Here is a 144,179-nt window from a genome sequence, read left to right on the forward strand (position 1 = left end):
ATCTATTAAATATTTCTGAACATGAAGTGACATCAAAAAATTGTTAAATGAAAACAGCAGGTTACAAATATTTTTTAACTGATTATACTTTGAAAAATATATTTGTTGTAGATGCATACTATATTCCATACCATACAAACATACAACAACAAATATATTCTCTTATCTCTCCCCTTCACTTGTTTGTTAAAGAACCTGGTTCAGTTCATTGCATCCCAATGCTGAAAGAAGAACTAAAAGACTTGATCAGATTCAGCTTTGATGTTTTTGACAAGAATTCTTCATAGATAGCGCCTATAACGTAGCACATGATGCCTGGTTGTTGTTGTTGTTGTTGTTGTTGTTGTTGTGTGAGAAAGAGAGAGAGAGAGAGAGAGAGAGAGAGAGAGATTTACCAGCCATTTATTGCCTTTATATAGGTCCCTTACTTATGAGTTTTAAAATGATGATACTCAAATTCTGTCATGCCTCCTTCATATATTAGCTAGAATGCACTTATAACGAGAAACTCTGTCATCAATAAATTGGCTATCTTTATAAACAGCTTATATAGGAAAAAGAATACATATTTTATTCTTCTTTATTTATAAATTTTCGTTAACATAAGTTGATTTACTGGCCTTCTCCAAATGCCACCAATAAGGTTTCTTTGTTGTTGTTTTTATCATGATGAACTCACCTTTTAACATATTGATGGGCTCAAATTCTTTTTTAGGACTTTTATAGCAAATGAGTGACAAGATTTTACTTATGCTTTAAAATATTACTCTGCCTGCTGAGTTAAAAATAGACAGTGGGGGAGCATGGGTGAAAACTTAGGGGCCAGTTGGAAGGCAATATAATATAGAAGATTGATGTTGGTAACAACGAGGTTGGTAGCAATAGAAGGGGTAAAATGTAGCTAGATTTTGGACCTATTTTTAGGGCAAACCAAGAGAATTTTTTGATAAATTAGGTGTGGAGTATGGAATAAATAGAGTACTATTCTAGGCTAACTCCAAGTTTTTTGGGACTGTGCATATGAAATTTCTGGTTCAAATGCTTTTATTTCCCTTCCATTCGCCATACAAGAAAAGTATCAAAAGTTGTAAGTAGCAGTACAGTGAATGTAACCACTTCCCAAAGGAGTTATTCCAATGCCTGGTCATAATCAGTACATTGTGGAGTAACCAGGAGTGAATAGATCTTTACTATAAGCATGCTCTGAGACAAAATGGAGTAATTAATGTACAAAGTACAGCACACAAACCTAGAGAACCTAAAATGTTAAAACCTAAAGAAAATCTAGTTTCTAACAGTCTGTCTTACTCCTCCCTTCCCCAAAACCACTAGTATTACTATCAACTGATACATTGCTTCAGTTGAGTATAGTGAAAATAAAATAACCTTAGTGAATTTACCTATGGGAGAGATTGAGACAATCTTATTGAAACAATTTTATTTCTGTAGATGTCATAAAAACCTTCCAAATCTCACCACATTGTGAATTAGATATGTTAGTGGCAAGTGTGGGGGCCAATCAAGAAAATTATAGGAGTGAATAGTGTGAAATATTTTTTTTTTAAAAAGCATGTTTATATGCACACCTGAGACCACAATATCTGATAAAGTAGACTTTGGAGCAAAGAAAATTAGAGACAGAGAGGATATTACATAATCTAGAAGGATAAATCCACAAAGAAGACATAACAATCTTTAATGTGTATGCATCCAAAAAACTGAACATCGGAGTACATGAAACAAAAACTGATGAAGCTGAAAAGACAAATGGCCACATCCGCAATTTTTGTTGGGGGTCTCAACACCTTGTTTTCAGCAAGTAATAGATTTACTAGAGAGAAAATCATCAAGAATATTGAAGAGCTGAATAATACAATCATGCAGTAGCAGAATCTACATAGCATATGGCAAAATACTCTACTTAACAACAGAGTACACATTTTTTCAAGTTCCCATGTAACCTCATCAAGATAGACCATCTGTTGGGTCATAAAACAAAATTAAACTAATCCAAAATAAATGAAATATAGAGTATGTTCTCTGACCATAATGGAATCAAACTATCAACAGAAAGCAAATAGAAAAGTATCTAGACACTTGGAAATTGTAGTTGACATCTATCATTCCAGTTCATTGTTCAGTTCCTTGTTATAAAAGGGAAGAGATTAGAAATAATTGTCTCCTGAGCTGAAGGACATTTCAGACTGGGCAAAAGAAAGCTCACTCAGAATATTTCAGAGCACTGTTGAGAGCAAGGCTAAAGGGAGAGAGACAGTTTAGGAGTCTGTAACATCAGTCTCACCTGACATTAAATTTTGTACTATACTAAAAAAAAAAAAGTACAGCTTGCTGATATTAATTAAATCAGTTTGGTAGCTTATTGGATTTGGAAGGTAAGAGAAAGCTTGCCTACGAGGTTGTGGTGAAGTTCTTAAATTAGAGATGCCTGAAAGAAGGCAAGATTCAGATGCCTACCTAGTGTATAACTCATGAACGTCATACTTCTGTTCTTTATAAATACCACCCAATTTTCTCAACGGTCCCACATAGTTATCTCCTACTTCAACATTTCCTCCCTGATTTATGCCACCTTTCAAATAAAGCTTCCATATCTAGACAGGTAAAGAAGTATGCTTTCTGGTGTTTGTATCATTGTTCTATTCGGTCAAGTTAACACTTTGCTTGCCCTACCATGATGTTAGACCAAGATGAGGTACATGGTATTGGGCCACTGATGTGTCTTCATTCGAACTTGTATGTATTTTTTCAATGTTAAAATAAATTTGATTTTAAATTTATTTTTTATTTAAAACAAAAATGATGGCAGTAGCTCTCCTCAAGGAAAAATAAAGGTGGGAATTGTTGCCAGGGTAATTTTGGCAAAGGGATCTTTAGTTATGAACATGGTCAGTATTAGCTTCATCCTTCCTACGTTTAGGAGGATGATGGAAACATGGCAATGAGGCATTCCCAATAGGACCTCCAAATAAGACAGTAACCAGGGAGCCTGGCTTGCCTACGCAGCAGCTGAGATGCTGCAACGTTTTACTCTCCATGGTCTTTTTCTTCTCTCATTGGAAAAGTGAAGAGTGAGAACTTGAGTAACAACTGAGCAATCCTAATTACAGACTTAGTATTATTGGGGTGAGAGTATATAGAAGATTTTGTAGCATTTCTATACATTTATGGACACTCCCTTCTATCCACTTCACCATAGCACTTCCTCTGCCTTCTAAACCAACAATAGCAGTGTGAAATGGCATAAGGAATACCAAAACAGAACATTTCCAGAGAGAGATATGGAGAACACACAGGGTGGAAACCAAGGGGGCTGGTTCAGGATCACAGTAAGTATCCTGGCAAAAAGCAGGTAATGTGCTGGAGAGGCAGATCAAGGTGAGTTGTGTTGGTCTCATATAGAAATGCTGGGAACTTTGTTGAGGACAAGAGGAGTTAACATCCTTGATCATCTAAGAGCAGGTTCCCACAAAAAATACAAAGGAAACAGGTTGACTGAAAGAAGGTCACAGGAAGTTGACTAAAGGCAAAAGTTGAAACTACTGCCAAAGATATGGAGCAACTCCTCACCAGATGACACAGCATTCAGCTCAAGCTGACTATGGAGGTGTAGACTCTAAATTCATTTTCAGAAAAATAGGTAAGGTTTTCAATGCATAGGATTTGCTGGAACATTATTAAAAGAATATCATTTTAAATATCTAAATTTTATTGTTTGGGAGTTAAATATTTGAATTGGGAGAATGGATAATTAGAAAATCCATGGCAGCAAAATAAAAAGTTAAAATCATGTCAAAAGTCCTACTTTAGAAGTCTTTTAAAGCTGAGTAGACCCGGGTTGGGTCTGTTCTACAGTCTTAATGCCCTGTTGTCTCCCTTCTCTCCCATCCCTTCTTTTCACCCTTAGATTCCTTACGGAATAAAGTATAACAAGACATGGTTACTAAACTCAATCCAAAATCACTGTAGTGTCCCCTTCACCATGGTCGATGTAAGAAAGGATGGTGAATCCAGATGTGTGGGCATAGGGAGGGGAAAGAGATGGCTCAGCAGGGGCCACAGCCTCTGACACTATTACTGTTGCCTTCAATTCCTGTAGTTCCATTATTTAAGAGACCGGGCCCAGTTCTTTATCCAGGATGGTAGTGCTGTCTCTGCATTGAAGGGTATCAACCACAAGATTTGTGATGAGGAAAATAAAAAGGTATGTGTTGAAGATATTACCCGTACCTAGTCCCAATGCAATAAGGCAGGCCAGTGGCTGGTCGTCTTCCTTATAATGAGAGTTCCTAGTGCTTATCCCACCTCTCCTTCTTGTATTTCTACGTGTCAATACCTCTGTTGTACCTTACTCTGTTTTTGTTACTTATTATTCTTATCACTCTCAGAATAAATTGGAGCCAGAAAAAATGGAGCAGCTAAAGTTAATGAAGACTTGATGCCCATTGTATGTTCATACCCAGACCTACTCTTCTTCCCCCAACCCCCAACTTCCCTATATCATGACAGACTCAGTGGCTCTCAACTACCTTTCTCTGCAGCTGACCATGAGAAAATGCTATGATATTGTCCAAAAATGTCTTGACCTCCATAAACTTCGTTTTGACCCAGGTACAACTGACAGCAGTAATTCTAGGGGATTGCCTGGGAGTGACACTCAGAGGTGGTGATCAAGGAGAGGCTGGTGCTGGTCCTGGACCCCTCTCAGCCTTCTGATTACATTCTCTCACCTTTCTGAAGAGTTGGTGGACCATGATATTGCTATAATACTGAATTGAAGAAACTGCATATCTGCCACCCTGCAGATCATCAAAGAGAATTTCTCCAAGATAAGGCCTTATGCCTTATACTGCTGATATTATGGTAGGGGGTGGAACACATGTGGTGGAGGGAAGGATTATTTCTGAGGCCCTAGATAGTAACTGTCACTCTAATTCTTCTTCACCAAAAGCTTTTGTCCTTGAACTTGTGCAAGAACAAACTGTATCAGCTGGTTGGCCTGTCTGACATTATACAGATAGTCCCCACAGTCAAGATCTTGAACCTGTCCAAAAATGAGGTGGGAAGAGGGAAGCAGATCAAAGTTGGGGTTGACAGTGGGTAGTAGTGCTTCTCAGAGTGCCAACTGACCAGAGGCAGGAGAAGGTACCTGAGGGGGTAGGTGGGGACTAGGAGTGCAAAGGCCCAGGTGTCTCTTTATTTCTGGGACATTTTTCCAGGTTTCTTCCTACATTTTTCAGGTACAGTCAGCCTGGGAGTTAAGCAAGATGAAAGGGCTGAAGCTTGAAGAGCTGTGACTAAAAGGGAACACCTTATACAGCACAAACCAGTCCACCTATATAAGGTCTGTGGTAACCTCTGTCACCCCTCCTGGGGACCTTTGCACGTTGGAAGTCTGAATTACCCCTGAGAGTGCCTCCCTAAAGGATGTGGCAGCACTGGTCCTCTAGGAAGACCACAGACCCCTCCCTCCTCTCTCTGTGTCTCTTACTTGTGCTTAGAGGTATTTCCCTTCCTATGACCTGCTCACTTGTTCTCTTGGTCTGGGCTCTGTTTACTCATTCTGCACCTGGTTTTCCATAGTATTCCTTCCCATGAAAATGCTCCAGGAAGCAGGGCATCTTCTCTTCAGGAACAGGAGTAACCACCTTGAGCCAGATTCTGTGACCTGAACTGAGAAGGGTCCTCCAGCCCAGGGCCTCATGCTGATACAAGCCTTCCTGCATTCCTGCTCCTCACCAAGAGGAGCCCTATTTCCCTTGAAACAAATGGGCCCCCTCTCTAATCCCAGGCGGCCATGAAGGCTTTACTGCCCCATGATGAGGGCCAAGGTCTTGGGGTGTTACCATCATGACATCTGTGTGTTCCTCTGACCCAATGCCAGGAACTGACCCTCCTTCGGAGAAACCAGGTTTCCCTGAGTCAAGGGGCCAGAAGTGGGTGACTGCCAGTGAGCAGAGGGCTTCCTGAGGCAGGAATGAAAGTCAGAGGGAAGAGGTACTTGAGGAGATAGAAGGACAGGACTCTCAGAGGCAACCCCCATACATGTCACATTATCCTAACTGGTACTTCAGAGGAGCCCTGCGTGGCCCAGCACAGGTATGATTCATCAGGCTAGGAACCAATTGAGATAGGCACAGGGGCAGGAGGGAAGGTAGTGATCATAAGAGGGGGCCACGGACCATCAGCCCCATGCTGACTTGGGCTTGACCCTCTACTCTTTCAAGGGAAGCTCTTCTGCCCCCGTAGCTGCCTTGTTCCCCATGCTCAGCTCAGGATGAGCTCACACAAGTGACAAAACTTCAACCAGAGTCCAGTGGGCACCAAGCCCAACACCTTCATGTTTTCCATTCCTACCTTGGGTGCCAGGGCCAGCCAGGGCATATGAAGGAAAGGGCAGCAACTAGGGGGCCACTTCCCTCTTCTCTCTTCTTCTCTGACCACCACCACCATAGTGGAACTTTTTTTTTCCCTTTCCTTGTGCTTTTTTTTCTCTTCTTCCTCTATCACTACTCCCCTATGTCCCTCTCACCTCTCTCCTCCCACCTTCACTCCCCCTCTGTCTTCACTTTCCAGCCTTGCCTCTTGAGCCCTGCCTCACTCACTCCCTTCTCCAGCATTCTGGGTCATTCCTGAGGGGTATCATGGTCCTGCAGAATGCTGGACCGCTAGTGAGGTAGCAGAGCCCTGGGCACCCACCCCATACCCTCTTTTCTCTGGAGCCTTCAGTGGGAACCTGGAAGAAGGAAGGAAGGCAGGGAGGGGGAGGCATCCCTAGAGCCTGGGATCCAAATATTGCTTCTTGTGATACTGGAGAAGACAATCAAGACAGTTTAGCGGGGAGCTACCCAGGAGGAAGAAGAGACAGAGGGAGATAACTTTTACAGCCTAAACTATCATTTATTTCTTTCTATTTTTGGTTTTGAAAAGTGCCATCAGGGATTGTTTCCCCACGTTGTTATGTCTGGTAAGTGCCTACATTCATCATTGTCTCCTCTTATTAACATTGATGACTTCCACAAGCACCCTACAGCTTTTTGGGAGACTTACGTAGGTTATGTTTTTGTATCTGACCCTTAGCCTTTTAGGGTCCATAGACTCCTGAAAAAAGCATGGCTATTCTTTTTTTCTTCCTGGGAAAAAAGGCCCTTACACACACACACACACACACACACACACACACACACTCACTCTCTGTCACTCACCTATTCACCCAAGTTTGCATGTAATAATAGAGGCATCCGGGACCCTCTGTTGAAGACTCCTACTGTAGTCTTGCTGATAAAATTTTGGGGGCCATTTCACATATGAACTCTGACCTTTGTTCCCCTGGACCTATTCATGCCCTTTTTTCATCCATTGCAACATTCATGGTACGCACTTCTGACTTCCTCTTCCTTCCTCAGGATGGCCAGGTGTTACCGATTTAATTTGGTATATATATATATATATATATATATATATGCATATTATTGGTATATATATATATATATATATATATATATATAGTATATTATACCAATATAATTTATATTGAAGTCCCCAAGATAATAACACCTTGTAAGGTGAGGATGGACCAAGGAAGATTTGGGATGTTGCAAGGGAGGCTTTGTCTACCACATAGTTTCAAGGCATCTTTTGATATGAAGAAAACTATAAAGGATTTTAGATTCTTACAAATCGAATCATTCCATTTCTGCTTCACTAAGTACCCTTGGGACCATGAGGCAGAAGAGGACTGGAATGGGACAGGCCACCCAAGCATCGGTCTGTTACTGGGTTGAGGGGAACTTTCATGTCCCCTTGGTGGTCCAAACCACAGAGATAGCCCATTGTCTTTGTTCCTCTTCAGATATTACTTGATATATGACTCTGGAGATGAACAGAGTCTCCTCAATGCTTGGCATGATGAGACCTGCTTCTCCCTGACCATTCCCTTAAACCCTGAAGATGCAGCATTGTGAGTATCACAGCTCAGACTCTGCTTTTAGGCTATGTGTCTCCCCAGCAAACACGGGTCGGCTCCTAGAAACATCTACACTGCCTAGAAATATCTATACCACATTCTGTCCCTATTTTTTTCTAGAAACAGCTTGGAAGACTACTTCAAGGATACCAGGGACATTAGGAAGGTTGAGGACTCTGGTAAATGTATAAAGCAAGATCATCATGGGAAAGGGGATGTGAAGGGAACATATATAGAGGCCGATGACCTGGCCCTTACTTCTCTTTTCCCTACAGACCTGTGGATTCAGCTGTTAAAGCATACAAAGTATGACATTGTTGACTCCCTCAATATGTTGCCCAAAACTCAGCATGACTTTCACTCATATGTGGTAGACCTGAGCATCTGGATGGCGACCATGTATTTCCTCCCTTAGGCAGACCATGAAAGTCAGAAATGGGTAGGAGGTTTAGAAGGATACTGAGAGCCTTAGCAACTGTTCTTTACCTTCCCTGCTCTATTTTTCTGTCAATGGGGTTTTTAAGGAAGGTGAGTGTAGAGTCCCCTCCCCTGATCCTGCACTATATCCTGCCCCTGGCTTGGCTACCTCCCAATTCTCCTGGCTTTCCAAGTTACTTCCTTTCCTTTCCTTTCCTTTCCTTTCCTTTCCTTTCCTTTCCTTTTCCTTCCCTTCCCTTCCCTTCCCTTCCCTTCCCTTCTTTTCCCTTCCCTTCCCTTCCCTCACCTCCCCTTCCCTTCCTTCCCTTTATTTTCTTCCCTTCCCTCCCCTTTTGATTCCCTTTGTGTTCTCCCATCCCCACCTTGCCCCCAGACTATCTTGGTCTGACATACATCCATGCCTTTCTTCCCCAACACAGCTTACATGTTAGAGGCACAGGATATGGTATTTTATAGCTCTCATCTGAGTTCCTTACTCTGTTACCTTGGTCCCATTACCTAACCTTCCAGTTTCCTCTTTTGTGAAATAAGCTAGTAATACCCTTATCTTGGGCTGCTTTACAAAATGAATCAAGTGAACACATATTTATCAGAGGATCCAATACATGTTGGGGGTCCTATCCCTGGGAGTTGATTATCCCTACTTTTTCCTTCTCAGTCCTTGAAGCACCCTCATATCTCCCAGTGAAAAACCTATCTGGCTCCCATCAGGGTGCTACAAGACTATCGGGTAAAACCCTGAATGGGGAGTATTGCATGTGTTAAGAGTATGTACAACTCTAAAGGGACATTGTTGTTTGTTGTCATTGAAGTGGAAGGAAATTCTCAAGGTTCTCTCTGTGCTTTCACCTGGACCTTCATCTTGACTTCTGATAGCAATTCCAAGTAAATGCTGTGTTGTGTGCACTGCAAGGGAACAAACACCCATCTCTGGCTGAGGCCAGTGGTGTAGGAATGTGGTACAGCCTAGAGGTTTTCTCAGTATTGTGGAAAGACAACAGATAGAACTAAGGAGAGTTCTAGGTTAGTGGTTAAGAGTGTGGACTCTGGAGTCAGAGTACCAGATTATTTTCCTGACCTCAACACTCACTAGCCAGCTTAGTGACCTTTGTCAAGTTATAACATCTCAGTGACTGACTGTATTACTCTGAAAATGGGGATTGGAGTGTCCATTCCTTGTGCTGCTGTAAAGGGTAAATGCATTAGAATTAAATCTGCATACCTAGCTAAGCTGGTCAACAATCCCTCCAAAAATAGTCTCTGTAGGGGACCAGAAGTACCAGCCAAGGAATCCAGGGGCAGGCACAGTAAGGGTATGGGAGGAATCTGATTGCTAAGTGACAGTGAGAGCAGGATTGTTGTTGGGTGTGGGGTTGTCCATTTCTCTAGTTGTCTGAGGGCCCAACTTTCTCCCAGTCTGTGCATTATGAATGATGACTGATTGTGAGGAATACCAAGACCAAAGAAACTCAGAACACCTTCTCCTTTCCAGTACCCACACCCTTCTCAAACTGCATGCCTACCATCTCCCAGAAGCAGCAGGAAATGATGCAAGTTTTCTGCACTCAGTCTTGGACAAACCTCCTGTGATCTCAGAAGTGAGTGCTTAGAGTCTCTAATGATAAGAGGGAGCTAGGAGAAATGAAGGAATGGATAATGGGAACTTGAAGTTACTTTGTATAAAGTAACTATTTGGATGCTGTACTTCCAAAAAAAGTAAGCTCATGAAAAAGGTATATTAATTTTACTGTGAAATATGCAAATAATTTAAAAATAATATTATGTTCAGATGACATGAGCATGTATATGTAAAGTCCTAAAGAATCTACCAAAACAATATTAGAATTAATAAATAAGTTCGGCATTGTTTCTGGATACAAAATAAATATACAAGAGTAACTTTTGTTACTATACACTAGTAATAAACAATCAGAAAATGAAATTAAGAAAACATTCCATTTACAGTAGCATCCAAAATAACATACTTAGGAAATAGACCCATAAATACAGAAAACAAATTGATGTTTACCAGAAGAGAGGGGATGGAGGATGAGCAAAATGGGTAAAGAAGAGTGGGAGGTATAGGCTTACAGCTGTGGAATGAATAAGTCACAAGGATATAAGTTACAGCACAGGAAATATAGTCAATGGTATAGTAATAGCATTGTATGGTGACAGATGGTAACTACACTTATGGTGAGCACAGCATAATGTATAGACTTATTGAATCACTATATTGTACACCTGAAACTAATGTACAATTGTGTGTCAACAATACTTCAGGAAAAAATTTAAATAACATACTTAGGAAACAAATTTAATAAAATAAATGCAAAATGTATACTCCAAAAATCTGTAAAACATTATTGAAGTAAATTCTAAAAGATCTAAATAAGTAGAAAGTATATTATGCTCCTGAATCAGAAGACTTACAATTGTTAAGATGGCAATACACCCCAAATTAATATACAGATTCAGTGCTATCCATATCAAAATCTCAGCTTGTTTCTTTACAGAAATTGATGAGTTAATCCTAAAATTCATATGAAAATCCAATGAACCCAGAACAGACAAAATGTTCTTGAAGAATAAAGTTGGGAGACTCATACTTCCCTATTTCAAACGTTACTACAAAGCTAAAGTTATCAATACCATATGGTACTGCCTTAAAGATAAACATATAGTTTAATGTAATAGAATTAAAGTACACACACACACAAACATACACACCCTCACCTTTATGAACAATTTATTTCAACCAGAGTTCCAAAAATATTCAGAGTAAAGAATAGTCTTTTCAACAACTGGTTAAAAAAATAACTGGATATCCACCCACAAAATAATTAATTTGTACCCCTATCTCACACCATGTACAAGCATAAATCACCATAAAAATCTTAAAAGCGGTGTCTGTGCCCACTGGCCGTCTGTTCCATCCTGCAGCTACCCACTGCCTTCTCATGACCCACCATGGCTGTGCTGCACTCCAGCCATGTTCTGTCTGAGGTTGCCACCACCTTCCACCGAGGCCTTGCTGCTGAGACTTCTGCCACAGCCAGTTCCTGGTGGACCGTGTTGGGATGGGGCCCCCAGATCCCATCCTGGGAGTCACAGAAACCTTTAAGAGAGGTGTCAACAGCAAAAAAAAAAAATGGTAGTTGGTGCCTACTGAGATGATAACGGAAAGCCTTATGTGCCTTATAGTGTCCAGAAGGCAAAGGCCCAGATTACTGCCAAAAAATTTGACAAAGAATACCTGTCCATCGCAGGATTTGATAAATTTTGTAAGGCATCTGCAGAACTAGCCCTGAGTGAGAACAATGAAGTGTTGAAAAGTAGCTGGTATGTCACCATACAGATCATTTCTGGAAATGCGTCCTTGATGATTGGAGCCAGTTTTTTGAAAATATTTTTTAAGTTAAGCCAAGATGTCTTTCTGCCCAACCATCCTGGAGAAATTACACACCCATCTTCAGGGATGCTGGTGTGTAATTACATGATTATCAATACTAAGGCCCCAAGACATGCAGCTGTGACTTTATAGGCACTATAGAGGACATTTTGAAAATGCCACAGCAAAGTGTTCTCCTTCATGCTTGTGTCCACAGTCCAGGAGTGGACCCTCACCCTGAGAAATGGAAGTAAGCAGCAACAGTGGTGAAGAAAAACAATTTCTTCGTGTCGTTTTACATGTCCTACCAAGGCTTTGCCAGTGGTGATGGCAACAAAGATGCCTGGGCTGTATGTCACTTCATCTTCATCAAACGGAATTACTGTTTGTCTCTGCCAATCCTATATCAAGAACATTGGCTTATACAGTGAGCATGTGGGAGCCTTCATTGTGGTTTGCTAAGATGCTGTGAGGCCAATCACAAATGAAGATCTTGATGCATCCCATATATTCTAACCCTCCAATCAATGGGACCCAGATTGCCTCAACCATCCTGACCAGTCCTGACCTGCAAAAACAGTGGTTGCAGGAAGTAAAAAGCATGGGCCATCACATAATTTGTATGCAAATTCAGCTGGTCTCCAACCTCAAAAGGAAGACTGCCTCCAACTGACAGCGCATTACTGACTAGATTGGTATGTTTTGTTTCACAGGACTAAAACCTGAACTGGTTCAGAGGCTGAACAAGAAGTTCTCCATCTACATGACAAGGGATGGCTGCATCTCTGTGGCAGAGGTCACTTTGGGCAATGTGGGCTATCTTGCCCATACCATTCAACAATCAAGCATTGAATGCATTTCTCAGAAAAGGACATGGAATAAAGTAGGGCAGAGGCATCTGTGGATGGTGTCTGAAACTTTGTGGCTTAAAACCAAACTCCTGCTCATCCTTTAACTTAAGCTCTTAGTTCCAAAAGAGTTTACATGTACAATAAAGACATAGCCCAAAAAAACTGTTGATTATGTCATTGCAATATTTCAGAAGTTTTAACTGAAGCACCTTATAGTGTTGGGGGTACCTCTGTAGAACCAGCATGAGAATAGCATCTACAAGAAGATTTGGGGGAAAGATCTAGTTCTAACATTAGCAGTCAGCCTTGTATTTGTCCTTCTGTGATTGAGCAAACTTATCAACAGACCTTGTTACAGAAATCTTGTTTCATGAAAACCAGTAAGTCTGTGGCCACTGCAGTGCGGAAAATAAAAGATGCTGTTTCTTGTCTTATTTAAGAAAAATAAAACTTTTCTTTTTAATATTTTCAGGCATTTTATTGTTCCCCTCTTCTCCCTTATCATTGCTGTTCTTTTCTTTAGGCACAGAGATCTATAACTAGCCTAGATTCTCATCCTATTCTACTGCATGATTGGCCCTCAACCCCATCCTATATGATTTACTTATTTGAGGAAAAAAGAACATAACTTACCACTCATCCCATACCCTCACCTTTCTCATCAGAGAATAGCAGAGAGTAGGTAGCTGCACTTTACTTCAACATCCTCTACAATGATTTTTTTTTTTATTGTCTCCTGTCGGGATGTCACTTCTGCCCATTTGGAACTTTTACTTCGTTCAGTGTGGTTGTGCATCTCATATCATGAGCAAGAGATGCAGGGCCCAACAAGGAAAGAGGATATCTGGGCTTTGGATTTAACCTTTGTGTACTGCTGGCTGGGCTCACACTTCACCCTTTGAAAAGATAACCACCATCTGCTCCAATAATGTAAACTTATTTCAGCCTTGTTTCTCTCTGTTAAAATAAAGCTATTGCAGACTCCAAAAAAGTCTTAAAAGAGGGGTTCCTGGCTGGATCAGTCGGCAGAACATGCAACTCTTCAAACCAGGGTCATGAATTCAAGCCTCACATTGGGTATAGAGTTTACTTTAAATTTTTTTTTAAAGAAAATATAAGGGTAAATTCTTTGTGCCCTTAAATTAGGCCAACAGTTTGTGACATATAATGCCAAAAGCACAAAAAGAATTGGATCAATTGGACTTCATCAAAATATGTATTTTTTTTCACATCAAAGGATGCTATAATAAAGTGAAAATACAACCCACAGAATCAGAGAAAATATTTGCAAATCATATATCTGATAAGGAATGTGTATCCAGAATAAATAAAAAAATAAACTCTTAGAATTTAAAAAAGAAAAGTAGCCCTGTTAAAATGGTCACAGATCTCAGTATACATAAAAAAGACAGGAAAATAATCAAAGGGCACATGGAAAGATACCTAACACCATTAGTCATTTGGGAAATACAAATCAAAATAAAATGAGATACCATTTCACACACTAAGACGGCTACAATTATTAAGTGAAAATAAATGTTGACAAAGATGTGGAGAAATTGGAGCACTCATATATTGCTGGTAGGAATGGAAAATGGTGTAGCAACTATGAAAAACAGTTTGGCAGTTTCTCCAAATGTTAAACATGTGTTGATTAGACATTTTTCCAAAGAAGACATCCAGATGGCTACCAGACACATGAAAAAATGCTCAACATTAGTCATCATCGGGGAACTACAAATGAAAATCACAATGAGGTGCTTCCTCACACTGTCAGAATGGCTAAAATTAACAATATAGGAAACAACAGATGTTGGTGAAGATGTGGAGAAAGAGGGACTTATACTGGTGGTGGGAATGCAAATTGGTGTAACCACTCTGGAAAACAGTATGGAGGTTCCTCAAAAACTTAAAAATAGAGGTACCCTACAACCCAGCAATTACACTCTTAGGTATTTACCCAAAGGATACAAAAATATCAATTCTAAGGGGACACATGCACCCTGATGTTTATAGTAGCATTATCAACAAAAGCGAAATTATTAAGAGCCCAGATGTCCACAGAATGATGAATTAATAAAGAAGATATGGTATATATACACATGTATCATGGACTATTACTCAGCCATCAAAAGGAATGATAGCTCACCATTTGCAATGATGTTGATGGAGCTAGAGAGTAGTATGCTAAGTGAAATTAGTCAGAGAAAGACAAATAATATATTATTTCACTCTTATATTGAATTTAAGAAACAAAACAGATGAACAAATGGGATGGGGGGGATGATAGACGGAAACAAACCATATGAGACTCTTAAAGATAGAGAACAAACTGAGGGTTGCTGGATGGGAGGTGGACATGGAATTGGCTAAATGGGTGATGGGTTTTAAGGAGGGCACTTGTGATGAGCACTGGGTGTTATATGTAAGTGATTAATCACTAAATTTTACTCCTGAAACCAATATTACACCATATGTTAATAGAAGTTAAATAAAAAATTGAAACAAAAATATTTAAATATGTGATTACCATGTGACCCAGCAAGTCCACTACTAGAGAAATAAAAACATATTTTAACACGAAAACATGTACAGAAACGTTCAGGGTCACCTGGGTGGCTCAATTGGTTGAGTGTCCAACTTTGACTCAGGTCATGGTCTTGCAGTTTGTGAGTTGGAGCCCTGCATCCAGCTCTCTTCCCTCAACATAGATCCGACTTTGGGTCCTCTGTCTCCCTCTCTCCCTGCACCCCCTCCCCCAGCTCCTGTTCTCCTGCTCTCAAAAATAAACATTAAAAAAATATTCATAGCAGCATTATTCATAATAGCCAAAAAGTGGAAACAACCCAAACATCCATCAATTTATGTATAAATAAAATATGATATATTCATACAATGGACTATTATTCAACAATAAAACATAATGGAGTTTTCATACATGTTTGTACATGAGAACCTTAAAACAATTATGCTAAGTAAAAGAATCCAGGAACAAAGACCACATATTATGTGAGTCCATTTGTCTGAAATGCCCAAATAGACAAATCCATTGAGATGGATAGCAGAATAATGATTACAGTATTGGGGCACCTGGGTGGCTCAGTTAGTTAAGTGTCTGACTCTTGATTTCAGCTCAGGTCATGGTTTCACTGTTCATGAGATCAAGCCCCACATGACCTGCTTGGGATTTTCTCTCTCACTCTCTCTCTGCCACTACCCCACTCCCGCTCTCTCTCGAAATAAATAAACACTTAAAAAGTACTAATAGTAATAATAATAATAATGACGATGATAATTACCAGCGTCCAGGAAAAAGGAGGACTAGGAAGTGACTGCTAGTGAGTAAGGAGTTTTATTTAAGGTGATAAAAAAAATGCTTTGATATTAGATTGTGGAATTGTGATTATTACAAAATCTTGTGAATATACTGGAAAGACCCTGAACTAACTGTGCTTACTTCACCTTAAAATGGTGAATACAATATGTACATTATAACAATTTAAAAGTGATTATAAAATTATATTTTTAAATGTTGATTTGTTAATTTTTTATTGTCTTTATTTTTATTAAGCTGGTTTTTAAACAACTCTATTTTTGAATTTTAGTGGGCATGGAACTTAGTGATAGACATTTTCACTAGATCTTTCTTCATTATAACACATAGTGCACATACTGGTACATATGTCCCAGCAAAAAAAAAAAAAAAAGTGACATAGATTTAGTACTGCATGGTCAGCATCTCTCTACTATGTTACTAATGGAGATCACCTGTTCTCCCACTCCAGGTGTCTTCAGGACAATGGGTGGAACTACACCACAGCTGGTCGGGTCTTCACTATGCTCAAGGTGAGGTATGGGAATCACTAAGTGGGTTACAGATGGGTGTTTCTGGGTTTTCAGGAAGGCTAAGAAGGTGGAGGCTGGGTGGCCTGGGAATGAAACTCTGGGATCTGGCTTTTCTGATGTCTCAACTCCTTCCCTTCAGAACAAGGGAAAGATCCCAGAGGAAGCCTTCAAATTAAGGTTTGGATGTCCACAATATCTTTGTTCTCTTTTCTCCAGCCAAAGGCCATTATTCATTTGTATTTATTGTGCATTTTGTATTTTGTTTTTATTTTATGAATATATATGTTACACATATATGTGTTTGTGTAAATATATGAGTACCTAATATAGCAATGCTCAGACAAAAGAGGTAATAATCAACAGGGACCACAAGAACATGGGTAAAATAAAATGGATCACAGGTCCAAGCAGTTGATGTCAGGCATTCACCCTTTGAAAACAACCAGGACCAGTCAAACCTAGGATATCACTAATCCAGGGCACAGCCTAGAGCATTTACCTTCCAGTAGCATCAAATAAATGTCCAGAAGAAGCCATTTGAGTTCTATTCTAGGAGCCTTTTCTCCAGTGCCACAGGGCCAAATATGCCACCACTGCCACATGCCTCCCCATCCCACCCTCCAACCATTCATGTGCCCAAAACTTCATAATAAGAGAATGATTGGGTGCATGGCAAGGCCATTGTGAAAAGCTGTGCTTTCTCAACAAGACAGTCAGAGGGTAGTGAACTATGCAATGCCAGGTGTAGATGGATCCAATGAGAATGGCCAGACCAATTATATATATATAAATTCCCTACATATATGTATACATACATACATATATGTATGAGTATCCCTACAGATACTCATGTATCTGAGTGTACAGTGAGCAAAGTTGAAATACCAGTTAGATCTGGCAATAGACATTTCCTTCTCATCCTCAACTTAATACTCAGTATATGAGTATATCACATTCTTTCCAGTATGTCCCTTTTTTGTAGCCACCTGAAGAAATAGGATAAATTTCCACCTAGAATTTGATGCAGATATCAAGACTGATGGTGCCAAACACACAGAAAGAGGCATGTAATGTGCACATAATGTGTCTGCTAGGGAGAGAACAGTGGAACTCGCAAGATCATTTAAAAATGTATTGAGAAAATAAGGAAAGGGGATTTGGGATTTTTATGGTATATAAGGGGTGGGGACATAGTGAGGGTTTCTGCACACAGACTCATGTGGTTTGGTTCTCCATTGGGTGTCAAAGAAGGGGGCATTTAGGTTTTTTAATAAGCTTACCAGATGTGGAGCAGAGGTGAGGTTTAAAGTTGTCAGTGTTCAAGTATAAAAAATGATCTGATACCTTTTTCCTGACACCTAGAAACAAGCACAGAGATTATGTAGAGTTTATGACTCCACAAAATGAGAAGTCAGAAGAGTATGTCTCAAAGAACAGGACAAAATCACAGCAAGAGAGCTAAATGAAATGGAGATAATCAATATGCCTGATATAGAATTCAAAGTAATGGTCACAAAGATACTTACTAGACTTGAGAAAATAGTGGAGGATCTCAGTAAGATCTTCAACAAAGATACAGAAAATATTTAAAAAGCACCACTCAGAGATGAAGAACTCAATAACTGGAATTAAAAATACACTAGAGGGGAGAGGGATCTAACATGGCAGAGAAGTAGGGGGATCCGAAGTTCTCTCATTTCCCAAACACAGCAGTGTTGAGGCCAAAGGACTTTGGACTCCAAGAATCTGGGCAGCAAAGAGACAGAGTTGCTTCCTGGGACTCACTGGGACAAACTGGCAGGCCACAGGTGCTCGATTGCAAACTGGGAGAGATAAAATGGGCAGTGGAGGAAGGGAGTGGCAGGATCCCCTTCTGCAGAAAGACAAAGGGAAGAGAAAGAGAGGCTGGGGAAGTTTAGGACTGTATTAGGACAAGAGAAAAACCACAGACCAGGACAGAGAAACATCCAATCTCTAACTACCAGGCTTTCTCCTGACTGGGGATGGCTGCCCTGTTCAGGTACCCCAGGGGAGGAGGGGAGCCAGTTCCGGGCTCAGTAACTAGTTCAGACTGGATCAGAAGCACAGTCCGTAGGGGGAGAAAGCAATCCCCCCCCAGAATGCTGTGGGAAGAAGGTATATAACCATTCAAAGGACAAAGACTGCCTGCACCCGCCAACCAGAGACCATATATTGGGAGAGGCATATATTGGGAGAGGCGGAGCAGTACTTCTCCGAAACCAGGGCGTATGGAATGGGAAGTTTTAAGATATCAGGGTTTAAGTCCCAGCCAAGCACCACGGAGGCATGGGAGTCGGCTGAGTGGGACAAACTGTGTTTGCAGCACTGTGAGGCAGTGCGGAGTGGCTCTTGACTGGAGCCAGGATGCATGGAGCGGGACATTTTAGGACATTAGGGATTAAATCCCAGCCAAGCACCAGGGAGGCATGGGAGTTGGCAGAGCAGGACAAACCACCTCATTCATGCCCACAGCACAGTGAGGATGGCCTGAACAGAGTGCTTTGGGACACCTGGTCCATGGAGGAGAGACTGAGGTGTCACCATTTTTCTCCCCATCACCAACAAGATGGGGCTTCAGGGAACATACAGAGGGCCCACAGGGGAGGCAGGACCTCCCCTACACCAAAGCAGGTCCCTCCATGCCTGGTAACTGAATATCTACTTGAGCGGAATTGACGCTGAGGAACAAGACAGCCCTTCCTCCAGACTAGCGCTGTTGCATTGCCTGATTTAATTCTCGAAAATTCTTATCATATATATATATATATTCTTCCTTCCTTTTTTCCTTCTTATCTCTTCCCTCCTCTAGTCTAGTTATTCTGGTTGTTGGTTTGTTTAAGCAGGCATATTTAATCTGTTCTTTTATACATGTTTTACACCTCCTTCTTTATTTTCCTTTCTCTCTCTCTGGATTAAGCCATATAGTTTCTCTGTCTGGTCAATTTTCTTTTCTTTTCTTTTTCCCCACTCCTGTCATTTCTCTCTTTGTATGGAACAAGGCCTCTTCCATCAGCACTGCCTCCACTCTGTTGTTAACATGTAGCTGGTGTTTCTGGTTTTTGTTTTTGGATTTTTTGATGGTTAATGTGTTTTTGTTTGTTTCTTTTTTGTTTTTTGCTGGTTTGTTTGTCTTCCTTCCCAGGGGTACTTCAAAGAACAAATCAAAGCACACCTGGTGGAGGGTCAAAAACATCACCATGAGTAGGGAGATAAAAGTAACCAAAGTCACAACAACAGAGAACAAGTAACACACTCCAAAAAACACTTCTTGAAGGGCCAGGTCCTGGACAGTGTATGACCCCTCTTTAATATAGTAGTGCTCACAGGTGCAGGGAACATAAAAAGCTTTTAGAACACATAGAGACAGAAAACTAGCCAAAATTATGAAATGGAACAATTCTCCTCGAAAGAAATTCCACAAAGAAATGACAGCTAAAGAATTGATCAAAACAGATATAAACAATATAACTCAAAATGAATTTAGAATAATAATCATAAGATTAATCGCTGGGCTTGAAAAAGCATAGAAGACAGCAGAGAATCTATTGCTGCAGAGATCAAAGAATTAAAAAACAGTCATGATGATTAAAAAAGGCTGTAAATGAGATGCAAAATAAACCAAAGGCGGTGATAGTGAGGATTAAAGAGGCAGACAGGAGAATCAGTGAAATAGAAGATAAAATTATGGAAAAAGATGAAGCTGAGAAAACGAGAGATAAAAAAAAAAATCTGGACCATGAGGGGAGAGTTAGAGAACTAAATGATTCAATGAAACGGAATAATATCTGCATCATAGGAGTTCCAGAACAAGAAGAGAGAGAGAAAAGGGGGCTGAAGGTGTACTTGAATAAATCATAGTTGAGAACTTCCCCAATCTGGGGAAGGAAACATACATTGAAATCCAGGAGGCACAGAGAACTCACTTCAGATGTAACTTGAGACAATCTTCTGCATGGCATATCATAGTGAAACTGGCAAAGAACAAAGATAAAGAGAGAATTCTGAAATCAGCTAGGGACAAATGGGCCTTAACCTACAAGAGTAGACACATAAGAAAAGTAGCACACCTATCTACTGGAACTTGGCAGTCCAGAAAGGAGTGGCAGGAAATTTTCAATGTGATGAACAGGAAAAATATGCAGCCAAGAATCCTTTATTCAGTAAGACGGTCATTCAGAATAGAAGCAGAGATAAAGATTTTCCCAGACAAAAACTGAAGGAATTCATCACCACTAAACTATCCCTACAATAGATCCTAAGGGGGGACTCTGTGAGTGTTGCAAAGACCACAAGGGACCAGAGACATGACTATAAGCATGAAACCTACAGATAACACAATGACTCTAAATCCATTATCTTTCAATAATAACACTGAATGTAAATGGATTAAAGGCTCCAACCAAAAGACGTAGGGTGTCAGAATGAATACAAAAAAACAAGACCCATCTATTTGCTGTCTACAAGAGACCCATTTTAGACCTGAGGACACCTTCAGATTGAAAGTGAGGGGATGGAGAACCATATATCGTGCTACTGGAAGTCAAAAGAAAGCTGGAGTAGCCATACTTACATCAGACAAACTAGACTTTAAATTAAAGGCTGTAACAAGAGATGAAGAAGGGCATTATATAATAATTACAGGGTCTATCCATCAAGTAGAGCTAACAATTATAAATGTTTATGCACCAGATACAAAAGCACCCAAATATATAAAACAATTAATCACAAACATAAGCAACCTTATTGGTAAGAATGTGGTAATTGCTGGTGACTTTAATACTCCACTTATAGCAATGGACAGATCATCTAGACAGAGAATCAATAAAGAAACAATGGCCCCAAATGATACACTGGGCCAGATGGACTTGACAGATATATTCAGAAATTTTCATCCTAAAGAAGCAGAATACACATTCTTCTCAAGTGCATATGGAATGTTCTCCAAGATAGATCACATACTGGGTAACAAAACAGCCCTTACCAAATATAAAAGAATTGAGATCATATCATGCACATTTTCAGATCACAGTGCTATGGAAGTTGAAATCAACCACAGGAAAAAGTTTGGAAAACCTCCAAAGGCCTGGAGGTTAAAGAATATCCTACTAAAGAATGAATGAGTTGATCAGGCAATTAGGGAAGAAATTAAAAAAAAAACATATGGAAACAAATGAAATTGAAAACACAACAATCCAAACCTTTTGGGATGCAGCAAAAGCAGTTTCAAGAGGAAAATGCATTGCAATCCAGACCTATCTCAAGAAACAAGAAAAATCCCAAATACAAAATCCAACAGCACACCTAAAAGAACTAGAAGCAGAAATAATAAAGATAAGAGCAGAAATAAACACTATACAACAACAAACAAACAAACAAACAAACCCAAAACAGTAGAACAAGTCAATGAAACCAGGAGATGGTTTTTTGAAAAAATCAACAAAATTGATAAACCCCTAACCAGACTTCTCAAAAAAAAAAGAGACAGGACCCAAATAGGTAAAATCATGAATGAAAATTGATTTATCACAACCAATCCCTCAGGAATATAAGTAATTATCAGAGAATATGATGAAAAATTATTTGTCAACAAACTGGACAACCTGGAAGAAATGAACAAATTCCTAGACACACACACACTGTCAAAACTCAAACAGGAAGAAATAGAAAATGCGAGCAGACGCATAACTAGTGAACAAATTGAATCAGTTATCAAAAATCTCCCAACGAATAAGAGTCCTGAGCCAGATGGCTTCCCTGCGAAATTCTACCAGACATTTAAAGCAGAGCTAATACCTATTCTTCTCAAATTGTTCCAAAAAATAGAAATGGCAGTAAAACTTATGGACTCATACTATGAAGCCCCCATTACCTTCATTCCCAAGCTAGACAGACACCCCACAAAAAAGTCAATATCCCTGATGAACATGGATGCAAAACTCTGCAATGAGATACTAGTAAATCAAATTCAACAGCATATAAAAAGAATTATTCACCATGATCAAATGGGATTCATTCCTGGGTTGCATTGCTGGTTCAGTGATTTCAAATCAATCAATGTGATACATCATATTAATAAAAGAAAAGATAAGAACCATATGATCCTGTCAATAGATGCAGAAAACGCATTTGACAAATATAGCATCATTTCTTAACAAAAACCCTCTAGAAAGTCGGGATAGAAGGAATGTACCTAAACATCATAAAAGCCATATATGAAAACCCCACAGCTAACATCACCATCAATGGGGAAAAACTGAGAGCTTTCCTCCTGAGATCAGGAATACAACAGGGATATCCACTCTCACCACTGTTGTTTAACATAGTGTTGGAAGTCCTAGAATCAGTAATAAGACAAGAAAATGAAATAAAAGGCATCAACATTGGCAAAGAAGAAGTCAAACTTTCATTTTTTCACAGACGATGTGATACTCTATATGGAAAACCCAGAAGACTCCACCAAAAGGCTGCTAGAACTGATGCATGAATTCAGCAAAGTCGAAGGGGACAAAATCAATATACAGAAGTCTGTTGCATTTTTATACACCATTAAGTAAGGAACAGAAAGAGAAATAAAGAAACTGATCCCATTTACAATTGCACCAAGACCATAAAATACTTAGGAATAAACCTAACCCAAGATATAAAAGATCTGTATGCTGAAACTATAGAAAATTTATGAAGGAAATTGAAGAAGACACAAAGAAATGGAAAAACATTCCATGCTCATGGTTTGGAAGAATAAATATTGTCAAAACGTCAATACTACCCAAGGCAATCTACACATTCATTGCAATATCAATCAAAATTGCACTGACATTCTTCTCAAAGCTAGAACAAACAATCCTAAAATTTGTATGAAACCACAGAAGACTCTGAATAGCCAAAGTAATATTGAAGAAGAAAACCAAAACTGGAGGCATCACAATCCTAGAATTTAGCCTCTACTACAAAGCTGTAATCATCAAGACAGCATGGTATTGGCACAATAACAGACACATAGACCAATGGGATAGAATAGAGACCCCAGAATTGGACCCAAAAATATATGGCCAATGAATCTCTGACAAAGCAGGGAAGAGTATCCAATGGAAAAAAAATAGTCTCTTTAACAAATGGTGCTGGGAGAACTGGACAGCAACATGCAGAAGATTTAAACTAGACCAATGTCTTATACCATACACAAAAACAAACTCAAAATGGATGAAAGACCTAAATGTGAGACAGGAAACCATCAAAACCCTAGAGGAGAAAGCAGGCAACATCTCTGACCTCAGCTGCAGCAATTTCTTGCTTGAAACATCTCCAAAGGCAAGGGGATTAAAAGCAAAAATGAACTATTGGGACCTCATCAAGATAAAAAGCTTCTGCACGCCAAAAGAAACAATCAACAAAACTAAAAGGCAACTGACAGAAATGGGAAAAGATATTTGCAAATGATATATTGAATAAAGGGTTAGTATCCAAAATCTATAAAGAACTTACCAAACTCAACACCCCAAAAAACAAATAATCCAGTGAAGAAATGGGCAGAAGACATGAATAGCCACCTTTCCAAAGAAGACATCCAGGTGGCAAATAGACACATGAAAAGATGCTCAGCGTCACTCCTCATCAGGGAAATACAAATCAAAAACACACTGAGATACCACCTCACACTGGTTAGGGACTAAAATGGACAACTCAGTAAATTACAGATGCTGGCCAGGATGTGGAGAAATGGGAACCCTCTTGCACTGTTGGTGGAAATGTAAATGGTGCAGCAGCTCTGGAAAACAGTGTGGAGGTTCCTCAAAAAATTAAAAATAGAAATACCCTATGACCCAGCAGTAGCACTACTAGGAATTTACCCAAGGGATACAGGAGTGCTGATTCATAGGGGCACATGTACCCCAATGTTTATAGCAGTGCTTTCAACAATAACCCAATTATGGAAAGAGCCTGAGTGTCTATCAACTGATGAATGGATAAATAAGATGTGGTTTATATATACAATGGAATACTACTTGGCAATGCGAAAGAATGAAATCATCCCACTTGCAGCAATGTGGATTGAACTGGAAGGTATTATGCTGAGTGAAATAAGTCAGTCAGAGAAGGAAAGATACCATATGTTTTCATTTTTATGTGGATCTTGAGAAACTTAACAGAAGACCATGGGGAAAGGGAAGGGGAAAAAATAGTCAAACAGAAAGGGAGGGAGGCAAACCATAATAGACTCTTAAATACAGAGAGAAAACTGAGGGTGGATGGGGAGTTGGGGGAGAAGGGGAAATTGGTGATGGGCATTGAGGAGGACACTTGTTGGGATGAGCACTGGGTGTTGTATGTAAGTTATGAACCATGGGAATCTACCCCAAAAACTAAGAGCACACTTTACACACTGTATGTTAGCCAATTTGACAATAAAGTATATTTAAAAAAATTAAACATAGAGTTACCATATGATCCAGCAATTCTGTTTCTATGTATATGTCCCAAAGAATTGAAAGCACAGACTCAAACAGATATTTATGCAACAATGTTCACTGCAGCTTTATTCACAATAGTGAAAAGGAGGAAACAACCCAAATGCACATTCACAGATAAATGGATAAACAAAACATGGTATATACCTGCAGTGGAATATTATTTAGCCATGCAAAATGAAGTATTGGTATATGCTACAACATGAATGAACTGTGAAAAAGTTACTCTAAATGAAGTAAGTCACAAAGGACCACATATTGTATGATTCCATTTATATGAAATATCCAGAATAATCCATAGATATAGAAAGTATATTTTAGTGTTTGCCAGGGGCTAGGAAAAGGAGGAAATGGGGCATGACTGCTTAATAGATATGGGGTCTGCTTTTGGAGTGATGAAAACGTTCTGGAACTAGATAGTGGTGATGATTGTACAAAACTTTATTGTACTATATGCAACTAATTGTACACTTTAAAATTGTTAAAAAGGTGAATTTTATGTTATAGGACATTTTCCACAATAAAAAATAGCTAAAACATGGATTAACCTTGAAAACATTTTGGAAAATGAAAAAAGTCATTTATTTATTTTTTTTCAATATATGAAATTTATTGTCAAATTGGTTTCCATACAACACCCAGTGCTCATCCCAAAAGGTGCCCTCCTCAATACCCATCACCCACCCTCCCCCCATCAACCCTCAGTTTGTTCTCAGTTTTTTTTTAAATGAAATATCCAGAATAGGTGAGCCACAGCAACAGAAAGCAGATTAGTGGTTGCCAGAAGCTGGGTGGGGGAGGAATGGTAGTGAGTGATTAGTGGCATGAGGTTTCTGAATAATTTCTGAAACTAGATAATGATGATGGTTGTACAACATTTTGGATGTACTTAATGGCACTGAATTGTATACTTTAAAATGCTTAAAATGTTAAATGTTATGTTGTCTGTATTTTTCCACAATTTAAAAAAATCCACAGTGGGGTCCTTTAAAAAATAATACTGACTTTTTCATGAATATAACATACTTATTGTAGAAATGTGGGGAATACAGAAGGATATAAAATTATGGTGAGAAATCTCACATAATCGAAACCGTAAATACAATCACTACTGCTGATTTTTTGCTTTTCTTTGCACATATTATTTCTTTTTATAATTTATATTCTGGATGAAATTGTTTTAGAGAATATATATATTTTTTCACTTGGCATCATTTCAGAAGAATTTTCCTTATGTCATTAAAATTTTCCTAAACATAATTTCAAGAAAGAAAATTGAAATAATACTATAAATAAACAAGTAGAAAAATCTTTGAAGCAAGAAATGGTGGAGGCACAAGCGTCGGGGAAAGAGAGGTCTCAAGATAGTATGTTTTTAAAATGGGAGAAATAACAGAATGTTTTATGTTGCTGGAAAGATAATTTATTACAATGAGATAAGTATAATGAAATCTTTTTTTTTTTTGAAGATGTGTGTGTGTTGGGGGGTGGTGTGTAAATATATATACACATATTTGCATTTCTAAAAGTCTGGAAGGATATATACCAAAATGTTAGGAGTATTTATCAGTGTTAGGAAATGCAGTATCTTTTTCTTTTAATTTTCATATAATTACTAGGTTTTCAACTGTGAACATATATAACTTAGGTAATAAAAAATAAATTAAAGCATGTGTAAAACAGACATTCCTGGCAATTTCAATAGAAAATGATGCAATAGAAAAGAAACTAAATCATTTTCAGAATATGGGACATTTCTAAAGCAACGTATGAATTCAATTAAAAGTATGATCATGAGAACTATTATCTCACTGTTCTCTGTTTCCTCCAATGAAAGGGCCCAAATCTGGAACCTCTCCAAAACAATAAAGATGCCTATGAAATATAAAGCATAGCTCCCATAATCATTATTTTCAATAGCTACCCTTTCTACTCCTTGGGTGTTTTATGAGTATCAAGAATTCTGTTTCACATCACATTTCTGTAAGGATTCAAACACAATCTTCTAAATGGAAAGCATTATCTTTAGTAGTAGTATTAGTACTAGAACATCATTTATTATGGACTTAGTAAACTAGATTGTGAATTGCACAGGAGAAGTGTGTAGATAAAGGATTCTTGGAACAAGCTTGTCCTTCAAATCCGGAGGGTAAGCCATCTACCCTCATTAATGCTATTACAGAATTGGAAACATTCCTAAACAAACAAAAAGGACTCTCTTATTGTCTTTTACCGACATGGTGGCCCAGCTTAGAGTCCAGGTATGTAGGCCTGAGGAGTTTAGCATTTCTAAGAACGTGTGGTTTGAGTTTTTAAATATCCTCAGATGCTAAGGAATATTTTACTTAAATTACAATTTTTAATAGTTAATACAAACATGAGGTTCAAAATTCAAAAAGCACAGAAGTTCATACACATAAGTCATCAAGTGTACTTCACATCTTTGTCTGCCAATAGGTTATCCTCCAAAAAAACAAAAACAAAAACAAAAACAAAAACAAAAACAAAAAAAAAAACAAGCCCTATTACCAGTTACTTGTTGATATTAACAGAGATATTCATTATATGCATATATATAATAAAATAAAATATTAAACAAATGATGGCACACTAAACATTGTTATGTATCTTGCTTTCTTCACTTAAAAATGTGTTTTGGACATCATTCCTGTATCAGTATACGTAGATAGAGCTGCTCGTTCTTTTTAACAGCTGCATGTTGCATGGAGATACACTAAAATTTATTTAACCTTCCCCTATTTATGATTATTTCAAAAATTTCCAATCTTTTACAATTAAAGACAATTCTGCAATGAATATCCTTATACATATAGCATTTTTCAATGTACAAATAATACTTTAGGATAGTTTATTAAAGTATAATTGCTGGTCAATTGTTATGTACATTAGTATTTTGATAAACATTGCCAAATAACCTTCACAGAGGGTGTAACGATTTATACTACAACTAATAATGTATAGGAATGCCAGTTTTCTCACCTCTTCTCCAATACAGTTTGTTTCCAAATTTTTTGTTCTTTGCCAATATGATAGATGAAAAACAATATATCATTATAATTATAATTTGCACTTAGATTACCAGTGAGATTAATATTTTCTCATATACTTAATAAACATAGACTTGTCTTTTTAATGAACAGTCTGTTCATTTATTTGCCTATTTTTCTATCGGGATGTTGGTCATTATATTTTCTTTATAAATTCATTGGGGTTTGCTATATACTAGGGAGCTTAGTAAGGCATAATTCTAAACATGAATAGAAGACAAAAAAATAATAACAAACCACTAATACCAAATCCAAATTATATGTATCTTCCAAATATAATTACAATATAAGATATGAAGATGCCCAGGTTTCTTTCTAAAATATATTTTGGTAAACCCTTGCTTTCTTCCTCCATAGAAAAATTACATATAAAGCATCTCCTGTGTGGCAAACTCTGGGCTAAGCCCTGGGGTTACAGACATCAAAGACAAAGACACTTATAGACAGCCATTGATCTACAACCAACAGAAGATACCATGGAATTCTCATGATTCAATGGCCTTCACCCCCTTCAACTATTAACTGACTACTTTGTCTTCCATGTATGGCACTGAGGATACAGTGGTGAACAAGCCTGAGAACAGGGGAAAAAAAAGACTGAGAAAGTGGCCCTTCCTTCATGGGTTTGAATTCATGTAATTTGAATTACAGTCTAATTCAAATTCCCTCCTGATACTACTCAGAGTGGAAATTCAAGGAAATATATATATATAGTCAGGGAGAAAGAGCATATGCATTCATCAGGCAGAAGGTAGTGGTAAAAGAAAAGGAGTCATGAAAGCAGCTAGGATCTACCTTGGGAAGTGCATGAGTAGTGTCCCTTTTCCTCAGAGAGGAGCATGTAAGAGAATCCAGAGCTGGCTCTACCTAGTGCCTGACACCTGGCTGTGAGGTGACAGATAGGGAGGAGTGCATGACTCGTCTGGATCCTTACAGGGACAAGTCTTTTTTCTTGCGCAACTGTGGGGACCTGGAAATGGCACAGTGTGCTACCATTTCGAATGAGAACAAAAAAACAACAGTGTGGTAGAAAGAATGACTCTGGGCACAGACTAGTGGTTCATTTCTTTGAGTTAGAGGTCAAGATCTGTTCTCCTTTAGAAGACAGTGATGAGGCCTCCGTGGGAGCCCCCTCCCACTTTCTTCCTTTCCATGGCCCCATGAACAATGAAAAAACTTAGGAAGGCCACCCTAGAACCTCCAGCACGGGTAATTTATGGGTACAAAGTTACTTGAATATTAATCCTCTTTCATGAGAACAGAGTTGTTTTCCTCTTGCCCATGCTCAGGCCCATGCATATTTAGATGTACGAAATATCGTGAACATGAGGAGGGGAGGCAGAGCTTGAGAATGAGACAGATACACACAGGGGTAGTTTGGTATTAATATGCTTCTCTCCCTCCATCACTGTTTTCCCTATATCTTTACCCCACCTTACATTCGACTACTTCAGTGCAAGAAACATGGTAAGTAATAAAGATGAGAGACTTAGGGGAGAGAAGCAATGAAAGCCTAAGGTGTTTGATATTGAACACAGGTTAGACCACAGTAGTTTTCTAGAAGCCAATCCCACAGTAGCCCAATTCGTGCACAGAATTAAATGCTTGGAATGGCAGTTTGGAGGGACTTCTCTCATAGAGGGGACACAGCTTTAGAACAGATTAGAATGCACTCCCTTCTCTCAGTCTTGAACTTCTTTCCAGACTCTTTTATCTTGGTCCCCTCCCCCAACCCACCTATTTAGGTGGGCCTAGGACTTTGGAAAGGTTAAATGTGTAAACACAACACTCTGGTATCCTTCCGCAAGATTGGGCCAGAGCAAAGTGACCCCCAAAAGTCGCATGCGTTTCAGTTCAAGAAAAAAAAATGTAGGCCTGGTGGGGGAGATCTTGAAAGAAGGGAACTAATGCCGAGACCCTTTGATATTGGCTTCCTTCTCTCCGTCCAGCGCTGCTTCCTCTATAACCAGATGCTGCCCCTGCACTTCCCAGGAGAAATAGCCAGGGTGGAGCTCACCGACAGAGGGCGAAGTGGAGGTATGCAAAGCTTGGTATCATTCCGCCTACATAAAGCCGGATCCCCTTACACTACGCTCTAGCTCCTCCCGCTGCCGCTTTTGGTACTGGCGACGTGGCCAAAGTCTGCAGAGGAAAAGGTAGCTGTTACTAAGTCTCTACGCGTGCGTCCCAGAGGAGTGTTGGGGACGGGAGGAAAGGATATACCGAAAAGTAACAATCGTTTGCCAATTACAGCTTTTACTCTGACGAAGCAGGTATCGCGCGTCCTAAATCCCAGGTGCCGGGCCAGCCCCCAAACATAGTCGCCGCCATTGTCTCGTGTCCTCGTGTCCATCTGACTGTCCGTCCCTCTTTCTATAGATCACGGCACCCCCTTGAGGCAAGGAAATAAGAAAACTCCCTCTGATCCGAGCAAAGCAGGTCAGTGAGAAGGCGGGAATCACTTGGGAGTGTGGAGATGGGTATCAGAGGAATGTGGGATACGTGACCTGGTCTAGGGCGCCAGCGGTGAGGGGGAGGGGTCAGGGGTAATTTGAGTGGCACACAACTATAAATTTAAAATGATCTGCTTCTTGCTAGCTCGATTTCCAAACACTAATCCCGTGTTTGGGAAGGTAAAGGAGTATAGTAGCAGCTTCTAGGAGAGAAATGGCGATTTACATGATAGCAGGAGGGGCGGCTGCTGCCGGTGAGAACGGTTGTTCGGGGAACCCTGGGAGGGAGAGAGTGTGAAAAGAAGTTGTAACTGTTTGATAATCATGACCCTGGATTAGATTAGAATATCGTTTCATGTACTGGTTACTAGTCTAATTATTAATAATCAAGTCTCTCCAACTGTCTTTTCATTTGGTCTTTGGGTGTAACCTGTGTTTATATGTGTAGGCCTGTTCTTAAGTTTTTGGTATAGCATGTTTGTGTAAAGATCTGTAGAGGCCCGTGGACCACAAAGGAAGGGGATAAGAAAAGGAAACTTGGCCTGATTTCTCCTGGGTGGGCAGTGCTTGGAGTTGGTAGATGGCTAAGACTAGAGTAGGTAGGAGTCTAGGGGACACTCCAGATCTCCTTTCTGCATGCTTTCTAGACAGTCCTCCCTTGCTCCTGTTGTGTTGCAGAAAATGATAGGCTTTAGGAAAAGGAAGGAAACATAAGAGCTTACCTGAAATTTGGAAATCATACTTTTCATTGACTTCCAAACAACTTCCATGGCTTGTCTGAGCCTTCCATCTCTACTATCACCACCACTATCTTGCAGGGATATTTGAGTTGTCTGTGCATGGAAATTGTCAGACTTTTGGAATGGAGCAGAGGAACTTGGAGGGAGGGAGAAGAAGGAGAGGTGCAGAAAATTTTGGCAAATAGGTACCTGTATCCAGAAGGGATACAGATTTCAGGTGCTGATCTCTACCAAGGACCCAGTCTTCATTGTCTCCTGTGTTTCCTTTTATTTATCTCTGCATTTGTGAATCTCTGTGTACAGAACCATCACCAGGTCTGTGGAACTCTCAGTTGTGAAGATTTGCAAGTCACAACCCAACTTGAACCTAGAAAATAATGAAGAGAAACATGCCCTGTGTCTGTTACAATTGGTGTGAGGGTAGAGGGACAGAAGACGATTGAGACTAGATAATTCTATTCTCTTTTGTTCTCCAGTTTAGTAATCATTGTTTGGTCCTCTGCTGATGTAGTTGGGAGTCTTTGAAAGCTTTGGGGGTATAGGAAGTTGCTTGTTTTTCTTATTTCCCACTTTCTTTTCCTATTCTTATGATTCACCCAGGCCAATTTTGAATGACAGAAATGCAAGGGCGTCTAACAAAAAAAAAAAAAAAAAAAAAAGAAATGCAAGGGCAGTCACTGATCAAGAAAATGGTGGGCAACAGGGAGGAGGAGGGTCAGTCCTGAATTAGGGCAATGGGATTATGGGACCAGAAGGAGGCAAATACTAGACAAACTACAAATACAGAGACCAGGGACCAAGATCTTTTAAGCAAGAGATCAGTTTCCATATCCTCTTGTTTGTTTATTTGTCCATCGATCTGCCTGTAGGTCTGCTGTAAGTCTTGTCAACATTGGAAGCAAGGAAAGGAGGAGAAAATTACTCCAGATCAGTGAAGTTTGGTATGAGTATGGAGACTTCCCCAGTAGACCTGTAGGATGAAGTAGTAGAGATCTGCTTGGGTCCAGCAGAGATAAAGAGCCAGTCTGGGGATTCCTTAGCCTCTCTCACTCCCATTCAGCTTTCCCACCCATTCTCCATACTTCTGTTCTGTGTCTGCAAACGAGATTAGTAGCACCTTCAGTTTTGTAGAGAGTGTGAAATGAGGACAGAGTGTGCTAAGTATCTACCTCTCCCACTTAGCACTGAATGTCCATAACTCTCCTGTCTCTCTGTGCTAATCAACATAAGAAATAAATTGGAAGAGACTCAAGGCCCCATTTCCTTCCTCCACCCCTAGGTCCAACTTCAGTGGCAGATCTGGTGGCCTTGGAGTGGCTGAAGACACCCACCCTCCACAGGGCTGCGCTCAGGCACACAGCCATTCTTCCTTTCCCAGAGTGAGCTTCCTCTGCACGTTGTTTATATCATTGACAGAGCCTGTAGTTGGAAAGAGGGCCGAGTGACGACTGGACTTTGTATGAAAACACCAACCTGGGACAGACCTTCAGTCAATGCTGAGACAGGGTTGGAGGTATATAACTTGGCCTTGTTTTTAACTTGGATCATGACTGGCTCTGAGGGTAAGGCAGGGGCAGAGGATGGGCTGAGGTTTGCCTAAAAGCTGGAATCAGTGGCCCTGCCAACCCTAGAGCCAAGGCTAAGATCCAGGCCAAGGCTGGGGATGGAGCAGTGGCCAGGACACAGACTGTGATCTACACTGAGGCCGTGGCTATGACAGGGATGTGAGCAAGATGGAAGCTATGGCTAAGACTAGAGTCATGACTGAGACTAAGGCAAAATTCCTGGCAGAACCTGGTATAGTGCCCCAAGTCAAGTCAAAGCTGATGCCTATGGCCAGGGTCAGTGCTGTGACCAAGTACGAAGTCAAGGCTGGTGCTGGAAGTGAAACCAATATCAGTTCCTTTGCCAAGGCTGATGATAAGGTCAATATTGAGTCCAGGTCCCAGAGAAAGAGAGAAGACAACATCAAATTCAGGGCTGGGGCTGGGGACAGAGCTGGTATTGTAATCGAGTCCAGTGATGAGGATGACGAAAATGTCTGCTCCTGGTTCTGGACAGGAGAAGAGCCTAGTGTAGGATCCTGGTTCTGGCCTGAAGAGGAGACTCCTTCTCAAGTTTATAAGCCTCCACCTAAGATCCAGGAAAAGTCCAAGCCCATACCCAAACCTGAACTCACTATAAAACAAAAAGCAGCAGCATGGTCAAGGGCCAGGTATAGTGTCCTAGTCCCAATAGAGGGAGGGAAGCCATCCTTGCCTCCAGAAGGGAATTGGACTCTCGTTGAGACCTTGATTGAAACTCCTCTGGGGATTCGGCCTCTGACCAAGATCCCACCCTATAATGGACCTTACTTCCAAACCTTAGCTGAGATCAAAAGCCAGGTTAGGTATAGAGAAAAGTATGGGCCCAATCCAAGAACCTGCCGCTGTAAATCACGTGACTTTAGTTTAGAGCCTAAAGAGTTCGATAAACTCGTTGCCCTACTTAAGTTAACTAAGGATCCTTTTATTCATGAAATAGCAACAATGATAATGGGCATTAGTCCTGCTTATCCATTTACCCAAGATATAATTCATGATGTAGGTATTACTGTTATGATTGAAAACTTGGTCAATAATCCCAATGTTATAGAACACCCTAGAGCTTTAAATATAGTAGATGACAACTCTGAGTCTTCTGAAGAACCAAAACCAGGAGAGTCATACATATATCAAGTTTGTAAGGACATATTCTCTTATCCCTTGAACTCCCCTGTGCAACTGGCTGGACTAAAATTATTAGTGCACCTGAGTGTGAAATTTGAGGATCACCATATAATTATTAATTACATTCCAGATTTCCTCACTTTGTTAAGCAAAGGAAGTGTCAAAACCAAGTTTTATGTTTTAAAAGTGTTTTTGCGCTTGTCTAAAAATCAAGCCAATACAAGAGAACTGATTAGTGCCAAAGTACTGTCATCATTGGTTGCACCCTTTAACAAGAATGAGTCGAAGGCTAATATTCTTAATATCATTGAAATATTTGAGAATATAAATTTCCAATTCAAAAAGAAGGTGAAGCTATTTACCAAAGAAGAGTTCACTAAATCTGAGCTTATTTCCATATTCCAGGAAGCAAAAGAGTTTGGTCAGAAACTCCAAGACTTAGTAGAGCACAGTGATCCTGAGGTGAGAGATAAAGTTATACGATTAATACTTAAACTCTAAATAGCTGTATGTTCTCACAGAGCCATGAACATTTTTTTGTGTTATAATATGAAGCTATGCATATAATAATTGTAAGTTCAATATGTGTTATTTGTGTTGGTTGATGGAGGCAATTTTATGCATGCCAAATGATCTTGAGAGCTTGAATGTTTGTTGATTTTTACTGTGCTATATAAATTGAGATATTTTTAATCTTTCTGCAATATGACCTGATAATGAACCTATTCATGCTGAGAAAGCTATATTTCTGTGCTTTATATTGACATAGTGTATTCGTTTGAGGCTTCATTTACATGTTAATAAAGTTGCATGCTAAAACTGGTGAAAACATTGTTGTAGTTCTTTAGTTGAAGTCTAGTCAGAAAGATAAAGCACAAATAACACAAAGATGATAAAGAGCACTGTCAGTGTTTGTAGGAGGGTACAGACCAAACAAGCTCACATTGATAGATCCTTTACTTTCAACATGTTCAAGGAATAGAATCGCACTACACAAGAAGACAGGACTGTTACTAGATGTAACTAGTGTTACTAGATGTGTTACTACTAGATGACATCTGGGCAGATCTGGGGAAAGGGGTAATGACACTGACCTAGGAGAAAGGGAACACAGATACTTTCATTCCAGTCTGAATCCCAGAACTTCTGTTCACCTTTTAACATAGGACGTCTCATTAGGATATCTTGAAGCTTTTAAGCTCCCAAGAGGATTCCTGGTTCTCATCCCCATTTAGAAAAGCCATGGAAGTATGTTTCTGAAAGGACCCAGTCCCACTGTGCCCTCAACCTCCAGGTACGCCCATCCAGGGGTACCAGGTTTACTGTTTCATCTGAGAGTTCCTTCCCCTGTAGTCCTGGGCCTCAGAGGAGGGTCTTCCTGGAGACCAACTACTGAAACTGCTTCATGGATAGTCTCATTTGCCCTGCCTTGGTGATGGTTTACTCTCATCCTTACTTTTGTTTGCTGGCCAATGGTTTGAACTTGGTAATTTGCACCTATCCTTGGTGGCAGCACTGTGTTTGTGCTGATCCCTTTTGGTCAGAGCTCAGAATGTTGAGCTCAGTGAGATAGCTACAAGATTCCAAAGTCCTTTAGGGGTGTGTAGTTAAGAAGGAATTAATTCCCTAATTCCATTATCCTATCTTATTTGTACAGTTTATAGAGCTGAAGCCATGTTCTCTATACTGCTTCAGCTTCTCCTGAGTATACTTAATGAAAACTAGGTTCTGGCTGGCATAGAATGCCTGAGTATAGATTGGGATTAGGGATCACCTCTGCCTCCTTTTGCTGTTCTTGTTCTGTTTCCTTTACTGCCCAGAATTGGGAAATACAGATATTAGGTTCAGTGTACAAATACTAGTCTTTCTTTTGAACTTCCTCTCTCTCCTAATTTATGTATTTTGGGGAAGGCCTAAACTGAAAGAATCTCAACAGAGTGTCTGTCATGCACTCCTGTTTTTAGAAGCTATCCCTAGTTTAATTTCTATTAAGGTCAGTTCTGAATTTATCTGTTATACATCTAGGAATTAAAATGAAGGGCAACTGGCCACATATGTTCATTAAGGGTGAAAAAAAAGTAGGGTTTTTGCAATGTGCAGCTGTAACTTAGATGATTTTTGAAGTTCTTTATAATTTGTTTTTTAATCCTTTGTAATTCTAGCTATGTGTACTAATTTGAGAATTGGGGTCTTCACGATACAATTGGACCAGACCCTTTGGAAATATTCCGGGTCTTAAATGGCCTATGGAGCACAAGATCAATTGATAGCTATGGAATTTCCAATCAGCTAAAGAGAAAAATGAATGTGAGGTATGCAGGTATTTGTGTCAAGGCAACAAGCTGATGGCCTCTCCTTAGGTGGAAGTTATGGGAGACAGTCATTTCCCAAATTTTTCCTGGGATGTACTTGAAGTCAAAACCCTGTTGCTCATCTCATCTTTTCTAGAAAAATAATTCAGGCAACACCATGTTGTATCAGGGCTGATCTGGATGTTACTTTTCTTAAAATGTTGCCTCTGTAGGTAAAAATCAGGATGGATTTCTCATCTTTCCTGCCATGAAGTAAAGTAATTAACTAATCTTCCTACAGCACACCATACTGTCAAATTTAAAAGAGGAATTTTCAATGGGAATTCATCTATACAATATCATCAAATTCCCTAGCAAGGCTTTCCCTAGCAAAGCTCTGTATCCTTTGGCATTTTCCATTTTTCCCATTATATCCCACCATGTGACCTACATTCAAGCCTCACTGGGCTATTGTTTCCTGACTATTTTATGCAGTTTCCTGCTTTTATGTCTCAAATGCCAGGTCATTTTGAAGTCTTCATGACACATTTATCCCCCCTCTCCATGTTGGAATTAATGGCTCCTTCTGCATTTCCAAAATTTTTTATTTACTACTGTATTTTAGCATTTGTGTCTTTATATTATACCCTGGAGTCTTAGTAAGTTGGATCTTGTGTTTAGAGACAGCTTAGAGGGGGGAAGCTTGGACTTTGAGAATGTCTCAACTCCAAAGTGTGAACTTTTTGTTGTGTATACTAATAATAATGATTAACATTTATACATTTATTAAGTGCTTACTATGCGCCAGATACCATACTATGTGCTTTATTTGTATTAACTCATTTAGTTCTTAAAACTTGTGAGAAAGTGGAGATACTGATTGGTTAAATAATTTGGCCAACTTCATTGAGTTGGTTAGTAGCAGAGCTGATATTCAAACCTTTGCAGTCTGAATCCGGAGCCAGCATGTATACCTACTTTGTAACTCTGTAACCCCACACAGCCCTTACTAAAGTACATGGCCCATCCTAAACTTAAATTTGACTGTTGTCAGACACACCTGTCCCTTATCTATTCTGCTTTTTCAATTTGTGTAGGCCTCCTCCTGCCTTACCTTCATTCCTTACCCAACTAAGCCTTCATGGTCCATCACTTTCAACATGTTTCACATTTTTTCTTGTGGTAAAATATATATGTAATATGAAAGTTGCCATTTAGTGCACATGAAAGTGCACAATTTAGTGACATTAATTGCATTCACAGTGTGCCATCAATACTATTTCCAAACTTTTTCGTCTCCCAAAAGAGAAACTGAGTAACCATTAAGCAATAACTCTCAATTCCCCACTTCTTTCAGCCCCTGGTATTTCCCAATCTACTTTCTGTCTCCATAAATATGCCTATTCTAAATATTTCTTATAAATGGGTACATTTTTCATACAATATGTGTTTTTTTGTGTCTGGTTTATTTCACTTAACATGTTTTCAAAGTTTATCCATGTTGTAGCATGTATCAGAACTTTATCCCTTTTTAATAGCCAAGTATTGTTCAACTGTGTGTGTGTGTGTGTGTGTGTGTGTGTGTGTGCACCGCATTTTGCTTACCCATTCACTTGTTGATGGGCATTTAAGTTGTTTCCACATATTGGCTATTATAAATAATACTGCATTGAACATTGGTGAACAAGTATCTATTAGAATCTCTGCTTTGAAATTTTTTAAATATATACCTAGAACTAGAATTGCTGAGCCATATGGTAATTCTATGTTTAGCTTTTTGACGAACTGCCAAACTGTTTTCCATAGCAGCTACATCATTTTACATTTTCCAACAGCAACATACAGGGGTTCCAGTTTGTCCACATCCTTACCAACACTTGTTATTTTCCATTTTTTAATAGTTATCCTAGTAGGTGTGAAGTGGTATTTCATGGTGGTTTTCACTTGCATTTCCCTAATGACTAATGGTGTTGGGCATTTTTTCATGTACCTATCGGTTGTTTGCATATCTTCTTTGGAGTAATGTCTACCCAAGTTTTATTGTTGTTATATTGTAGTATTTCTTTATATTCAAGGTACAAGTCCCTTATTGGCTATATGACTTGCAAATATTTTCTTTTATTCTGTAAGATTTTTTAATGTTAATGATGTCCCTTGATGCATAAAAGTTTTTAATTTTTATGATATCCATTTTATCTATTTTTTGTGCTTTTGATTTCATATCTAAGAATCCATTGCCAAATCCAAAAGCTAGGAAGATTTATTCTTGTTTTCTTCTAAGAGTTTTATAGTTTTAACTTATGTTTAAGTCATTGATCCGTTTTGAGTTGATTTTTGCATATGGAATTAGGAAGGGGTCCAACTTCATTTTCTACATGTGGGAATCCACTTGTTTTAGCATCATTTGTTGAATAGACCAGTCTTTCTCCATTGAAGGTACTTGGCACTCTTCTCAAAATTAATTTGCTGTAGACATTATTGGTTTATTTCTGGACTCTTAATTCTGTTCCATTCATCTCTAGGTCTATCTTTATGCATGTACTACAAGATTTTGATTACTGTAGCTTTGTAGTAAGTTAAGAAATCAAAAAGTGTAAGTGTAAGTGCTCCAACTTTTCTTCTTTTTCAAAAAAAAATTTTTTTTTTAATCTGAATCCCTTTCCATTCGATATGAATTTTAGGATCAGCTTTTCCATTTACATCAAATAAGCCATTGGAATTTTGACAGAGATTGTATTGAATCTGTAGATTCCTTTGGGGGTATTGTCATGTCAACAATGTTAAGTCTTCTGGGGTCCCCGTGTGTCTCAGTTGCTTATGTGTACCACTCTTGGTTTTGGCTCAGGTCATGATCTTGTGGTTTCATGATTTCAAGCCCTGTGTCAGGCTCTGTGCTGGCAGCACAGTGCCTGCTTGGGATTCTATCTCTCCCCCTCTCTCTGCCCCTCCCCACTCGTGCTGTCTCTGTTTTTCAAAATAGATAAACTTAAAAAAATATTATCTTCCAATATATAATAATGGGATACCTTTTTATTCATGTAAATCTTTAATTCCTTTTAGCAATATTTTGTAGTTTGTGTACAAGGATTTCATCTCCTTGGTTACAATTATTCCTAGAGGATTTATTCTTTTATTTTTTTAAATGTTTATTTATTATGTTTGAGAGAGAAAGAGTGCAAGTGGGGGAGGGGTAGAGAGAGAGGGAGACACAGAATCTGAAGCAGATTCCAGGCTCCATGCTGTCAGCACAAAGCCCGACGCAGGGCTAGAACTCACAAATTGTGAGATCATGACCGGAACTGAAGTCGGACAATTAACCATCTGAGCCACCCAGGCGCCCCCAGTTTATTTTAGATACTATCGTAAGTGAAATTGCTTTCTTAATTCCGTTTGCAGATTATTCATTGCTGGTATATAGACTCATAACTGATTTTTGTGTGTTGATCTTTTGTGATTTTTGTGTGTTGTAACATGTAGCTTTGCTGAATTTGTTAACTTTAGTAGCTTTTTTGTGCATTCTTTGGGAATTTCTGTATAAAGGATTATGTCATCTACAAATAACAATACTTTTCTTTCTTCCTATTTGGATACATTTTATTTCTTTTTTCTGTCTAATTATTCTGGCTAGAACTTCTAGAACAATGTTAAATAACATTGGTGACAATGGACATGCTTGTCTTTTTCCTGAACTTAGGGGGAAAGTTTTTAGTCTTTTATTGTTGAGCATAATGTTAACTGTGGGTTTTTCATAAATGCTCTTTATCATGTTAAGGAAGTTCCCTTCTCTGCTTTATTTTCTGAATGTTTTTTACCATGAAAGAGTATCAGATTTACACAAAGGTCTTTTTTTTTTTTTTGCATCAAATGAGGTTATCATGTGGCTTTTATTGTTGTTCTATTAAGGTAATGTATTACACTATTCTAGTACATTGATGTATTACATTCATTGACTTTCAAATGTTTACCACTCTTGTATTCTTTTCTTTATGTTTTATTTATTTATTTTGAGAGAGAGAGTAAGCACACATGAGGGTGTGTGCACAAGTGGAAGAGGGGCTGAGAGAAGGAGAGAGAGAGAATGCCAAGCAGTCTCTGTACTGTCCTCACAGAGCCCAATGTAGGGTCAAACCCACGAATCATGAGATCATGACCTGAGCTGAAATCAAGAGTTGGTCACTTAACTGACTGAGCCATCTGGGTGCCCTACCATACTTGTATTCTTGGAGTAAATCCCACTTGGTCATGGTATATAATCCTTTTAACATGCTATGGGATTCCGTGTGCTAGTATTTTGTTGAGAATTTTTGCATCTATATCTCAAATCTATATTCATAAGGTCTCTAATGTTCTTTCCTTGTAACATCTTTATCTGGTTTTGGTATCAGGGTAATGGTGGCTTCATAAAATTAGTTAGGAAATGTTTACTCCTCTGTGTTTTGGAAAGTAGAATATTGGTGTTAATTCCATTTTAAATATTTGGTTCCAGTGAAATCATCTGGTCCTAGACTTCTTTTTTGGGAGGTTTCTAAGTACTGATTCTATCTCTTTAATATTTATGGATCTGTTGAAATTTTCTATTTCTTTTTAAGTCAGTTCAGGTAATTGTTGTGCTTTTAGGAATTTGTCAATTTTACCTACATTATATAATTTGTTTTGTACAATTATTTATAGTGTTCTCATATATTTCTTTAAATTTTTGTGTGGTTGGTAGTAGTGTCTCCACTTTCATTTCTGATTTTAGTTATTTGTGTCTTGTCTCTTATTTTCTTAGTCTAGTTAAAGGTTTGTCATTCTTGTTGATCTTTTCAAAGAACCAACATTTGTTTTTATTGATTGTCTCTACTATTTTTCTATTCTCTATTTCATTTGTCTCCACTCTAATCTTTATTATTTCCTTCCTTCTGCTAGGTTTGAGTTTTGTCTTCTTTTCCTAGTTTCTCAAGATGTAAAGCTAGGTAATTGATTTAAGAGTTTTTTTTTTTTAATGCAGACATTTATAGTTATAAATTCCCCTGTGAACACTGTCTTGCTGCATCCCTTAATATTTCCTATAATACTTTTTTCATTTTCATTCATCTCTAAGTATTTTATGATTTCCCTTGTGACTTCTTCTTTGACCTAATTGGCTGTTTAAGAGTCTGTTGTTTAATTTCCACATTGGTTAATTTTCTAATTTTCCACTGGAATTGGTTCTTAGCTTCATCTGTTGTGGTCAGTGAAGATACTTCATATGATTTCAATCATTGTATGTTTATTAAGACGTGTTTTGTGTCCTAACATGTCTGGAGAATGCTCCCTGTGCATTTGAGAAAAATGCGTATCCTGCTGTTGATTGGTGGATTATTCTACATAGGTCTAGTTGATTTATTTATTTATTTATTTTTATTTAAAAAAAATTAATGTTTATTTTTGAGAGTGAGAGAGACAGAGTGTGAGCAGGGGAGTAGCATAGAGAGAGGGAGACACAGAATCTGAAGCAGGCTCCAGGCTCTGAGTTGTCAGCACAGAGCCTGACATGGGACTCGAACTCATGAACCATGAGATCATGACCTGAACCAAAGTCACCCAACCGACTGAGCCACCCGGGTGCCCCAGGTATAGTTGATTTATGACACTGGTGAAATCCCCTGTTTTCTTTTTGATGTTCTGACCAAATGTTCTATCCATTGAGTGTGATGTTTGAACTCTCCAACTATTACTGTCTATAGAACTGTCTATTTCTCCTCTTAATTCTGTTAATGTTCGCTTCCTAGAGATTTTGCCTTCCTGATGATCTCTGCTCATTTTTTTAAATGTTTATTTATTTTTGAGAGAGAGAGAGAGAGAGAGTGTGTGTGTGTGTGTGTGTGTGTGTGTGTGTGTGTTTGAGCGGGGGAGGGGCAAAGAGAGAGGAAGACAGAGGACCTGAAGTAGGCTCTGCACTGATAGCAGCAAACCCAATGTGGGGCTCAAACTCACAAGCCATGAGATCATGACCTGAACTGAAGTTGGATGCTCAACTGAATGAACCATCCACACATCTGCTCTATTTTTAATCCCATTCTATCTATAGGTTCCTCTGTATCTGCATGGGAAAATATTTTTTTCCCCACTGGGAAAAATTATCTTTTCTTCAACTCTTAACTCCACACACTTTTCCACCTACCACCCTATCTTTGTCTACCCTTTCACAACAGTTTTTTTCTACATTTTTACATGATTTTTCTACTTTCTTATCTTCTACTCAGTCCTCACACAATTGCAATCTAGTTTCTTTCTCTAGTCTGTATTGAAACTGCAGTCAAAATCACCAAATCCCTCGTCTTCCCAAAAGAAAACAGACAATTTAATTTTGAAAATATTTTATTTAAACATACTGTTAGAGATTAATGCTATTTTTCCACTTTTTATGTATCTTTCAAGTGGTGGAAACTTCATTAGAATGACAACTCTGACATTTCTCTGCCCTCGCCCTTACTCATTCTTTTCTTTGCATTTTCCCTTTCTCTTGGAATTTTACCTTCTCACAGAGGCCTGTGCTGTGTCCTACTTTGGTTTTACATAATAAAGGGTTTATGTGTAGATGGAAATAGGACTGCAGTTTCCAACTGGGTGGGATATTGTAGCAAATTCTAGGATTTATTTTTAGTAACATTATTGTCATATTTGTCTGTATCAGATTTCTCAGTAGCAAAGATTCTTTTATTCCCCAGCTTTACAGAGATATTATTGACATGTCACATGTAAATTTAAGTTGTACAACATCATGATTTGATACACGTATATATTGTAAGATGATTATCACAGTAAGGTTAGTTAACACCACCAGTCCCTTACGTCATAACCAGTTTTTTTTCCTGTGGTGATAACATTTAAGATTTACTGTCTTAATACCTTTCATGTATACAATACAGTATTGTTAAATATAGTCACAATGCTGTACATTAGATTACCAAGATTGGAAGTTTGTACACTTTGACCAACATCTCCTCATCTCATCCACTCCCAGCCCCTGGCAACCACCATATTACTTTCTATTTCTATTAGTTGTTTTCTTATATTCCACATATAAGTGAGAACATAGAGTATTTGTCTTTGTCTGGCTCATTTCACATGATATAAAGCCTTCAAGGCCCATTGTTATTGTACCCCGAGGCAGGATTTCCATTTTTTATGGATGAATTATATTCTGTTGTATATACACCACATTTTAATTATCCATTCATCTGTCAGTGGACACTTAGGTTGTCTCCATGTCTTAGCTGTTGTTAATTCTCCAATGAATATGGAGGTAACGATATCTCTTTTGGCATAGTGATTTCATTTCTTTCAGATATATATCTGGAAGTGGGATTACTAGGTCATATGGTAGCTATATTTTTAATTTTTTGAGGAACTTCCATACTGTTTTCCATAGTGGCTGAACGTTTACCCTACCACCGTATGCACAGTGGTTTACTGTCACAAGTCTCCCTCTTAGACAGGCTTTTGTTGCATCCTACAAATTTTGGTATATTGTGTGTCCACTTTCATTTGTTTCAAGATATTTTTAAATTTCCCTTTTGATTTTACCTTTGATCCATTGGTTGTTCAAGAGTATGTTGCTTAATTTCCATTTATTTGTGAATTTTCAGGGTTTCCTCTTGTTGTCTTCAGCTTAAAGAACTCCTTTCATCATTTCTTGTAAGGAAGGTCTAGTGGTGATGAATTGCCTCAGCTTTTGTTTTTTTGGAAAATTATTTATCTCTCATTTATGAAAGACAACTTTGCTGGGTAATGTATTCTTGGTTGGCAGTTTTTTTTTTCTTTCAGCACTTTGAATATATCACCCCACTCTCTCTTGGTTTGTAAGATTTCCACTGAGAAATCCACTGGTAGCATTATGGAGGTTCCCTTGTAAGTTACAATCTTATCTTTGCTGCTTTTAAGATTCTGTCTTTGTCAGGGCAGCTAGGTGGCTCAATTGGTTGAGTGTCTGCCTGTTGATTTTGCCTCAGGTCATGATCCCAGAGTCATGGGATTGAGCCCCATGTTTTGCTCCATGCTGAGCATGGAGCCTGTTTGGGATTTTCTCTCTCCTTCTGCCCCTCTCCCCTGCTCTATTTCTAAAAGAAAAAAAAAGATTTTCTTTTTGTCTTTGACAATGACAAAGTGCCCTTGAATTTGAGACAATTTATTATAACGTATCTTAGAAAAGCTTGTTTTAGGTTGAAAATTGGGTTACCTATGACCTTCATGAAATTGTATGTCCAAATCTCTTCCCAAATTTGGCAGCTTCTTAGCCATTGTTTCTTTATTTTTTAAATTTATTTACAAATTTTTATTTATTTATTTATTTATTTATTTACTTTTGAGAGAGAGACAGAGACAGAGACAGAGCACAAGCAGGGGAGGGGCAGAGAGAGAGGGAGACACAGAATCCGAACCAGGCTCCAGGCTCTGAGCTGTCAGCACAACACAGAGTGAGGCTAGAACTCACAAACCAGGAAGTAATGACCTGAGCCAAAGTCAGATGCTTAACCAAGTGAGCCACCCAGGCACCCCAAAGCCGTTGTTTCTTTCAATTAGATTTCTTCTCCTTTCTCCCTCTCTTTTTATGGGATTCCAATAACGCAGATATTTTTTTTTCTTTTAATGCTATCCCCTAATTCATGTAGTATTTCTTCACTCTATTTCATTATACTTTTGTTTTGCTCTTTTTACTGAAAGATTTCAAATGACCTTCAAATGTCTTCTTGTTCACTAATTCTGCTTGGTTGAGTCTGCTGTTGAAGCCGTTTTGAATTCTTCAGTTCATTCAATGTTTTCTTCAACTCTAGAATTTCTATTTGGTTTTTAATGGTCTCTGTATCTTTATTGAACTTCTCATTTTGTTTATGCATTTTTCTCTAATTTCATTTACTTGTCTGTGTTTTCATATAACTCACTGAATTTAAGAGGATTATTCTGAATTCTTTGTCAGACAGTTCATAGATCTGTTTCTGTAGGATCATTGAAGTTTTATTAGTTTCCTTTGATGAAGTCATGTTTCCTTGATTATTCATGATCCTTGTGGCCTTGATTTAGTGCCTGCACATTTGAGGAATTAGAATCTCTTCTAGTCTTTATAGACTGCTTCTACAGACAAAGCCCATCACCAATCAACCCATCCAGAGATTCTGGATAGGCCATCTCGTGGTGTCCATGGTGGGCTTTCTGCTGGGCTCTATGTGGGCAGGTCTGGTGCCTTGGTCAGGAAGTGGGCAGGCATCATGTTTGTGTACATGGGGATTGGCCTGTTACCTGGATCCAAGGAGGCAGGCCTGGAGCCTAGGGTCACTGGGGCCTAATAGGCACCAGGGACCACTGGAGTGGGCCTGATGTCTCAGTACACAGGGACCAGTCCTATACTGGGAAAAGCTGTGAGCCTGGTTTCATAGGAGCCAGCCTGAAGGCTGGCGCCATTGTGGCTTATCTGGTGCTGGGGCAGGCTAGGCCCCTGGCACCTGGGTATGTGGGAGCTGTCCTTGAGGCTGCACCACAGAGGCTGGCCTGATGCTAGGGCAGGCTGAGAGCCTGGGTCCATAGGAGCTTGCCTAGAGTTAAGTCTGCAGGGGCTGGTCTGCAACTGGGGTGGGTCAAAGACTGGGTCTGGAGTATCCAGCCTGGTGTTGGGCCCAGATGAGAGCCTGAATTCATAGTAGCTAATTGGTTTCCTTAGGTGACAGGAACTACCTGGGCTGTGGGAGCTGGCAAGCACAAGGATGTGTTGGGTGCCTGGGCCACAAAGTCATTCCAGGCCTCAGGAGTCAGCCAACATTGTGGTAAGCCAAGAACCTGGGTTTGCAGTAGCCTTCCATGAGTATGGGCCCACAGATGCCATGCTAGACCATTGGGGCTGATTATTGCCAGGGTGAGCCAGAAGTCTGAGTTCATGAGAACCCTCTGGGATCCAGGTTCCACAGAAGCCACCCGAAGCCACAGGAGTTGGCAAACACCAGGATGAGTCAGAGGCTTGGGCTTAGGGAAGCCCCCAGGAGCCTGATGCTCTAGGATCTGTCTGGGGCCATGGGAGCCACTTGGGCATGCTGGAGCCAATAGGTACTGGGATGAGCCAGGAGCCTGTGTTTGCAGTAGCTAATGGGAAGCCTGGTATCATGGGAGATGCCTAAAGCTGTGGAGCTGGTAGGCACTGCAGTGAACTAAGGTCCTGGATTTGAGGGAGCCTGTAGAGAGACACCTGGGGCCTTAAGAGTTGAACTTGTGCTGGGACAGTCTGACTTGGGAGTCTGTGGTGAAGTTGGAAACTCACTTCATTCTCCATTTCCTGTGGGAACACATTCTCTCTCCATCCTGGGATACTGCTTCTTGGGGGAGAGGTGATGGAATTAATGTGAATCTATCTTTCCTACCCTTCTCAACACATCTTTTCTTATTTCTGTGCTTCACCCAGGTGCTGTCATCTCTCAAGTGGAATCCTTGGCTCCTTTGAAGGTATTTTTGTGCATGGATAGTTATTCAAGTTGGTATTTCTGAGGTGGTTGAGCACTAGGAAGCCCTATGCATCTTTTTTGCTGACATCAGTCCCTGCTTTATTAATTTTTACTCATGTTATCTAGAGCATGGGTAGGGGGAAAGGATAGGTATTTATTTCATTCCACAAACCCTTACATGTGCATTATCTTAATACATTCTAGTTTAAAAAAATGAACATCATAAAGACTTCTTTGAATGCAACTTCAATCCTTTTCCCCTTCCTAAAGGCAACAAAAATTGCCAATTTCTAGAACTTTTCAATGCATTGCCTGCAAACAAAGATATGCAAGTATCCTGAGGATTTTTAAAGTATTAAATTTTATCATAGTTTATGTGTTATTCTGAAACATTTTTTTCAGTAGTATGTCTTAGAGATTTTTCCATGTAAGTATATATCTCTTTCCTCTTAGTGCTGTATCATATTTCATAGTATTGCAGTATCATTTTTGCTTCTCTGGGTGATTCTGAGTAGTCTTCTGGGTCATAGGTACTTTCCATTTTAATAGACGTTTGAAATCTCCTTAGAAAGGGATTATATCATTTGAGAGTCCTTGGTTCCCACACATCCACCAACAATTCTGACTGTTTACATATTTAAACATATCTGCCAATCTGATAGATGAAAAATGGTATCACTTTGTTTTAATTTAAATTTTGCTAATATTGAAGAAAATATAAAAACTCCATTAACTCACAGAAAAGAATCAGATGAGGAAAATGAATTTTCTCTTTAACAAAATGCAACTTAATTTTTTAAGAAGCTAAATGCTTCTTAGCAGCTTTTGGGGGGCTGTGGAAAAGTCTGAAAAAAACATTTTTTTTCACAAACTTAAGATTCTTAAGACATGCAAAGAAAAATAAACATTCTTATAGTGCTAATAAATGTGAGAGTTTACTATTATGAGTTCTAAGATCTTTTAGTATTTTAATTGTTTCAATTATGTGGATATTATGTTCAGATAATTATGTCATTAATATAAGTCATCAAAAAGTAGTGTAATAAGTGATGATTTAGCAGTAAGATTACTAAACTTTTCTAAAGAGAAAGGACACAAGGGGAAATTATCAACTTATTTATATGTGAGGCAGAATAGAAGGAGAGGTGAAACTTAAAAGCTGACAGTAGTCAAAGATCAAAAAGTGGAGCCAGCTTTTTTGTTACACAGACTATAAAATATCTGTTTTGTTTACCAGTCATAACTGTCATAACTAGAAGCATATACACATAGGTTTCCATTGTGATTGAAGCAAAATGTCAATTTTGGTTGATCAAATTTCTCTGAAATATATACTTTTGTTCTGGCATCTTTGTCCCAAAAACTAAATGTACAAGTATACCCTTGAGTTGCAAGGATTCAATAAATCAATGGCATGGATATCTTGAGTAATTCAAATATTGACCCCATTACATCAATAACAAGGTTTGGCAATTAATATAATGAATACCATGTATTTTCCTTTAGAACTTTTTAGAGCAAAGCTATTAGGCTTACTCAATTTGGTTTTAAAAGTAGTGATATGTTTGAAATGATACCATCAATAAAGTAAAAAGATGACTCACAGCATAGGAGAAAGTATTTGCAAATTATATATATGATATGGGTCTAGTACCCATAATATTTATTTATTTTGAAAGAGAGAAAGGGAGAGAGTGTGCATGCATGCATGAGGAGGGCAGGGGTGAGGGAGATACAGAGTCCCAAGCAGGCTTCACACTCAGCTCAGTGTGGAGTCTGATGCGGGGCTTGATCTCACAACTGTGACTTCATGACCTGAGCCCAAATCAAGAGTCAGGATGCTCAACCGACTGAGCCCACCCAGATGCTCCTATATTTGGTCTTTATCCATGATTCCTGGCTCCCAGCTCCCAGAAACTCTTGGAATTTCCTGAGTGATAAGAGCAATGGGGGCATCTTTTGTCATAGTACTTGGTCTCTTGTCCTCAGTTCCTGAACTCCACTTAAGAGCCATTAACATGAAATGGGTGTCATGTTATTTATAACAAGCACTTTTTTTTTTTTTATCACAATTGGGTTTATGTTAACAAAGTGACTTTTAGAAAGCACCTAAGGATGGTGGCTGGTTTCAGGGGAACCAGCCCTGTGGTAGAAGGTTGGAACTTTCAGTCCAACCCCCTACCCTCACATCCCACCCCTACCTCCTGGAAGAGGAGAGGGCCTGGAAGTTGAATCAGTCCCCAATGACAAATAATTTAATCAATCATGCCTACATAATAAACCATCCAGAAAGACGGCTCAGAGAGCTTCTGCATTGGCAAACACATGAAGATTCTGGGATACTGGAGCACTGGGAGAGCACATGGAAGCTCTGCACCCATTCCCCATACTTTGCCCTATGCATTACTTCCATCTGGTTGTTAATGAGTTATATCCTTTTATGAAAAAATGGTAATCAAATAAATAAAATGTTTCTATGAGTTCTGTGAGCTGCTCTAGCAAATTAATCAAATTTAAGGAGGGAGTTGTTGGAACCTCCCATCTATATAGCCTGTCAGTTGGAAGCAGATATGGTAATCTGGACTTGAGACTGGCATTCAAAGGTGAGGGGCGTACTGTTGTAGGACTGAGCCCATAACCTGTGGGGTCTGATGCTATTTCCACGTAGATAGTGTCAGAATTGAGGTGAATTGTAGGGCACTCTGCTGGTGTCCAAGCATTTCTTACTGGTGTGGGATTCCCTCCCTCCACACACACATTGGAATTGCTGCCAGAATACCTTTATTTTGAAATTAGGAGGAATGGGTGCCAATTTACTTTTCTTTTTAAGATTATTTTGTTTATTTGGGATCCCTTGAGATTCCATATGAATTTTAGGATAGATTTTTCTATTTTTGCAGAATATGTCATTGGGACTTTGATAGAGATAGCTGTGGATCTAATAGATCATTTTGGGTAGTATTGAAATCTTAGCAATGTTAAATCTTACAGTTGATGATCATGAGATGTGTTTCCATATTTATATCTTTAAATTTGTTTCAGCAATGTTTTGTAGTTTTCAGTGTACGGTCTTTGGTCTAATTCATTGTATTCTTATGTATTGTGTTCTTTTGATGCTATTGTAAATGAAATGGCTTTTGTAATTTATTTTTTATTTTATTTCATTTTATTTTTTAATGTTTATTTTTGAGAGAGAGAGAGAGAGAGAGCACATGGAGGTGGATGGGGGGGCTGGGGCAGAGGGAGGGATGGGCAGAGGATCCAAGCGGCTCTTGCTGACAGCAGAGAGCCAGATGCAAGGCTTGAACTCAAAATCAGAAGTCAGACTCTTAACCGACTGAGCCATCCAGGCGCCCCTCTTAATTTTTTAGATTGTTCATTGTTATTGTATAGAAAAGCAACCAATTTTTGTGTGTTGATATTGAATCTTGCAACTTTGCTGAATTTGTATATTAGCTTTAAGATATTTTTGCAGAATCTCTGGAGTTTTCTACATATATGCCATCCATGTGAGCACAGATCATTTTATTTCTTCCATTACACTTTAGGTTCCTTTTATTTCTTTGTCTTTACTTGTTACAGCTGAAACCTCTAATACTACAATAAATATAATTGGGGAATGTGGACATCCTTGACTTGTCTTTCATAAAGAAAAAGGTTTTAGTCTTTGACTATTGAATATGATGTTTAGATGTGGGCTTTTCATATATGGCCTTTATTCTCTTGAGGATATTTCCTTCTATTCCTGGCTTCTCAAGTGTTTTGATGAAAGGGTGTTGAATTTTGTCAAGTGCTATTTCTACATGAATTGAGATGATATGTTTTTTGCCTTCATTTTGTTAATGTGGTGTGTTGCAGTAAATGATTTTTCTATGTTGAATCACCCTTAAATTCCAGAAGTAAACACCAATTGGCCATGATATAGAATTCATTAAATTATGCTGCTGAATTTGTTTTTTTAGCATTTTGTTGGAGAATCAACATCAATTTGCGTCAATATTATAAAACATACTTGACAATAATTTTCTTTCCTTGCATTGTCTTTCTCTGACTTTGATACCAGGGTAATGCTGGCTTATTGGAATTTTAGGAAGTGTTCCCTTCTCCATTTTTTGGGAAAAATTTGAGAAGATTTGCTGTAATTCTTTTACTGTTAATTAGTAGTAGTGAAGCCATCTGGTTCAGGGTGATTTTTTTTTGGAGGGAGGAGGTATTTGATTACTTATTCAATATTTATTTATTTATTTATTTATTTATTTATTTATTTATAGAGAAAGAGAGAGAGCAAGCCTGAGTCAGGGAGAGGGGCAGAGGGAGGGAGGGAGAGAGAGAGAGAGAGAGAGAGAGAGAGAGAGAGAGAGAGAATCTTAAGCAGGTTCCATACTCAGCATGGAACCCTATTTGGGGCTTGATCCCATGACCCTGGGATCATAACCTGAGCTGAAATCAGGAGTCAGACACTCAACGAACTGAACCACCTAGGTGCCCCAATTCAATAATAGGTCTATGAACATTTTATATTTTTTCATGATTCAGTCTTCTAAGTTGTGTGTTTGTATGAGTATTTTAATTTCCCCTAGGTTATTCTATTTGTTTAGTTTACAATTGTTTATTGTATCCCTTTATAATGCTTTTTATTTCTGTGAAATTGGCAAGGTTTCCATTTTCATTTTTGATTTTAGTAATTTGAGTCTTCTCTCTTTTTATCTTAGTTAATCTAGCCACAAGTTTGTCAAGTTTTTTGATCTTTTGAAGAACTAAGTTTTGGTTTCATTGATTTTCTTTATTATTCTCCTATCCTCTATGTTTATTACTTTCTTTCATCTTTTGACTCTGGGTTTCATTTGCTATTCTTTTTCTAATTCCTTTAAGGTATATGGTTTAGTTGTTGGTTTGAGATCTGTTTTTAATGTAAGTAATTAGTAGTATATTACTGCTTTTGCTGCATCCCATAGGTATAGGTATGTTTTAACTTTCACTTTCTGTTATTTTCTAATTTCCTTTGTGATTTCTTCTTTGGCCTGTTGGTTGTTGAAGAGTGTATTATTTAATTTTCACATATTTACCAAGTTTACAATTTTCCTTCCATTATTGGTCTTTAGTTTCATTCCAGTGTGATCAGAAATGGTACTTTATAGGAGTGTCTGGGTGGCTCAGTCAGTTAAGCATCCAACTTTGTATGATTTCATCCTTTTTAAAAATATTAAGACTCTTTTGTGATATAACATATGGTCTATTCTGGAGAATATTCCATGTGTACTTGTGAAAAATGTGTATTCTGCTGTTATTGGATGGCATGTTTTGTATATTTCTATTAGATCCAATTGGTCAATAGTATTACTTAAGTCCTCTGTTTCTTTATTGATCCTCTGTCTGGTTTTCTATCCATTACTGAATGTGGGGTTACTGATGCCTTTAACCATTACTTTTAAACTGTCCATTTCTCCTGTCAATTTTGTAATTTGTTAATATATTTGGAAATCTGATGTTTTGTGCATATGTTCATAATTGTCACATCTTCTTAGTGAATTGGCCCTTCATTTTCAATATAAAATGTACTTTGTCCCTTCTAAGTCTTTGACTGAGTTTCTTAGTTTTTTATTGCTCCCGTAACAAGTTACTACAAATATTGTTGCTGAAAACAACATGAATTTATTACGTCAGTGTTCTGTAAGTCAAAATTCCAAAATTAGTCTTACTAGGCTAAAGTGAAGGTATCAACAGGGCTGAGGTTGTGAGAGGAGAATCTGTTTCCTTGCCTTTTTAAAAATGTTTATTTTGAGAGAGAGAGAGAGAGTGTGAGGTGAGAGAAACACATAGAGAGTGAGAGAGAGAATCCCAAGTATTCTCTGTGCTCTCAGTGCAGAGCCTGGCACAGGGCTTGATTCCATGAACTGTGAGATCATGACCTGAGCCAAAATCAAGAGTCAGATGCTTAACTGGCTGAGCCACCCAGGCACCCCTTCCTTGCCTTTTTTGAACATTATAGTCTGCCTGCATTCCTTGACTCATGGCTCTTTCCTTGCACCACTTTAACCTTTGATGCCATTGCCCTATCTCTGTCTTCTGTCTTTCACCTTCTTGTCTCTGTTTTAAGGATCCTGCACTTACATTGGGTCTATCTGCATAATCCAGGATAATCTTCCCATCTCAAGAGCCTTAACTTAATTACATTAGCAAAGTAGCTTTTTGCCCTGTAAAATAACATACTGATAGGTTTCAGCCATCAGGACATTGACATATTTGGGGGGGGGGCATTATTCAGCCTGCCACACCACTTACAGTAAAGGCAGTAGTCACAGAAACAGTAAAGCAAGTTCCAGATGGGAAATAAATGCTGTGGTAAAGCAGGCTACTCATATACCTTGAGTTTGGGGCATTTTATGGACATCTTTTGTAGACTTCCAACCAATCATCACCATGTCACCATCCATGAATTCGTAAAGGGTATTTTATAATAAGTAAAACATAGATGAGTGTCAGACTCCCCAGATTTCCATAACAAAGTGAAATTTGGCCACTGTAAGTTTCACCTCACCATGAATGATAGGACAACTTGGAAACATGTCCTGTGATAGAGTTCCTAAAATATGATAAGGGTTCATTTTAACACTCTTTTTCCCATGAGCTGTCCCCAAATTCATATATTGAAGCCTTAAACTCTGGTATCTTAGAATGTGATTATATTTGGATACAGGGCATTCAAATAGGTGATTAAATTAAAATGAGGCTATTGGACTGGGGCCTAACCCATTCTGACTGGTGTCCTTATAAAAAGTAGATTTGAACACACAGAGAGACACCAGACATGCATGCACACAGAGGAAAGACCATGTGAGGACATAGCAATAAGGTATTTATTGAAAGCCAAGAAAGAGCCCTCAGGAGAACTAAAACGTGCTGACACCTCAATCTTGGACTTCTAGCATCCAGAACTGTGAGAAAATAAATTTCTGTTGTTTAAGCCGCCCAGTCTGTAGTATTTTATTATGGTAGCCCCACCAAACTAATACATACTCAAACTTCTATTTATTGGCTCAATATCTTACATCAGCTTAAGAAAAAAGAAGCTTCATCCTTATGGTAAATGTATTGAATTTTGTGAAAGCTTTATTAAAATTCTAAACTGTATACTGGGGCGCCTGGGTGGCGCAGTCGGTTAAGCGTCCGACTTCAGCCAGGTCACGATCTCGCGGTCCGGTCCGCGAGTTTGAGCCCCGCGTCAGGCTCTGGGCTGATGGCTCGGAGCCTGGAGCCTGTTTCCGATTCTGTGTCTCCCTCTCTCTCTCTGCCCCTCCCCCGTTCATGCTCTGTCTCTCTCTGTCCCAAAAATAAAAATAAAAAACGTTGAAAAAAAAAATTTAAAATAAAAAAAATTCTAAACTGTATAAATCTTAGCAAACCTACAACTTTTTTTTAGTATTATTTTCCAGTTTGGAAGTATACACATGAGCTTTCCACCTGTTTTAGTTGGCAGAATAGTGGAAAAAAAACACTGGGTGTGACACTTTCACCTTAACTTACACAAAATATTATCTCCCAACAAAATAGTCTAAATATTTTTAGTGGGGTGCTTCTTAGTCTATTTGGTCAATAATAGAAGCATAAAGCATAATAACTCTCCTCAGATTTTAAATTATGGTGCAAACTGATCTGATTTACATAATCACCAACAAAAAAGCACCTCAGAGATCCAGAGACATTTATATACTCAGCATATATTTATTGAACAGTCTATTGTGTGCCAGGCCCTGTTTCTAGGGAATATAGCATAGAATAAGATAAAGTGCCATACTCATGGAGCTTACATATAAGAATGGAAGGAAACAGATAATAAGAAAGTCAATATATAAAATATACATTATAATATTAAATAGTGATAAATGCTATGCATAAAAATAAAACAAAGTATGAGGATAAAGGATATTTGAAGGGGCAATACTATTTTAGATCAGATAATCAGAGAAATTCTCTCCAAGCAACTACCTGAATGAAATGAGAGAATGGACCATGAAACTTATCTTAGGGGAAAGTATTATAAGCACTGGGAAACAACAAATGCAGAGCCCCTTGGGTAGGGATATGCTTGGTTTTTTCAGGAAACAACAAGGAGGCTAGTGTAGCTCAAATGGAGCAATCAATGGAAGAATGGTTGAACATGAGTTTAGAGTGGTAGCCAGGGACCAGATCTTGTGAGATATTGTAAGCCATGGAAAGAAGGTTGGATATTATTCTAAGGGTTATGGAGACCCATTAGAGAATTTTGACAAGGGGCTCAGCATGATATGACTTATGTTGTTTTTTTTTTAAGTTTTAATGTTTATTTTTGAGAGAGAAAAAGAGAGTGATTCGGGGAGGGACAGAGAGGGAGACACAGAATCTGAAACAGGCTGCAGGCTCTGAGCTGTCAGTACAGAGCCTGACACAGGGCTCAAACCGTGAGATAATGACCTGAGCCGAAGTTGGACGCACAACCGACAGCCACCCAGGTGCCCCAATATGACATGTTTTTTTAAGGATAAGCCTGGCTAGTGTGAAGAGAATGGACCCTACGGAAATAAGAATGAAAACGGTGAAAATTTTGGAGTTAGGAAGCAATTGCAGTGGTCTAGGTAATATATGGAAGTGGTTTGGACTAAGTTGTTAGCTGTGGATATGGTGATAAATATCCATCTTTGGCATATATTTTGGAGGTAGAGCCAATGGATGTTGTGGATGGATTTAATATAAAGTAAGAGAAAAAGAGGAATTGGTGATTCTGAAGCTGAACAACTGAGTGAGTAAAGATATCATTTATTGAGATGGGTGAAGACTGGGAGGAGAAGGTTTTGGGGGAAGGTCAGGAGCTCAGGTTATGACACATTGAATTTGAGATGCCTTTTATATATACACATGGAGATGAAAAGTTTTTGAGAGAGATCAGATTAGAGAGAAATTTGAGAGTCATCAAGGTACAGATGGTCTTTATTTCTTTTTCTTTAACTTTGTTTATTTTGAGAGAGATAAGAGTCAAAGACAGAGCAGGGGAGGGGCAGAAAGAATCAGAGAGAGAGAGAGAATCCCAAACAGGCTCCACGCTGACAGCACAGAGCCCGATGTAGGGCTTCATCTCATGAATCATGAAATCATGAGTTGAGCAGAAATCAAGAGTCAGACACTTAACCGACTAAGCCACCCAGGCGCCCCCAGATGGTATTTAAAGCCATGAGACTTAATGAGATCACTAAGGAATATAGATAGTGTATGTAGTAAGGGAATAGGTCCAAGGATTGAGCTCTAGGACATTACAATATTGAGATACAGAGGATGACAATGAACTAGCAAAAGCAACAACAAAAAAAAGAAAGCTAAAAATATGCAGTCAGGAGTAGCCACTAAAGTAGGAGAAAAACCAGGAGAATATAATATCCTGGAAGCTAAGTAAAGATATTTCAAAAAGGGAGTTTTTAACCTTGCCCAACATAGCTGATAGGTAAGGTGACCAAATATCCCTATTTTCCCAAGACAATCCCAGTTTATGGCTTTTGTATTTGTTAACACCCTTTTTACTCTCAGAAGTGTTTATTTGAATGATAAATTATATGGTCACTTGGATGATAGATCAAGATGAGGATTGAGGATTGATTATTGGATTTACCAACATAGAGATCATTAGCATTCTTGATGAGCAGTTTCAATGGAGCAATGAAAGTTCATTGGATGTTGGAAATGAAAGAATAGAGTCATATCAAAAAAAAATGAGGAGACAGTGTCAATATGCTAACTACAAACCACTATTCTGAAGAATTTTGCAGCAAAAAAAAAGGGGTAGTGGCTATAGAATGATGTGAGGTAAAGGAAGAATTTTGCTTTTAAGGTAGGAGATAGTACAGTATGTTTGTTGATGGGGACATTTCACTTTCTAGAAAGGGAAATGTTTATGATAAAGGAGAGAGAGAAGAAAATTTTGGAACAATGACCTTGAATAGAAGAGATGGGGCATCATCCAGTGGATACATTTAGAGGCTGGCTTTAGATAGGAGCATGGCCAGTTCATTCACAAAACATTAGAAGAGGCAGAATTTATGGGCACAGATGCAAGTGGTGAGTAGGCATGGTGGTAGGAGTTTGTGGAAGTTCTCTTCAATTTGCTTTCATTTGTTCAATGGGATAAACAAGGTCACCAGCTGAGATAGGAAAGTAACTGGGGTCTGAGGAGAGAAGACAAGGTGTGATATCTTTTTTTTTATTAAGGTAAAATATATGTGGCATAAAATTTTACATTTTTAAGTGAACAATTAAGTGGCATTAATTACATGCACAGTTATACATCCATTACCACTATTTCAAAAGTTTTTATCATTTGTTATGGGTCGAATTATGTCCTCAAAAAAGATGTGTTAGAGTCCTAACATACACAAACATCAACTCAAGTTGGATTAAAGACTTAAACATGTGACCTGAAACTGTAAAAGTCCTATACAAAAGCATAGGGGGAAGTCTTCTTGATATTGGTCTTGGAAGTGCTCTCTTGGATATAGCACTGAAGCCACAGGCAACAAAAGTCAGAATAGACAAATGAGATTACACAAACTAAAAAAAAAAAAGAAAAACTTATGCATCTAAAAGAAACTTATGTACCTTAAAGGAAATAATCAACAGAATGAAAATGCAAACTACAGAATGAGAGAAAATGGGCGGCCAATACCCAAAATATATAAAGAATTCCCACAACTCATTAGCAAATAAATGAAGTATGAAAAATAGGCAAAGGGCTTGAATAGACATTTCTCTAAAGAATACATACAAATGGCCATCAGGTATATGAATAGGTGCCCAACATCGCTAACCAGTACAGAAATGCAAATCAAAACCAAAATGAGATATTACCTCATACCTATTAGGATGGCTGTTATCAAAAAAGAAAATCACAAGTGTTAGCAAGGATTTGAAGGAATTGGAATACTTATGCATTGTTGGTGGGAATTTAAAATGGTGTATATAACCTGGTGCAGCCACTATAGAATACACCAGCAATTCCATGTCTGAGTATACATATATCCAAGAAAATTGAAATCAGGATCTCAAAGGGATTTTTGCTCTCTCATATTTATTTCACCATTATTCACAATATCCAAGATAAGGAAACAACCCAAGTGTCCATTGACAAATGGACAAAGAAATTGTGGTATATATAGAATTGAATATTATTTAGCCTTAAAAAAGAAGGAAATCCTGTTATTTGAGACAGCATGGATGAACCTGTAGGACATTATGCTAAGTTAAATTAGGCAGTAACAGAAGGACAAATACTACATGATTCCACATCATGATTGTGATATAGTCCATATATGTGTGGTATCTAAAATTGCCCACTCTATTTGAGTGGTGGTTGCCAAGGGTTGGGGGGAGGAAGAAATGAGGAATTGTTGGACAGGTATAAAGCTTCAGTTATGCACAATGAATACATCCTAGAGATCTGTACATCATAATGCCCATACTTAACAATACAGTATTATGCACTTAAAATTTAGTTAAGGTAGATCTTGTGTTATGTGTTCTTACAACTACAGCAGCAGCAACAACAACAACAACAACAACGGGGCACAAGTAAACTTTTGCAAGTGGTAAATATGTTGTGATGATGGTTTCATGAGAGTATGCGTATGTTCAAACTTATCAAATTGTATATGTTAAATATATGCAGTTTTTAATGGGTCAGTTATATCTCAATAAAGCTATTTTAAAAAGTCATCATTACACTTAAGGTCATCAAGTTTTCTCCTATGTTATCTTCTAGGAGTTTTATAGTTTTGCGTTTAATATTTAGCTCTGTGATGTTTTGAGTTAATTGTTGGAAGGTGTAAGGTCTGTGTTTAAATTAGGTTTCTTGCAGTTGGATGCTCATTTCTTCCAGCACCATTTGTTGAATACACCACCTTTACTCCATTATATTGCCTTTGCTCCTTTGTCAAAGATTAATTGACTGTATTTATGTCAGTATATTTCTGGACTCTCTATTCCATTGATGTATTTGTCTATTCTTTTTTTTAAAAAATTCTATTAATTTTTTTAATGTTTATTTATTTTGAGAGAGAGAGAGAGAGAGCATGAGCAGGGGAGGGGCAGAGAGAGAGAGGGAGAAAGAGAATCCCAAGCAGGCTCACCACTGTCCGTGCAGAGCCCAACGTGGGGCTCGAACTCATGAACTGTGAGATCATGACCTGAGCCGAGATCAAGAGTCAGATGCATAACTGACTGAGCCACCCAGGTGCCCCTGTCTACTATTTTGTCAGTATCATACCATTTTGGTTACTGTAACTTCACAGTAACTCTAGAAGTCAGATAATATCAGTCCTCTGACTCTCTTCTCCTTCAATATTGAATTGTCTATTCTGGGTCTTTTGCCTCTTCATATAAACTTCAGTATCAGTTTGTGAATATCCACAAAATAACTTGTTGGGGTTTTGATTGGGATTGCATTGAATCTATAGACCAGGTTGGGAAGGACTGACATCTTGATAATGAGTCTTCCTATCTTTGAACATGGAATATCTCTCCATTTATTTGGTTGGGATCTTTCTTTAATAGGCAAAAAACAAACAAACAAACAAACAAACAAACAAACAGTTCTATGACTCTAATGATTGACAGAGAGAAGAGGAAATAATTTGAGCTGCACAATCAAGGGATATGCTAGTTTGAAAGTTTACATGCATGTGTATGTGGAAAATAGGGGTAGGGCTGGGGGCACAGCTTCCTCTGTATCCCTGGCTTTATGCTTGGGAGATTATTTTGTTCTAAGTTGTGGCATAGGTCCCAAGCATATGGTGGGTATAGGAGACAGAACAGAACTAGGACTCTTCCTTTATTAGGCTCTGAAGGTGGGGAGCCTAGGTTCCACAAGTTCACTACTTATTGGCTAACTTAAAGCATAAAAGTGGGACTTAGGGCAGGGGAAGAAAAAAGGAGGATCAGTTAAGAGCTCAGTTACTTAGGTTAACCAGGATGTTCTGAAAAGTAATTTCATGGATGGGGTGTCCCAGTTCATTTTATGATTGTTTTGCTCGTAGGTAGGTCATACACCTAGCCATATGTTTATTCAAGATGGGTGTCTTTTCATGAATAGACAGTTTTCCATTGAAGACATCCAGATAGCCAGCAGGCACATGAAAAGATGCTCAACATCACTTATCATCAGGGAAATACAAATCAAAACCACATTGAGATGCCACCTCACACCAGGAAGAGTGGCTAAAATTAATAACTCAGGAAACAACAGATGTTGGTGAGGATGCAGAGAAACGGGAACCCTTGTGCACTGTTGGTGGGAATGCAAACTGGTGCAACAGCTCTGGAAAACAGTGTGGAGGTTCCTCAAAAAATTAAAAATAGACCTACCCTATGACCCAGCAGTAGCACTGCTAGGAATTTGCCCAAGGGATAGAGGAGTACCGATACATAGGGGCGCTTGTACCCCAATGTTTATAGCAGCACTCTCAACAATAGCTAAATTATGGGAAGAGCCCAAATGTCCATCAACTGATGAATGGATAAAGAAATTGTGGTTTATATACACAAAGGAATACTACTTAGCAATGAGAAAGTATGAAATCCTGCCATTTGCAACAATGTGGATAGAACTGGAGGGTATTAAGCTAAGTGAAATAAGTCAATCAGAGAAAGACAGATATCATATGTTTTCACTCATATGTGGAACTTGAGAAACTTAACAGAAGACCATGGGGGGAAGGGAAGGGGAAACATAGTTTCAAACAGAGAGGGACGCAAACCATAAGAGACTGTGAAATACAGAGAACAAACTGAGGGTTGATGGGGGAGTGGGAGAGAGGGAAAAATGGGTGATGGGCATTGAGGAGGGCACTTGTTGGGATAAGCACTGGGTGTTGTATGTAAGCAATAAAACATGGGAATCTACCCCCAAAACTAAGAGCACACTGTATACACTGTATGTCAGCCAACTTGACAATAAATTATGTGTGTGTGTGTGTGTGTGTGTGTGTGTGTGTTTGTGTGTGGTCTTTTTTTAACTTTTAATTCCAGTTAGTTAACATACAGTGTAATATTAGTTTCAGGTGTAAAATTTAGTGATTCAGGAATTCCATACATCACACAATGCTCATCACAAGTGTACTCCTTAATCCCTATCACCTATTCAATTTATCTCCCCACCTACCTCCTTCCTGGTAGCCATCACTTTGTTTTCTATAATTAAGAATCTGTTTCTTGGTTTCTCTTTCTCTGTCTCTTTTTTTCCCCTTTGCTCATTTGTTTTGTTTCTTAAATTCCCCATATGAGTAAATCATATGGTATTTATCTTTCTCTGATTGACTTATTTCACTTAGTATTGTGCTCTTTAGCCCCATCCATGTCATTGCAAATGGCAAGATTCCAATCTTTTTATGGCTGAATAATATTCCATTGTATATATACCACATCTTCTTGATCCATTCATAAATTGATGGACACTGGGCTGCTTCTGTAATTTGGCTATTGTAAATAATGCTTCTATAAACATAGGGGTGCATGTATCTCTACAAATGAGTGTTTTTGTATTATTTGGGTAAATACCTAGTAATGCAATTGCCAAGTTATAGGGTAGTTCTATTTTTATTTTTATTTTTAAAATTTTTTAAATATTTATTTATTTTTGAGAGAGAAACAGACAGAGCGTGAGGGGAAGAGGGCAGATAGAGAGGGAGACACAGAATCTGAAGCAGGTTCCAGACTCTGAGCTGACAGCACAGAGCCCGATGCAGATCAACTTTGAGATCATGACCTGAGCTGAAGTCGGACGCCCCGCATAGTTCTATTTTTAACTTTTTGAGGAACTTCCATACTGTTTTTCACAGTGGCTGCACCAGTTTGCATTCCCACCAATAGTACAAGAGGGTTCCTTTTTCTCCACATTCTCGCCAACACTTGTTGTTTCCTGTGTTATTGATTTTAGCCATTCTGACAGGTGTGAGGTGACATGTCATTATAGTTTTGATTTGCATTTCCCTGATGTTGAGTGATGGTGAGCATTTTTCATGTGTGTGTTGGCCGTCTGGGTGTCTTCTTTGGAAAATGTCTCTTCATGTATTCTGCCCATTTTTAATTGGATTATTTATGTTTTGGATTTTGAGTTGTATCTGTTCTCTGTATTATATGGCATACTAACCCATTATTGGATATGCCATTTGCAAATGTCTTCTCCCATTCCATAGGTTGTCTTTTAGTTTTGTTGATTGTTTCCTTTGCTGTGCAGAAGCTTTTATGTTGCTGTAGTCCCAATAGTTTGTTTTTACTTTTGTTTCCCTTGCCTCAGGAGAGGTATCTAGAAAAAAGTGGTTATACCCAATGTCAGAAAAGTTACTATGTGTTTCCTCTAGAATTTTAATGGTTTCAGGTCTCCAATTTAGCTCCTTAATCCATTTTGAATTTATTTTTATATATGATGCAAGAAAGTGGTCCAGTTTCTGTCTTTTGCATGTTGCTGTCCAGTTTTCCCAACACCATTTGTTGAAGAGATTTTTTTCCCACTGGATATTCTTGCCTCCTTTGTCAGAGATTAATTGACCATATACTTGTGGGTTCATTTCTGGGTTTTCTTTTCTGTTCTATTGCTCTACGTGTCTGTTTTTGTCCCAGTGCCTTATTGTTTTGATCACTACAGCTTTGTAATATAAGTTGAAGTCTGGAATTGTGATTCCTTCAGCTTTGCTTTTCTTGTTCAAGGCTGCTTTGGCTATTTGGAGTTTTTTGTGGTCCCATACAAACCTTGGGATTGTTTGTTCCAATTCTGTGAAAAATGCTGTTGATTTTGATAAGGATTGCATTAAATGTGTAGATTGCTTTGGGTGGTACAGACATTTTAACAATATTTGTTCTTCCAATCCACGAGCATGAAATGTCTTTTAATTTCTTTGTGTCATCTTCAATTTCTTTCACCAGTGTTTTATAGTTCTCAGAGTACACATCCTTTACTTTGTTGGTTAGGTTTATTCCTAGGTATTTTGTTATTCTTGGTGCAGTTTTAAATGGGGCTGTTTTCTTAATGTCTCTGCTGCTTCATTATTGCTGTATAGAAATGCAAGATTTCTGTACATTGATCTTGCATCCTGAGCCTTTACTGAATTCGTTTATCAGTTCAACCAGTTTTTGGTGGAATATTTCAAGTTTTCTATATATAGTATAATGGATGTCTTTTGAACCAGATGCCTTGGCAATTAAAGCTCAATGTCAACCACTTATACTACAGACATTTAGATTTCAAGGCTAGTCAGTGTTGCACAGGTGCTAGTTGGAGATACTGGGAAGTGAAACTCTGGCTGTTGTAATCTACTTTAAAAGGAAGTAAATAGAATATTACTTTAGCAACCAGAAGGACATAGCTCAGCATCCTGTTTCAATCTTTTATAGGCTCTCTGATATTAAAGATGACACTTAACTTATCTGATACATATACATAAAGTGCTAACACGTAAAGAGTTTAAAGTAGGACTTTTCTCAGTTTGATAAGTATTAAACAGCAATAGGGCCTGTTCTGTAAATGAATTGAGAACAAATTGTCCAACAAATTTTCAAAGTCTCACAGTATAATCAGTCGACTTGTGGTAGATCCACTCTATTGTCAATAAATATCCACTCAGAATCAATATTGAATCACCTTGAGAATTACCAGACAACTTTATGCTGGTATGACCATAAAATTTTAGGATAAAAATTGAATAAGAAAGAAACTACAAGTAAATATAGCTTCCACAAGAACAGAGATATCTTTCATGTTTGTTTCCACTGTATCTCTAGTGCCTAGGAAAAGTAAGTAGTTATATATATATATTTATTGAATGAATGGAAGACACCAGAGACTTTAAGAAAGTGAAAGAAAACTTCTTCAGGAAGGCAAAGAGATTCACACACCCACAGATCCCAGCAGAGTTCATTCCCTTCTTCAAGCCTGGCATTCCGCCAAGACAGTATGCTATGGAGCAAAGAAAAAAGTGATCCACAATTCAGCTAAAGCCATTAAACAGCACAGTAAAAGCAGCGCTCCTCTGATAATTGACATCCATTGTCAGTCCAGATACTGTATAGAATCATCTACAGATGTTTTTTTATCACCAAAATATTGCAGAATTTTAATAAATAGTTAAAAACAAGTAAAAGCTGAAGTGAAAATATATGAAAATTCGTGGTAAGAATATGGCTCTCTTTTCATTCTCAAGAACATTAGTGATTTTCAATATATAGGGACTTTCTCCAAGATGAACCTCAAAGCTGATGCAAACATATTTCTTTAGTAAATAGAGATGGGGAATGCTGGAGAGGGTGGTTATAGTGGTAAGAAAAGAGCCCCCAAAGTGATCCTCCCAAGGGTTGAGGTCCAAATAAACATAGTCGAGTAGAATGGACTATCATGATGGTGAATAAATTCGGTTCCTACTGCCGCTGTAACACATTACCACCATCTTGGCAGCTTAAAATAACACAAATGCATTATCTTACAGTCCTGGATGTTGGGAATACAAAAAGGATCCCACTGGTCTAAACTAAAGGTGATAGCAGGACTTCATTTTTCTGAGGAACCCTTGGGAAAATCTGTTTCTTTAGCCTTTTCTGGCTTCTGGGAGCTGCCTGCATTCCTTGGGCCTTGGCTTTGTTTCATCTTCAAAGCCAGCAATGCCCTGTCCAAACCTTTATCAGTCTACTTCACTATGACACTGACTCTTCTGCCTACATCTTGCACATCTGAAGTACCCTTGCAATTACAATGGCCAGGAAGCCCCAGCATATTCTTATTTTTGAAGTCGGCTGATTAGCAATCTTAATTGCATCAGCAACCTTAATTCTTTTTCCCCTGTAACATCACATATTTACAGGTTCTGGAGAATAGGATGTGGGTATCACTGAGGGACCTTTATTCAGCCTACCACAGTGAAAGTGCCATTTAATTGAATTTAAAGGGTTTAAAATGGGCGCCAACAGGTCTGTGCTCAACCACATTTGTGCTTAAGCTCAGTTGCTCTGTTTGCCCCATGGAGCACAGAAAGGAAGAGCTCAAGACTAGAGGAAGGATGCAGGGGTAAGGGACTCAGAGGATTTAAGAACCACCAGGCTTCTGTCTTGGAGAAGTAGGTACATGATGGGGCCCTCTCCAAAGAGTGTCTGGGGGAACTAGATAGGTGTGCATGGCAAGTGGCTGAGTTCCAAGCTGGTTCTAATCCCTGCCACATTTCCACATTGCCAAAGATAATGAGAGCTTGGATGTGACTGCAAGAGAAGACTTGATAGGACAGTGGAAGAAGTAGCCAGGACTATCCTGACACCTGGCCATGGGGCAACAGACCTGAAAGATCCTATGACCTAGTGCGGGTCCTTACAAGGGAAGGCCCTCCTTCTTGGGCAACTCTGGGGACTGCAAAATGGCAAAACGTGACCAGTCTGAATAAGAGGGGAGAAATAACTGTGTGGTAGAAATAATGGGCACAAAGCAATGGTTGGTTTTCTCGGGTTTGGGTCTGCTTCCTTTAGAAAAGGCACAGTGGTGAGGCCTCCATGGGAGCCCCCTCCCACCTTAGCTCATCAGCCTCCGGAAAGAGGGCAGGCCAAAAGGGGAAGCGCATGGGCAGACCAAGCAGCCTGAGGGTTCTCATACACATAGGGGCTGTTGATATACATCTGCTGCTGCCTGCAGAGCACTGCCACCATCACCACCACCACCACCCCTGACCTCGCGATCCTAGCCCCCCCCCACACACCAATTGTCCCCAGGTCCCTTTTATTGCTGTGCCATCAGTGAGGGGGTGGTCGCCTCAGAGGTCTGCAGAGGTCCGCCCCTTAGGCTGGCGCACCTCCTGGCCCCGCCCCCCCCCCGTCGGAACTAGGGTGGGCCATGGAGGGGGCGTCTAGCCCATTTGTGCTGTATCCCTCCGCCCCCTTCCAGACACCCTTGCTGAGAGCGGTTCTTGCCGCATCCTGCGCAGGCCCTGCTCAATTTGGTGCGGCAGCGCGGGGGGTGGGACGCCTTTTTGCGATTCTGACCGCACTCTAGGTGGTGGGAGTCCAAGTGAGGAGCTCCGAGAAGAGGGGGAGGATAACGACCTGCACCTTGAGCCTGTGAAGGCAAGTGGGTTGTCGTGGGGAGGGGTGGGGGAGACCCCCACGGTCGCCCGGCTTACAGCCTGCCCGGACCCCAGCCTCTGGCAGCCTGGCAAGGGGGAGGCGACCCGGTCGTACCCTGTCCGTGACAGAGGTGCGCAGCGCCGCGGGATCCCTGGCGAGGAGAGGCAGTGACCGGTGCGGGCCGGGCCCAGGACATGGGGGCTAGCGGGAGATGCTCCCTCAGATCCTCTGGAGCGAACTGCGCCAGCCACTCCGCAGCGAGCTTTCCAGGCGCCCATGACCCGCCCTGGACAGTGCTGTGCCCGAAAGAGTTGTCGGGGTGGGGGGAGGGGGAGAACCTGCTATAAGAGAAATGGCGGAGCTGGAGCTGGGAGGGGGTGCAGCATCAGAGTTGTGTGTCCATCTGGCGGGGGGGGGGGGGGGGGAAGGGGGCGGTGGCGTCTGCTACTCCCGGACCCTAATTCTGGAAAGAGGCCTGTTGGACCTCGTGCTCTGGGTGCTGCCTCTTCCCACAGGTGCCCGGTTGATACACAGTTTTCAGTCTTCGTGGTAGGTCTGGCGGTTTCATCCCACAGGTTGCATTTGTAGAGGAGAGGGTTGAAAAAAAAGGAAGCGCAGGACAAGATACCTGACTCTGGTGGTGTATGGGGGAAGGGCATGAGCAGCAGCCATTGAATGGAAACACAAATCTGAATGGAGTTAACTGTGACCAGAACAGGTCAGGCATCCAGGAATACCTTCTAAAATTCCCCTTTGTACTAGCTTTCTAAGCCCTTCCCTTGCCTTTCTTCCTCACCTTCACTCAAAATTGGTAGCAGTAAAAGATGGACTAGGAGGTGAGGGTGAGACAGAAGTCATAATTACAAGTGCCACTGCACAATCTGTTTTCTGTAACATGCTGGGTACTTTACCCAACTTCTGTAGTACCAGTACAAGGTACTGTGAACACCTACTGGTGAATCCTCATAACTGGAGAAGGGAGTAATGTAATGGTCAGAGTGTAATGTGAAAAGCAGCTGTTATCCAGAACCCTGAAACAGAGGACCTAAATTAAATGAGAATATTCTCTCAACAGGTCCTCTAACTCTTGTTTTCAACAAGATAGAAGATAATATGGATACTTTTTGTTGTTGGTCTGTCCACCAAGCATTCAGTTGCTACCATTATTTCCTGAATGGTTTGCCTTTGTGTCTGTCCATAGACTTCCTTTAAGGCTGCTCACTTCTATAAGGAAGGAGAGGAGGAGACTGGTTCAAATCTCTGGAGGTTGGCATGAAGGTGGGTAAATCAGGGGAACACTATAGAGTAAGATCATGGCAAGTGTCTTTGATCCAAGCAGGTATGGGAACTCCTCCATCTCTCCTGCTTGCTGCTATATTTGCAACTGCCACAGCATCCCTTTTCCATTTCCTTCAATAGATATTAGGAATATTGGGGTATGTGTGGATTGGTTGTGAAAGGGAAGAGAAAACCTGAGAACATGGACATTGAGATAGGAAACAACAAATTGAACTCTTGTGGTAAGAGATACTTCCATCAGGGTCAGAGTGCCCTCTTATTTATTCACAGTCAAACTCCACTCTTTCCTTTATTTTTACTTATTCCAAGGCTGCTTTAGGGCTTGACGACACTGGAATCAAGGAAAGGAGGGGAAAATTGCACCACATCCTTGCAGGTTGGTGTGAAGTAGGTACAACTTTGGGTGGGGAAGTGGAAATCAACACTGGCCCAAGAGTGATTAGGGTAATCTGGGGCCTCCTAAGCCTCTCCCATTGCCAACACTCACCAGTTTCACACCTGTTTTATAGCAGGCAAAGTAATGTGGCAAAGTCTGGGGTAAAACATGTGGGTCCAACTGTTCCACTAAGTATTCAAGGTCCAGTCTCTCCATGTGAATCTCTGCATGGAGTGATGCAATTAGAAGAGATTCAAAGCCCTGTATCATTCTTTTTCCTTAGATCCACCTCTAGTGGCAGCTCTGGTGGTGTTGGATTGCTGCTGACCACCACCATCAACAGGTCTGCTTCTACCTGGGAACATCCATCATCCCGCAGCTTGCTTGTACCTATGCACTTTGTGGTATTGACTGAGGCTAGGCTTTGGAAGGAGATCGATTGATTGATGGACTGGTGATTGACTCTAACTCTTGTTTTCAACTATATCACCTGAACTGAAGATCATAGTGTGAAGATATAAAACTGTGAGAGATCTGTGGTAGAGGCTGAGACAGGTAAGGGTACTTAACTGGGCCTCCTCTGTAACTTATACCATGACTGGGGCTGAGATTGAACATGCTGCCCAGGAGAAGCCTGAAAAGAAGGCTGAAGAAGAGATTGGGGGTCGGGCTGAAAGAAAGAATAAAGTCCCACTGGTGGTCAGACCCAAGGTTAGAACCCAGGCACAGGTAATGCCTGGGGTAAGGCCTAAATCTGACGTCATGGTAGTAGGTGGGGCAAAGCCCAAAGCAGAAACCATGGCAGTAGGTGTGGTGCATACTAAGAATGAGGCCAAGGTAATCCCTGGGGTGAGGCCTACAGATAAAGCCCCTTCATGGACCATGACTGAATATGATGGTGAGGAGATGTTGAAGAGAGAGGTAGTGTCCCAGACCAATTCCATAGCCTGGCCACTGGTCAGTACTGAGTTTGAGTCAGTTGCTAAAACGAAGACCTTATCTATGGATAGGGAACTGATCAGTGTGGACACTGATTCCTTTCCTGTCACCAAGGTCAAGTCCCAATTAGGAATACAGCCTTTGTTTGGGTCAGAGGAAAAGTCCAATGTGGGATCCTGGTGGTGCCCCATGCCTACATTCAAACAAGAGATCTCTCACAATTGTGATTTCAGATGGGTGGACAGATCTTGTTTGAATTCCTGGTTCTGGAGTGGAGAAGAGGTCAGTACAAAGTTTCATCCTAGAGACAGGGTAAAGGCCAATGCCAGATCCAGGCACAAGGCCAAAGAAGAGGCCATGTCTAGGCCCAATACCAACTGGGAGTTTTATGTGTCCAGTGCTGGCTCTGAGGATGAATCTATTAAGACATCCTGGCTCTGGGCCAGAGAAAAGGTTAATATCTGGTCCATGCCCAAGGAAGAGAACAATAACAGGTCCAGGTTTAGGTCCAAGAAAGAAGTCTTTGAGTCCATTTCTGGATCTGAATGTGAGGACAATGTGAATTCCTGGTTCTGGGCTAGAGAGGAGGGCAAATGCAGGTCTAAACCCAGAGTCAGGAAAGGGGCCAATGTCAGGGCCAGGCACAGGACCAAGCAAGAAGCTTCCATTGATTTTGTATCTGGATCTTTAGATATAGTCCAAAAAGAGTCCTGGTTCTGGCCTGGAGAAAAGGCTAGTAACTTGTCAAGGCCCAAGTTCAAGAAAGAGGCCAAGGCCAGAATAATGGCAAAGGAAAAGGTCAAAACTAAGGCCAGAGCCAGGGCCAAGCCAGAAGCCAGGTCCAAAGAGGAGTTCCTCACTGGGACCTGGTTCTGGGCTGCAGAAGAATCCAGCATAGTAGGTGGGGCCAGTGTCAAGTACAGCTCTCAAGTGGAGGATGATTCCATTTTTGGCAGTTGGTTCTGGACTGAAGAAGAAGCCAGTATAGGGACTGATGCTAGCAGTAAATACAGACCAAGTACTGAGGAGGAATCTATTGGCAATTTCATCCTTGGGTCTGGGGAAAAGGCCAGTATGGAAACTGAGGCTGAGGCCACCTCCAAATCTATGCTAGAAGATGATAAAGAAAATGTCATTGCTGGTTCCTGCTCCTGGATTAGTGAAGAGACCAACCTAGAGGCTGAGGAAGAGACCATTTTGGGGTCTTGGTTTTGGGTCAGTGATGGGGCCAATATGGAAGTTGATATTAGAGCCAGCTGTGCATCCAGGCTAAGGTCTGAGGAAGAAGGGGTCATTGGTCCCTGGTTCTGGGATGGAAAAGAGGTTGATACAGAGGCTGAGTTTGGAGAAGCCAGGCCAGGAGATGAAGAGTCAATATTTGGGTCCTGGTTTTGGGCTGGAAACCAGGCCAAGATGGATTCTGGGGCTAAAGTCAGTTGTGATACCATGCCAGGGGCTGAGGAGGAACCCATTATTGGGTCATGGTTCTGGAATGGAATAGAAGCTTGTGTGGGGACTGAGGTCAGCAACAAGTCTACCCTGAAGGACAAGGAGGAGGTTATTATATCATCTTGGTTTGGGACCACAGAAGAGGTCAGTATAAAGTATGGAACTGGTGCCAGATGCAAATTTATGGCAGAGGCTGAAGAGATCAATAATGAGTCTTACTTCTGGGATGAAGAAGACCCCTGCATATATACTGCCAATGGAAGCAGGTGGAAGTCTAGGTCAGAGGAGGAACAGGACACTGTTAATTCATCGTTCTGGTCCAGGAAACACACAAAGCCAGAGACCATTATAGGGCCCTGGTTATGGGCTACAGAAGAGGTCAGTATAGATGATGGGACTGGAGAAGAGACCAACCCACTGATCGAGGAGGAGACCATGATCACATCCTGGTTCTGGAAAGGAGATGAAACCATTAGAGTGGCTACAGACAAAGAAGAATCCAGGCCAGATGCTGAGGAGGAGGACATTATTGGTTCTTGGTTCTGGGCTGGGGAGAAGGACAGGCTCAAGATAGCAGCTGAAGCTAGAGAAGAGGACAGGCTGGCAGCTGAGGAGGAAGCTATTGTTGGGTCTTGGTTCTGGGCCAGGAAAGAGATAATTAGGAAAGAGGCTGGGTTTTGTAACAAATCCAGTCCAGAGGCTAAAGAGGAGGAAGCCATTGTTGGGTCCTCGTTCTGGGCTGAAAAAGAGGCCAGTATGGAGGCAGGAGCCAGTTTCGAGTCCATGCCAGTGACTGAGGAAGAGGAAATCACTGTTGGGTCATGGTTTGGGGCTGAAAAAGACAACAGTATAGAGGTTGGGCCTCAGGCAATAGAAGAGAGCAGGTCAAGGACTGAAGAAGAAATCATTTTGGGGTCCTGGTCCTGTGCTGCAAAAGAAGTCAGTGTAGAAGCAGAAACGTTCTGTGCATTCAATCCAGAGGATGATGAGATAATTGTTGAGTCCTGGTTCTGGTCTGAAGAGAAGGCTATTAATGAGACTGGAACTGTTGTAACTTGTGAGACCAGGCCAGACAATGAGGAAAAGGCAGTTTTTGGGTCCTGGTTTGGAGCTAAAGATGAGGCCAATAACAGGACTGACAATGGGACCAACTGTGAGACCAGGACAGTAGATGAGGAGGATGATCCCATAGTGGGATCCTGGTTCTGGGCAGGAGATGAGGCCCATTTTGAACCAAACCCTAGCCCTGTGTTCAGGGCCATTTGCAGGTCTAGGTGTTCATTTGAGCAGGAGCCTGATGCTTCACACAGGCCCCAGAGCTGGGAAGAGGTCACTGTTCAGTTCAAGCCTGGTCCATGGGGTAGGGTTGGCTTCCCATCTCCAATACCCTTTAGATTTCCAAAAGAAGCAGCATCTATGTTCTTTGAAATGTTTGGAGGAAAGCCAAAGCACATGGAACTTAACCCAGATGGGGAAGAGCAGGAATCTTTGCTTCAGCCTGATGAGCCTGATCCTGAGTTCCCATTTCAATATGATCCATCCTACAGGTCAGTCAGGGAAATTCGGGAACATCTTAGGGCCAGAGAGAGTGCAGAACCTGAGAGTTGGTCCTGCAGCTGCATACAGTGTGAGCTTAATATTGGTTCTGAAGAGTTTGAAGAACTCCTTTTATTAACGGACAAAATCCGAGATCGTTTTATTCATGAAATATCTAAAATCGCAATGGGTATGAGAAGTGCTTCTCAATTTACCCAAGATTTCATTCGGGATTCAGGTGTTGTCTCACTTATTGAAACCTTGCTCAATTATTCCTCCTCCCGAGTTAGGACAAGTTTTTTGGAAAACATGATTTGCTTGGCTCCACCATATCCAAATCTAAACATGATTCAGACATATGTATGTCAAATGTGTGAAGAAACCCTTTCTTATAGCTTAGATTCCCCTGAGCAAATTTCTGGAATAAGGATGATTAGACACCTCACCACAACTACTGACTATCACACACTGGTTGCCAAGTATATGTCAGAATTTCTCTCCTTACTAGCCATGGGCAATACCAGAACAAGGTTTCATGTTCTGAAAATACTACTGAATTTGTCTGAAAATCCTGTCATGACAAAAGAACTACTCAGTGCTGAAGCAATGTCAGAAGTTATGGGCCTTTTTAACAGGAAAGAGACAAATGACAATATTCAAGTTGTTCTAGCAATGTTTGAGAATATTGGTAACAATATCAAAAAGGAGATGGTGTTGTTCACTGATGATGATTTCAGTCTTGAGCCACTTATTTCTGCATTCCATGAAGTTGAGGAGTTTGCTAGGGAACTGCAAAGCAAAACAAATGATCAATATGACCCTGAAGCAGGCCAGTAAAATTAGTATGATTAATCACTTGCCTTTGTCCTAATGTTCCTGAGTTAACAATTCCTTGAATAATGTTTTGATTTACATAGTCGGTTGTGTTGTAATGTACATCTTTATTGCTAGCACTGACTTTGCCCAACTCTGTATGAGCTGAATCATTCTTCTGATGCCAAATGAATATTAGAACTGACAGAACATTTGTTGATATTTGTGTTTTTGTCTAAATTGTGACACTTAGTATTTCAGCTAGAGTGAACTGAGCCATCATAAGTAAGCCAGCTACCCTTCTGATTGTTGTTCTAGTGTGTTGATGTCTATTTGAGTCTTGTGTTTTCAATAAAGTTCTGTTTTAAAGTTGTCAGAAGTCACCCTTCTCCTTGAACTTAAAATATAGATGCAAAGATAACACAGGAACACACACAGATAATTAATCTATAAATAATATGCTCATTGAAAAAGTATATTCTGATGACATTAAATGCAAAGGTTACCATGGGCTGCTACTCAGGGCATACCTCAGGAGAAAAAGAACTCAGTTAAGCTGGGCTCTGGAATGTATGAAAGACTGGGTGGTGTGAATAAAAACATGGAGTTGGGAAAAGTTGTTCTATGTGAGTGAGTTACCCCGTCAGCCTGGAGTGGCTAGGAGGGGTGTATTAAGGGAGAGAGAGGATGAGATAAGTTTTGAAGAAATAAGAAGTTGAAGTTTGCATCTCAAAATATGGGTGTTTCATTGATACTGCTTAAAAGTTAAAATAATTAAGAAAGTACAGAAAATTAACTGAGACAGGAAAACCATTTCTTCATAGTGGTGCCCATGGAAAATGTTATGGTGGTAATACCATACAGCCTCTAAAAGTGATGAGGTATAGATTTTTCAATTGAACAAGAAAATAATAAAGCAAAATGCTTTATTTGGTGGAATAGAAAAGACTGGTATTATACATAGAAAGTATAATTCCATCGTAAAAATAAATGTAAATAGACCAAATGTATGCGGTTTTGACTGTAAAACATAACAAAGGAGTAAACAAATGTGAGAGACTACAACTTCAAAATGACTGGCTTGCCAAGTAAAAATACATAATAAATTAAAGGGAATAAACTTTAAAATTTTCAAAGTTCCTGAATTCATGCTACATGTTTTTCACATTCAAAAATGTAATACATATTCAGACAGAAGCAAAAGTCAGGCATACAGTTGTTTTGGTTTGGATTAGGGGATTTTGGGCGGTCCAGGTTAAGAGTAAATCTGCAAAGTTTTATTATTTTCAGGAAAACAACCAAACATGGTGACCCTGTCATTTTTTTATTTGTCAGGATGGAAAGTGGTATTTTTTCCTACCTGATTCTGGTATGCAAGGTTTATGGGCATAGAGCAAAGTGGTAGTTTTGCCTGCCCTCACAGTGTTTGTTTTGCTTATCAATATTTTTCAAGACATACTGTGTGTGTGTGTGTGTGTGTGTGTGTGTGTGTGTTAATATGTCTCCAGAGTATCATACAGATTAATAAAAATAACTTCCTTCCCAAACCCCTTCCTCATCAAGTATTCCTTGCCAGCCCTGTGCTCCTAAAGAGCAAGGCCCAGGCCTAGCACTAGCACTGGAAGTTCCAGCTCTAAATCCAGCCTTCCTTCAGCTCTCTATCTTCACCAGGGTCAGGAGCTTCAAATTCTTCTAGCAAGCATCTCAACCTCAGGGGCAGAATATCCTACCATCCATCCTGCAGGGCTGCGGCAGACAGGTTGACTACATGGTCACGTAAAGCTGGTGGTGGGTCACGTGACCACACTCTCACTTGCAGAAGCACAGAGGTGTGTCGCACTGAAAGGGGACTGGAAGGACATACACCTGACAACTGACAGATGGCCACGGGAGGAGTGGTAGAATGTTGGGCTGGGTGGGTAGGTGTCTCTCCATCCTGAAAACGGATCTCTCAGGCGACTGGAATTACAGCATTTGTTTTTAGAGGGCACAATCCCTCAGCCAGCGTCTGAGCCGGAATCAGTCTTTTGCCCAGGAGCTCAAGAGGCAGGAAGTCATCCTGCAGGAGGCAAATGTGGAGAGAAGCAGTGGTTGCTGTTGGAGGAGGTGGGTGCGAGGCTGGAAATGACATCCATGGGACATGGTGGCTGAGAATAGGTCCGGTGCAGGAAGTCCCTAGGACCATCCTGGGTCTCTGCTTCTCTCACCTTCTGAACACCCCTCCCCCACTCCCAGGCTCCCCGCCCAGCCCAGCTGTGTGTGACTCCATTACTATGTGTCCGGTAAGGGAGGCGGACTCACGGAGGGAGTTGGCTTTAGGGGAGACCAGAGAGAGGAAATGGTGAAGTGACAATTCCTGAACACCCGTGGCGTTTTCTTTGAAAAGGCAGGGATGGGGACTAATGGGATCTATAATTTACATTACCATACCCATCCTCTCACCTAGTTGGCACTCTTTCTTTGCTGTCTTTCAAATGGTCCGGATGGCTAAGCTCAATACTGGGGGCGAGTTGGGGTTGGGGATGAGAGGGGAACAAGATTGACTTTTACTCCAAGGCTCCAACTGACTGGAGGTGTAAGAGCGCAATTAACCTCAATCCCGCCTGCTCTAGGGAAGGTGAGAGGCAACACACTTAAGAGGAAAGAACCTGGGGGCCCCTGGGTGGCTCAGTAGGTTAAGCAACTGACTTCGGCTCAGGCCATTATCTTGGGTTCGTGGGTTCAAGCCCCACATCAGGCTCTGCTGTCAGCCCCGAACCCACTTCAGATCCTCTGTCTCCCTCTCTCTGCCCTCCCCAGCTCGTGCTCTCTCTCTCAAAAATACATTAAAAATTATATATATATATATATATATATGTGTGTGTGTGTGTGTGTATGTATATATATGTGTATACACATATATATACACATATATATATATACACATATACATATATATATATAATTTTTACACATATACATACACACACACACACACACACACACATATATATATATATGAATTGGTAGCTTCGGTATGGACTAAATGTTAACAAAAAAAAAACAAAAAAAACAAAAAAAGAGGAAGGAGCCTAGATGCTTTGGGCTCTTCACATAGGATTTCTTATTGGTATACCAGCAAGCTTCTCAACTTCCAAGACAATCCTTGTATCTCATCCGGGGCAGCAGTGTTCTGGAGGTCTGCCCTGGATATAAGGTTCTGAAAGGGCCTAGATCCATTGTACTCCCAACAGCTCCCTCCCATCTAGGGATGCAAAGGTAAGTGCTCTGTATGCTCTATCCTAGGTCCGTCCCTTTCCCATCCTGAGACTTAGAGGAATGTTTCTAGGAACCACCTATAGAAACCATTTTATGGATGGTCCCACAGGTTCCCCTCTGTCAACCTTCACTTTTTTCCTTGTTTTTGTTTTCTGGGCAAAGCTTTAGACTTGGTGATTTACAGCTCTCCTTTGTGGCACTTCCTTATTTTTCCTTATCTCTTTTGGTCAGAGCTCAGAACTGTGAAAGAGCCACAGTATACCAAAGTTTTTTTAAGGAAAATACAGTTAGGAAAAAATAAATTTTATTAATTCCATTAATTTCTCTATTTGCACATTTTCCAGACTTGAAGCCAGTTGATACATAGAGATCTTTCTCATTCTTTACAGCTGCATAACACTCTCTTGTGCCACTACCATAATTTGTTCAGTCACTCTGTATGTGGACATTTATTTCCAATATTTTGCTATTATAATTAATGGTAGTATAACCTTACGCAAATGTATTTTTGAATGGTTAGAGTTCTGTCTTCAGGGCATATTTATAGAAATGGGGATGGTGGATCAAATGATAGTTATGTGCAGTGTAGTTTTATTAGGTAATCTCAAATATCCCTCCAAAGAGGTATTACACATTTTCACACCCACCAGCAATGTATGAGAGTGCCTGTTTTCCTTCAGCCTTGCCAGTTAACTTAATATCCTTTTAATATTTGTAGAATATCTACTGATGTCACCTCTCTTGTTCCTAATGTTAGTAATTGGGTCTTCTGTTTTTTTTTTTTCATTATCATTGTGGCTAATATATTACCAGAATCCCACCAAGGGCCAACCTTACAAGCAGACCTTTTTAGGCTAGCAAATTCAGGTTTGCTGTGTTAACTCTTCTACACATTTGGTGAATGGTGTTAGTTAGAACAATTACCTAGTCATTTGGGAAAAACAAATAAAGTTAGATGAGACTCCAATACATATGAGCAAATTCCAGGAAAAATAGGTATCTTAAATATTTTAAAAGATATGGGAGGCTAAAGAGAAAGAAACACTCATTTACCTAGAATAAATATTCTCTTGTGTTATGTAGGGGAAAATGGACATAGATTCTTATGTAGAGGAAAGTGGACATGGATTCTTTCCATGTAATACCAGTATCTTTTATTAAATAGTCTGCCCTACTCCAATGGTTTCCAATGTCTCCTTTGTAGTGTATGGAGTTGGTTTCATATATGTTTCTCAGGTAAATGCTCTCTGGTGTTAGAAATATACAGGTTTGCTTATTGCAGTTTATAATAAGCATTGAGGGTTATCTGAAATGTTATATCCATAATTCACATATGTGATTGGATTCTACAGTTAATTTTATCATTTTATCATATCTTTACTGTTTTATTATGAAATTTATTGTCAAATTGGTTTCCATACAACATCCAGTGCTCATCCCAACAGGTGCCCTCCTCAATACCCATCACTCACCCACCCCTCCCTCCCACCCCCCATAAACCCTCAGTTTGTTCTCAGTTTTTAGGAGTCTCTTATGTTTTGGCTCCCTCCCTCTCTAACCACTTTTTTTCCTTCCCCCCCCCCCCCATGGTCTTCTGTTAAGTTTCTCAGGACCCACATAGGAGTGAAAACATATGGGATCTGTCCTTCTCTGTATGACTTATTTCACTTAGCATGACACTCTCCAGTTCCATCCATGTTGCTACAAAAAGCCATATTTCATTCTTTCTCATTTCCACGTTAATTTTATTGTATCTTTAATATGATATCACTATATTGACTTCTTTGAAACTCTTGGAATTTCAAAATAGGAAAGTGTGTTGGCCAGGCCGAAAAATATGTCTTTGTGTTGCCAAAGCCACTTTGTTGTCTTTCATGAAGACTTTCATGATGGTGCTTATTACCTAGATGACTTTTTAAAGAATCAACAATTTCTGTACCTAAACCATACCAGATTAGAAGCTGAATTTCCTCACATAGAAAATTAACATCCATTTACATAGGTTAAGCTTATAATTAACAAAATCACAAGGCTTATATAGAACCCAGAGTATCAGTTTACTTATTTGTACAGAGAAATAGCAACATCAGAGGAAATAATATAATCCATTGGATTTTCTCACTGTACAACTGTAGGAAATTAAAATCAAAATCAAAAGGTCAATTAACTTGAATTTAAAAGCACTTTTTTCATATATTTTTTTTGAGAGGGAGAGAGAGGGAGAGAGGGAGAGCATCAGTTGGGGAAGGACAGAGAGAGGGAGGGAGAGAATCTTAAGTAGGCTCCACACTCAGCATGGTGCCTGATGTGGGGCTCGATACCATGACCCTGGGATCATGACCTGAGCCTAAACCAAGAGTCGGATGCTCAACCAAATGAGCCACCCCATTCATATTTAAAGTGTTTAAAAGTTTGTTATAAGGCCAGAAGATAAGATTACTCTTGTTTCAAATTTTTTCAAAAATTTTTCCACCTTTATTTAAATGAATTGACAAAAAAACATTGTGTAAGTTTAAGGTGTACAATGTGATTATTTGATATACATATATATTGTGAAATTATTACCACAAATTTGTTAGTTAACATCCATCACCTCACTAGTTACCTTGTGTGTGTGGTGTGTGTGTGTGTGTGTGTGTGTGTGTGTTAATAACATTTAAGATCTACTGTCTTAGCAAATTTCAGTTTATAATACACTATTGTTAACTACAGGCATCAGGCTGTACGTTAGATCCCCAGGACTAACTCATCTGATAACTGCAAGTTTGTACCCTTTGAACTACATCTCCCCGTTTCCCTCACCTACTTGGCAACCACCAGTCTACTCTGTTTCTGAGTTTGACTTTTTTAGACTCCACATATGACAACATACAGTGTTCGTCTTTCTCTGACTGATTTCACTTACCATAATGTCCCCAAGGTCCATCCATGTTGTCTCAAATGGCAGGATATCCTTCTTTCTCATGGCTGAATATTATTCACATTTGTAATGTAAATATTATTTGCATTTTCTTGATTCATTTATCCATCAGTGCATAATTAAGTGGTTTCCATGTCTTGGCTATTGTGAACAATACTTCAAAGAAACATGGGGGTGCAGATATCTTTTTGAAATAGTGACTTCATTTCCTTTGAATATATACCCAGAAGTTGGATTCTTGGGTCATATGGTAGTTCTATTTTTAAGTTTTTTGAAAAGCCTCCACAGTTTTCCATAGTGGCTGTTCCAATTTACATTCCCACCAACAGTGCAAAACAATTCCGTTATCTTCACATTCTTGTCAACACACATATCTCTTGCTCTTTGATAATAGACATTCTAACAGATGTGAAGTGAGATCTCACTGTGGTTTTGATTTGCATTTCTCTAATGATTAGTGATGTTGAGCATATTTTCAAGGACCTGTTAGCCATTTATATATCTTCCGAGGAAACCAGTCTATGCAGATCTTAGGCCCATTTTAAAATCAGATGATGATGATGATGATGATGATGATGATTACTATTCAGTTGTATTGTTTCCTTATATATTTTGAATATATGGTTTGCAAATATTTTCTCCCATTCTGTATGCTGTGTTTTCATTTTGTTTATCATTTATTTTGCTGTGCAGAAGTTTTTTAGTTTGATATAGTCCTAATTGTTTATTTTTGCTATTGTTCCCTGTGACCTTGGCATCATATCCAAATATATAGTTGCCAAGATCAATATCCTTTTGTTTTCTTGTAGGAGGAATTTCAGGTATTAAATTTAAGTCTTTAGTCCATTTTGAGTCAATTTTTGTGAATGGTGTAAGATAGGGGTCAACCTTCATTCACTGTCATGTGAATATCCAGTTTCTCAGCACAATTTATTGAAGAGAATGTCTTTGCCCCATTGAGTATTCTTGGCACTCTTGCCAAATATTAGTTCACCATCTATATGTGAGTTTACTTCTGGGCTCTCAATCCTGTTCCATTTCTCTATTTGTATGATTTTATGACAGTACCTTGATGTTTTGATTATCTAGTTTTGAAATAAAGGTTGAAATCAGGAAATGTGATGTCTCCAGCTTCGTTCTTCTTTCTCAATATTTTTTTGGGTATGTGAAGTCTTCCGTGGTTTCATGCAAATTTTAGGATTTTTATTATATTTCTGATAAAATTCCACTGGAATTTTGATAGGGGTTAATCACATTGTGTAATGTAATATGGACATTTGAACAATATTAATTATTCTGCTCAATAAACACAGAACAGTTTTCTATTTGTTTCTTCTTCAATTTCTCTTACCAATATCTTCTACTTTTCAATGTACAGATCTTTCACCTTAAATTTATCCTTAAGTATTTTGTTGTTTTGATGGTATTGTAATTTGAGATTATTTTCTTTGTTTCTTTAACAGTTTGTTGTTAGTGTATAAGAACACAACTAATTTTTCTTTATTGATTGTATATCCTAAAACTTTAACGAATTTGTTCCAACAGTTTTTTGATTGAGTCTTTAGGATTTTTTTAATTTAGTTTTTTTCTTTTTAATTTACATCCAAATTAGTTAGCATATAGTGCAACAATGATTTTTGGAAGAGATTCCTTAGTGCCCCTAACCCATTTAGCCCATCCCCAATCCCAAAACCCCTGCAGTAGCCCTGTTTGTTCTCCATATTTATGAGTCTCTTCTGTTTTGTCCCCCTCCCTGTTTTTATATTATTTTTGTTTCCCTTCCCTTATATTCACCTGTTTTGTCTCTTCAGGTCCTCATATGAGTGAAGTTATATGGTTTTTGTCCTTCTCTGACTAATTTCACTTAGCATAATACCCTCCAGTTCCATACATGTAGTTGCAAATGGCAAGATTTCATTCTTTTTGATTGCCAACTAATACTCCATTGTATATATATACCACATCTTCTTTATCCATTCATCCATCGATGGACATTTGGGCTCTTTCCATACTTTGGCTATTGTTGATAGTGCTGCTATAAACATTGGGGTGCATCTGTCCCTTCAAAACAGCACACCTGTATACCTTGGATAAATGCCTAGTAGTGCAATTTCTAGGTCATAGGGTAGATCTATTTTTACTTTTTTGAGGAACCTCCATACTGTTTTCCAGAGTGGCTGCACCAGCTTGCATTACCACCAACAATGCAAAAGAGATCCTCTTTCTCCACATCCTCGCCAACATCTGTTGTTGCCTGAGTTGTTAATGTTAGCCATTCTGACAGGTGTAAGGTGGAATCTCATTGTGGTTTTGATTTGTATTTTCCTGATGATGAGTGAAGTTGAGCATTTTTTCTTGTGTCAGTTAGCCATCTGGATGTATTCTTTGGAGAAGTGTCTATTCATGTCTTTTTCCCATTTCTTCACTGGATTATTTGATTTTGGGGCGTTGAGTTTGATAAGTTCTTTACAGATTTTGGATACTAACCCTTTATCTGATATGTCGTTTGTAAATATCTTCTCCCATTTTCTCAGTTGCCTTTTAGTTTTGCTAATTATTTCCTTTGATGTGCAGAAGCTTTTTATTTTGATGAGGTCCCAGGAGTTCTTTTTTACTTTTGTTTCCCTTGCCTCTGGAGACGTGTTGAGTAAGAAGTTGCTGCGGCCAAGATCAAAGAGGTTTTTGCCTGCTTTCTCCTCGAGGATTTTGATGGCTTCCTGTCTTAAATTGAGGACTTTCATCCATTTTGAGTTTGTTTTTGTGTATGGTGTAAGAAAGTGGTCCAGGTTGATTCTTCTGCATGTCGCTGTCCAGTTTTCCCAGCACCGCTTGCTGAAAAGACTGTCTTTATTCCATTGGATATTCTTTCCTGCTTTGTCAAAGATTAGTTGGCCATACGTTTGTGGGTCCATTTCTGGGTTCTCTATTCTGTTCCATTGATCTGAGTGTCTGTTCTTGTGCCAGTGGCATACTGTCTTGTTGATTACAGCTTTGTAGTATAGCTTGAAGTCTGGGATTGTGATGCCTCCTGCTTTGGTTTTCTTTTTCAAGATTGCTTTGGCTATTCCTGGTCTTTTCTGGTTCCATAAAATTTTAGGATTATTTGTTCTAGCTCTGTGAAGAATGCTGGTGTTATTTTGATAGGGATTGCACTGAATATGTAGATTCATTTGGGTATTATCGACATTTTAACAATATTTGTTCTTCCTGTACAGGAACATGGAATCTTTTTTTCCATTTTTTTGTGTCTTCTTCAATTTCTTTCATAAGCTTTCTATAGTTTTCAGTGTAGATTTTTCACCTCTTTGGTTAGATTTATTCCTAGGTTTTTTATGAGTTTTGGTGCAATTGTAAATAGGATCGATTCCTTGATTTCTCTTTCTGTCGCTTCATTGTTGGTGTATAGGAATGCAACTGATTTCTGTGCATTGATTTTATATCCTGCAACTTTGCTGAATTCATGAATCAGTTCTAGCAGTTTTTTGGTGGAATCTTTTGGGTTTTCCATGTAGAGTATCATGTCATCTGCGAAGAATGAATGTTTGACCTCCTCTTGGCCGATTTGGATGCCTTTTATTTTTTTGTGTGTTGTCTGATTGCAGAGGGTAAGACTTCCAGTACTATGTTGAATAACAGTGGCGAGAGTAAACATCTCTGTCTTGTTCCTGACCTTAGGGGGAAAGCTCTCAGTTATTCCCCATTGAGGATGATATTAGCGTTGGGCCATTCTTATATGGCTTTTTATGATCTCCAGGTATGATCCTTCTATCCTTACGTTCCTAAGCGTTTTTATAAAGAAAGGATGCTGTATTTTGTCAAATGCTTTCTCTGCATCTATTGAGAGGATCATATGGTTCTTGTCCTTTCTCTTATTGATGTGATGAATCACGTTAATTGTTTTGCGGATATTGAACCAGTCCTGCATCCCAGGTATAAATCCCGCTTGGTCATGGTGAATAATTTTTTTTAATGTATTGTTGGATCCACTTGGCTAATATGTTGTTGAGGATTTTTGCATCCATGTTCATCAGGGAAATTGATCTATAGTTCTCCTTGTTAGTGGGGTCTCTGTCTGGTTTTGGAATCAAGGTAATGCTGGCTTCATAAAATGAGTTTGGAAGTTTTCCTTCCATTTTTATTTTTTGGAACAGCTTCAAGAGAATAAGTGTTAACTCTTCCTTAAATGTTTGGTAGAATTCCCCTGTGAAGCCATCTGGCCCTGGACTCTTGTGTTTTGGGAGATTTTTGATTACTAATTTGAGTTCCTTACTGGTTATGGGTCTGTTCAAATTTCCTATCTCTTCCTGTTTCAGTTTGGGTAGTGTATATGTTTCTACGAATTTGTCCATTTCTTCCATATTGTGCATTTTATTGGCATATAATTGCTCATAATATTCTCTTATTATTGTTTTTCTTTCTGCTCTGTTGGTTGTGATCTCTCCTCTTTCATTCTTGATTTTATTTATTTGGGTCCTTCCCTTTTTCTTTTTGATCAAACTGGCTAGTGGTTTCTCAATTTTGTTAATTTTCCGGTGAACCAGCTTCTGGTTTCATTGATCTGTTCTACTGTTTTTCTGGTTTTGATAGCTTTAATTTCTGCTCTAGTCGTTATTATTTCCTGTCTTCTTCTGATTTGGGGTTTTATTTGCTGTTCTTTTTCCAGATCTTTAAGGCATAATGTTAGGTTGTGTATCTGAGATCTTTCTTCCTTCTTTAGGAAGGCCTGGATTGCTATATACTTTCCTGTTACAACCACCTTTGCTGCATCCCAGAGGTTTTGGGTTGTGGTGTTATCATTTTCATTGACTTCCATATACTCTATGATTTCCTCTTTAACTTCTTGGTTAGCCCATTCATTCTTTACTAGGATGTTCTTCAGTCTCCAAGTATTTGTTAACTTTCCAAATTTTTTCTTGTGGTTGATTTCGAGTTTCATAGCATTGTGGTCTGAAAATATGTACGGTATGGTCTCAATCTATTTATACTTGCTGAGGGCTGATTTGTGTCCCAGTGTGTGGTCTATTCTGGAGAACATTCCATGTGCACTGGAGGAGAATGTATATTCTTCTGCTTTAGGATGAAATATTCTGAATATATCTTTCAAGTCCATGTGGTCCAGTATGTCATTCAAAGCCACTGTTTCCTTGTTGATTTTTTGATTAGATGATCTGTCCATTGCTGCGAGTGGGGTGTTGAAGTCTCCTACTATTATGGTATTACTATTGATGGGATTCTTGATGTTTGTGATTAATTCATTTTTGTATTTGGGTGCACACATTTGGTGCATAAATGTTTACAATTGTTAGGTCTTGGTGGATAGACCCCTTGATTATGATATAATGCCCTTCTGCATCTCTTGATACAGTCTTTAAAGTCTAGATTGTCTGACATAAGTATGGCTACTCCGGTTTTCTTTTGTTGACCATTACCATGATAGATGGTTCTCTATCCCCTTACTTTCAATCTGAAGGTGTATTTAGGTCTAAAGTGGTTCTCTTGTAAACAGCATATAGATGGATCTTGTTTTCTTATCCATTCTGTAACCCTATGTCTTTTGATTGGAGCATTGAGTCCAATGACACTTAGAGTGAATACTGAAAGATATGAATTTATTGCCATTATGTTGCTTGTAGACTTGTGGTTTCTGGTGGTGTTCTTTGGTCCTTTCTAATCTTTGTTGCTTTTGGTATGTATGTATGTATGTATGTATGTATTTATATTTTCATCTATTCTCCCTTAAAATTTCTTGCAGGGTTTTTTAATGGTCACAAACTCCTTTAATTTTTGTTTGTCTGGGAAACTTTTTATCTCTCCTATTTTTTTTTTTTAAATTTTTTTTCAACGTTTTTTATTTATTTTTGGGACAGAGAGAGACAGAGCATGAACAGGGGAGGTGCAGAGAGAGGGAGACACAGAATCGGAAACAGGCTCCAGGCTCCGAGCCATCAGCCCAGAGCCTGACGCGGGGCTCAAACTCACGGACCGCGAGATCGTGACCTGGCTGAAGTCGGACGCTTAACCAACTGCGCCACCCAGGCGCCCCTATCTCTCCTATTTTGAATGACAGCCTTGCTAGATAAAGAATTCTTGGCTGCATATTTTTCTGATTCAACACATTGAATATATCCTGCCACTCTCTTCTGGCCTGTCAAGTTTCCATGGATAGGTCTGCTGCAAACCTGATCTGTCTTCCCTTGTAGGTTAGGGACTTTTTTTCCCTTGCTGCTTTCATGATTGTCTCCTTGCCTGAGTATTTCGTGAATTTGACTATGATATGCCTTGTTGATGGTTGGTTTTTGTTGAATCTAATGGGGGTCCTCTGTGCTTCCTGAATTTTGATGTCTGCGTCTTTCCCCAGGTTAGGAAAGTTTTCTGCTATGATTTGCTCACATAACCCTTCTACCCCTATTTCTCTCTCTTCCTCTTCTGGGACCACTATGATTCTGATGTTCCTTTTTAATGAGTCACTGATTTCTCTAATTCTTAAATCGTGCTCTTTTGCCTTAATCTCCCTCTTTTTCTGTTTCATTATTTTCCATAAATTTGTCCTCTGTATCGCTCATTATCTGTTCTGCCTCATCCATCTTTGTCACTGTGGCATACATCCATAATTGTAGCTCAGTTATAACATTTTTTTATTTCATCCTGACTAGTTTTTACTTCTTTTATCTCCACAGAAAAAGATTCTAATCTATTTTCTACTCCAACTAGTATTCTTATTATTGTGATTCTAAATTTTGCTTCAGACATCTTGCTTGTATCTGTGTTGTTTAAATCCCTGGCTGTCATTTCTTCCTGTTCTTTCTTTTGGGGTGAATTCCTTAATTTTGTCATTTTTTTAATTTTTAATTTTTATTTTTTATAATGTTTTTCAAGTTTATTTATTTTTGACAGAGACAGAGTGCGAGCATGAGCTGGGGAGGGGCAGAGAGAGAGGGAGACACAGAATCCGAAGCAGATTCCAGGCACCAAGCTGTCAGCACACAGCCTGACACAGGGCTCGAACTCATGAACTGCGAGATCATGACCTGGGCTGAAGTCCGATGCTTAACCAACTGAGCCACCCAGGCACCCCAGTCGTTTCCTCATTTTGAAGGGTGAAAAGGAATTAATGAGGTAGAAAAAAAAATAAAATTAAATAAATTAAAATTTAAAAAATATTAAAATTAAAAAGTTAAACACACACACACACACACACACACAAATCAAATAAGTGATGCTACATCCCAGCTGTGTTTTGGTCTGGGTGTTGAAAGTGGCTTCATATATTAGAGAAAAAAAGGGGGGGGGAGAAAACAAACCAATAAAAAAAACCAAAACATAATAAAACAAAACAACAAAAAAAGAAATTATTTTGAAATTTGAAAAATTCATACACTGAACTTGACTAAAATGAAATGATGAAAATAAAATAGAATTTGAAAAATTTTACACAAAAGTAAAGAATACAGTAGAAAAAACTAAAGAAAAATATTTTAATAAAAATTAAAAATGAAAATGAATTGTTTCCCTTTCTGTATTCAAGAAAAAGAAATGAAACGAAAAAGAGAATAGAGAAAAAGAAAAAAAGGAAATCGTTTGAAAATTTGGAAAAGTGAATACACTGTAGTAGACTAAATTAAAGTGAAGGAAGTAAAATAGAATTTGAAAAAAAAATTATATAAAAATGAAAAATATAGTAAAAAATTCAAATAAAAATAGTTTTAATAAAAATTGAGCATAAAAGTGATTTTTTTCTCTTTTTCTATTCAAGAGAAAGAAAATAAATGAAAAAGAGAAAACAGTCAAAGAAAAAAAAAGGAAATCATTTGAAAATTTCAAAAATTGAATACAATGAAGTAGGCTAAATTAAAATGATGGAAGTAAAATAGAATTTGAAAAATTTTACACAAAAGTAGAAAATATAGTAAAAATTTTAAAGAAAAGTATTTTTAATAAAAATTGAAAAATTAATTTTTTCTCTTTCTGTATTCAAGAAAAATAAGTGAAAAAGAAAAAAACACAAAATTGAATAGATGGATCTGCTAACAGATTGTAATACGACTGAAATTACTTCATTTTCCCATAGAAGTCAGACTATGAAGTGCTTTATAGTCCATTAACTAAGCAGGCAGTGAGTCTTGTGTTCCTGAAGAGTGAGGTTTACCCAGTTGGGTGGGGCTTTGTGTAATGGCTTCGTTATCCACTAGATGGTGCTGCTAGCCTACTGGGGTGGAGTGTTGTGGCATTTGTAGTGGCATATGTACATGTGCAGGAGTGGTGAAAATGACATCACCCAGCTACCCAGTCTCTAGTATCGGAACTCTTTTCTTCCCGATCAGCAATCATGCACCTGTCCTTTGTCTTCAGCTTTCATCCACTCCCTGCTTTTACACACTCTGTGACCAAGCACCAGGTAGTACCTCTCTCCCAAGTTTTGTCTCAGATGCAGCTACTTTCCCTGGCCCCTTACTTTGAGGGACTGCAGCTTTGACCCATTCTGCCCCTCTGTGGAGGGTCTCACCAAGCAATGGCTGAATGCAGGCTGCACACAGGAATGCTTGCTGGACCCTGCTGCTGCTGGTGCCCTGCGACTGAGGCCAGGTGCCAGCCCACCCCTGAAAAAGTTCGTGAGATAGTGTAGCAGCAGCATTTCAGAGATGATGGAAAATCACAACACACATCTGGCACCAGGCTTCACCCTTAATGACCTTGTTCCAGCATCAGCGAATGTGGCCGTTTTCTGGAATCTGCTGGGACCAGGTGGCCTCAACGGTCTCTACCAAATGACCTTTCAGGAGTGGAACCACTTTTCCCTGTGTGGCCCAAGAACTTCCCAGACCCCACTCTGCTCCTGGGGATTATCCTTTCCCACAAGAGCTCCACCAGGTATCGAGCTGCGGAGTTGCAGTCTCTGCGCTCCCCTTGTTTACAGTCTTAATGGAATTTAAAACCTTTCCTTTCGCCTTTCTCCTGTCTCCCTTTTTAGTTTAGTCCCTGTTGCTGTTTACAATTTTCCACTTTCCCTCCAGCTGCTTTTGGGAAGGGATGCTTTTCCCGTATTCTCCCCCACCCCATCTCTGTTCTCTCCACCCGCAAAAGCGGCTCTGTGCCCTCCATGGCTTCTCTATGCCCAAGTACACCTCTCCGCACTGCATACCTACTGAATTTTGTGGTTCTCATTGTGCAAATTGTTGTGTTAATCCTCAGATCAGTTTTCTAGGTGTGCAGGATGGTTTAGTGTTGGTCTGGCTCTATTTCATGGACACGAGACACACAACTAACCTCCATGCTGTTCTGCCATCTTGGCTTCCCCCACATCTTTACGATTTTTTAAATATAAAGTTATTTTATGTGCAAACACAGATAAGATGTGCACTTATTCCTTTCCAATTTAGATGCCTTTTCTTTCTTTTTTTTTTAAATTCTGACACAGTGTTACATTAGTTTTAAGTGTACAACATAGTGATTGAACATCTGTATACATTATGCTATGCTCACATGTATAGCTACCATTTGTCACTATACAATGCTATTAGAATACCACTGACCAGGGGCGCCTGGGTGGCGCAGTCGGTTAAGCGTCCGACTTCAGCCAGGTCACGATCTCGCGGTCCGTGAGTTCGAGCCCCGCGTCAGGCTCTGGGCTGATGGCTCGGAGCCTGGAGCCTGTTTCCGATTCTGTGTCTCCCTCTCTCTCTGCCCCTCCCCCGTTCATGCTCTGTCTCTCTCTGTCCCAAAAATAAATAAAAAACGTTGAAAAAAAAATTAAAAAAAAAAAAAAAAAGAATACCACTGACCATATTCCCTATTCTATACATTTTATCCTTGTGAATGATTCATTCCATAACTGGAAGCCTGTATCTGGCACTCCCCTTTTCCCATTTTCCCCCTTCCCCTCTGGCAACTATCAGTTTGTTCCTGTACCTATGGGTCTGTTTCTGATTTTTATTTGTTTACTCATTCATTTTTAGACTCCATACATAAGTGAAATCATATGGTATTTGTCTTTGATTTATTGTACTTAGTGTAATACCCTTCAGGTCCATCCATGTTGTTGCAAATGTCAAGATCTCATCTTTTTAATGTGTGACTAGTATCCCATTATATATGTGCATACACACACACACACACTACATTTTCTTCATCCATTAATCTATTGATAGATACTTGGGTTGCTTCCAAATCTTGGCTATTGTAAACAATGCTGCAATAAACATAGGGGTGCATATATCTTTTCAAATTACTGTTTTTGTTTCCTTTGGGTAAATGCCCAGTAGTGGAATTACTGGATCACATGGTAATTATTTTTTATTTCTTTGAGGAACTTCCATACTGTTTTCCACAGTGGCTGCACCAATTTACATCCCACCAACAGTGAATAAGGGTTCCTTATTCCCCACATCCTCACCAACACTTATTATTTCTTATCTTTTTGATTCTAATCATTTTGGCAGGTGTAGAGGTGATATCTCATTGTGGTTTTGATATGCTTTTCTCCTATGATTAGTGATGGTAAATGTCTTTTCATGTGTCTTCTATATGTATTTTTTCTTGGGAAAGCATGTATTTGGGCCCTTTGTTCATTTCTTAAATAGATTATTTGGTGCTTTGGTGTTGAATTATATAAATTCTTTATATATTGTGGATATTAACCCCTTATCGGATATGATGTTTGCAAATACCTTCTCCCATTCACTAGGTTGTGTTTTGTTTTGTTGATGGTTTCCTTCACTGTGCAAAATCTTTTTATTTTGGTAGTCCCAATAGTTTATTTTTGCCTTTGTTTCCCTTGCTTGAGGAGATATATCTTGAAAATGCTGGTAAGGCCAATATCAAAGGAATTACTGCTTATGTTTTCTTTTAGGAGTTTTATGTTTTCTATCTCACATTTAGGTCTTTAATCTATTTTGAGTTTATTTTTGTGAATGCTATAAGAAAGTGTTCCAATTTCATTTTTTTTTGCATGTAGCTGTCTAGTTTTCCCACAAGCATTTATTAAAGATACTATAGTTTCCCCATTGTATAATCTTGCCTTTTTTGATATAGAGTAATTGACCATATAAGCATGAGTTTATTTCTGAGCTCTCTATTGTGTTTCATTGATTTGCAGGTGTATTTTTATGCCAGTACCATACTGTTTTGATTACTACAGTTTGTAGTATATCTTGATTTCTGTGATTGTGATACCTCCAGTTTTTTCTTCTTTCTTTAAGATTGCTTTGGCTATTTGAGGTCTTATGTTTCATACAAATTTTAGTATTATTTTTTCTAGTTCTGTGAAAAGTGCAGTTGGTATTTTAATCGGGGTTGCATTGATTCTGTAGATTGCTTTGTGTAGTATAGACATTTTAACAATATTAATTCTTCCAATCAATGAATATGGAATAATTTTCTATTTGTTTGTGTCATCTTTAATTTCATCAGTATTTTATCATTTTCAGATTACAGGTCTTTCATCTCCCAACTTAAGTTTATTCTTAGGTATTTTCTTCTTTTTGGTGCAGTTGAGAAAATGGAATTGTTTTCTTAATTTCTTTTACTGCTACTTTGTTATCAGTGTATAGAAATGCAACCATTTTGTGTGTACTAATTTTGTATCCTATGACTTTACTGAATTCACTTATTACTTCTGATAGTATGAGGGGATCTTTAGAATTTTCTGTATATAGTATCATGTCATCTGCAAATAGTGACAATTTTACTTCTTCCTTACCAATTTAGATGCCTTTTATTTCTTTTTCTTCTCTGCTTGCTGTGGCAAGGACTTTCAGTACTATGTTGAATAAAAGTAGTGAGAGTGCACACCCTTGTTTTTTTACCTGATGTTAAAGGAAAAGTTCTCAGTTTTTCACCATTGAGTATGAAGTTAGCTGTGGTTTTGTCGTATATGACCTTTATTATGTTGAGATATATTCCCTCTAAACCCAGTTCGTTGAGAATTTTTACTATTAATGGGTATTGAATTTTGTGAAATGCTTTTTCTGCATCTACTGAGATGATCATATAATTTTTATCCTTCTTTTTTTAATGTGGTATATCACATTGATTTGCAAATATTGAAGCAAACTTACCTCCCCAGAATAAATCCCACTTCATTGTGGTGAATGATTCTTTTAATATAATATTGAATGTGGTTTCCTAATATTTTGTTGGTAAATTTTTATGGATGCCTTTTATTTCTTTTTCTTGCTTGCTTTCTCTGGTTGGGACTTACAGTGTTTTGTTGAATATGAGTAGTGAAATGTGCACCCTTATGTTGTTCCTGATTTTAGAAGAAAAGCTTTCAGTTTTTCACCATTTTGTATAATGTTAGGTATAAGCTGCTTATATATGGTGTTTACTATACCCAGTTTGTTGAGAATTTATCATGAAAGGCTATTGAATTTTTTTTCAAATGCTTTTCCTGCATCTATTGAGAAGATTATATGATTTTTATCCTTCATTCTGATAAGGTGGTATATCTCATTATTTATTTGGGTATGGCAAACCATCCTTTCACCTCAGGGTTAAAATTCCACTGGATCATGGTGTATGAGTTTTAAATGTGCTGTTAAATTCAATTTGCTAGTATTTTGTTGAGATGCATGCATGTATATTCATCAGGGATATTGGCCTGTTTGTTGTTTTGGTATTAAGGGGTTATTGGCCTCATAAAATGAGGTTGAGAGTATTCCCTCTCTAAGTTTTTGAGAAGTGATGTTAATTCTTCTTTAAACATTTGGTAAATTCGCCAGTGAATTCATCTGGTAGTAGCATCTTCTTCTGGTAGTGGCATCTTCTGAGAGGTGTTTGGTTACTGATTCAATCTCCTTATTCATTATTTGTCTGTTTAAATGTTCTATTTATTCATGATTCAGTCTTGGTAAGTTGTATGTTTGTAGGAGTTATGCATTTCTTTTAAGTAACCAAATTTATTGGCTTTTAATCATTCATAGTAATATGCCACTTTGTATTTCTGCGGTAACATTTGTAATGTCTCTTCTTTCATTTATATATTTATTTATTGAGTCCTCTCTCTTTTTTGCTTGAATAGTCTAGCCAAAGGTTTGTCAATTTTGTTCATCCTTCAAAAGAACAGTTTTAGATTTGTTGATATTTTCTATTGTTTTCCTTTTCTTTATTTCATTTATTACTTTTTTATTTTAAATTTTTTATTTAAATTCTAGTTAGTTAACATATACTATAATATTGTTTTCAAGAGTAGAATTTAGTGATTCATCACTTACATATAAGACAGGCTACACAAGTGCCCTCCTTAATACCCATCACCCATTGAGACCATCCCCCACCCACCTCCCTCTATTACTGCTGTTTGTTCTCTATTGTAAAAATCTTATAGTTTGTTTCCCTCTCTCTCTTTTTCCCTTTCCCATAAGTTCATCTGCTTATTTCATCAATCACTTATAATTGAAATTATATGGTATTTGTCTTTCTGTACACATTCTAGCTCCATCCATGCCATTGCAAATAGCAAGATTTCATTCCTTTTGATGGCTGAGTAATATTCCATTGAATATGTATATCACATCTTCTTTATGTGGCTGAGTAATAGTCCATTGAATATATATATATATATATATATATATATATATATATATATATCTCACATCTTCTTTATCCATATCAGTCTATGGACATTTGGGCTCATTCCATAGGTTGACTAATGTTGATAATACTGCTATAAACTATAAACATCACGGTACATGTAACACTTCTAATCTGAATTTTTGTATCCTTTGGGTAAATACCTAGTACTGAAAATGCTGGTTTTGTTGAAGATACTGTCTTTTTTCCACTGGGTATTCTTGACTACTTTGTCGAAGATGAGTTAACCTTATAGTTGTGGGTCCATTTCTGTCTTTTCTATTTTGTTCCATTGATCTGTGTGTCTTTTTTTGTGCCAGGACCATACTGCCTTGATGACTACAGCTTTGTAATATAGCTTAAAGTCCAGAATTGTGATGCCTCCAGCATTGCTTTTCTCTTTCAGGATTGTTTGGCTATTTGAGGTCTTTTGTGGCTCCTTACAAATTTTAGTATTGTTGGTTCTAGCTCTGTGCAAAATGCTGGTGGTGTTTCTATAGGGATTGTGTTAAACTTGCAGGTTTCTTTGGGTAGAAAAGTCATTTTAACAATGTTTGTTTTTCCAATCCATGAGCAAGGAATGCTTTTCCATTGTTTTGTGTCCTCTTCAATTTCTTTCATAAGTTTTCTATTGTTTTCAGAGTACAGATATTATACCTCTTTGGTTAGGTTATTCCTATATATCTTTTGGGTTTTTGTGCAATTGTAAATAGGATTGATTCCTTGATTCCTTTTTTTTTGATGCTTCATTATTGTTGTATAGAAATGCAAGAGATTTCTGTACATTGATTTTATATCCTGCAACTTTGCTGATTTCATGTATTAGTTCTAGCAATTATTTTTGGAGTCTTTCAAGTTTTCTTCATAGAGTATCATGTTGTCTGCATATAGTGAAAGTTTGACTTCTTCCTTGCCTATTTGGATGCCTTGTATTTTTTTTTATTGTCTGATTGTGGAGACTAAGACTTCCAGTAATATGTTAAATAGTTATGATGAGAGTGGATATCCCTGTCTTGTTCCTGAAAATAGAGGAAAGCCTCTCAGTTTTTCCCATTGAGGATAATATTACATGTGGGTCTTTTGTATATGGCTGTTATGATGTTGAGGTATGTTTCATCTATCCCTACTTTGTCGAGGGTTTTTGTCAAGAATGGGTGTTATATTTTGTCTAATGCTTTTTTTCATCTATTGAGAGGATCATATGGTTCTTTTTTCTTTCTTATATTAATATGGTGTATCACATTGATTGATTTGCAAATACTGAACCAGCTCTGCATCCCAGGAATAAATCCCACTTGATAGTGGTGAATAATTCCTTTAATGTGATGTTAGATTTTATTTATTGGTATCTTGTTGAGAACTTTTACATCCAGGTTCATCACGAATATTGGCCTATAATTCTCCTTTTTAGTGGGGTCTTTGGTTTTGGAGTCCAGGTAATGCTGGCCTCGTAGAATGAGTTTGGAAGTTTTCTTTCCATTTCTATTTTTTGGAACACTTTAAGAAGAATAGGTATTAACTCTTCTTTAAATGTCTGCTAGAATTACCCTGTGAAGCTATCTGGCCCAGGACTTTTATTGTTGGGAGATTTTTTATTACTGATTCAATTTCTTTGCTTGTTATGGGTCTGTTCAAATTATCTATTTCTTCCTTTTTCAGTTTTGGTAGTGTGTGAGTGTCTAGGAATTTGTCCATTTCTTCCAGATTGCCCAGTATGTTGGCATATATTTTTTTTATAATATTATCTTACAATTGTTTCTATTTCTGTGGTGTTGTTGTGATCTCTCCTCTTTTATTCATGGTTTTATTTATTTGGGTCCTTTGTCTTTTTGATAAAACAGGTTAGGTGTTTATAATTTCTATTGATTCTTTCAAAGAACCAGCTCTTAGTTTCATTGAACTATCCTACTGGGGTATTTTTGTTTCTATATCATTTATTTATGCTCTAATCTTTATTTTTTCCTTTCCTCTGCTGGATTTAGGCTTTTTGATCTTACTTTTCTAGCTTCTTTAAGCGTCGGTTAGGTTGTGTCTTTGAGACATTTCATGCCTCTTCAGGTAGACCTGTATTGCAATATACTTCCCACTTGGGACTGCCTTTGCTGCATCCCATATGTTTTGGATTGTCATGTTTTCATTTTCATTTGCTTCCATGTACTTATTATTTCTTCTTTAATTTCCTGGTTAACCCATTCATTCTTTAGCAGGATATTCTTTTTAACATTTTTTTAAATTATTATTTATTTTTGAGACAGAGACAGAGCGTAAACAGGGGAGGGGCAGAGAGAGAGGGAGACACACAATCTGAAACAGGCTCCAAGCTCTGAGCTGTCAGCCCAGAGCCCAACGTGGGGCTTGAACCCACGAACTGTGAGATCATGACCTGAGCCAAAGCCGGATGCCCAACCGACTGAGGCACCCAGGCGCCCCTAGTAGGATATTCTTTAGCCTCCATATATTTATGGTCTTTCCAAAGTTTTTCTTGTGGTTTACGTCAAGTTTCATAGCATTGTGGTCTGTAAATATGCATGGTATGATGCTTGTTGAGCACTAACTTGTGACCCAGTATGTGATCTATTCTGGATAATGCTCCATGTGCACTAAAAAAAAAAAATGTGTATTCTACTGCTTCAGGATGAAATTTTCTGAAAATATTTTAAGTCCATCCAGTCCAGTGTGTCATTCAAAATGATTGTTTCCTTGTTGATTTTCTGCTTAATCTATCCATTGCTCTAAATGTGTGTTAAAGTCCCCTGCTATTACTGTATTATTATCAGTGAGTTTCTTAATGTTTGTTATTAATTGTTTGGCATATTTTTGTCCTGCCAATTAGGGGGCATATTTATTCACAATTGTTAGATTTTCTTAATTATGATGTAATGTCCTTCCTCATTTCTTGTTACTGTCATTGTTTTAAAATCTAGTTTGTCCGATATAAGTATGGCTACTACAGCTTTCTTTTGATGTCTACTAGCATGAAAGATGGTTCTCCATCCTCTCACTTTCAATCCGCATGTGTCTTTCAGTCTAAAATTAGTCTCTTATAGGGAGCACAGAGATGTCTCTTTTTTTTTTTTTTCCATTCTGATACCCTATGTCTTTTGATTGGAGCATTTAGTCCACTTACATTCAGAATGATTATTGGCAGGTATGAATTTAGTGCCATCGTGTTACCTTTAATTTTTTTTTTCTGGTGATGTTCTCTGTTCCTTTCTGGTCTTTGTTACTTTTAGTCTTTTTTTTTCCCCACTCGAAGATTCCCCTTTAATATTTCTTGCAGGCCTAGCTTAGTGGTCACAAAATAGTTTAGTTTTTATTTGTCTGGGAAACTATCTCTATTTCTATTCTGAATGACAGTTTTCTGGATAAAGAATTCTGGAATGCATATTTTTCCCATTCAGCATGTTGAATATATCATGACACTCCCTTCTACCCTGCGATGTTTTGGGGGACAGATCTGCTGGGAACCTGATCTTTCTTCCCTTGTAGGTTAAGGATTTTTTTTCCCTTGTTGCTTTCAGAATTCCTTCATTGTCTGTGTGTTTCTTTAATTTGACTGTGATATGTCTTGGTATTAGCTAGCTTTTGTTGAATTTAATGAGAGTTCTCTGTGCTTCTTGAATTTGATTATTTGTTTCCTTCCCTGGCTAGGGAAGTTTTCAGCTATACTTTTCTCAAATGAACCTTTTCCTCTCTCTTCATCTTCTGGGACTCCTCCTTATGCTTTAAGGAGTCGCTGATTTCTATTATCTACATTCATGATCCAATACTTTTCCTTCCCTCTTCTTTTCAGCTTCATTATTTTCCATATTTTTATCTTCTAAATCACTGATTCATTCATCTGCTTCATCCATCCTCGTTGTCACGGCCTTCATTTTGCTTTGCATCTCAGTTATAGCATTTTTAATTTCAGATTAACTAGTTTTTACTTCTTTTATCTCTGAAGTAAGGGATTCTATAGTATCTTCTATGCTTTTTTTCAAGCCCAGCTAGTATCCTTATAATTTTTGTTTTAAATTCTAGTTCAGACATCTTAATTATATCCGCATTAATTAAATCCTTAGCCATTACTTCTTCCTGTTCTTTCTTTTGGGGTGAATACTTCTGTCTTGTCATATTGTCAAGGTCACTGTTTTTTTTTGTATGATTGTTAGGAAAGCCTGTTATACTCCTGCTCTTAACAGTAATGGCTATATTAAGAAGTGGTCACACCTCCACTGAAAGGAAGCTAGATCCTATATCTTTCTCTTAGAGCTGCAGCTTTGCAACACTCTGATCAGTAGACTTGGTGCATAAAAAAGGTTTGTACTGGTCTTCTTGTGGTGTGGACTGCTGAACTAAATCTCAGGTTGACCTGCCCTTGCCCTAGTGGAGATACACCTGCAGGGCACAGGGGAGCAGGGTTTGGTGTAAGCAACTCTGGGCTCCACTTTGGTTGTGTTGTGTTGCTCACTGAAGCTGGTCAGTGCTGATGGGTAGAGGAGGGAGGAAGGTAATAGCATCACCACACTCTCTCATCCTAGGAGCAGGGAGCTCTTGCCTACCACTCTTTAGGAAGCCCTCACAGAAAAGCAAACAATCATTTATCACTTCCCCAGCTTCATCTAGATCTCTGTCTTCACCCTGTCTGTGTCTGAGCTTTGTGCCTGCCAAGCAGCACATCACTCTTCTGTCTTATCTCAAGCTCTGTGGCTGGTTTTCAAAATTCCCAATTTTAGAGATGTGTGGAGCACATATACACACAGATCCTCTCTGGGTGAGTGTTGCTGCACTGTGGCTGGTGCTGGCTTGTCCCAGAAACCAGTTGCATGACCACACAGTAGTTCATAATTTATGGTAAAACACAGCAGAAAGCCAGAACCAAGGCTCACTGCCCTCACCTGATGTCCCCATTCCTATGTTAGTGAATGGGGCAGCTCATTGGAGCCTACCCAGGTATTTTGTCCCATGATTGGCCGTGCCACCTCTCCCAAATGCATTCCAAACAGGGGAACTGCTTCTCTGCATGTGACCGAGAGTATCCTCAGACCATGTTGCCCTGGGTCCCACCCTCCTTCCCCATTGGAGTACCCCTAAGCGCAACACTGGCGATGGCATAAACCTCCAAACCTTTAGACTGTGCACTCTGCTGTTTATAAAAATTTGTAGTATTCATCCTCTTTTTCCCAGTCAATAGTGTTGGGGAAGAGTTTTTCTTGTATAATTCTTTATATGCACTTTCACCCTTTCTCTCTCTCTCTCTTTCTTACTCACTTCTCTCTCTGTGATCAGATCTCCCTCTGCATCACAGCACCCGCAGCTCTTTTCTCCCCCATATCAACTCTCCACAGCTCCTACCTTCTATGATATGACATTTTTCTCAACTCTAGCTGTGCATTTTTGAACCCTCAATCCTCAGATCGATTTATTGTGTGTTCAAAATGATTTGTTATTTATCTAGCTGTGTTTGTTTGAGGGACAAGGTGAGCCTAGGGTCTCCCTACTCCTGTGCTATCTTAACTCTACTCCTATTTCATATACTTTTGCATATTTTTATTTAGTTTTTTTATTTTGAGAGACAGTGTGTGTGTGTGTGAGTGGGGGAAGGACAGGGAGGGAGAGAGAGAATCCCAAGCAGGCTCTGCACTGTCAGCATGGAGCTGGATGTGGGCTCGAACCCACAAACTGAGATTATGACATAAAGCCAAAGTCAGATACTTAACCAACTGAACTACACAGGTACCCAATTCTTCTGCTTGATTTTTATTATTTACTTCTTTAGGCTAATTTTGGTCTTAGTTTGTTCTTCTTTTTCTAGTTTTGTGAGATACGTTAGGTTGTTTATTTGAGATCTTTCTTTATTCTTAAATAAGCATTATAGCTATAAACACTACTCTTAGAAATACTTTAGTTGCATCCCATAAGTTTTGGTATGTTGTGTTTCTATATTCGTTGATGTCAATGTTTTTTAAGTTTCTTTTCAGATTTCTTCTTTGATTCATTGGTTGTTCAACATGTGTTTAATGTCCACATATTTGTTAGTTTTCCAATTGTCTTTCTATTATTGATTTCTAGTTTTATGCCATTGTTGTAGAAAAATATTATTGGTATAATTTCAATCATTTTGAATTTGTTAAGACTTGTTTTGTAATCTAATATATGATCTATTTTGGAGACTGTTCCATATTCACTTGAGAAGAAAGTGTGTTTTGTTGCTGTTGAATAGAATGTTCTATATATGCCTGCTGTGCACATTTTGTCTATAGTGCTGCTCACATCTGCTTTTTGATTATTCATTTTCTTCTTGGATGATATATCCATAGTTAAGAGTGGAGTATAAATGTCATTTACTATTAATATATTGTTGTTTATTTCTCCTTTGAGTTCTGTTAGCATCTGCTATATATATTAAGGTGCTCCAATGTTTGGATCCTACACTGTTTACAACTGTCACATCTTTATAATTGATCCTTTTATCATTATATAATGATTGTATTTGTCTCTTGTGACTACTTTTAAGTTAAAGTCTATTTTGTCTTATATACATATACCCTCTGTCCAAAAGTTGTAATTATGCCACTTCACTTTTACAAAAGACCTGCATTAGTACAGTAATAGATTTTTTTCATGAAAGTGAAAATCCTCTTTGGATTTCTCTCCATTAGTGAAAACAGGTAGTAATGTAGTTCTTTCATAAAAGGAAAGTTGTAGCACAAAATATACACAGATTAGTGGAACAAAATAGAAAACCCCGAAGTAAACCCATAATTATATAGTCAATCTTTGACAAAGGAGGAAAGACTATGCAATGGGTAAAAGACAATCTCTTCAACAAATTGTGTTGGGAAAAATGGACAGCAACATGCAAAAGAATAAAACTGGACTACTTTCTTACATCATACACAAAAATAAACTCAAAATGGATGAAAGACCTAAATATGAGACTTGAAACCATACAAATCCTGGAAGAGATTTCAGGCAATCCTTTCTCTGACATTGGCCATAGCAACATTTTTTTCTAGCTATGTCTCCTGAGGAAACTGAAAGAAAAGTAAAAATAAACTATTGGGATTACATTAAAAAAAGAAAAACTTCTGCACAGTGAAGGAAACAATAAAAAATCTAATAAGCAACCTACTGAATGGTAGACAATATTTGCAAACAACATATCAGATAATGGTTTAGTATCCACAATATACAAAGAACTTATACAACTCAACACCCAAAAAACAAATAATACAGTTTACAAAGGGGCAGAAGACATGAACAGACAATTCTCCACAGAAGACATCCAAATGGCTAGCAGATACGTGAAAAGGTGCTTAATATAACTCATTATCATGGCAAAAGTTCTGAATAAGATTTCATCAGAGTGAAAAGATCTCTATATGGGTGTTGGAAGTCTTGAAGTCTATCTAGTACTGGCTCTGCCATTAACTAGCTCTAAATGTGTATGTCTAATAAAGAATAATAAAGTAGTAATAAAAAATATCACTCATTATCATAGAAATGCAAATCAAAACTGCAATGAGATATCACCTCATACCACTTAGAAGGGCTAAAATCAAAAACACAAGAGACGACAGATGTTGGCAGGCAGGTGGAGAAAAAGAAAACCTCTTGCAGTTTTGGTGAGAATGCACACTGGTGCAGACACTGTGGAAAACAGTATGGAGTTTCCCCCCAAAAGTTACAGATAAAACTACCCTTTGATCCAGTAATTGCACTACTGGGTAATTACCCCCCAAATATAGAAACATGTATTCAAAGTGATACGTGCACTCCTATGTTTATAGTAGAATTATTTACAAAAGCCAAATTATGGAAGCAGTCCAGGTGTCTATCAACAGAAGAATGGATAACAAAGATGTGGTATATGTGTACAGTAAAATCTTGGTTTGCGAGCATAATTTATTCCAGAAACATGCTTGTAATCCAAAGCACTTGTATATCAAGCGAATTTCCCCTTAAGAAATAATAGTAACTCATATGATTTGTTCCACAAACCAAAAATATTCATATAAAAGCGATTATAATACTGTAATATAATACAAAATAATAAAAAATACAAAAACATAAAGAATAAGCTAACTAACCTGCACTTACCTTTGGAAACCTTTGTGGCTGGTGTGAGGGAGATAAGAGAGAAAAGGGTTATTGTGTAGGAAGAATTTCACTAATGGACTTACTGCTATCTATTCACTCAATGGAATCTCTATCTTTTCATGCAACTTTAGCAAGGGACCTATCCAATGACATTTTCATTTGCCTCCTTTTGAGGATTTTGGGGAAATGTGACATTATATTGTTGTTTAACAGATTCATTGCTCGCACTGTTACAGATTTATTTGGGTGGTGCTTTTCTACAAAATTTTGCAGTTTCCCACATTTTACACATCTCCCTAATCTCATTTGAAGAGAGCGATTCCTCCGCCTTTTTCTCCTCCTCCTCTGCAGATGAGATATCCTCAGTAACCTCTTGCTGTTGCTCATGATGCAGATCCACCAATTCACCAGTGGTCAGCTCCTGGCCATGTTCTTCTACCAGCTCTTGACTATCATCCTCATTCACCTCCAGTCCCATGGTATTCCTCAAGGACACAATTTCATTCACAACTGGCAGTTCCTGTTCAAGAGCAAGCCCCTCTACGACATGTCCAAGAATGCAATCAGGCCAGTCTTCTCCAAGCAGAATGGAAGGTTCTCTGGGTGACCTTATCCCAGGATTTATAGATGATCTTGAGGCCATTCACGATATGGAGCTGATTTTTCCAAAACTCTCAGAGGGTAAGCTTTTTTTCCCCCTTTGGTCACCTCGAAACATCGCTGAAATAGTGCTTTGATGTAAAGCTTTTTAATGCTTCAAATGACCTGTTGATCCATGGGTTGGAGGATTGGAGTGGTGTTGGGAGGAAGGAACTTGACCTAAATGAACTCGAATTCCTCCGTAAGTTGTCCTCAGAGCCTGGAGGATGAGCAGGAGCATTACCCATAACCGGCAAGGTTTTGAGTGGCAGATTCTTTTCTATAAGGTATTTCTTCACTGCAGGACCGAACCTTGTTAATCCACTCAATGAAAAAGATACGAGTGACCCAAGCCTTGCTGTTGGACCTCCACATAATTTTAACTGTCTCTTCTACACCTTGCATTTCTTGAAGGCTCGTGGATTCTCAGAATAATACATGAGCAGGGGCTTGACTTTGAAATCCCCACTTGCATTAGCACAAAACAAGAGGGTAAGATGTTCTTTCATGGGCTTGTGACTGGGCATTGCATTCTCTTCTTCTGTAATGTAGGTCCTATTTTGCATCTTTTTCCAAAATAGCCCTATCTCATCGCAGTTAAAAGCTTGCTTCAGCAGGTAACACTCGGAAACCATGTTCACACAGGGCTGCTGTCAGGGCTCCCTGGTTTGCCATGCCTGGTGGCTGGGTTCCATGGTCAGTTTGGCCCAGAGTCTGGACTTTGGGATTCATGATTAGAGAAGGTTTTAGGTTGTGCTCTACAAACAGGAAAAGGTACAGGTTTTGCCTTGTAGTTTGCCAGAACCATAGAGTACCTCTCCAATTGGGCAGGCTGCTGGCTGTGCTCTACTTTTGGGTTAAGTAGCTGCCCAGGATCCCTAGTCTGATGTAGCTACAGTTTATACTTTCTGATTGGGCAGAATTAGTGGTTAGGCTCCTCATCTGGGTGAGGCAGAAGGCTGTGTTCACCAATTAGGCAGTGTCATAGACTTGACATCATGGCTGAGCAGGTTTGCTACCCAGGCATCATGGTTGTGTGAAGCTACAAGCTCTGCTTCACAGTTAGTTGGGGTTGCTACCTGCACTACCTGCTGAAGTACCACTATAGGCTGAACACTGAGGCTGTCCAGGATTGTAATTGAGGTCAGAGTAGCTAGGCAGGTGAAGGGAGTTACTTGCTTGGCTTCTCCCCAAGAAGGGCTGAATTATGTAGTTTACAGTTGCCCAGGATCTCTGGCCAGACTTCCTGATTGGGCAGACATGGAGGCTATTCCTAAAAATTTAGGGGGAAAGTTGCCTTGGCTCTTGGCCTGAGAGAGGCTGTAGACTGTGTTCCATTGTTGTATGACATCATACTTTGGGCTTTGGCATCTAGAAGAGCCAGGTGCTATGCTATCCTATGCTATGCTATGCTATGCTATGCTATGCTTTGCTATGCTTTGCTATGCTTTGCTATGCTATGCTATGCTATGCTATGCCATGCTATTTATGTATTTGTTTATTTAATTTGTATGTATTGTATTTGCAGTTTCATAAGGATGTTGGCTTGTTTCCTGGAATGTTTGGGGTCGTGGACTGTGTTCTGAATTTCCCTGGAATTGCTGTTTGGGCTCCCATCTCAAGAAAGGCTGGAGTCTATGCTCCACATTTTGGCAGGGCTGCTTACTTGTTTTCCTGTCTGAATAGGCTATAGGATGGGCTCCACAATTGCCTGTGGTCTATAGCCAGGCTTCCTGGTTGGGCAGGGCTGTAGGATGTGATCAACAGTTGGGCAGGGTAGCTGGCTTGCCACCCTCTGCAGGCAAAGTCAGAGGATGGACTTCATGGGACAGCTTGTTGGCTGAAGACCCAAACCAGGCAGAAATGCCAACTGAGCTCCATGGCCACTTGGGTCCACTGGCTCAGCTTTACAGATGCCTAGGCTCACTGCATGGGAGCTACTGCCAATAGGAAAACACTCTGCTTGCTCTGACCCTCACCTCCTTTTCATCTCTAGCAGATTCCCTTTAGTCTAGCCCCACTGGTTGCCTCGGTGATCTCCATGAAGTAAGACTGAATTGAAGAAGAAGAAAAAAAAAAGGATTTTGTGCCAAAATCAGATGTGCTACATCAAAGCACAAATTATTTTTGTAGCAAAATTTTCTTGATTAAAGTAGCTATGAGCACATTTACATTTTGATGAAAGCTCCTATGTCTTTGAATATTGGTTACATAATTTGCAACTTATGGAAGAACAGTCCATATATTTACTGTGTTAAGAGCATTGCCATGGAATATTTCATTATAGGATATTTGGACAAAGATCTGATTTCTTCAGAGGAAAGCAAGTAACTCCATTTAGAAGTCCACCAGCTCTGATATTGTTAATTTATTAATTAGAAAACTTGTTATCAATATATGGAATAAAGAATTTAAGGAGGTTGGAGGGAAGATGGCGGCATAGGACACTGGGCTCACCACGCGTACTTCTGATCACATAGATTCCACCTACACCTGCCTAAAGAACCCAGAAAACCGCCAGAGGATTAGCAGAACGGAGTCTCCAGAGCCAAGCGCAGACGAGAGGCCCACGGAAGAGGGTAGGAAGGGCGGCGAGGCAGTGCACGCTCCATGGACTGGCGGGAGGGAGCCGGGGCGGAGGGGCGGCTCGCCAGCCAAGCAGAGCCCCCGAGTCTGGCTGGCAAAAGCGGAGGGGCCAGACGGACTGTGTTCCGACAGCAAGCGCGACTTAGTGTCTGGGAGGTCATAAGTTAACAGCTCTGCTCAGAAAGCGGGAAGGCTGGAGGACAAAGGGAGGGAGAGCTGCTGAGCCCCCTGACGGCAGAGCTCAGCTTGGCGGGGAACAAAGGCGCTCACCAGCCCCATCTCCCTCGCCCATCCCCCAGCCAAAATCCCAAAGAACTTGCTCACTCCGCGCAAACACCCAACTCTGTGCTTCTGCGGAGCCAAACCTCCGGCAGCGGATCTGACTCCCTCCCGCTGCCACAGGGCCCCTCCTGAAGTGGATCACCTAAGGAGAAGCGAGCTAAGCCTGCCCCTCCTGCCCCCGTGCACCTTGCCTACCCACCCCAGCTAATACGCCAGATCCCCAGCACCACAAGTCTGGCAATGTGCAAGTAGCCCAGACGGGCCACGCCACCCCACAGTGAATCCCGCCCCTAGGAGAGGGGAAGAGAAGGCACACACCAGTCTGACTGTGGCCCCAGCAGTGGGCTGGGGGCAGACATCAGGCCGGACTGCGGCCCCGCCCACCAACTCCAGTTATACACCACAGCACAGGGGAAGTGCCCTGCAGGTCCTCACCACTCCAGGGCCTATCCAAAATGACCAAACGGAAGAATTCCCCTCAGAAGAATCTCCAGGAAATAACAACAGCTAATGAACTGATCAAAAAGGATTTAAATAATATAACAGAAAGTGAATTTAGAATAGTAGTCATACAATTAATCGCTGGGCTTGAAAACAGTATACAGGACAGCAGAGAATCTCTTGCCACAGAGATTAAGGGACTAAGGAACAGTCAGGAGGAGCTGAAAAGCGCTTTAAACGAAATGCAAAACAAAATGGAAACGACGACAGCTCGGATTGAAGAGGCAGAGGAGAGAATAGGTGAACTAGAAGATAAAGTTATGGAAAAAGAGGAAGCTGAGAGAAAGAGAGATAAAAAAAATCGAGGAGTATGAGGGAAAAATTAGAGAACTAAGTGATACACTAAAAAGAAATAATATACGCATAATTGGTATCCTAGAGGAGGAAGAGAGAGGGAAAGGTGCTGAAGGGGTACTTGAAGAAATTATAGCTGAGAACTTCCCTGAACTGGGGAAGGAAAAAGGCATTGAAATCCAAGAGGCACAGAGAACTCCCTTCAGACGTAACTTGAATCAATCTTCTGCATGACATATCATAGTGAAACTGGCAAAATACAAGGATAAAGAGAAAATTCTGAAAGCGGCAAGGGATAAACGTGCCCTCACATATAAAGGGAGACCTATAAGACTCGTGACTGATCTCTCCCTTGAAACTTGGCAGGCCAGAAAGGGTTGGCACGATATCTTCAGTGTGCTAAACAGAAAAAAATATGCAGCCGAGAATCCTTTATCCAGCAAGTCTGTCATTTAGAATAGAAGGAGAGATAAAGGTCTTCCCAAACAAACAAAAACTGAAGGAATTTGTCACCACTAAACCAGCCCTACAAGTGATCCTAAGGGGGATCCTGTGAGACAAAGTACCAGAGATATCACTACAAGCATAAAACATACAGACATCACAATGACTCTAAACCCGTATCTTTCTATAATAACACTGAATGTAAATGGATAAAATGCGCCAACCAAAAGACATAGGGTATCGGAATGGATAAAAAAACAAGACCCATCTATTTGCTGTCTACAAGAGACTCATTTTAGATCTGAGGACACCTTTAGATTGAGAGTGAGGGGATGGAGAACTATTTATCATGCTACTGGAAGCCAAAAGAAAGCTGGAGTAGCCATACTTATATCAGACAAACTAGACTTTAAATTAAAGGCTGTAACAAAAGATGAAGAAGGGCATTATATAATAATTACAGGGTCTATCCATCAGGAAGAGCTAACAATTATAAATGTCTATGCGCCGAATATGAGAGCCCCCAGATATATAAAACAATTACTCATAAACATAAGCAACCTTATTGATAAGAATGTGGTCATTGCAGGGGACTTTAACACCCCACTTACAGAAATGGATAGATCATCTAGACACACAGTCAATAAAGAAACAAGGGCCCTGAATGACACATTGGATACGATGGACTTGACAGATATATTTAGAACTCTGCATCCCAAAGCAACAGAATATACTTTCTTCTCGAGTGCACATGGAACATTCTCCAAGATAGATCACATACTGGGTCACAAAACAGCCCTTCATAAGTATAAAAGAATTGAGATCAGACCATGCATACTTTCAGACCACAATGCTATGAAGCTTGAAATCAACCACAGGAAAAAGTCTGGAAAACCTCCAAAAGCATGGAGGTTAAAGAACACCCTACTAAAGAATGAGTGGGTCAACCAGGCAATTAGAGAAGAAATTAAAAAATATATGGAAACAAACGAAAATGAAAATACAACAATCCAAACGCTTTAGGATACAGCAAAGGCAGGTCTGAGAGGGAAATACATTGCAATCCAGGCCTATCTCAAGAAACAAGAAAAATCCCAAATACAAAATCTAACAGCACACCTAAAGGAAATAGAAGCAGAACAGCAAAGGCAGACTAAACCCAGCAGAAGAAGAGAAATAATAAAGATCAGAGCAGAAATAAACAATATGGAATCTAAGAAAACTGTAGAGCAGATCAACGAAACCAAGAGTTGGTTTTTTGAAAAAATACACAAAATTGACAAACCTCTAGCCAGGCTTCTCAAAAAGAAACGGGAGATGACCCAAATAGATAAAATCATGAATGAAAATGGAATGATGAAAACCAATCCCTCAGAGATACAAACAATTATCAGGGAATACTATGAAAAATTATATGCCAACAAATTGGACAACCTGGAAGAAATGGACAAATTCCTAAACACCCACACTCTTCCAAAACTCAATCAGGAGGAAATAGAAAGCTTGAACAGACCCATCACCAGCGAAGAAATTGAATCGGTCATCAAAAATCTCCCAACAAATAAGAGTCCAGGACCAGATGGCTTCCCAGGGGAGTTCTACCAGATGTTTAAAGCAGAGATAATACCTATCCTTCTCAAGCTATTGCAAGAAATAGAAAGGGAAGGAAAACTTCCAGACTCATTCTATGAAGCCAGTATTACTTTGATTCCTAAACCAGACAGAGACCCAGTAAAAAAAAAGAACTACAGGCCAATATCTCTGATGAATATGGATGGAAAAATTCCCAATAAGATACTAGCAAATCGAATTCAACAGCATATAAAAAGAATTATTCACCATGATCAAGTGGGATTCATTCCTGGGATGCAGAGCTGGTTCAACATTCGCAAATCAATCAACGTGATACATCACATTAACAAAAAAAGAGAGAAGAACCATATGATCCTGTCAATCGATGCAGAAAAGGCCTTTGACAAAATCCAGCACCCTTTCTTAATAAAAACCCTTGAGAAAGTCGGGATAGAAGGAACATACTTAAAGATCATAAAAGCCATCTATGAAAAGCCCACAGCTAACATCATCCTCAACGGGGAAAAACTGAGAGCTTTTTCCCTGAGATCAGGAACACGACAGGGATGCCCACTCTCACCGCTGTTGTTTAACATAGTGCTGGAAGTTCTAGCATCAGCAATCAGACAACAAAAGGAAATGAAAGGCATCAGAATTGGCAAAGATGAAGTCAAGCTTTCGCTTTTTGCAGATGACATGATCTTATACATGGAAAATCCGATAGACTCCACCAAAAGTCTGCTAGAACTGATACATGAATTCAGCAAAGTTGCAGGATACAAAATCAATGTACAGAAATCAGTTGCATTCTTATACACTAACAATGAAGCAACAGAAAGACAAATAAAGAAACTGATCCCATTCACAATTGCACCAAGAAGCATAAAATACCTAGGAATAAATCTAACCAAAGATGTAAAAGATCTGTATGCTGAAAACTATAGAAAGCTTATGCAGGTAATTGGAGAAGATATAAAGAAATGGAAAGACATTCCCTGCTCATGGATTGGAAGAATAAATATTGTCAAAACGTCAATACTACCCAAAGCTATCTACACATTCAATGCAATCCCAATCAAAATTGCACCAGCATTCTTCTCGAAACTAGAACAAGCAATCCTAAAATTCATATGGAACCACAAAAGGCCCCGAATAGCCAAAGTAATTTTAAAGAAGACCAAAGCAGGAGGCATCACAATCCCAGACTTTAGCCTCTACTACAAAGCTGTCATCATCAAGACAGCATGGTATTGGCATAAAAACAGACACATAGACCAATGGAATAGAATAGAAACCCCAGAACTAGACCCACAAACGTATGGCCAACTAATCTTTGACAAAGCAGGAAAGAACATCCAATGGAAAAAAGACAGTCTCTTTAACAAATGGTGCTGGGAGAACTGGACAGCAACATGCAGAAGGTTGAAACTAGACCACTTTCTGACACCATTCACAAAAATAAACTCAAAATGGATAAAGGACCTGAATGTGAGACAGGAAACCATCAAAACCTTAGAGGAGAAAGCAGGAAAAGACCTCTCTGACCTCAGCCGTAGCAATCTCTTACTCGGCACATCCCCAAAGGCAAGGGAATTAAAAGCAAAAGTGAATTACTGGGACCTTATGAAGATAAAAAGCTTCTGCACAGCAAAGGAAACAACCAACAAAACTAAAAGGCAACCAACGGAATGGGAAAAGATATTTGCAAATGACATATCGGACAAAGGGCTAGTATCCAAAATCTATAAAAGCTCACCAAACTCCACACCCGAAAAACAAGTAACCCAGTGAAGAAATGGGGAGAAAACATGAATAGACACTTCTCTAAAGAAGACATCCGGATGGCCAACAGGCACATGAAAAGATGTTCAACGTCACTCCTTATCAGGGAAATACAAATCAAAACCACACTCAGATATCACCTCACGCCAGTCAGAGTGGCCAAAATGAAGAAATCAGGAGACTATAGATGCTGGAGAGGATGTGGAGAAACGGGAACCCTCTTGCACTGTTGGTGGGAATGCAAATTGGTGCAGCCGCTCTGGAAAGCAGTGTGGAGGTTCCTCAGAAAATTAAAAATAGACCTACCTTATGACCCAGTAATAGCACTGCTAGGAATTTATCCAAGGGATACAGGAGTACTGATGCATAGGGGCACTTGTACCCCAATGTTTATAGCAGCACTCTCAACAATAGCCAAATTATGGAAAGAGCCTAAATGTCCATCAACTGATGAATGGATCAAGAAATTGTGGTTTATATACACAATGGAATAGTACGTGGCAATGAGAAAAAATGAAATATGCCCTTTTGTAGCAACGTGGATGGAACTGGAGAGTGTGATGCTAAGTGAAATAAGCCATACAGAGAAAGACGATACCATATGGTTTCACTCTTATGTGGATCCTGAGAAACGTAACAGAAACCCATGGGGGAGGGGAAGGGGAAAAAAAAAGAGGTTAGAGTGGGAGAGAGCCAAAGCAAAAGAGACTGTTAAAAACTGAGAACAAACTGAGGGTTGATGGGGGTTGGGAGGGAGGGCAGGGTGGGTGATGGGTATTGAGGAGGGCACCTTTTGGGATGAGCACTGGGTGTTGTATGGAAACCAATTTGACAGTAAATTTCATGTATTAAAAAATAAATAAATAAATAAATAAATAAAAGTTAGAAAAAAAAAGAAAGATTCTATTCTTTTTTATGGCTGAGTAATATTCCAACGTGTGTGTGTGTGTGTGTGTGTGTGTGTGTGTGTGTCACATCTTTTTTTACCTATTCATCAGCCGATGGACATTTACACTCTTTCCATAACTTGACTCTTGTAGATAATGCTGCTATAAATGTCAGGATGCATATATCCCTTTGAATTAGTATTTTTGTATACTTTGGGTAAATACCTAGTAGTGTATTTGCTGTGTTATAGGGCAGTTCTATTTTTAACTTTCTGAGGAATTCCATACTATTTTCCAGAGTGGCTGCACCAGTTTGAATTCCCACCAACAGTGTAAGAGTGTTCCTCTTTTTCTGTATCCTTGCCAATACCTTTTGTTTCCTGTGTTAATTGTAGCAATTCTGAAGAGTGTGAGGTGGTATCATGGTTTTGATGTGTATTTCCTTGATGATAAGTGATGTTGATCATGTTTTCATGTGTCTGTTAGCCATATGTATGTGTTCTTTAAAAAAATGTCTATACATGTCTTCTGCCAATTTTTAATTGGATTATTTGGGTATTGGGTGTTGAGTTTGATAAGTTATTTTTACATTTTGGATACTAACACTTTATCAGATCTGTCATTTGCAAGTATCTTCTTTCAGACCAAAGGTTGCCTTTTACTTTTGTTGATTGCTTCCTTTTCTGTGCAGCTTTTAATCTTGATGAAGTCCAAATAGCTTATTTTTGCTTTTGTTTCTCTTGCCTCAGGAAACATATTTAGTAAGAAGTTGCTCTGGCCCATATCAAAGAGGTTACTGCCTGTATTCTCTAGATTTTTATGGTTACCTGTCTCACATTTAGGTCTTTCATCCATTTTGAATTTATTTTTGTGTATCATATAATAACATGGTCTATTTTCATTCTTCATGTTGCTGTCCAGTTTTCCCAACATTTGTTGAAGAGATTGTCTTTTCCATTGGATATTCTTTCCTGCTTTGTCCAAGGTAAGTTGACCACATAGGTAACATTTATAATGAGAGGAGAATGGAATAAAATATCCTAGACATATTGTGACAATGGATTAACTGTTTAAAGTAAATAAACTCAGGTTTCCATTCAAAGCATACACTTAGAAAAATCAGAGAAATTTTTTTTCAAACCCTTTCTCCTTTGCTACAAAAGAAAACCATGATCTGTGTACAAAAAGTTATATATCATGACCAAGTGGGATTTTACTCAGGTATAAGGGCTGGTTCAATATTCAAAAATCAATTAATGTAGTCCATCACATCAACAGACTAAAAAAGAAACACCACATAATCATACCAATATACAGAAAAAGCATTTGGTAAAAATATGACACCCATTTTTGATAAAAACTTTCAAACTAAGAAGAGGGGAAACTTCTCAACATGATAAAGAAAATCTACAAAAGCTTACATCTAGCATCATACATAATGGTGAGAAGTCAGAACCTTTCCCACAAAGATCAGCAACAAGACAAGAAGTCTTTCCTCACTATTACTTTTCAACTTTGTATTGGAAGTTCTTGTTAATGCATTAATGCAAGATAAAGAAATAAAAGGGATGTAGATTTAGAACAAAAAGCAATAATAAAACTTTGTTCAAAGGTGACATCATTGCCTATGTAGAAAATCTGAAATAGTTGACAAACAAACAAACAAACAAAAAACCCTCTGGAGCTAAATGAATATAACAAAGTTGTAGGATATAAGGTTAATATAATGTAAAATGGCCAGGGGTGTCTGTGTGGCTCATTAAGTGTCTGACTTCGGCTTAGGTCATGATCTCACAGCTTATATGTTCGAGCCCCACATCTGGCTCTGTGCTGACAGCTCAGAGCCTGGAGCCTGCTTCGGATTCTGTGTCTCCTTATCTCTCTTTGCCCCTCCCCCACTCACACTTTCTTGCTCAAAAAATAAATACATTAAAAAATTTTTTGAGTGGCCATTGCTTTCCTGTATACCAACAATGAGTAACTGGAATTTGAAATTAAAAACACAATGCCATTTACGTTTGCCACCATTTACGTAAGTCACCCCCAAAATGAAATACTTGTGTAAAATCTACAAAATGTGTATAAGATCCATATGAGGAAAATTACAACACTCTGGTGAAAGAATTCAAACGAGATAAATAAATGGAGAGGTGTTCCATGTTTGTGGATAGGAAGAATCAGTATTGTGTAAATGCCAGTTCTTCCCAACTTTATCTATAGATTCAGTGCAGTCCCAATCAAAATCCCAGCAAGACATGTAGACATTGACATGCTGATTCTCAAGTTTATGTGGCAAGGAAAAAGACACAAAATATCCAACACCATATTTAAAGAGAAGAACAGGGGTGCCTGGGTGGCTCAGTTGGTTAAGCGTCCAATTTTGTCTCAGGTCATGATCTCAAGGTTTGTGAGTTCAAGCCCTGCGTTGGTTTCTGTGCTGACAGCTCAGAGCCTGGAGCCTGCATTGGATTCTGTGTCTCCCACTCTCTCTGCTCCTCACCTGTTCTCTCTCTCTCTCTCTGTTCCTCCCCTGTTCTCTCTTTCTGTCTCTCTCTCTTTTTCTCAAAAATAAATATTTAAAAAATATATTTAAAAAATAAAGAGAAGAACAAAGCTGGAGAATTTTCACTATTTGACCTTAAGACTTACTATATAAAGCTACAATAATCTAGACAGTATGATACTGGTGAAAGAATGATAAATAGATCTATGGAATAGAATTGAGAGTCTGGAAATAGACCCATATAAAAATAGTGAACTGATCCTTGATAAAGGAGTAAAGGCAATAAAATGGAGACAAGTTAGTCTTTTTAGTAAATGGTGTTGGAATAACTGTACATCCATAGGCAAAAAAAAATTAGTCACAGACTTTATATTCTTCACAAAAATTAACTCAAAATGCATCACAGAGCTAACTGTAAGATGCAAAACTATAAAACACCTAGAACCTGACTTAAAAGAAAATCTTGGTGACCTTGGGATTGGTGATGACATTTTAGTACAACACCAAAGGCACAGTCTATGAAGACAAAAAATAACTTGGTAGGCTGGACTTCATTAAACTGAAAAATTCTGTTTTGAGGGGCACCTGGGTGGCTCTGTCAGTTAAGCATCCAACTTCAACTCAGGTCATGATCTCATGATTCGTGAGTTCCAGCCCTGTGTCAGGCTCTGTGCTGACAACTCAGAGCCTGGAGCCTGCTTTGGATTCTGTGTCTCCCTCTCTCTCTTCCCCTCCCCCATTCACGTTCTCTCCATCTCTCTCTCAAAAATAAATAAACATTAAAAAAACTAAGGCTGTAACCAGAGAAAGAAAGACATTACATCATAATTAAGGGATCTATCCAAGAAGATCTAACAATTGTAAATATTTGCATCCAAATTGGGAGCACACAAATATATCATTCAATTAATAATAAACATAAAGAAACTCATTGATAATAATACCATAATAGTAAACTTTAATACCCCACTTACAGCATGAGCAGATCGTCTGAGCAGAAAATCAACAAGGAAACAGTGGGTTTGAATGACACACTTGACCAGGTGTACTTAAAAGATAAATTCAGACCATTTCATCCTAAATCAGAAAAATACACATTCTTCCTAAGTGCATATAGATATTTTTCCAAAACAGAACACATACTAGGTCACAAATCAGCCCTCAACTGGTACAGAAAGATTGAAATCATACCATGCATATTTTCAGATCACAACACTATGAAGCCTGAAATTAACTACAGGAAAAAATGTGGAAAGCCCTCAAATACATGGAAGTTAAAACTCATCCTACTTAAGAATGGATGGGTTAACCAGAAAATTAAATAAGAAATGAAAAAAATACGTGCAAACCAATGAAAATACACAAGAGTCCAAACCCTTTGTGGTTCAGCAAAAGCAATCCTAAGAGGAAATTACATTGCAATTCCGGCCTATCTAAAGAAGCAAGAAGGTCCCAAATACACAACCTCACCTTAAACCTAAAGGAGCTACAAAAGGAGCAGCAAATAAAGCCTAAAGCCAGCAGATGAAGGGGAATAATAGAGGTTACAGTAGAAATAAAAGATATAGAAACAAACAAACAAAACCCAGTAGAACAGATCAATGAAACTGACAGCTGGTACTTTGAAAAAAATAAATGAATTGATAACCCCCAAGCCAGATTTATCAAAAAGAAAAGAGAAAGGATCCAAATACATAAAACAATACATAAGAAAGGAGAGATCACAAACACCAGAGAAATGCAAACAATTATAAGAATACTATGAAAATTATATGCCAAAAAACTGGGCAATATGGAAGGAATGGACAAATTCCTAGAAACACACTACCAAAACTGAAAAAGAAGAAATAGATAATTTGAACATACCCATAACAAGCAAAGAAATTGAATTGGTTATAAAAAAAAATCTCCCACCAAACCAGAGTCCTGGGCGAGTTGGCTTCCCAGGGAAATTCTACCAGACATTTAAAGAAGAATTAATGCCAATTCTTCTCAAACTGTTCCAAAAAATAGAAATGGAAGGAGAACTTCCAAACTCATTCTATGAGGCCAGCATTACCTTGGTTCCAAAACCAAAGACCCCACTAAAAAGGAAAATTACAGGACAATATCCCTGATGAAACTGGATGCAAAAATTCTCAACAAGATACTAGCAATTTGAATTCAACAGTGCATCAAGAGAATTATTCACCTGTATCAAATGGGATATATTCCTGGGATGCAGGGATGGTTGGATATTCACAAATCAATCAATGTGATACCCCACATTAATGAAAGAAATGATATGATCCTGCAAATAGAAATGCAGAAAAAGCATTTGACAAAATACAGCATCTACTCTTGGTAAAAAACCTGAAGAAAATGGCAATAGAAGGAACATATCTCAACATCATCAAAACATCCACAGCTAATATCATCCTCAATGGGTAAAAACTGAGAGCTTTCCCCCTAATATCAGGAACATGACAGGGATATCCACTCTCACCACTTTTGTTCAACACAGTACTGGAAGTCCTAGCCTCAGCAATCAGACAACAAAACAAAATAAAAGGCATCCTAAATGGCAAGGAAGAACTCAAACTTATGCTCTTCACAGATGACATAATACTCCACATGGAAAGCCCAAAAGACTCCACCAAAAAACTTCTAGAGCTGATACATGAAGTCAGTGAAGTCACAGGATATAAAATCAATGTACAGAAATTGGTTGTATTTCTATATGCCAGTAATGAAGCAGCAGAAAGAGATATCAAGGAATCAATCCCATTTGCAATGTCACCAAAAACCATAAGATACCTGGGAATAGACCTAACCAAAGTGGTAAAATATCTGTATGCTGAAAACTATAGAGCTTATGAAAGAAGTTGAAGAAGACACAAAGAAATAGAAAAGCATCTCATGCTCATGGATTGGAAGAATATTATTAACATGTCAATACGACCCAAAGCAATCTACACATTCAATGCAATCTCTATCGAAGTAACACCAGTATTCTTCACAGAGCTAGGAGAAACAATCCTAAAATTTGTATGGAACCATGTAAAATCCCGAATAGCCAAAGTAATGTTGAAAAAGAAAACCGAAGCTGGAGGCATCACAATCCCAGGCTCTATCCTGTATTACAAAGCTGTAATCATCAAGACACTATGGAACAGGCACAAAAACACAGACACATAGATAAATGGAATAGAATACAGAGCCCAGATACGGACACACATATGTATAGCCAACTAATCTTTGACAGAGAAGAAAAGAGTATCCAAAGGAAAAAACTCTCTTCAACAAATGGTGATGGGAAAACTGGACAGCAACATGCAGAAGAATGAAACTGGACCATTTCTTACTTACACCATACACAAAAATAAACTCACAATGGATGATAGACCTACATCAAAATCCTACAGGAGAAAACAGGCAGCAACCTCTTTGACCTTGGCCACAGCAACTTCTTGACATGTCTCCAAAGGCAAGGTAATAAAAGCAAAAATGAACTATTGGAACATCATAAAGATAAAAAGATTATTCACAGTGAAAGAAACAATCAACAAAACTTAAAGGCAACTGATGGAATTGTAGACAATATTTGCAAATGACATTCGGATAAAGGGTTAGTATCAAAAATCTATGAAGACTTACCAAACTCAACATCCAAAAAAATAGACAACCCAGTGAATAAGTGGGCAGAAGACATGAACAGACGCTTTTGCAAAGACATCAGATGGCTGACACATGAAAAGATGCTGAACATTGCTCATCATCAGACAAAATACAAATCAAAACCACAATGAGATACCACCTCACACCTGTCAGAATGGCTAAAATTAATAACTCCAGAAACAACACATAATGGTGAGGATGTGGAGAAAGGGGAGCCCTATTGCACTTTTGGTGGGAATTCAAATTGGTACAACCACCCTGGTAAACAGTATGGAGGTTCCTCAAAAAAATTAAAAATAGAACTATGCTATGACCCAGAAATTGTACTACTAGGTATTTATCCAAAGGACACAAAAATGCTGATTAGAAGGGGCACCTTCACTGCAATGTTTGTATCAGTGCTAATAATAATAGCCAAATTATGGAAAGAGCCCAAATGTTCATTGACTGATGAATGGATAAAGATGTGGGACACACACACACACACACACACACACACACAGAGTGGAATACTATTCGGCAATGAAAAAATGAAATCTTGTCAACAACATGGATGGAACTTGAGGGTATTATGCTAAGCAAAATAAGTTAGAGAAGGACAGATATTATATGATTTCACTCATGTGGAATTCAAGAAACACAACAGATTAACATAGGGGAAGGGAAGAAAAAATAAGATAAAAATAGGGAGGCAAACCATAAGAGACTCTTAAATACAGAGAACAAACTGAGCGTTGCTAGAGGGGAGGTGGGTGGGGGGATGGATTAAAAGGGTGATGGGTATTAAGGAGGGTACTTTTTGGGGTGAGAACACAGTGTCATGTGTGATAGAGGAATCTCTGGATTCTACTCCTGAAACCAAGACTACACTGTGTTTTAACTAACTTGAATGTGTGTGTGTGTGTGTGTGTGTGTGTGTGTGTTAATTATGAAACTACAATAATTAGATAATTTGGTGATGAGTTAAAAGTAGAACTATAGAACAGACTAGAAGTCAGAAACTGGCCAAAATAGATACAGAGTTTATATATAATAAAGATGGCAAGACAACTCTGTGGGGAAAAGATGGATTGTTCAAAAACAGTATTTGGGGAGTAGTGTCAGGAAAGATTGTCATAGAAAGGGCCATGAAACCATCTCTCCACTTAGAAGATAGCTTTACTGGTAAAAACCATCTGAAGTGACTAGATTAGAACCATGGATTCTATTTGAACTTTTGCTACTTTCAGGGGAAAGCTTAGCTGACAAATGATGGATATTATCAGTCAATTTCAGCTTTTAGTGTGGTAGCAGCTACTAATTCTCCAATCTCCAGGCCCATGGCAGGAAGCTATGGGACAGCAACATGCATTTGAAGCATGACTCGCTGGAGCCAGGGTGGACAATAAGGACATTGTCCTCTAAGGATTGGGGTTTGTGTTCTGATTTTTGAGTTTCTGCTCACTGAGGTGTAGGCACCAAGGCTGGTAATTGTTTCACACCTACCAGCTAAGGTGGGTTCCAAAGTATGTAGAGGAGATGGACCTGCAGCTTTTTTTGGTGGGGGGGGAGGCATCCAAAAACAAATGCATACACAGGATAATTTAGAAAGCCATAGTGCATGCCCAAGGAAAGACATAGTCTCAGAAAAGCCCCAAGAAGATCTTAAATTTCACCTCAGCCTGATTTCCAGCAAAGAGACACCCTGCAATAATAACATAAAAACCAGTAAAATCCTGGATATTGGAAAGAGATTGTGATTTCCAGAGTTACCACATCATAAGATTCAAGTGTTCGGCTTTCAGCAAAAGATCATAAGGCATACAAAGAAACATGAGAATGTGACTCATTCAACAGAACAAAATAAATCTACAGGAAACATACCTGAGGAAGCACAAGTGTCACACATAATAGACAAAGACTTTAAAGCTAACAGAAGACATAGACAAAGAAAGAGAAATAATGGATGAATGAAATGAGGATATCAGTAAAGGGAAATAATACAAAGGAACCAAAAAGGAATTTTGGACTTGAAAGTTAAAATGACTGAAGTGAAAAATACTCTTGAGAGGTTCAGCAGATTTGAGCAAGCAGTAAAATGAATCAGTTAATTTGAAGTAAGGTCAATGGAAGTTATTGAGTCTGATAAATAGGAAGAAAAAATGAAAAGTGAACACAGCCTGAGAGACCTGTGGGGCACCACAAAGCTGAACAATAGACCAACATAGACAATTGTGGGAATTCCATGAGAAGAGAGATAGAAAGGAACAGAAAATTTTTTTGGGGGGGGGGGGTGTTGAGTTTAATAAGTTCTTTATATATTTGGGGCACTAGCCATTCATCAGATATGTCATTTGCAAACATCTTCTCCCATTCCAAATGTTGCCTTTTAGGGTTTCTTTTTTTTTAATTTACTTTGCTACTAAGTGAAATAAGTGTTGTCAGAGAAAGACAAATACCCTATGATTTTACTTATATGTGGAATTTAAGAAACAAAATAGATGAATATAGGGGGAAAGAAGAGAGAGACAAACCAGAAAACAAACTGTATACTATAGAGAAAAAACTGAGGGTTGCTGGAGAAGAGATGGGTCAGGGAATGGGTTAAATGGGTGATGAGTATTAAGGAGGGCAGTAGTTGTGATAAGCACTGGATGTTGTATGTAAATGATGAATTACTAACTTCTGCGCCTGAAATTAATATTACATTTTGTATTAACCAACCTGAACTTAAATACAAGAGTATAAAAAAGCAATCATTGAGCTATGCTTTTGGGTACAGAGTGTATAAAGATATGATCTGTGATAACAATAACAGAAAGAGGGGCAATAGAAGTGTATGGAAGTAACTTTTGTAGACTACTAGACTTCAGTTGGGATGAATTCAGATATTGTCATGACTTTAAACTATTAAATGTAATTCCCATAGTCATAAAGAAAATATCTATACAATATATCCAGAGGAAAATGAGAAGGTAATTAAATATTTTTTAAAAATTAATTAAATAGAAAAGAAGGCAATAATGAAGGAAATGAGGAATGCAAAAGCTATAAGGCTTATAATAAATAACATAATGGCAAAAGTAAGTCTATCCTATCAACAATTACTTTAAGTGTAAATGGATAAAATATTTCAATCAAAATAAATAGATTTGCAGAAGAGATTTAAAAAACATGATGCAACTATATACTTTACGCAAGAAACTCATTTTAGCTCCAAAGAGAAGATTAAAAAGTAAAGGATGGAAAAAAAATATTCTATATAAATAGTAACCGATAGAAAACTGTGTTGGCTATACCAATACCAGAAACAATAGACTGAGATTTTAAAAGGTTATAAACAACAGAGGAGGACATTTTATATTAATAAAGTGTCAATACAGAAAGAGGACATAAAACGTATAAACATTTACATACCTAATAGACACTTTATGAAGCAAACATTGACAGAATTGTAGGGAGAAATAGTTGTACAATAACAGTTGAAGACTTTAATACATCATTTTCCATAATGTGAGGATAAAGTAGGCAGAAGATGAGTAAGGAAATAAAAAAAACTTGAACAACATAATAAACCAACTAGACCTAATCAACATTTACAGAACACTCAACCCAACAAAAAAGAATACACATTATTCTCAAGTACACATAGGACATTCTCCAAGAAAGACCACATGTTAAGACATAAAACAAGTCTTTATAGATTTAAAAAGATACATATACAAAAATAACTTCTTCAACAATATGGCATGAATTTAGAAATCAGATAAAGAAAACTGGAAAATTCACAAATTGCAGAAATTAAACAACATCAAACAAATCGGTCAAAAAAGAAATTACAAAGAAAATTAGAAAATATTTAAATATGAATGAAAACAAAAACACTGGACCACTTTCTCACGCCATACACAAGAATAAATTCAAAACGGTTTAAAGACCTAAGTGTGAAACTTGAAACCATAAAAATCCTAGAGGAGGACACAGGCAGTAACCTCTTTGACATCTCCCATAGCAACTTCTTTCTGGATATGTCTCCTGATGCAAGGGAAACAAAACCAAAAATAAACTACTGGGACTTATTCAAAACAAAAAGCTTATGCACAGCAAACAGTCAACAAAAGCAAAAGACAACCTACTGAATGGGAGAATATATTTGGAAAGGACATACCTAATAAAGGGTTAGTATCCAAAATATATAAACAATGTATAAAACTCAACACCCCAAAAATGAGTAATCCAAGTTAAAAAATGGGTAGAAGACATAAATAGACATTTTTCCAAAGATTACATACAGATGGCCAATAGACACATGAAAAGATGCTGAACATCACTGATCATCAGGGAAATACAAATCAAAACTACAATGAGATATCACTTCATATTTTTAAAATGGCTAAAATCAACAACACAAGAACAACAGGTTTTGGCGAGTATGTGAAGAAAGGGAAACCCTCCTGCACTGTTGGTGGGAATACAAACTAGTGCAGCCAGTGTAGAAGACAGTATGAAGTGCCTCAAAAAGTTAAAAATAGAACTACCCTAAGATCCAGCAATTGTATTATGAGGTATTTACCCAAAGAACAAAAACACTAATTCCAAGGGATACATGCACCCCTATGTTTATAGCAGCATTATATTCTCTACAATAGCCAAATTATCGAAAGAGCCCAAATGCCCATCAACTGATGAATGGATAAGAAGATGTGATATATGTATACACTAGAATATTATTCAGCCATAAAAAGAATAAAATCTTGCCATTTGTAAGGACATGGATGAGGCTAGTGAGCCAAATGAGCAAAAGGGAAAAAAAAGAGAGAGAGGGGCAAACCAAGAAACAATCTTAGCTATAGAGAACAAACTGATGGTTACCAGAGGAGAGGTGGGGGGAGATGAGTTAAACAGGTAATGGGGATTAAGGAGTACACTTATGATGAGCACTGGGTGTTGTATGGAAGTATGGAAGTGTTGAATCACTATGTTGTCCACCTTAAACTAATATTACACTGTATGTTAACTAACTGGAATTTAAATAAAAACTTTAAGAAATAAGTAAAATTATCTGCTTGCAAATGATTTGATTTTATATGTAGAAAATGCTAAAGATTTTGTGTACACACACACACACACACACACACTGATAGAACCAAAGAATGAATTCAGGAAAGTTGAAGGATGCAAAATCAAAAATTAAATATCAGTTGTGTTCCTGTAAATGAACTGTGGACAATCCAAAAAGGAAATTAAGAAAACAATTTCATTTACAATAGCATCAAAGCCATACAATACTTAGAAATAAACCTAACTATGGAAGTGAAAAACTTGTACACTGAAAACAAGAAAATATTGCTGAAAGAAGTTTTGTGGGGTTTTTTGCTGAAAAAAAGTTTTAGAAGACACAAATAAAGGTAAAGACATCCTATGTTTATGGATTTGAAGGTTTAATATTATTAAGATGACCATACTACCCAAAGTGCTCTCTCTACTGATTCAACACAATCCCTATAACAGTCCCAACATACCTTTTTCAGAAATGAAGAAAACATCCCAAAATTCATATAGAATCTTAAGGGACCTCAGATAGCCAAAACAATTTTGAAAAAGAACCAGTTTGGAGGCCTGACTTTAAAATATTACAAAGTTACAGTTATCCAAAGAGTGTACTGTCATAAAGACAAACTAATAGACCAGTGGACTAGAATAAAGATCCTAGCAATATACCTTTGTATATATGGTTGAATTATATTTAACAAAGGTGCCAAGACCATTTAATGGGGAAAGGGCTGTCTTGTAAACAAATAGTGATGGGAGCTTTTCCACCTGCTCCCCCTCCCACTAGTGCCACTCCTGCTATACCACCAGCTCGGAGCTCCCAGTTCCTGTAAAGCTAGCGCCAACCTCATCTTTCTCCAGCCAGAGTCGTAATCATCTACTGGAACCTCATTAGCCATGATGAGATGTTCTCTGACATCTATAAGATCTGGAGATCATAGATGGGCTGTGCCTGGAGGTGGAGGGGAGGATGGTCAGTAGGACAGAGGGTAACATTGGTGACTTGCTCATCAGTGGAAATGCCTCTGATAACGGCACCAAATGCAAATGTACCAAAAGCACAGTGAGACATAACTTGCAGGAAAACAGCTTCACAAAAGAAGCCTACAAGAAGTAAATTGAAGATTACATGAAATCAACAAAGGCAAACTTGAAGAACAGAGGCCAAGAAAGAATAAAACCTTTTATAACAAGGGCCGCAGAACAAATCAAGCACATCCTTGCTAATTTCTTTTTTTTTTTAAGTTTTATTTTTTTTAATTATTTATTTATTTATTTTTTAAATATGAAATTTATTGTCAAATTGGTTTCCATACAACACCCAGTGCTCATCCCAACAGGTGCCCTCCTCAATACCCATCACCCACCCTCATCCTTTCTAATTTCAAAAACTACCAGTTCTTTATTGGTGAAAATCAGATGGCATGGTTGCTTTGCTGGACTATTTTGAGGATGGTGTAACCACAAATATGATTTTCTTCAAGGATGGTTTAGAAATGGAAAATGTTAAGGAATTTGGCTATTGCTTTGGATGTATCACCTGTTGTCATAACTGGCTGCTGCTCTTCATCCACACAACACTGGGATTTAAACAAATAGGACTGATGTCATCTTGAGCTCTTCATTTATTTTGACCTTGATTTACTTACAGAAGCATTGTTTTTAGAAAAAAGAAAGTCATGTAGGTTGTATAATAATGAAATGCATTTAAACTCATTTGAAAGAATTCCTCTTAGTTTAATACATATTTAAATCCATCCTGGGTAGTGTCTTGGAGAAGCTAAAGCCTGGTTGTAGACTATTGCTAGAAAGCACAAGACTGCCTGCAGATAATTTCTACAGTGAAAACTACTTCTGGGACTGGAATATAAAAAACAAGAACAAAAAGTCTTACTTCTGAGTTCAAGTAAAGGGAAAGGCCATAAGTATAGCTGTGCCAACATTTGAAGTGGATTCCTTACACATTTCATCACCTACAAATGGAAGTATTTAATTATGGAAGCGATTATCAAAAGAAATAAAAAGAGACTAATACAAATGGAAGAAAATACAAAAAAGAACTACAAAACAAAACAAACAAACATAAAACCAGAAATGATGATGGGAAAACTGGGTATCTATATCCCAAAGAAATTGGGGCCCTTCTCTTGTACCATATACAAAAAATAACTCAAAATAGATTAAAGACCTAAATGTAAGAACCCAAATTATAGAACTCTTACATAAAACAGAAGGAAAAATCTTTATAAATTGGACTTGGCAATGATTTCTTCAATATAACACCAAAAGTACAAGGAACAAAAGGTAAAGTAGACAAATGGGACTACATCAAACATTAAAAAAACTTTTGTGAATCAAAGAGCATGATCAACAGAATGAAAAGTACCCTATGAAGGGGAGAAGATAATTGAAAATTATTATGTGCCTAATAATGGATAAATATTTAGAACTTTTTTAATTTTTAAAAATTTACATCCAAATTAGTTAGCATGTAGTGAAACAATGATTTCAGGAGTAGATTCCTTAATGCCCCTTACCCATTTAGCCCATCCCCCCTCCCACAACCCCTCCAGTAACCCTCAGTTTATTCTCTGTATTTATGAGTCTCTTCTGTTTTGTCCCCCTCCCTGTTTTTATATTATTTTTGTTCCCCTCCCCTTATGTTCATCTGTTTTGTCTCTGAAAGTCCCCATATGATTGAAGTCATATGCTTTTTGTCTTTCTCTGACTAACTTCACTTTGCATAATACCCTCCAGTTCCATCCATGTAATTGCAAATGGCAAGATTTCATTATTTTTGATTGCTGAGTATACTCCATAGTATATATATATACCACACCTTTATCCATTCATCCATCGATGGACATTTGGGCTCTTTCCATACTTTGGTTGTTGTTGATAGTGCTGCTATAAACATGGGGGTTCATGTGTCCCTTCAAAACAGCACACCTGTATCCCTTGGATAAATGCCTAGTAGTGCAATTGCTGGGTCATAGGGTAGTTCTATTTTTAGTTTTTGTGGAATTCCATACTGCTTTCCAGAGTGGCTGCACCAGCTTGCATTCCCAGATAAATGTTTAGAATTTATAAAGAACTGTAACTCAATAACAAAACGTCAAACAACTTGATTTAAAAATGGGCAATGAACTTGAATATACTTTTCGCCAAAGATGATATACAAATGACCAGCAAGCACATGCAAAGATACTCCACATTACTAATCATCAGAAAAATGTAAATCAAAACCACAGTGTGATACTACCTTACACCTATTAGGATGGCTATTATAAAATAAAAATCAGATAACAACAAGTTTTGGCAAGGATATGAAAAATTTGGAACACTTAAGATCTGTTAGCGGTATTGAAATAGTGAAACCATTGTGGAAAACAGTAGGGAGGGTCCTCAAAAATTTTAAAATAGAATGACCATATTATCTAACAATCCTACTGCTGGGTATATATCTGAAATAATTGACATCAAGGTTTTGAAGAGCTATCTGCATGCTCAAGTTCATGGCAGCACTAGTCACAATAACCAAGAGGTAGCAGCAGTTAAAATGTCTACTGAAGGATGAATGGATAAACAAAATGTGTGTGTGCATACAATGGAATATTATTCAACATTAAATAGGAGAGAAATCCTGTCATATGCTTCAACATAAAAGTAACATTGGTGACATTATGCTAAGTAAAATTAGCCAGTTACATTAAAAATAAATACATATGATTCTGCCTACATAATGTATCTATAGTCAAGTCATAGCTACAGAAAGTAGAATGGTGGTTTCCATGGGCTGGGGAAAGGGGGAGAGGGGAATTATTTAATCAGTATAGAGTTTCAGATTTGCAAGATAAAAATTTTCTGGAGATCTCTTCACAATAATGTGAATATATTTAACCCTACTGAACTGTACACTTAAAAATAGTTAGGGGCGCCTGGGTGGCGCAGTCGGTTAAGCGTCCGACTTCAGCCAGGTCACGATCTCGCGGTCCGTGAGTTCGAGCCCCGCGTCGGGCTCTGGGCTGATGGCTCGGAGCCTGGAGCCTGTTTCCGATTCTGTGTCTCCCTCTCTCTCTGCCCCTCCCCCGTTCATGCTCTGTCTCTCTCTGTCCCAAAAATAAATAAAAAACGTTGAAAAAAAAAAAATTAAAAAAAAATAGTTAAGATGCGGGGCGCCTGGGTGGCGCAGTCGGTTAAGCGTCCGACTTCAGCCAGGTCACGATCTCGCGGTCCGTGAGTTCGAGCCCCGCGTCAGGCTCTGGGCCGATGGCTCGGAGCCTGGAGCCTGTTTCCGATTCTGTGTCTCCCTCTCTCTCTGCTCCTCCCCCGTTCATGCTCTGTCTCTCTCTGTCCCAAAAATAAATAAAAAACGTTGAAAAAAAATTTAAAAAAAAATAGTTAAGATGCTAAATTTTATGTTATGTATTTTTACCATAATAAAAAATTCTCAAAAGACCTAAAACAAAGATTGAATCAGTAATCAAAAGTCTCCCAAAAAGAAAAGTCCTGGAGCAAATACTTTCACCAGTGAATTCTATTAAGTATTCGATGAAATATTAACACCAAGAATTCTCAAATTCTTCCAAGAAATTGGAGAAATGCTTTCTAAAACTCTTTTTGTGAGGCCAGCACTACCCTGATATCAAATTCAGATAAAGATATTACAAGAAAAAATAAAAACTAATACATTTTTTAAATATAACACAAATATCCTCAACACAAAAGCAAATAAAATCTAACAGCATATTAAACAGATTTTTCAGCATAACCATATGGGATTTGTCCTGGGAATTTAAGGGTGTTTCAACATAAGAAAATCAATCAATGTAATACATTACATTGATAGAAATAATGGAAGAAAACATTATCTCAGTTGACAAAGAAAAATCATTTGACAAAATCCAGTACCCTTTAATAATAAAAACTCAGAAACCTAGAAATAGAAAATTCCTCATCATGATAACAGGTAGTTGTGAAAATTCCACAGCTAAACATGGTACTTGGTGGTGAAAGACTTAGGTTCCCTCCAAGATCAAGAACAAGATAAGACTGCCAACTTTTATTGCTGCTATTCACTATTGTAATAGAAGTTCTATCCAGAGCTATTCTATAAGAAAAAATAAAAATTAAAAAAAAACATACTCATTGGAAAGAAAAAAGTAGTATTATCTGTATTTACTGCTGGTATGATTTTTTTTAATACATAGAGACACAAATAATCCAAAAGACAGCCATTAGAGCTAATAATCCAATTTAGCAAAGTTGCAGGGCACAAGGACAACACTAAAAATTCATTTGTGTTTCTTACAACAGGAATAAACTACCTGAAAGGAAATAAGAAAGCAATTAAATTTACAATAGCATCTAAAATAATTAAATATTTTACAGTATATCTAACCAGAGAGGTGAAAGATTTGTATGCTGAAAGCTATAAAATATTTCTGAAAGAAATTTTAGAAGGCTTAAATAAATGGAAAGACACTGTATGTCCATGGTTACAAAGACTTAGCATTGTTAAGATGTCAACAGTATCCAAAATGATCTACAAATTCAATGCAACAAAAATTCAGCCTTCTTCACAGAAATGGAAAACCTGATCCTCAAATTTATACAGAATTGGAATGGGTTCTTAATAATCATAAAAGTCTTGGGGCGCCTGGGTGGTGCAGTCTGTTAAGCGTCCGACTTCAGCCAGGTCACGATCTCGTGGTCCGTGAGTTCGAGCCCCGCGTCGGGCTCTGGGCTGATGGCTCGGAGCCTGGAGCCTGTTTCCGATTCTGTGTCTCCCTCTCTCTCTGCCCCTCCCCCGTTCATGCTCTGTCTCTCTCTCTGTCCCAAAAATAAATTAAAAAAGTTGGAAAAAAAATTAAAAAAAAATAATCATAAAAGTCTTGAAAAAGAAAAAAAGTTAAGTTGGAGGATTCACACTTCTCAACTTCAAAACTTAATACAAAGCTACAGCAATTAAAACAGTATTGTACAAACTGAGGGTTGATGGGGGGTGGGAGGGAGGGCAGGGTGGGTGATGGGTATTGAGGAGGGCACCTTTTGGGATGAGCACTGGGTGTTGTATGGAAACCAATTTGACAGTAAATTTCATATATTAAAAAATAAAAAAAAATAAAAAAATAAAAAAATTAAAAAATAAAAATAAAAAAAAAAAAAAAAAAAAAAAAACAGTATTGTACTTGCATAAGAATACATAGGCCAGTGGAATAAAGTAAAGAGACCCCAGAAGTAAACAAAAAATCAGTAGTCAGTTGGTTTTCAACAAGGGTCCCAGACCTGTCAATGGAGAAAAGACAGTCTTCAATAAATGATGCAGGGAAACTGAATATCCATATGCAAAAGACAGAAGTTGGACCCTTATCTTACACCATATACAAAAAATAACTCAAGATGAATTCATGACTTAATTTAAGAAATAAAACTATAAGGTAAAACTCTCTTAAAAAAAACTATAAAACTCTCATAAGAAAACATTTGAGGAAAACTTCATGGCATTGAATTTGATGATGATTTCATGGACATGACATCAAACTGCACAGACAACAACAACAAAAATAGGTAAATTGGACTTCATCAAAATTAACAACCTTTGTACATCAGAATATACTATCAAAGAAGTGAATAGATAACATGAATGGGAGAAAATATTTGGAATTGATATATTTGAAAAGTGATTAATATCCAGAACATGTAAAGAATGCCTAAAACTAAATAACAAGAAAGTAAATAACCCAATTAAGAATGGGTAAAGGACTTAAGTAGACATTTCTCCCAAGAAGGTATACAAATGGTTAATAAGCACATGAAAAGATGTTTAACATTATCAGTCATTAGTAAAATGCAAAGCAAAACCACAATGAAAAACCATTTTATACCTACTAGGAAAACTATAATGTTTTAAAGAAAGGAAAATACTGGTGATATTTTGATAGAGATTGCATTAAACACGTTGATTGCTTTGGGTACTACAGACATTTTAACAGTGTTTGTTCTTCCAATAAATGAACATGGAACATAGCAAGTGTTAGCAAGGATGTGGAGAAACTACAACCCTTGTACATTGCTGGTGGGAATGTAAAATAGTGTGGTCAGTGTGGAAAACAGATTGGCAGCTTCCTACATGGTTAAAGATAGAACTACCATATGACTCAGCAATTTCACACCTAACTATATACCCAAAGTAATTGGAAGGACTTACTTAAATATATATGTCTATATCAGTGTTTTTGCACTATTATTCACAATAGCTAAAAGATGTAAACAACCTAAGTGTTAATTGGCAGATGAATGGGTACACAATATTTGATAAATACATTCAATGAGAATTTTAATTAGCCATAAGAAGGAATGAAATTCTGATATATACTACACCATAGATTGACGTTAAGAAATTATGCTTATTGGTAAGGCAGGCACAAAAGTGCAAATACATATTTCCACTTGTGTGAGGTACCTAGAATGGGCAAATTTATGGAGACATAAAGTAAAATAGTAGTTAGTAGTAGTAGTAGGGGCTTAGGGGAGGAGGAAAAGGGGAGTTATTGCTTATTGGGCATGGTGTTTTTGTTGTGAATGATGAGAATGCTTTGGTATAAATAGTAGTGATGGTTATAAACCATTGTGAATGTATTTAATGCAACTGAAATATACACCTAATAATGGTTAACGTGATAAATATTATGTATGTATATTTTACCATAATAAGTTAATGGCATTTGGTCAAGTGTGACCTATTTGGGAAAAAATAACAAAATGTATTCCCCCCAAATAAACTGTAATTGGTTCAAAGATTTAAATGCAAATTTTGAAATATAAAAGTACTAGGAGAATATATTAGAGACTTTTCTTAACCTATATTCTTGGTGAGAGAAAATTGCATTGCAGGTTAGATAGAAATAAGTGGGTACATTTGAAAAAAGTTTGATAAAGCTGAATGATAATGTTAACATGATTCAGGGGTGCCTAGTGGTTGGTTAAGCATATGACTCTTGATTTCAGCTCAGATAATGATCTCATGGTTTGTGGGATTGAGCCCCACATCAGGCTCTGCACTGCAGAGTTGGTTTGGGATTCTCTCTCTCTCTCTCTCTCTCTCTCTCTCTCTCTCTCCCTCTGTCTCTCTCTCTCTGTCTCTCTGTCTCTCCTCAAAATAAACATTAAAAAATAATGTTTAAAAAATAAATCAATATCAAACATGATTCATAATACCATTAACATTTGCTGGTGAATTAATCTTATATATAGAAAATTCTAAGAAATCTACTAAAAAAACTATTAAAACTAGTAAGTACAGCAAATTTTCATGATAAAATACAAATATGCAAAAATCATTTGTATTTCTATACAGTAGTAATGAGCAAATCAACAATAAAATTTTAAAAACAACTATATAATAGCATCAGAAAAATTTTTTAAAGCCAAAAATAAGTGTAAAATGTATACACTGAAAATACAAAATACTGAAAGGAATTTAAAAAGACCTAAACACATGGAAAGATACCCTATGTTCATGGATGGGAAAACTCAAAATTTTTAAGGTAACAGTACTAACCAGGGATGCCTGAGTGGCTCAGTTCATTGAACATCCAACTCTTGATTTTGGCTCAGGTCATGATCTCATGGTTCATGGGATTGAGCCCTGCATCAGGCTCCATATGGAGAATCCCTGCTTGGGATTCTCTCTCTCTCTCTCTCTCTCTCTCTCTCTCTCTGCCCCTCCCCCCACTCACATGCGCTCACTCTTTCTCTCAAAATAAATAAACATTAAAAAATACTAGCCAAATTGATCTACAGAGTCAATGCAATCCTTACCAAATTACAGCCTCCTTTTTTTTCCCCAGGAACTCACAAGTTGCTTCAAAGTTTATATGAAAATTCAAGGGATCCAGAATTTCCAAAACAAACTTTAAATAGAACAAAGATGGAAGACTCACACTATTGGATTTTGGTACTTACTACAAAGCTACAGCAATCAAGACTGTCTGTGACACACACACACACACACACACACACACACACACACACACATCAAATAGAATTGAAACCAGAAAAAAGTCTTCACATTTACTGAGGTTTGACAATGGTGAGAGGACCATACAGTGGGGTAAGAATTGTCTTTTCAACAAATGGTGTTGGGAAAACTGGTTAGGCACATGAAAAAGAATTAATTTGTATCCCTATGTCACACAATATATAAAAACTTGAAATTGATCAAAAACTTAAATATAAGACCTAAAACTATAAAACTCTTAGAGGAAAAAATAGGTATAATTATATGTTACCTTGGGTTAGGCAATAGTTTCTCACATATAATATCACAAACACAACAAAAGAAAGAATAGGCAAACTGGACATAATCAAAATTAAAACATTTTGTGCTTCAAAAGATACGATCAAGTAAGTGAAAAGTGAACCCACAGAATGAGTAAACATTTTGCAAATCATATATTTTGTAAGGGTCTTGAATCCAGAATACATTAAAAATGTCCCAACATAATAATATAAGGACAACTAAAAAATAAAAAGATAACTAACCTAATGATAAAATGGTCAAAGGATGCAGATAGATGTTTCTCCAAGGAGGATATTGCATTAAAAGAGGCTCATCATCATCAGCCACCAGGAAAAAGCAAATAAAAAAACATAAGTAGATGCTACTTCACATCCACTAGGATGTGAAGACATAATAGTAAGTACTGGCAAGGATATAGAGATATTGGAATCCTCATACATTACTAGTGGAAATGTAAAATGGTGTGGTTGCTTTGGTAAGCAGTCTGATATTTCTTCAAATGGTGATCATATGTTCCAGCAATTCTACTCTTAGGTATACATCCAAAAGAAATGGAAATGGATGCATATATCCATGCAAATTGTGCACAGATGTTTGTAGCAGCATTGGTCATAGTAGACAATAAGTGGAAACAACCAAAATGCCCATCAATTAAAATTAAATAAAATTTGGCATATTCCTACAGTGGAATAATTTTTAGCAGCAAAACAATGAAGTACTGATCATGTTACAACATGATAAGTGAGAGAAGCCAGCAGCAAATAACTATTGTATGATTCCATTTATATTAACCATCCAGAACAGAAAGTAGACTAGTTGTGGACTCTGGTTTGGGAGTAGGGGCAATGGAGTCTGACAGCTAAGAGCTGAAGGATATATTCTTGGGGTAATGAAAATGTTACAAAGTTGATTTTGATGATGAATTCACTACTCTTAATATATTAAAAGTTTTTGAGTTCACACCTTAAACTGGTGAATTGTGTGGCATAAGAATTGTATCTCAATAAAGCTGTTGCAAAATACTATAAACAAGTGAAAATACAGCATATAATGGAAACACTAGTTAGAAGATAGATGTAATTTATAGACTAGTTTTCAGAATTTGCAAAGAAATGTTACAAACCAATGGAGTGAAAAACCCAATGGATAAGTAAGCAAATAGTAAGTAGTTCAGTTCATAGGAAATGAACTGAACTTGAAGTACTCAATGGCAAGATTTGAGACCCTTTTTAGTTATCAATGTTGTTCACCAAGATTTCCTGCTGTTTAATTTTCCAAACACAGGCTTGCACTTCCCACTCCTTTTAAATATAGCTATGGCCACATACCTTGCTTTAACCAATAAAGTGGAACAGAAAGATTTTTGTCAATTCTGGGGGGAAACTTTTAATAGCCACTGTATGATTTCTCATGATCTGTCTTCCTATTCCATGGTAATAAGTAATGTTATATATAATGGCTATTTCATCAGTTTATTTTTTAAAGTTTTTTATTTAAATAGAGTTAGTTAACATATAATAATAATAGTTTCAGGTGCATAATATGGTGATTCAACACTTCCATACAACACCCGGTGCTCATCAGAAGTGTACCCCTTTACCCTCATCACCTATTTAACCCATCCACCCAGCCACCTCCCCTCTGGTAACCATCAGTTTGTTCTCTACAGTTATGGGTCTATTTCTTCATTTGCCTCTCTCTTTCCCCCTCCCCCCTATGATCATTTGCCTTGGTTCTTTTTATTATTATTATTATTATTATTATTATTATTATTTAGGACAGAGAGAGACAGAGCATGAATGGGGGAGGGGCAGAGAGAGAGGGAGACACAGAATCGGAAACAGGCTCCAGGCTCCGAGCCATCAGCCCAGAGCCTGATGCGGGGCTCGAACTCACGGACCGTGAGATCGTGACCTGGCTGAAGTCGGACGCTTAACCGACTGCGCCACCCAGGCGCCCCTTTTTGTTACTATTTTTAGAGAGAAAGGCTATGAGCGGGAGAGAGGGGCAGAAAGAGAGAGTCTTAAGCAGGCTCCACACTCAGTGCTGAGCCTGACATGGAGCTCAATCTCACAACCCGGGGATCATGACCTGAGCCAAAATCAAAGAGTCAGGCACTCAACCAATGGAGCCACCGAGGTGCCCCTGCTTTGTTTCTTAAATTCCACATATGAGTGAAATCATGTGGTATTTGTCTTTCTCTGAATGACTTATTTTGCTTAGTATATACTTAGTATAATATATACTTAGTATATACTTAGTATAATACTAGCTCCATCCATGTCCTTGCAAATGGCAAGATTTCACTCTTCTTTATAGCTAAGTATGTGTGTGTATATATATATATATGATATATATATATATATATATATATATATCATATATATAGATATAGATATATATCATATAGATATATAGATATATAGATATATCACACATATATCTATATCTATATCTATCTATATCTATATCTATCTATATCTATATATATATATATATAGATATATATATCACATCTTTATCCATTCATCAGTTGATGGACATCTGGGCTCTTTCCATAATTTGGCTGTTGTAGATAATGCTGCTGTAAACATTAGGGTGCATTTATTCCTTCGAATTAGTATTTTTGTATTCTTTGGGTAAATACCTAGTAGTGTAGTTGCTGGGTCTTAGGATAGTTCTATTGTTAACTTTTTGAGGAAACTCCATACTATTTTCCAGGTGTTGGCAAGGATGTAGAGAAAGGGGAACCTCACACTTTGGTCTTTCTAAGCCTAGCAGAGCCCCCACCCAACATGTGTTGGATATGTAGTGTGAACAAGAAATCTATTTTGGGGGTAAGGGGCACTAAGGAATCTACTCCTGAAATCATTGTTGCGCTATATGCTAACTAATTTGGATGTAAATTTTAAAAAATAAAAAATAAAATAAAATAAAAAGAAATCTATTTTTGTTGTTTTAAGTTACTGAGATTTGGGAGTTATCTGTTACTGCTACATAATGTAGGATGATCTGACTGATATGTCCATGCACAATTGTAGAAATCCAAATCAAAATAATAGGATTCCAGTTTTTACCTGGAATATTGACAAAAAGTGGGATAACAGCCAATGCTGACAAGATGTTTCTGAAACAGACACTTCCATTTATTGTTGGCATAGCATTCTATCTGCTGAGCTTGTCATAATTAAGAAATTTCTTATACCCATGTGTTTAGGTTATATCTATTTACCTATTATAAACAGTTCTTTTTTAAAAAAAAGTTTTTTGGGGCGCCTGGGTGGCGCAGTCGGTTGAGCGGCCGACTTCAGCCAGGTCACGATCTCGCGTCTGTGAGTTCGAGCCCCGCGTCGGGCTCTGTGCTGACAGCTCGGAGCCTGGAGCCTGTTTCCAATTCTGTGTCTCCCTCTCTCTCTGCCCCTCCCCTGTTCATGCTCTGTGTCTCTCTGTCCCAAAAATAAATAAAAAACATTGAAAAAAAATAAAAAAAAGTTTTTTATTTCTTTATTTTGAGAGAGTGAGAGAGAGTGAATGAGAGGGAGAGAGACAGAGAGAAAGGGGGAAATAGGATCTGAAGTGGGCTCTGTGCTGATGGCAGTGAGCCTGATGTGGTGCTCAAAATCACAAACTGTGAAATCATGACCTGAGCACTTAAGTAACTGAGCCACCCAGGTGCCCCAACAATTCTGTGATAAACATCCCTGTGGCAAATTTCTGTTGCTAAATGGTACATTTCACTTATATACTTTTATTTGTTTCAGTCCAGTTATAGTTTTTGCTCTCTTTCACTAAGCATGGTCACCTGAGTGAATTCTAGAATATTTGGTACAAACCTTGAAAACCTGTGGATACTTAAGAAAATATAACACTCACTTTATCTTCAAATAGCATAAATTTTAAAATACTGTATCCGGAATTTTTGTTTCAGTTGCAATATATAAAGAGCTTGGAAGTCATCACTCCCAAACTTATAACAAGTAAAGCTGAACAAACTAAAACTACATGGATTTTCTAGGACTCATCAAAACACCAAGTTCATAGGTTAAACCATCACCACCACAATATCTGGAAAAACAGACACATTCAAAATCACAGTTGAGATTTGCTTCCCTGAAGTAGTATCCACAGGAGCCATAAACTGGTAGGAATGCTTAAAATGGTAATTTTGATAAATTACTAAAAGCTGAGTGTGGACCAGCAGGAGGGTGAGATATTCTGTGTGTCATAGTGTTAGTTAGGTTTTTGTTGATTTCACCTTCAGAGAAACCATTCATTTCTCATGGTGAAAAACCAAGAAGTACTCCCTCACAGATACAGCAGAAGGAAAGGAAGAGTAACCATTCTGAAATGTACTCACAGCATTCTCCATAACTACCTACTATGAATGGTAAAAGTCTAGAAGAGTATTACTTCACCTGGGGAACGGCATTTTTTTCAATTCCAGCCCCATCTAACATTCCTGTCTTACCTTGGGAGGAAAAAAGGTACAAAATGCTTGTGAGATCACAGACGAGAGGAAAATACACAAATCTTGCCCACTCTAAACTTCCTGTCTCACCTAAAATGGAAAAAAAAAATCTGAGAAGCACTTATAAAGATCACAACCAGGCTCACTAAAACACTTAAACCTAATAATAGAACCATAGAACGCTTCCCATTTCCCCCACACCTTTCAATAGGGCTCATGTATAGTAACAGCAGATTAAAACTAAAGAAAGTGTATATCCCAGGCCTTATTTAAGAAAAAATATATATATCTAAAGTCATCCTTGGGTCCACAGTCCTAGCTTCATGGAATTCTGGAGTGAGAAAGAAATTCAAAGGGTCACATGCCTCAGAGCTCCAAGAAGCAAGACACATAAATCATCTTTAAATGGTTTTCTGCTTTTCCTATATTGTGTCCAAAGTTGAATATTAGATGCTCTCTCAAAATAATAATTTAATATTTTCCTCTCACACCCTCATCAGGAAGTCCATTTCTAATCCATCTTTCTTTTTTTTTTTTATTATGAAACTTATTGTCAAATTGGTTTCCATACAACACCCAGTGCTCATCCCAACAGGTGCCCTCTTCAATGTCGATCACCCACTTTCCCCTCCCTCCCTCCCCTCATAAACCCTCAGTTTATTCAGTTTTTAAGAGTCTCTTATGGTTTGGCTCCCTCCCTCTCTAACTTTTATTTTTCCTTCCCCCCCCCCCAAGGTTTTCTGTTAAGTTTCTCAGGATCCACATAAGAGTGAAAACATATGGTATCTTTCTTTGTATAACTTATTTCACTTAGCATAACACTCCCCAGTTCCATCCACGTTGCTACAAAAGGCCATATTTCATTCCTTCTCATTGCCAAGTAGTATTCCATTGTGCATATAAGCCGCAATTTCTTTATCCATTCATCAGTTGATAATCCATCTTTCTTTTGATGCAATTTCTGACTGTATGGAGGTAAAGCAGCTGTAGTATATTCAAATTATAATAACCCTCCTACTTACAGCTACTTGTTCTCCCATCAGTTTTGTTTTACTCCTGAAAAAAAAATTCCCTTCCCCTTTAATTTCTATTCATAAGTCCTCTGCATCATTTCAATCAAAATATTTCAGGGCCTTCTATAACAACATTTCCCAGTTTCATTAGATGATGTTAAAAGCGGAACACCCATTAACATCTGGCCGACCTATTGTTCCATGGAATAAAATTTTAGAAACATGGACAATCATGTTTGCATATTTCTCTTTAAATATTAAGATAAAAGGGATGCCTGGCTGGCTCAGTCAGTAGAGCATGGGACTCTTGATCTTGGAGTAGTGAGTTCAAGACCCATATTGGGCATAGAACTTACGTTAAAAAAAAAAAATTGAGATAAAAACTAAATGTTATATCCTTGTAAGTGCATCATTTGTATCACATACAGTACAAACATGCCTTCCCAACCTCATATTTCTGTTAAAAAAAAAAGTCTCTAAGGAAACACAAAGGTAACAGGGGAGATAAAAACAAGGACATCAGAAGAAAATTTAGCCTCTGACATACACAGCAACTGCAAACAGTATACACAGTCTAACTTCTATCCATATAAACATAAAACCTCACACCAAAGGCCTATTTATGTCAGTTTCCTTAGCCCATATTGTCTGTCAGTTTCAAGGCATACCAAAAGCCAAAAAACAACAAAACAAAACAAAACAAAAACAAAAACAAAAATCCACTGTATCAAAAGACAGAGCAAGTATCAGAACCAGATTTAGATACAGTAGAAATTTTGGAATTATCAGACCAGGAAATTTTTTTAATTTAAATTTTAGTTATCCAACATACAATGCAATATTGGTTTCAGGAGTAGAATTCAGTGATTCATCACTTACATACAACACCCAGTGCTCATTACATGTGCTTTCTTAATCCCATCACCCATCTAGCCCATCCCCCACCCACCTTCCTCCATCAACCCTCAGTGTATTCTCTATCATTAAGAGTCAACTGTGGTTTGTTTCCCTGTCTCCTCCTCCCCCACTTCGCATATGTTCAGCTGTTTGTTTCTCAAATTCCACATATGAGTGAAACCATATGGTATTTATCTTTCTCTATTTGACTTATCTTGCTTAGCATAATACCTTCTGGCTCCATCCACGACATTGCAAATGGCCAAGTTTCAAGCTATAGAACAAAGCTGTCACCATCAAGACATTATGGTACTGACACAAAAACAGACACATAGATCAATGGAACAAAATAGAAAACCCAGAAATGGACCCACAACTATATGGTCAACTTATCTTCAACAAAGCAGGGAAGAATATCCAATGGAAGAAAAATAGTCTCTTCAGCAAATGGTGTTGGGAAAACTGGGCAGCAACATGCAGAAGAATGAAACTGGACCACTTTCCTACACCATCAAGAAAAATAAATTCAAAATGGATGAAAGACCTAAATTTAAGACAGCAAACCATCAAAATCCTTGAGGAGAAAACAGGCAGCAACCTCTTTGACCTCAGCAGAGCAACTTCTTACTAGACACATCACCGAAAGCAAGGGAAACAAAAACAAACATGAAATATTGAATTTATCAAGATAAAAAGCTCCTGCATAGCAAAGGAAACAATCAAAAAAAAATTAAAAGGCAACCGATGGAATGGGAAAAGATATTTGCAAACGACATATCTGATAAAGGTTTAGTATCCAAAAGCTGTAAAGAACTTATCAAACTCAACACCCAGAAAACAAACAATGGAGTTAAGAAATGGGCAGAAGACAGATGCTTTTCCAAAGACATCCAGATGGCTAACATACACATGAAAAGATGCTCAACATCGCTTATCATCAGGGAAACACAAATAAAAACCACATTGAGATAACATCTCACTCCTGTCAGAATAGCTAAAATTAACAACACAAGAAACAACAGGTATTAGTGAGGATGAGGAAAAAGGGGAACCGTCTTGCACTGTTGGTGGGAATGCAAACTCGTGCAGCCACACTGGGCAACAGTATGGAGTTTCCTTAAAAAACTAAAAGTAGAACTACCCTAGGATCCAGCAATTGCACTATTAGGTATTTAGCCAAAGGGTACAAAAGCAGATTCAAAGAGGTACATGCACCCCAATGTTTATAGCAGCATTATCAACAATAGCCAAACTATGGAAAGTGCCCAAATGTACACTGTTGAATGGATAAAGAAAATGTGGTATATATATATATACATATATATATATGTGTGTGTGTGTGTGTGTATATACATATATATAAATATGTATGTATATATACATATATAAATATGTATATTTATATATGTATATATACACACATACACAATGCAATATATATGTGTGTGTGTGTGTGTGTGTATATACATATGTATATACATATGTATATGTGTGTATATACATATGTATATACATATGTATATACATATGTACACATATGTACATGTGTGTATATGTGTGTATATACATATGTGTGTATATACATATGTATATACATATGTATAAATATGTATATTTATATATATGTATATATACACACATACACAATGCAATATATATATGTGTGTGTGTGTGTGTGTGTATATACATATATATAAATATGTATGTATATATACATATATAAATATACATATTTATATATATGTATATATACACACATACACAATGCAATATTACTTAATCATCAAAAAAATGAAATCTTGCTGTTTTCAATGATGTGGGTGGAGCCAGAATGTATTACACTAAGTGAAATATGTCAATTAGATTAAGACAAATACCATATGATTTCACTCATATGTGGAATTTAAGAAACAAGACAGATGAACATATGGGAAGAGGGGGAAGAGAAGAAAGGGAAACAAACCACAAGAGACTCTTAATGATAGAGAACAAACTGAAGGTTGCTGGAGGGAGGTGGTGGTGGGAGGAGATGGGCTACATAGGTGATGGGTATGAAGAAGCGCACCAGTTATGATGAGCACCGGGTGTTGTATGCAAGTGATGAATCACTGAATTCTACTTCTGAAGCCAGTATTCCTCTGTATATTATCTAATTGAAATATATAATTAAAAAAGTATTATTAGAAAAGGAATAAATTAAGGTAAAGTGAACTATTCTTTTTATTCTTAATTGGTTTAACAGATAGCAGCTTGTACAAAATAATATCAACAATGTGTGTGGTTATTACAGCCTATGGACAAGTGAAATGAATGACAGCAATGTTATAGGGGTAAGAGGGAGGAATTGAAAATACTCTGTTATAAAGTACATGCACTTCCTGTGAAGTAGTTGCATTATTTGAAAGTGAAATTGGATACATTGTAAATGTATATTGCAAACACTAAAGCAACCACTAAAACAAAGTAAAAACAGAACTATCATTGATATACTAAGAGAAGAGAGAAAATGATATAAAATGTACAATTTAAAGCGGGAGGCAGATGGGGCACCTGGGTGGCTCAATCAGTTAAGTGTCTGAATTTGGCTCAGGTCATGATCTCATGGTTAATGGCTTCAAGCCCTGCATTGGCCTCTGTGCTGACAGCTCAGAGCCTGGAGCCTGCTTCGGATTCTGTGTCTCCCTCTCTCTCTGCCTCTCCCCCACTCACGCTCTGTCTGTCTCTCTCTCTCTCAAAAATAAACATTAAAACAAATTTAAAGCAAAAGGCAAAGAGAAAAAGAAAGAAAAAGACAACATAGAAAACAGTAACAAATATGCAGATATTAATCCAATGATATCAATGATCACTTTAGATGTCAGTGGTCTAAATAAACCAATTGAAAGAAACTTCCAGGATCAGTTGAAAAAAATAAGATTCAATTACCTGTAGTCTAAAACACACTTTAAATATAAAGACATGGATAGAATAAAAATAGAATATAATTAAATTATAAAAAAATTAAAAAATAGAATTAAATAAATGATAGCTGGAGTTACTCTATTAATTTCAGACAAAGCAGAATTCAGAGCATGAAACATTAACAGAATAAAGGGGGGTGGGTATTACATAATGATAAGAGGCTCACTTTTTCAAGGAAGACATAACAATCCCTACTCTATGTGCACATAACAACAGAGTGAAGAAATACATGAGGCAAAAACTGATAAAATTTCAAAGAAAAAGAGACAAATCCACTATTATAGTTGGAGACTTCAATACCCCTATGAGTAATTGACAGGTATAGTAGGTAGAAAATCCATAAAAAAACAACTTGAACTGAACAGCACTATCAATAAAAAGCACTTAATTAACATTTTAAAAATACTTCATCCCAAACAGCAGAATACACATTCTTTCAAGCTCACATGGAACATTCACCAAGATAGAACACATCCTGGGACATAAAAGCACATCTTAAAAATTAAAAAAAAAAAAAAAAATAGACACCATTCAACGTTTTTTTGTTTTGTTTTGTTTTGTTTTGTTTTATTTTTGGGACAGAGAGAGACAGAGCATGAACGGGGGAGGGGCAGAGAGAGAGGGAGACACAGAATCGGAAACAGGCTCCAGGCTCCGAGCCATCAGCCCAGAGCCTGACGCGGGGCTCGAACTCACGGACCGCGAGATCGTGACCTGGCTGAAGTCGGACGCTTAACCGACTGCGCCACCCAGGCGCCCCAAAAATAGACACCATTCAAACTGTGCTCTCAGATCATAATGGAATTAAACTAGAAATGAATTACAGAAAAATAACTGCAAAACCCTAAAATACTTGGAGATTTTTTTTTTTTTCACAACTTACTTAACATACAGTATACTCTTGGCTTCAGGAGTAGAATCCAGTGATTCATCACTTATATATAACACCTAGTGCTTATCTCAGCAAGTGCTCACCTTCACCCATCACTGATTTTCCCCACCCCTATCAGCCCTTGGTTTGTTCTCTGTATTTAAGAGTCTCTTATGGTTTGCCTCCCTCTCTGTAACTATTTTTTTTTCCTCCCATTCTCCCATGGTCTTCTGTTAAGTTTCTCAAATTCCACATAAGAGTGAAATCATGTGATATCTGTCTTTCTCTACCTGACTTATTTCATTTAATATAATACCCTCTAGTTACATCCACATTGTTGCAAATGACAGATTTCATTCTTTTTCATCACTGAGTGCTATTCCATTTGGGCTCTTCTCATAATTTGGCTATTGTTGATAGCACTGCTATAAACATTGGGTTGCATGTGCCCCTACGATTCAGCACTCTTATATTCTTTGGATAAATTCCTAGTAGTGCAATTGTGGGTCATAGGATAATTCTATTTTTAATTTTTTGATTAACCTCCATACTGTATTCTAGAGTGGCAGCGCCAGTTTTCGTTCCCACCAACAGTGCAAATGGGTTCCCTTTTTTCCACATTCTCACAAACTTCTGTTATTTCCTGGGTTGTTAATTTTGGCCATTCTGACAGGTATGAGGTGGTATCTCATTGTGGTTTTGATTTGTATTTCCCTGATGATAAGCGATTTTCAGCATCTTTTCATGTGTCTGTTTGCTATCTGGTTGTCTTCTTTGAAAAACTGTCTGTCTATTCATGTCTTCTGCCCATTTTGTCACTGGATGATTTGTTTTTTGGGTGTTGAGTTTGGTAAGTTCTTTACAGATTTTTGATACTAATCCTTTATCCTATATGACATTTGCAAATATCTTCTCTCATTCTGTCAGTTGCCTCTTTTATTAATTGTTTCCTTTGTTATGCAGTTTTTTTTTATCTTTATGATGTCCAAATACTTCATTTTTGCTTTTATTTCCCTTGCCTCTGGAGACATGCCAAGTAAGAAGTTGCTGCAGGTGAGGTCAAGGAGGTTGCTGCCTGTTTTCTCCTGTAGGATTTTGATGGTTTCCTGTCTCACAGGTAGGTCTTTCATCCATTGTGAGTTTATTTTTGTGGATGGTTTAAGAAAGTGGTCCAGTTTCATTCTTCTGCAAGTTGCTGTCCAGTCCTCCCAGCATAATTTGCTAAAAAGACTGTCTTTTTTCCATTGGATCCTCTTTCCTGCTTTGTCAAAGATTAGTTGGCCATATATTTGTGAGTCCATTTCTGAGTTCTGTATTCTATACCATTGATCTATGTGTCTGTTTTTTTTTTTTCAGTTAATATAAAAGTGGATTTATTTATGTGTTAAATAATAAAAAAAAAATAAAAAAATAAAAAAATTAAAAATAAATAAATAAATAAAAAGGCAGATTTTTTAAAACTCATGTAATACAGTTGGCATACAGAGAAAATTAACAGAGAGGAAGATGGAATCAACATGGATGGTAGAAACAAAGATCATCCAACTACTAAATAATATATCTAACATCTAACTAACACAACTACCAGAAGATTTCTAAAACAGTATGGTGACCCTGGCAGAAGTTATTTTAAGTGTACATATTGAATTATTTAATGCATATGTGTCTGTTTTTGTGCCAATACCATACTGTCTTGATGATTGCTGCTTTGTAATACAGGCTAACGTCTGGGATTGTGATGCCTGAGCTTTTGTTTTCTTTTTGAACATTACTTTGGCTATTCAGGGTCTTTTGCATTTCCATACAAATTTTAGGATTGTTTATTCTAGCTCTGTGAAGAATGCTGGTGCTATTTTGATTTGGATTGCATTGAATGTGTAGATTACTATGGGTAGTATTAACATTTGAACAGTATTTGTTCTTCCAATCCATGAGCATGTAATGTTTTTGCATTTCTTTGTGTCTTTTTTCAATTTCTTTCATAAGCTTTGTATAGTTTTCAGCGTACACATCTTTGACCTGTTTGTTTAGGTTTATTCCTAGGTATTTTATGGCTTTTCATGCAATTGTAAATGGGATTGATTCCCTGTTATCTTTTCCTGTTGCTTCATTATTGGTGTATACAAATATGATCAATTTCTGTACATTGTTTTTATATCCTGCAACTTTACTGAAATCCTGTGTCAGCTCTAGCAGTGTTGTGGTGGAGTCTTCCAGGTTTTCCATGTAGAGTATCATGTCATCTGTGAAGAGTGAAAGTTTAACTTCTTGGCTGATTTGGATGTCTTTTATTTTGTTTTGTTGTCTGATTGCTAAGTCTAGGACTTCCAACACTATGGTAAACAACAGTGGTGAGTGTGGACATTCCTGTCATGTTCCTGGTCTCAGGGGGAAAGCTCTAAGTTTTTCCCCATTGAGGATATTAGCTGTGGGCCTTTCAAATATGGCTTTTATGATATTAAGATATGTCCCTTATGTCCTAACTTTCTTGAAGAATTAAGAAAGGATGCTGTATGGGTGCCTGGGTGGCTGAGTTGGTTAAGCGTCTGACTTTGGCTCAGGTCATGATCTCATGGTTCATGAGTCCAAGCCCCGAGTCATGCTCTGCTCTGACAACTCAGAGCCTGGAGCCTGCTTCAGATTCTGTGTCTCCTCTCTCTGACCCTCCCCCACTCATGCTCTCTCTCTCTCTCTCTCTCTCTCTCAAAAATAAAAACATTTAAATTTTTCTACTTATTTTTTAAAAATAAATTTTTTATTTATTTTTGAGAGTGAAAGAGTCAGAGACAGAGTGCAAGCAGGAGAGGGTCAGAGAGAGAGGGAGACACAGAATCTGAAGCAAGCTCCAGGCTCTGAGCTGTCAGCACAGAGCCTGATGTGGGGCTGGGACTCACAGACAGGGAAATCATGACCTGAGCCTAAGTTGGACACTTAACCAACTGAGCCACTCAGGTGCCCCTAAAAACTTTTTTTTAAGACAGGATGTTGTATTTTGTCAAATGCTTTTCCTGCATCTATTAACAGGATCATATGGTTCTTATCCTACCTTCTATTAATGTGATGTACCACGTTCATTGATTTATGAATACTGAACCAGCTCTGCAGCCCAGGAATGAATCCCACTTGACCATGGTGAATAATTCTTTTAATGTACTGTTGAATTCAATTTGCTTGTATCATGTTGAGAATTTTTGTATCCATGTTCCTCAGGGATTTTGGACTGTAATTCTCCTTTTTAAAAAAATAATTTTATTGTTTATTTTTTAAAAATTTACATCCAAATTAGTTAGCATATAGTGAACCAATGATTTCAGGAGTAGGTTCCTTAATGCCTCTTACCCATGTAGCCCATCCTCCTTCCCACAACCCCTCCAGTAACCCTCAGTTTGTTCTCCATGTTTATGAGTCTCTTACACTTTGTCCTCCTCCCTGTTTCTATATTATTTTTGTTTCCCTTCCATTATGTTCATCTCTTTTGTCTCTTAAAGTCCTCATATGAGTGAAGTCATATGATTTTTGTCTTTCTCTAATTTCACTTAGCATAATACCCTCCAGCTCCATCCATGTAGTTGCAAATGGCAAGATTTCATTCTTTTTGATTGCTGAGTAATACTCCATTGTATATTTATACCACATTTTCTTTATCTATTCATCCATCGATGGACATTTGGGCAACCTACAAAATGGGAGAAGATATTTACAAATGTAATTCTCCTTTTTAGTGGAGTCTTTGGTTTTGCAATCAAGGTAATGCTGGCTTCATAGAATGAGTCTAGGAGCTCCCCTTCTGTTTCTACTTTTTGGAGCAGTTTGAGAAGAATAGGTATTTATTCTGCTTTAAAGTTCAGGTAGAATTCCCCTGTGAATCCATCTGGCTCAGGACTCTTATTTTTTGGGAGATTTTTGATAACTGATTCAATTTCTTCACTGGTTATGCACCTGTTCAAATTTTTTATTTCTTCCTCTTTGAGTTTTGGTAATGTGTGCATTTCTAGGGATTTGTCTATTTCTTCCAGATTGTCCAGTTTGTTGTCATATAATTTTTCATAGTATTGTCTAATGATTGTTTGTATTTCTGTGGTGTTGGTTGTGATCTCTCCTCTTTCATTTGTGATTTCAGCTATCTGGGTCCTCTCTCTCTCTTTTCTTTTTGATAAGTCTGGATAGGGGTTTATCAATTTTGTTTATTCTTTCAAAAAAACAGCTCTTAGACTCTTGATCTATTCTACTCTTTTTTTAAATTCTATATTGTTTATTTCTGCTCCAATCGTTACTATTTCTATTCTTCTTCTGGCTTTGGGATTTCTTTGCTGCTGCCTTTCTAGCTCCTTTAGGTGTAAGGTTGGGTTGTGCATTTGGGACCTTTATTGCTTCTTTATATATGCCTGAATTGCAATGTATTTTCCTTTTAGGATTGTCTTTGCTGCACCCC

The 144,179-nt window shown here is 38.2% G+C and overlaps 3 protein-coding genes and 1 pseudogene across 7 annotated transcripts; all 4 read left to right on the forward strand.

Annotated features, from left to right (window-relative positions):
* The first annotated feature begins 3,299 nt into the window (after window positions 1-3,299).
* On the forward strand, window positions 3,300-18,884 carry LOC131502107 (nuclear RNA export factor 2-like). The gene is given in 19 exon segments (XM_058712721.1): window positions 3,300-3,347; window positions 3,926-4,009; window positions 4,118-4,226; window positions 4,312-4,447; window positions 4,565-4,629; window positions 4,759-4,859; window positions 4,970-5,077; window positions 5,259-5,362; window positions 6,949-7,068; window positions 7,841-7,978; window positions 8,105-8,163; window positions 8,260-8,383; window positions 8,451-8,512; window positions 9,235-9,307; window positions 9,839-9,855; window positions 9,858-10,020; window positions 16,450-16,510; window positions 16,650-16,687; window positions 18,665-18,884. Coding segments are annotated over 19 exon segments (1,830 nt in total).
* Window positions 11,393-12,768, forward strand: LOC131502975 (aspartate aminotransferase, mitochondrial-like; annotated as a pseudogene).
* Window positions 18,885-29,975: 11,091 nt separating the features above from the next.
* Window positions 29,976-72,598, forward strand: GPRASP1 (G protein-coupled receptor associated sorting protein 1). 5 transcript variants are annotated; one of them, XM_058712675.1, is made up of 6 exons: window positions 29,977-30,220; window positions 30,444-30,503; window positions 32,537-32,636; window positions 46,668-46,708; window positions 67,016-67,092; window positions 67,773-72,598. In XM_058712675.1, exon 6 carries the CDS (start codon window positions 68,084-68,086, stop codon window positions 72,248-72,250), a length of 4,167 nt encoding a protein of 1,388 aa, XP_058568658.1. In that variant the 5' UTR covers window positions 29,977-30,220; window positions 30,444-30,503; window positions 32,537-32,636; window positions 46,668-46,708; window positions 67,016-67,092; window positions 67,773-68,083; the 3' UTR covers window positions 72,251-72,598. The 5 variants fall into 5 exon arrangements, with proteins under 5 accessions (XP_058568661.1, XP_058568658.1, XP_058568659.1 ...); XM_058712676.1 differs by lacking the exon at window positions 29,977-30,220 and adding an exon at window positions 30,229-30,337; XM_058712678.1 differs by lacking the exon at window positions 30,444-30,503 and having other exon boundaries at window positions 29,976-30,220.
* ARMCX5 (armadillo repeat containing X-linked 5) lies at window positions 32,824-34,794 on the forward strand (the record flags this gene model as incomplete). The annotated part of the gene is given in 2 exon segments (XM_058712681.1): window positions 32,824-32,971; window positions 32,974-34,794. Coding segments are annotated over 2 exon segments (1,641 nt in total), but the record flags the coding sequence as incomplete, so codon positions are not given.
* Window positions 72,599-144,179: the final 71,581 nt, after the last annotated feature.

The sequence above is a fragment of the Neofelis nebulosa genome, chromosome X (genome assembly GCF_028018385.1).
Source record: "Neofelis nebulosa isolate mNeoNeb1 chromosome X, mNeoNeb1.pri, whole genome shotgun sequence".
In the NCBI taxonomy this organism is placed as follows: domain Eukaryota; kingdom Metazoa; phylum Chordata; class Mammalia; order Carnivora; family Felidae; genus Neofelis; species Neofelis nebulosa.

What these genes read in the sequence shown, in the direction of transcription:
- GPRASP1 (XM_058712678.1), top strand. Translation starts at nt 68,084, where the DNA reads ATGACTGGGGCTGAGATTGAACATGCTGCCCAGGAGAAGCCTGAAAAG.